Source organism: Coloeus monedula (genome assembly GCF_965178545.1).
Source record: "Coloeus monedula genome assembly, chromosome: 2".
Lineage (NCBI taxonomy): Eukaryota > Metazoa > Chordata > Aves > Passeriformes > Corvidae > Coloeus > Coloeus monedula.
In genome coordinates, this window is record NC_138782.1 from 435,569 (window position 1) to 577,538 (window position 141,970).

General features: G+C 51.4%; 1 protein-coding gene and 1 pseudogene across 2 annotated transcripts; one reads left to right on the forward strand and one right to left on the reverse strand.

Annotated features, from left to right (window-relative positions):
• The first annotated feature begins 19,105 nt into the window (after positions 1 to 19,105).
• On the forward strand, positions 19,106 to 90,961 carry LOC309586203 (epidermal growth factor receptor kinase substrate 8-like protein 2; annotated as a pseudogene). The gene is made up of 11 exons: positions 19,106 to 19,246; positions 66,518 to 66,592; positions 67,254 to 67,402; positions 67,548 to 67,674; positions 68,028 to 68,143; positions 86,759 to 86,870; positions 87,637 to 87,744; positions 88,607 to 88,754; positions 89,842 to 90,025; positions 90,432 to 90,564; positions 90,890 to 90,961. The product of its transcript is annotated as an epidermal growth factor receptor kinase substrate 8-like protein 2 (transcript).
• On the reverse strand, positions 74,476 to 77,004 carry LOC309586354 (inositol 1,4,5-trisphosphate receptor-interacting protein-like 1; the record flags this gene model as incomplete). The annotated part of the gene is made up of 3 exons (XM_082303097.1): positions 74,476 to 75,770; positions 76,125 to 76,217; positions 76,722 to 77,004. 3 exons carry the CDS (start codon positions 77,002 to 77,004, stop codon positions 74,476 to 74,478), a joined length of 1,671 nt encoding a protein of 556 aa, XP_082159223.1.
• Positions 90,962 to 141,970: the final 51,009 nt, after the last annotated feature.

The following is a 141,970-nucleotide window of genomic DNA, read 5'->3' on the forward strand; positions in this document are numbered from 1 at the left end:
CTCGCCGCTGTGCTTTAACCAGACCTGAAGTATGTACATAATAATACATAGATCTGTATCTATCTACGTACATATATGTACTGAAGTATATAATCTATCTATCTATAGAACTTCTTTATATGTATAGAAGTTCTGTGTTGCTCCTGCTTTATGCATGAGGAAAGGGCATACATATAATGAAGAAAGAAGTTAACTTTTCCTTGTACTCTTCCTTTGTAGCCTGTTGAGGCTTTTGGTGAGAGGAATTATATCTTTTTCCTAGCAGCACTTAATGAACTGAAATCATTCTCCAGGATGATGATGACATGCCAGTTCTCGGTATATGGATATGAGTCCTGAGATCCCACACACGGATACACAGAAGGACTGCATAATGTGCTGAAGATGGGGAGAAGGTATGCTTGGGTGAAAGGTGGGACTGTTTCTTCTAATGGCTGCTTACATCCAACAGCAAATACTGATTTCTCCCTTTTTAATGCAAGAGCATTTATCTGCCAGTGTTCAAACTGCATTTCCATGACATAAGAAGAGTTGTCTGGATAATTAACTAATACAGTTAAAACACATCAGTTTGAGCAGATGTTCTTGTCTGTGCTTTTAACGTGAATGGCCTTGATTTTGCAGCAAAGTCCGAGAGATGGCACCTGAATGCAAGGGTTTGGGTTTGTGAAGCTTTGCAGAATGATGGCCTATATTTATATTTCTTTCATAAACTCCCCATAAGCTGCACACAAACCTCGTTTAGAGAGTTTTACTGAGACAGCAGATTCAAGCCTTCGTTATTAGGGGACGTCTGCAATGCCGTTGTCTGCTTGACATTAATTCTTCCAGCTGTGCATCGATGTATTGTAATGGCCCTGGGTTTTTTGGTCGCAGTTTGTTTCCTGCAGTGCCCTCGTGCCTGCGCAGCACTCGTGATGCTGACGTTGACCCTGGGCTGTGTGGCAGATGGGGCTGTCCCGTATCCGAAAGTTACGGGAATGTATGTAGGCGTCAGATGGAATGCTGGTCTCTCCGCTCACCCTTGGCTCTGTAATTTCGTCATCCAGCCATGGAGGACCTGTGCAGCCGTAACTGGCCAAGGCAGTGGGTGAGCACAAGCTGCAGCTCTGCAGGAGATCAGGGACCTCTTGCCCACAGCAGAAACAGCAAGTAACTGCAGTTCTCAGAACTCGTTACTGCGCCCTTAACTGCAGTATTTCCCTGCTCTGTAATCTGGCCAAAGGTAGGTAGGTTTTGATAGGGATAGACACATTTCTACCACAAAGGTCACCTCTCTGCCAGATTCCAAAATTTCCCTTCCGAAGCTAGAGATCCTCATATAAAAGGTTGCCTGAATTTAGGTAGCGTGTGCCAAGCAGTATATTTTTCCTTTAATAATATTCCTGGAAATAGCGGAACTGTTTTGGCTAAAGCAGATGCTGAACTGTTCAGAATGAAATTCTCAGAGCTGAAATCTGGCGAAGCAGAGTAACGTGCCCTTTTGTTAACCCTGGGGAAGGCTGAGCACCGTGGCAGCAGGGAGGGGAGGTGGCACTGCTGGTCGGCAAACCAAGGAAACCAAGGAGCGCTGCTTTTAGCAAACTGCCAGCTTGAAGCCAGTGAGGAACATCCTTGGGCTCCTGCACTCTGTGTTTTTATGTTCACCTTAAATAATGAACAGAGAAACCCAGAGGCACCAGTGCTGCTTCCAGCTACCTTGAACTGCTTAAATAGGTAGTTTTAATCACCCAGGCTCCGTTCTCCCCACCTGTATTGCTCCTGGGCTTAAGGCTGGATGTATCTATGGAATCTCTAGTTATGTATTGGAGTTTGGCCTGAAGTAATTTGTGTTGCCGACTTGGTACTCTTTCCCCACCCTGGAAGTCTATCTGCAGAACCCCTCTGTGCCAGGCAAGAGAGTCCCCCATAGATGTTTCACTATACAGTTACATCTTTTGGGTTAAAGCCTTACAGGGCTATCATGTGAATGAGGACAAAGCTCTGTTTTTCTTCTTTGCTTTCTGCCCTGTCTTCTTTCTCTGTATTTTAGGACCCAAGTAACAGGGACATATAGCTCCTGTTCTGCTTCCTGGTTGTGTCACTGAAACTGCAGGAAAAACAAAAAGCCCTCCAACAACATTTTTAATGTTAGAGAGTCAAGGCACTACTTTCTTCTCTGGCCAGGATGTACCACAGAAATCATCTCATCCGCACATAGCCCGGGTGTGCGGAGAATCATTCCATGACACATGATCTTTACTAGAATTTTCAGATCTTTTTTGCAGTCAAAACTCACAGAAACGAATTGGGTCAGTGTTCATTGGTCTCAAGTTGTGTAGTTCCTAGTATCTGCTCTCCTATTAGATCCGGATTTCTTCGCTTCTGATGTTAATTAGATCTTCATTGCTTGAATTTCTTATCAGTCTTTGCCGGAGGCAGAGTCTGGGGTAGATGTTCCTAGATGGCCACTGACGTTCTGTTGGTTCTGTTGATGTTCCATCGATGGCTTTATCTTGTTGGGGCTACTCCCAGTCTGTTGAAATGCTAAGCCCATCAGGCCTCACCTAGAGAAACAATGCCCTGGAAAGAAGCTTCAGTTCCCTTCCCCTGGGGCAAAGATGAGCAAACCTGGCTAAAGTCATAGATAAAAGATTTTTAAACTGGTATGTTTTCCAACAGTTGTATATAATGCTTTATTACATAAACGGGCTGGGAAAAGCTCTGGTACCCCTGACCAAGCTGGTTTTGTCTCAGACAGTGCTGTTATTTTGGGGCTAGACATGAAGCTGCTGTCTCTGGACTTGAAAATGAATATAGGAATGACTGAACAAACAAACGTGGTACACTCTTAAAAAATTGTGTGCCCATTGACCAAGCTGGATTACCATGCTCTTTCCAAATTCTTGCCGTGCAAGTTCTTCCATACGCTCACTTGCAACTCAAACTTTTTTTTGTTTTGTTTTGTTTTAAATGATACTGGTACCAGAGCACGGGCACAGCACTTCTATGAGCTGCAGAGCTATGAATATCTCTTTTTATGGATACAGTGTGTGCATGCTGTGGCTTTGGGCACAGGGTATGTCAGTGCTAGTGCGAGACTGATAATAGCCTCTAAAGATCATTTGAGAAGTTGCTTACCTTTCCCCAGGGAACAGGACACGTTTTTGTATTTCCACCTTCAGATACACAACCCACTTGTGGGCTTGACTGCATAGCAAATACAGTGTGAGAGTCATCCTTGCTTATGTGGATTTTTTTTTCCCCCCCTCTCCTTTATGTTTTGCTTTGCCCTCTCGTTTGCTTTCTGCCTGTTTTCTCTGAGGCTAGTGATTTCTTGGCAAGTTATTGTTCATAATCAAAGAAAGGTAGTGGGCAAGCAGCAACTGCTGTCTCAGGTAGCCCAAGCTGACCCTGCCACTGCTTTGGCAGGAGAAAGAAGCTTCTTTGGGAGGAGCACAGCTGTCCTGGGCTTTGTGCACACAAGGGCTGCTCAGAGCAGCCCCTTGACCCCATGCTGGCTCTGTGAGCTCTGCCACTGACTGGTAACAGTGATGGCAGTTTGTGTTGAGGCTTTGTTCTCTGCTCCCCAGAGAGAAACATTCAACTGCAGAGTGACTAAGTGGCTTTTCAAAGGCTACATGATGAATCAGTGAATGAACAACAACCCCCAGCAGCTCCAGGCCCCCTTCTCTCTGCAGAACAATGCCTTTCTCCCTGTATGAAGATGTGCACGTAGGATAGGTTGCATACAGAGTTATGTATTTCAAAAGAAATTTGAATATTAATCTTTATATTGTAGTGATGCCAGTGTCTTCTAGGCTCTGTAAATAGCAGCACCACAACAATGTGAATGATTCCTTTTATGCAAAACCCTGGCCAGTGAAATAGCTTGTCAATACGAAATAAAATTGCTGCACAAAGGTTTGACAGCTACCTTCATTATATATGTCAATCAAAGGATCCTAAAAGCTTTATTGTTCCTGTACAGAGTCTGAACAATATGCTAGCCCAATATGCCTCAAAGCTATTTTCTCTCTACTCCTTTCATTTAAAAAATAGCCACCAATAACTTTTGACAAACAGTCTGAGAAAACTGCATGAGCAGCAAGGAAATCTTAGATTTTCTTGGGGATCTGTGGGCTGGAGCCTTCCACTCACTGGGCTCTGTCACATGTCACAGTAGATGAGATCTGGTCAGAAACACGGAGCCCTAAAATTACTCTACAAAACCCAGGCTGGCTGGGGTCGTGGGGAGGGCATGGGGAATTAGGGAGGAAAACTTATGCTGAATATGAACTACTTAAATAATTTTGGGTTAAGGCTTTTTGTTGCTTTCCCAGGTATGGGACATTCAAGCTCCTCTGTCCCAGGTCTCCCCCAGGTTAGGCTGGGCCTGTCTTGATGAGCTCTTGCTCTCATCAGAGCCCACCCTACAGCTTGGGAGTGTGAGGCGTGCGTATTTCGGCTGGATTCCCTTTTTCCATGGCGCTCGGTCCTGCGAAGCCCAGCTGTCACTTAGGGCTCGAGGTGCTGTAAGCGGGGCCGGGGTCGGGCGGGAGCGGGGCTGTGTCCCGGGAGGCGGGTCCGGCGGCCGGTGCTCCCGCACGGGCGGTGGGGCCCAGGCCGGGCCCTGCCGGGAGCGAGGGCCCGGCAGCCGCAGCGCTGCGAGCCCAGCGCGGCCCCGCGGCCGCGAGAGGGAGCGGCCGGCGCGCCCCGCTCCTGCCCGGCCCTCACACAGGCCGCCGGAGCCTCCCCGGGAGGGACGGACCCCGCGCCTTCGCTCGGCCCTGCTGAGGCCGCATCTGGAGTGCTGTGTGCAGTTCTGGGCTCCTCAGGACAGGAGAGACATGGAGCCTCTGGAGAGGGTCCGGCTTAGAGTGACAAAGATGATTAAGGAGAATCTCATGTGTGAGGAAAGGCAGAGGGTGCTGGCCCTGGTCAGCCTCGAGAAGAGACGACAGAGAGGGAACCTCATCAAAGTCTATCAGTATCTGAAGGGAGAGTGCCAAGAGGATGGAGCCAGGCTCTGGTTGGGTTTTGCCCAACGATAGTACAAAAGGCAGCGGGCAGAAACTGATGTACACGAGCAAGAACTTTACTGTGTGGATGCCCAAGCACTGGAACAGATTGCCTAGAGAAGTTGTGGAGTCTCCCTCTTTGGAGGTATTCAGAAGGTATCTGGACACAATCCTCAATAAGCTGCTTTGGGGGACCCTTGCATGTCTGGGAACTAGGTGACCTCCAGTGGTCCCTTTCCAATCTTTAACCATTCTGTGAAAGTGTGACATTGTAATCTTGTGCCATGACAGAGCAGACTAAATCTGGTTTATGAGGGTGTCATAACTTCTTTGTTCTGGGCTGTAGCTTAAATTAAGTTTCACAATTCAAAATATCCTGGAGGTTGGTTGTTTCCTCTAAGCCCTCAGCTTGGTTCTTAGCATGTGCTGGTGCGTGGCTTTGCTCTCAGACCTGGTCATGGGCAGTGCAGCAGCAGTACCTCAGGAGGTTACTTCCTGCGTGCGTATCTGCCTGTGCCTTTCTGACAGCTGCTTTTGGGATGAGCTGCTGCTCTTGGCCTGTGCTAAAGGGCTGACCTAAAAGTGTAAAGAATAGCCTTGCTCTTGTGTTTGGGAGCGAACCATGGGGATGCTCTGTGAGGATGCATGCAGAGGAGATATTGCAACAGGACTGCTGATCACGCCAACTAGTGCTGGTGAAGAAACTGGTAAAATGGAAACTTTTAAAGAATTGAGGTGTTAATTCATGTGCTGAGAAAGCTGTGCTGCCCACTTACCATCCCAAAAACTGTGTGACATTTCCCTGAGGTGCACTGCTTGCTGCTGCATCATGGCTGTGTCTTTGATCACAGGCAAAATTAAGCATGCTTTTGTAATCAGTAGACTCCACAAGTAGTTTCAAGATACATGGGAGTATATGGGAGTAAAAAGACATAGACTGACACTTCTCACAGTGTTGAAGTTTACATGGTGTGGTGTGTTCTCTCCCCATGCAGCATTGCCCTCCTGTACAGAGCCCTTTTATTCATGTTTTAAAGAATTACCACTGTTGTGGCAATGGCATAGAAGTTGTTTCGGTGCAATTTGTGGCGAGCACCAAATAATTGTGCAACAGAATGTCTGTTATCTGTGACAACAGCTGCCTTTCATAACTACCTTTGATTTCAGGTGTGCAAGACTGGACTAAGCTGAACGTAGGTGGTGCTGACAGGATGCAAAAGGCTTTCTGGAAGCAGACTGGGCTGTGCTTTTCTCGCTAGTCCACCTCTGGCCAAGGACGTACTCTGTAGTGTGTGGGTGCAATGGTCAGGACACTGCAAACACTTTTGCTCCTGTGGTAAGGCTAGGAGCTTGGTGTTGTACATGGATAAAAAAGCCTACACAAGTCTGAAGCTTCTGCTGTGAGCACCACTGCTTCATCTTGTTATTCTGGCCCTAAAGGAAACCCTCCTGAAGGAATGCTGTACCCAGCCCCTCTGTTTCTGTGAACAGGAGGTAGCGGTGGCTTCCCAGGGGGAATAAACCAGGCTTTGGTGCTTGCCTGTCTTACTTCTCTGCCTTGTGGGAAAATGTTATGAATCCCTCTGTTTGGGCGATTGCTCACGCTTCTGCACCCTCAGACTTCATCTGTAAACTTTTAGCAGTTTATTATGCACTGATGCTGGGATGGCTCTTGCCAGCTAGGAACTGTTTTCCAGTGTCACTCCCTTGTAGTGGGCATGTGGAACTGCTGTGGCATTTTCTCGATGTTTAATGTGACCTAATTGTGTACTTCCACTGTCTGGGAGGATCAGCTCTCCTGGTGTGACAGTTGCCATAAAATCAGCGGTGCGTCTCTGGCATTTGCAGCTGGGTGCAAGGCACAAGTTCCTTGATTTTGCTGCATCAGCCCAGTGAAACATTGCGGGGCTGTGTGTGCAGCCAACTGCCTTTTGTTACGCCTGGTAACAGCTTGGCAATGTTAAAAAAAATGTAACCTCCAGCTGTTTAATTCGCTCTAGGGAAATAAAAAGGCTTCCTAATAATCTTCATATTTACTTGGCACGTTTGGTTTGAAAGCAGATGGGTTGATTTACGAGATAAATGACAAAGCAAGAGAAGAAGAAGTGTGTCAGTGGCTTTACCATTAGAGAGGAAGGCATTTCTGATATGTGGTTAATCACGATGAACCGTTCTAGGTTTTGGGGTTTTTTTGCAAGTCAGCTTCTTGGACCTTCTGCCCACCAGCTTGCTCAGCCAACTAATTCCCTCAGTGCCCATTGTCACCTCTCCCTATGACCTACAGGTAGGGGAAGGTGCAGAGCTGTAATGAAGGAGAGGGGCTGAGGTGGCCATTCCTTCTCAGTTGTGCCTTCTTTGCCCACTCCAAACTTGTGCAGGAGCCTCCCCGTTGCAGCACTCACCCCCTCCCTGTGGCCAGACCAGTAAGTGCCTATGTCCTTTTGGATGGGCTGGGAAAGGGTCCTTCCTGAGGCACTGCTGCTTGAGGCACTGAGCAGAGCTAGGTTCTCCAGGCAGGCTGGTGCTGAGGCTGTGCCCTCCCTGCCAGAGCCATGCACCCCTCTGCCCTGGCAGGCAGCTGGCAAGTTGTGAAATATGGTTCAGCACTTTTTTTTTTTTTAATTAAATTGTGCAGCTGTCTTGGAAAGGATTAGAAATCAGTTCTGGAAAAGACTACAGTAGATTTTAGTGAAGAATTCTGCTGTGCCCTTAATTATTGATAAGCATCAGGATTTAAGGACACCATGTTAACCCTTCAGCAGCGAGGATGATTACAAATAATCTAATAAATGACATTCGCAGATTTTCAGATGGAGTAGGTTTAGTTGCAAGTTCTGCGACTTAGAAGTGAGGAAATATCAGAAATAAGGTTTCTGCTTATTATTTTGTATGTCAGATAGCGTGTTTGGTGAGGCAACTGGGTTAGATGAACACTGTATGTCCCCTTCAACTGAAAGACACCATTCTACATTTCTGGTGGCACAGGCCTCTCCTAAGGGGTCCCAGATTTGCTTACCACCCCTGCCCTGGTTGCTCTCACCACCTTTCACTAGCGGGTTTTGCTCAGGGGATGAATCAGGGGCAGGTTCATGCCCACAAGGCTCCTGCTCTATGGCCCCAGGGCCAGGCAAGGCTGCAGGAGCACTGTGGAGGGGTTACTGGTTTTGGCAGCTGAATGGTGTCAGGAAAAGCAGCTTCCCTCCCTGCCACGTGTTTCCAGAGGGCTGCTGAATAAGTCAGGGAAGCCAAAGCAAGGCTCCTTTCTGGGCTCAGAAACCTCTGTGCTAGAAGAACCCGTCCCTGCCAGCTAGGGCCCCCCTTGTCCTGCCCATGGTGTGGGTAAGTCACAGGCTCCTCTTCTCTGTGCTGGGATGAACTGCCATGGGAATGCCATTGCCAGCAGCCTGGTGTGCTGGAAAAAGGGAGAAGGGAAGAGGGAATGTGGTGCCAGAGCTGCGTGCCATCGGGTTGTGTTTCCCTCTGAGGACAGAGGGTGTCTGGGCCGAGGTGAGATTGCTGGGAGTGCTTGGATGAGCTGTGCAGGAGACAGGGAGCTCGGGATTGCAGCTGCTGCTGGAACCATTGCCTTAGGTCTGCTTAGTCAGTGTCTGTGTGAAGCGGGACTTGCGCTGGAGAGGTGCTGTCGGGAACAAAGGACGGAGTAAATCCTCTCAGGGGATGCGCAGGGAGGGACTGAGTTTCAGGGAAGGAGAGTATTTCTAAGCCGTATCAATATTTCCCTGAACCTGGGGCTGGAGCAGTGAGGGGGGTGCTTGGGTTTGGCCTGGGCCTGTCAGGAAGAGCCATAAACGAGCCAGCCGAGGCCCTGAACCCTCCCTGGATGTTTGAAACACTTCCACAGAAAGCCAAGGCAGTCATGATTGCAGAGGACAAGTTGTAGGCGACTGCTGACGATCCGTGGGGAATTTCCTGTGGAATTACCAGTCAGAGAGTGCATGCAAGCAGAGCACATCTTTTGGCTTTTTCCGGTCTGTCACCTCCTGTCTGGCTCTAGAGAGTTTTGTGCGCTCCCGTTCAGGAGGCAGCGTGTTTTCAGCTGGAAATTTGGGGTGGTTTTGTTTCCTCAGGGTCTGGGGTCTTTCCTGAGAGAATCAGCCCTCCCATAAATCCCCCGGGTTGTTCTACACAGCTGCTTTGGCCGTGGGTCAGAGAGAGAGAAGGGAAATGACTTTTTAGGGTGTTGAAATTTCTCCAGGCAGGAGTGGGAGGTCGTCTTGCCCCTCCCCAGAGCCCTGCAGGCGCATGGGAGTAGCTCAGTGCCGGCGCAGCTCTCTGAGCAATAACAACGCTTGGGAGGTTCGGGTGTTGATAACAGCTCTCCTGTCTCCTGGGGCCCAAGGTTCGGTCTCACGGTCCCGGACCGGTGAGGGAGAGAAGGAACTTGTGCTATTCCTGGAAAAGCTTCTGTTATTCCTTGTGCAGCCTTTTAATTCTGTGTTCTGATGGACTGTCCGCTGTTTTTCTAACAGGACTTGTCAGAGATTCAGATTTAGGAATTGAATTTGGGTCCGTTCACTTCAGGATCTTGCCAAGCCTGAAGGCCTGGGGCGATGACTGCTCTCAGCGAGGGCTCTTTATGAATCCTCTGTCAGATTTCCCTCAGTGCTGGGCAGGAAAGGCGAGGGTTTGGATCAGGAATTCTGCAAGGGGGCCCTGTGTGACCATTGGCTTCTTGTGTGTGTGTGTGCATCAGTGAGCCAAAATCAAGAGCAAAGGCTGGTTTGGTTTTACGAACTTAGAGTAACTTTTAAAAAAAGTAATCAACTTTTTCTTCTTTTTTTAATTTAGGTGCTGGAATTGCCTGTCTGGACGTGTGCTGAGCTCTTGCTGCTGTGGACTGTGCAGCCTTAATTGCTGCAGGTTCCTGTTCTTCTCACCAGCTCAAAGTACACGTGGGGTTTTTTCCCCTTCTATATAGAGCTGTTGAGTTTGGTGATTTTCCTGAATTGAGGATATTGAAGGTCGAGAAGGAAGATTTGTGTCTTTTTGTGCTTTTCTGTTGTTATTTTTAGCACCTGCTCACCATCTGGACATGGTTGGAATACTGGAAACATAAAAGTTTTTAGGTTCAGTGCTTATTTATGCAAACCCAGGGGTTTTTTTGTTTTTTTTTTTTTTTGAAAGGTCTCCATTTGTCTGGGCACTGTTCCTGGTAGTTTGATGTAGAAAAGGTCACGTGAACAGCAGGGAGCAGTGAGCACTTGGAAGGGGGGGTGCAGGTATTTCATCCAGGGTGGGGCAGTGAATGTGGCCTAGGAACAGCTCTCTGGTCAAGTGAGCAGCAGAGGAACTGAAGGATGCTCTTCCCCAGCAGAGCTGCTGCTTTGTGCTCTGGGCCAGCGCTGCCGCTGCTGGGCTTCCTCGGGGAAAACAGCTCCTTTGGGATGTGCTTTGCTGCAAAGCTTTCCCTGAGCTGGGTGTCTGCAGGAGGCAGAGTCGGGATACCAGTGTCAGGAGTTTTCCATGGTTTCCAGGCTGTTGTACACAGCACGTTCCGGGCAATTTGCGAGCGTGAGGCAGAGCAAAATGGGTGCAATTGGACTCTGCAAATGCAGTTCAGGCAGACGTTGATCTTTTAACTTTTCCATGGCAGGTGCGAATTCTTGGGCATTTGTGAGTCTGCCTTGACTTGCAGGGATTGAAGGGTTTAGGTGTGGAATTGTTTGGCCAGCTTGCTCCAAGGCATCGTGTACTTCTGGAAGTGCCACACACCTCGCAGGACCGAGGAGCTGCTGGCTGGGTGCTGGTTCTGCTCTGCCCTGGGAACTGGGAGCCCCTGGGAGGGCTGGGGGTGACACCTGGAGATGGGCTGGGGAAGCCTGGAATTGTATCTCAGCACTTTTCTATGCAGCTCTATGGACCGGTGTGTGCTGAACGAAGCGGCTCTTCAGCACAATAAATTCAGCAGTTTGGAAAAACCATGGAATATCTCCGAGTTAATGATGGGAGAGGGTTGGGGCTGCTCCCTGATAACGTGCAGGGCTCGGGGGTGCAAAACGAAGATGGGGAGAGGAGTGGGGGCTGCTCCTCGTTGTCGGGGCGCCGCGGGCGCTGGGCAGCCTTCCCCTTTTACTTCCCAATTCCTCATTTTGTGCCTCCTTTTCCCTTGGGGATGTGCCCGGGCCGCATTCCAGCGGCCGCCGTGGGACAGCGCCTGCGGGCGGCGGGGTTTCCCGCGTGATTGACGGCCCCAACGGCCAATGGGAAGGCGGGGCGGGCCGAGGGCTGGCCAATGGGGAGGCGGCTCGGGGCTGCGCGTGGCCAGTTGGAATCGGCGGGAGCGGTTGGGGCGGGCGGGCACGGACGGGCCCGGGCGGTGAGCGAGGAGCGGGAGAGCGGGATGGGGGAACGGGATGGGGGAACGGGATGGGGAACGGGATGGGGAACGGGATGGGGGAGTGGGGGAACAGGATGGAGAGCGGGGGATGGGATGGGGAACTGGGGAACGGGATGGGGAGTGGCATCATATTTATTTTTATTTTGGGGTTTAATATTATTTCTATGTCTAATTTTTCCTTTCCCTTCCCTTCCCTTTCCCTTTCTCTCTTCCACCTTTCTTTCCCTTTCCCTTTCCCTTCACACTCCCTTTCTCTTTCTCTTTTCCATCTCTTTCTTTCCCTGATTCCTGAATTTTTTTTGCCCCAGAATCCACAGCCCAAGCCACGTGCACACACTGCAGATGTGAAGTGTATTTTTACTGCCAGCAAGCACCTGGGAATAAAAAAACCTCAGCCCCAAAGCTTGATGTCTAAACAGCAGCACAGAAGTTCTAAACCAGCTGTCTGGATTTGAAAAGACATATGTCTTTGGAAGTGAACATAGAGTTCAACCTGATGTAGTGATCGACTTAGGTTCAGCTTAAAAAAGGCCCTACCGACATTTTATTGTATCTAATCCCTGCTTTCCCCTGCGTTTTAGTTCTTGCCTCTCGGCCCACTCTGTTTCACGGGGCTGTACATGGTAAAACACTTCCCTGTGTGCTTTCTGGGTTTGAGCTGCCCTGCCCCGGCACGTAGGGTCACGGTTAAGTAGAAGAGTTATAAAACTTAGTGGTTCATCTCTTTTTCATGGGTTTTTGGGCAGAAGACTTATGGGCCCGGTGTGGGAATAACTCCCAGCCCTCGGCGTCTCGTTGACCGCCTCCCGTTGTCTCGCAGGTCCCCGAGGCGGCTCCGGATCTCCGCGGTCACCGACGCTGCCGATTTTCCCGGCGCGCGCCGTTCGACGTCGAGGAGCGGCATCCAGAAGCTGTGTCGGAGCATCTCCATGGCTGGGATGTTTGGAGTAAGGGCTGCAGTCAGGGTGTAAGCTGAAGGGTGTGTGACTGTGTGTGTGTGTGCCTGTGTCTGTCTGCCTGCGAGAAGAGTGCGGGTGTGGAATGGTCCTAACCTTGTGTGTGTGAGTTTTGCCTTTCAGGCTTTTCAGCTGCTTTTTAAACTCAGAGTAAAAACAACCCAGCTGCGCTGTCTGGGGATGTTTTCCCTCCCGGCTGGGTTTGTTTATCTGGGACCCGGCCGGTCTGTGAGGTGCCGTTCATCGCCAGGGTTTGGGTGCCGACCGTGCCGGAGATTTGTCAGGCGGGATGATTTTGGGGCTCCCGGGAACCGCGTTCCCATGGGGTGCTCTCGAGACGAGAGCGAGGGTGGGTTTGTGTGTCAGCTGAAGGAGGTGTGTGGTGGATGAGTGTTTTCTTCTCCCTGTGCTGCTGTTGTTTTGGGTTTCCTGAAACAATAAAATGTAATGAATTTTCCAGAAATAGAACAATTGTTACATTGTACTGATAGGGGGTTGGCTTGTGTTGCTCTGTGTTGGTGTTTGCTGCTGCACTTGCACATACTGCTCTGTATGTCAATTGGACTTTGACCAGTGTGCATATGGATTGTATTTGTGCTTGTGTATGTTGTTATTTCCACTTGCTTTGCTGAAGTGTAAATAAAAAACCCTCGTTCAGTAAAGTTGAATAAACCCTAATAAAGATACCCCCCCTCCCCCCTTTTGGTTGCTCTCTTCCTTTGGTGTGGTTTAGTAATTTTTTCGCCGTATTTCTTGCTTTGCTGCTCTGCTTTGCTTTACTTTTCAGTCTATTCCTCCCTTGACTTTTTCTAACTCTTTATCTTTTTCTCACTGTTTAACTATTTCTGGATGTCTCTGTCACTCTATTTCTCAGTTTCTCTTTTTCTCTTCAACACTAATTCTCTTTTAAACTCGATTTCTTTTTCTCTCAAACCCTATTCTGTTTCTCTATTCCTTTTTCTCTCTATTTTTCTTTCTCTTTCTTTGTGACTCTGACTTTCTTTCTCTCTTTCTTTCTTTTCTCTGACTTTCTCTCTCCGACTTTGACTTTCTCTCTCTGACTTTGACTTTCTTTCTCTCTCTCTCTCTCTGACTTTGACTTTCAAACGACCTTTCTCACCTTCCCTCCTTTGTTCATTTTTACCTTTCTACCTTTGTTTGTTTCTGTAGCAGCTTGGAAAAAAACAGAGACCACTCTTTCTTCAGGCATGATCTGCCCCAGTCTTTGGTTAACAGAGCACAGAGGTGTTCAGTGCCATCGTGAGTCTTTAGGGCTGTGGCTCCTGCAGAGGTCCTTGGTGCTCTGATGGACGTGCTCCAAGCGTCCATCCTGGACTCCTGTATCGGGGGCGAGAAGGAAAGCATGTTTTTCCATGTCACAATTCTGACTTCTGCTACTGTGCACATAGTAGCCTTTCTCTGTGCGCTACCCTCACCTGCCAGGTCGTTTGCACCGCGCTGACCTGCGTTGTTTCAAACGTTCGTCTTGCGCATTGCTGCACTCCTCCCGAACCCAAGCACGGGCTGGGCTCTTCTCCTTCTCGCTAACACCGCAAGTAAGAACACCGCACAGTGCATGTGAACTCAGCAGCGCCGTGCACGTGCAGTTAAAAAGCAGTAATAAAACTCCTCAAACCTAAAAAAACCCCAGCAAAAATACCTGCACATAAGCGGCAGAACTCAAAAAAGCAAAGGAATGAGCAACGACTTGGAGAGCGGCACACGCGCAGTAAATTGAGAAGCCGTGGCCGTGCAGTAACGCGGAAAACCGCACGGGTGCAATGAGAGAAAGCGACGTGCGCGCAGGGAAGCGGGAGAGCTGCGCGGTGCTGCTCGCTGCTTCCACCTGCTGGTGCACAGGAGGCACTGCAGCCACCCCGGGGAGCAGCTGCAGGCGCGCATTGGCCCAACGACGCCGGCTGAAGAAAGCTGCGCGTGTGCAGGGAGCGGCCGCAGCTACCCACGCGCAGCGCCGCGGGAAGGCCGTGCGGGCGCAGCGGCTTTTTACGCTCGGTGCTGCCGCTCAGGGGGTAACATCCCGTACCGCAGGCCACGACCTCACGATTTCCGTGGGTGCCGCCGCCTCATGCTTGTCCCGGCCGTGTGGGGCTTCAGTGGCCAGAGCGCAAATCGCGGAGCGGTGGCGCTGCTGCCGCCAGGCATTCGCGGTCCTGTTGCTCGGATGCTGGGCACGTTCTGTAGGGGATAAAACGAACGTTTTGGGGGTAAAATGTGAGTTAATTTGTATGGGAGAAAATGAACGTTTTGAGGTAAAATCGAGGCAATTAGTAGGTGACATTTTGGGATGAAAATTGAGGTTCTTATCGGTAGGGGACAGACATAGACAATTTGAGGGAAAAGACCTGAGCTAATCTGTGAGGGACAGAATGAACGTTTTGAAGGTACATACGAGGAAAACTACAGGGGACAGAGTGAAAATTTTGGTTTTAATATAAGAAGGGCAGCGCGCCCGCGCATGCGCAGTAGCCACCGCGCCCGCGCATGCGCAGTAGCCACCGCGCCCGCGCATGCGCAGTAGCCACCGCGCCCGCGCATGCGCAGTAGCCACCGCGCCCGCGCATGCGCAGTAGCCACCGCGCCCGCGCATGCGCAGTAGCCACCGCGCCCGCGCATGCGCAGTAGCCACCGCGCCCGCGCATGCGCAGTAGCCACCGCGCCCGCGCATGCGCAGTAGCCACCGCGCCCGCGCATGCGCAGTAGCCACCGCGCCCGCGCATGCGCAGTAGCCACCGCGCCCGCGCATGCGCAGTAGCCACCGCGCCCGCGCATGCGCAGTAGCCACCGCGCCCGCGCATGCGCAGTAGCCACCGCGCCCGCGCATGCGCAGTAGCCACCGCGCCCGCGCATGCGCAGTAGCCACCGCGCCCGCGCATGCGCAGTAGCCACCGCGCCCGCGCATGCGCAGTAGCCACCGCGCCCGCGCATGCGCAGTAGCCACCGCGCCCGCGCATGCGCAGTAGCCACCGCGCCCGCGCATGCGCAGTAGCCACCGCGCCCGCGCATGCGCAGTAGCCACCGCGCCCGCGCATGCGCAGTAGCCACCGCGCCCGCGCGGGGGCCCCGCGCAATGGGGCAACGCGCCCGCGCATGATGCGCAGAGGTTTCTTTCGGACCAGGGCTGCATTTCCATCCCCCGCTCTGGGAGTCACCAGGTGCGTTAGGAGCGAGCCGATCCCGCTCCCTGAGACACAAGGGCTTGCTCGAGGAGACTGTTCCTGTTCCTCTCTTCCAGCCACTCTGCTCTCCCCAAAACACCCATTTCCTCGGAGCTCCTCTGAAACTGCATTTCCATGGACCCAGGGCTCCAGAAGCTGAAGAGTCGTGCAATGGGGGTTTTTTGGGAAGGGACCTTAAGCTCTTGCAGTTCCACCTCTGTCATGAGAATTTCAGGGCTCTAAGACTCACAGAACGATTTGGGCTTGGAAGGACCTTAAAGCTCATCCAGTGCCAGCGCTGCCACGGGCAGGGACACCTCCCACTGTCCCGGGCTGCTCCCAGATCCAGTGTCCAGCCTGGCCTGGAACATTCCAGGGGATCCAGGGGCAAATCCCCCTCTCTGGGCAGACAGAATGAGCTAAACCTGGCTATTCCTGAGGGAGTGATGGCAGCACAGCCGAGTCCTGCATCCCTGATTCCCACGGGGAATCTCCATGTCCTTCCTGCTATGGGATCCAGGAGTTGCAGTAGGATTTTTGTGTTTGGTGCTGCATTCCCAGCATGGCAGAAGCTGTCACGCTCGGAAACACAGCCAGTGTGACAAGGTTTTGCTCCCTGTCTGCTTTGTTTTTGCTGTGTTTTGTTTCTCTCGACAGCTGGTTTAGAACTTCTGTGTTGCTGTTTAGACATCAAGCTTTGGGGCTGAGGTTTTTTTATTCCCAAGTGCTTGCTGGCAGTAAAAATACACTTCACATCTGCAGTGTGTGCACGTGGCTTGGGCTGTGGATTCACACTTCTGGGGCAAAAAGAAGTCCCTTCACACCTGTGCTGCTGGTGGTGTCCCCTGTGAGAAGTTTGGTGGCTCGTTTGTGGCTCTCTCAGTTGTTCCCTTTCACAGAGCCCGGCATTTCTCCCCTTTTCAGTTTCATCCTGCAGAGCTTCGTTCCTGCTGCCGCAGCGTGTTCTGAACCCTCCGCTCGCAGCCTGGGGGTGCCTTTTGTGCTGCTCCTCCGTGGGGCTGCCTTGAGAGCGGAATCAAGGTTGGAAAAGACCTCGGAGATCACTGAGTGTAACCAGCACCAGCACGGCCAGCGCTGACCACGTCCGCCCATGCCACAGCCACAGGTGTTGGAGCACTCCCAGGGGTGGGCACTCCAAACCTCCCTGGGCAGCTGTGCCAAGGCCTGAGCGCCCTTTCCATGGAGGAATTTCCCCAATATCCACCCTGAGCCTCCCCTGGCCCAGCCTGAGGCCGTTCCCTCTCCTCCTGTCCCTGTTCCCTGGGAGCAGAGCCCGACCCCCCCGGCTGCCCCCTCCTGTCAGGGACTTGTGCAGAGCCACAAGGTCCCCCCTGAGCCTCCTTTGCTCCGGGCTGTGGCCCTTTCCCAGCTCTCTCAGGAACTCTCCAGCCCCTTCCCAGCTCCGTTCCCTTGCCTGGACTCGCTCCAGCCCCTCCGTGTCCCTCTTGTCCCAGAGCTGCCCCCAGCACTGGAGGTGCCCCAGCAGTGCCAGCACAGGGACGGGCACTGCCCCGGCCCTGCTGTCACCCCGAGCTGGCACATCCCAGGTGCCCTTGGCTTTGCCCACCTGGGCACACCCAGCTCGTGTCCAGCTGCTTTCCCCAGCACCCCCAGGGCCTTTCCCAGTTTTCCAGTCCCTCTTCCCCCAGCCTGGAGTGTTCCATGGTGGCCCAGGTGCAGGAGGCGGCACCATCTCACTCCATGGTGGGATTTTTACATTCTTTTCATTTTGCCACTCCGAACGCTTATGCAGCTGCATCTGGGCTGGAAAAGTCACTTTTTTACTGGTGTAGCTACTCAGGAGATCTGTGATAACTCTGTTACCCAAGAACAGGGAAGGATGTGTGATGTCCAAGCCCCTGTGCCAGCAAATCCCAGTTTTTGTGGTGGTTGTTCTCCCCCAGCGCAGCTTTCCTGGGGCACTTTGCTTCCCTTGGAGCTCTGTGCCAGCACGGGAGGCTGAAGTCCTCTGAAGCAAACGGTGCAGGGCTGACCTCAGGAACACTCCCTCGTGAAAAAACCTGGGAAATGGGTTTATACTTGAGAGTTTTGCTGACTTTAATATCACTGAGCTGCACAGTTCTGCTGAAAGTGGGATCAGTGCCAGCAAAAGGAGCCTTTGGACAGCTGGGAATTGGGCTGAGATTCCCACAGAAGCACTGAGGTCACCCCCATGAAATTGTGTGGGCTGTTCCTGATAGCTGTTAATATGGAGATATTCCATTGTCATTAATTATGACTTCTGCTGATAATCATAATTAAAATATACATGAATGTGATAAGACCGGCATCAATCCTTTCCAAAGGCTTTCTCTGTTAAAGGGCAGAGTGTACCTAGAGAGGACAAATCTCCTTTTTCAGAGTATTTTTAGGACGAGACGCGGCGCTGAGGAATCCCACCCGAACGTGTCGGGATGCGGATCCAGCGCTTTGCAGGGAAAGCTCCAGCAAACAAAAGTTAATGGTTCAGAAAAAATCCCTGTCAAAATGCTACTTCTCAGGAGGCTGCTGTGCCAACCTTCTGGTTTCAGGTTTATGAGGAGCTAAGGAGTGGTTTGAGATTTATTGGGAGCTAAGGAAGGCTCCATCCTGGCAGAGCAGCTGGGATTGCACGTGCAGAGATCATGGCCAGCATCTGCTGAGCACCCCAAATAAATCAGCTCCAAATTCACCTCTGCACCCTAAAGCAGCCCAGCTGAGCAGCTCAGGTGCTCCCTGTATTTCCCAGTGCAGGAGGAACAGGCCTTGGAGCAGTTTAAAGTCCTGTTTCCTTCCCCCCCCCCCAAATTAACTGCCCTGACACTAATTGGCATCTCCTCAGTGCCTGCGGCTGCTTCCAAGGAGCTCCAAACAAATGAACTCTTAAACAAGGTAGGGAGCAGCTCAGGGAGAACTGGTGCCTGGGAACAGAGGAGCAAAGCACAGAGCCGGAAAAAACTGAAGTGCAAACAGCTCCTAATACCTCTGAAAGGAGAAAATTGAACTGTGGAGAGAATTAAAGTGTGGAGAGAGCAGCCCTGCCAATGTTCTGATTATTTAGAGAGAGGGAGGTGCGGCTGCTTAGGTTCCACAGAGGAAATTGGTGGGAAAGGCTGGGACTGGCTTGGGAGGTTTGAGGAAGTTCCAGCTCAAAGCTGAGACAGAACCAGGTGGGGGGGACCTGGAAAATTCAGTCCTGCTTTTCCTTTCCCGGCAGGAAGGAGGCAGCTCCAGGGCAGGGAGCTGGGATTTGGCGTTTCCAGAGGCGCAGCTGAGCCTGGGCAGAGCCATCCCTGCACCCTGGCTGGGGTGAGGTGTGCCCTGAGGGAGCTGCATCACCTGTGTCCAGGGAGATTCCAGCCGGTGCCCTCCGGTCCTGCACATCCCTGTCACACACATCCCTTTGCTGCTGTGCTCCCGGTATTTGAGGCACGGGAAGGGCTCCCTTCCCCCTCCCCTGGAAGCCATCTCAGAAGCCCGAGTGGCTTCTCCTTTCCTGCCTTCTCCTTGTCCTGCTCCTTGTCTCTGCTCCCGCTGGTGTTCCCAGGCAGCTGCTGGCTCTCCTGAGCCAGTTCTGAATTTTGGATTTCTTTTCCCTGCATTTCCCACTGCGGAATGCCATCGGATGCCTCGGGAGAGGAACCAGTGCAACCTCCACCTCCCCTCCTCGTGTCATCCTTGCACCAGCACCTGAGGCCAACTCTGAACCCCTTTGACTTCCAGCCCCCACGCTTTGCCCTTCCCGGTGATTTCCAAGTCATTAACTCATTCTCAGGTTGTGGTTTGGGGATTTCTTTTCCATCCATTAAAGCTCCTTTCTAGTTCCGGGAGCTGGAAGTTTGGGAGGATGTGACACCTGGCATTAGAGCCCCCATTCCAGCAGCATCCATTGCACCTGAACGTTGTGCTCGAGTCCACTTTAGACTCAGCCCAGCTTTGATTAAGTCTACCAAGGCTTTTGAGGCCATGAGATGTTGCCTGGAAATCAGAAAATGCCAAAGGGGACTGGAGATCCGTGTTGGAATCACGGGATCGCTGCTGCAGAGGGGAGGTGGAATTCAAAACCCCTCATGAAGAGATTATGTGCAGAGTTTTGACTGAAATGTAACTGTTTAACGAGCTCCAAATTGTGTGCTTTATTATATAAACATTCTATTTGCAGGAGAATATCTGGAAAAGACCTTTGGGATCGCCAAGTCCAACCCTCAACCCAGCCCCACCAGCACGCTCCCCAGCCACCCCTGTCCTCCAGCGCCACATCCACGGTTTTTGAAGCCTTGCAGGGATGGCGTCTCCACCCCTGGCCCGGCCTTGGTCATCCAGGGACAAGGATTCCTCTGCTTTTGCAGGAAGAGGGAAGGGGAAGCGTTTCCCTCGCAGATGGGACAGGAACGTGTTCCACAGGCTCCAGGAGTGGGTGAGTGACAGCTGAAGGCTGAGCCACGGTGAGCAGCAGAGCTAATTACCACCTTCCCCCAGTGCTCTAATTACCACCTTCCCCCAGTGCTCTAATTACCACCTTCCCCCAGTGCTCTAATTAGCACCTCCCTCAGCTCACCCTTCCACCCAGCCACTTCCTCAAGCCTGTTTTTCAGGGGTTTTGTCACCCGGCATTCGGCTGCCGCGCAGCTTTGTCCTCCAGGTGCTGCTCCTGCCCGGAATTGGACCCAAGGGGATGGAAAACGCCGTGGTTCCAGTGGGATTTGGGTCTCCGGCACATCCCGCCCGCTGTGCCCTCAGCCTGGTGCCCCCAGCCACAGGGAAAGGGAGCAGGTGGTGTAATCCCCCACCTAATCCTAAAGATTTCTCTCCAGGAATGCCGGGGCCTCCCAGCTCAGCAGAGCATTCCCTGGTGCCAGGCGCTTCCTCACACACAGGGAAAAGGTGGAAACCCAACGCTTTTCCCAAAAGCCCAAAATATTCCCCCATCTGGCAGCCGGGAGCTGAGGGAATGGGCACCTTCCCCTTCTGTCTGGGTGCCTGCGGCAGCTCCGAGGTGTTGCTCGGGGATTTTCAGTGTTGGGATCCTGCAGGGCCAGGGAAGTGCTTTGGGCCCCGTCATCCGTGCAGGGAAAAGCAGATATTCCATTAACCCCTTAGAGACCATTGCAGGAGCTTCCTGGGAGAACTGGGAATGGGGATCCGTAGGGGGATTGACTCCCAATTAATGCTGTCAGAAACCCTTCAGCCACCCCAAACCACCCCAAACCTTCCACAAACAAACCTGGAGGAGAACCCAGGGCCTCCTTGTGCCCTGGCCGTGTCACACCCTGGCAGTGCCACTCTGTGCTTCCCCTTCTTTGGGCCAGAATTGTTCCCAGAATGATAAACCCGGAGGGAAGTGTTTCCACCTGGGAAAGTGAGGCTGTTCCCACACCACCCTCCTATTTATTTCATGAGGAATTTTGAAATTTTGGTTTTCTGCTCCAGCCAGGGACAGAAGAAAGTTTGGGCAGCAAAAAAAATCTGAAGTTGAATCAGATCTTAAGCCTGGATTTAAAATGGATCACATTAAAAGAACCCAAAAAATCCAGAAAAGAATGAAAGAATTCGTAATTCTCTTTCTGATCTCCCTCTGCTGCATCCCTGTCCTCCCATCCACTCTTCCCATCTCCAATTATAGATCCCTCCAGGCAGAGCCCTGCCAGTGTTTCTGTCAGGGAAGTGCCAAGCCCATCCACAATGCTTTACAAATAATCACAGGGAACACAGATTTTGTGAAATACTGAAGCTTTTGCTGTTAAAAAAAATGAAGTCTCTCTGCCATGAAATGTCAGTGTGCCACCCTTCCCCAAGTAACATCCTTCCCTCTGTCACTCTCGCTCTGGCACATGGCAGGCCGGGATCATCTCCTCCTTCCCACAGGGAAGGAGTTGGGTTTAAATTCGAGACACAAACTTGGACAAAATTGAATGTCTGAGGTGTGTAAGAATAAGGGAAAATCGTCTCAGATCTTCTTCAGCTGCCTTTGTTTCCTGCCCTGTAACTCTTCACTCCCTGAAATGACTCAGAACTTCTGTCCCTGTTCCCTGGGAGCAGAGCCCGACCCCCCCCCCCCCCCCCAGCTGCCCCCTCCTGTCAGGGAATTCCAGAGAGAGAAAAGGTCTCTCTGGAGCCTCCTTTTCTCCAGGCTGAGCCCCTGGGAGAGCAGGGATTGAGCAGGTGTGGGGGCTGAGGTGCTCCAGCTTTAAGGTCTCGCTCTGAGAGCACTCCGAGTTTGTTTCCAGGCTGGAAATGGTGCCTGGAATTTTGGGTGGCCAACGGGGATCTCGAGGATTTGAGGTGGCAGCTGGGAGAGAAACCTGCTGCCCAAATGGTACTGGAGGTTATTTCCCTCTCTCTGGAATCTCTGTCAATTAAGAGCCCAGCCTTCTCCGGGGCTGCAGTTGCATTATTTGCTTTCACCTCCGATCTGCCCGAGGTGGAGTGAACTCCTCTGGAGCTGGCAAACGCCAACAGATCCCATCTCCACAGGGTTAAGGGATGGAATTGTGTTTCTCTTAACCTCTTTTGACCGGGAAGTTGGGATTTTCCCCCTCTGCCTGATCCCTGTTTCTCCTTTCTCGAGTCTTGAGTTGTTTTGGGGAGCAGAAGGTTCAGGGCTGTGCCCCTGAAGCAGCTCTGGCTGTGTGAACACAGCAACTTTCTGCAAGTTAAATCTGCTGCTATTTCTGTATTTGAAAAGGAGCTGAAATGCCAGTGGTGATGTAATGTTCATTTACATTTAGGGTCTGTTTCTATTTATTTTTGCTCCTATTAACTTCATCTTGATTCCAACAGTTTGGGGTTTGTTTTTTTTTTTACCCGCTGAGGCTCTCTTTGCTGTGAACAGCTCGTTTTTTACTTCAAGCCTGCCAGATTTCCTGCCTTATCGAGTCCATGAATGAAGAAGAATGACAGGTAGAAGGGGAAATGGATGTCTCCTCCCCAAGGGAAGGCTCCTGAATTGGATAGGAGCCGTTTCTCTAGGAACTGCTGCCTCTGGTTGCCGCTGGAATGGCTCTGGAAGGAGCTTGGAGGGGATCATTCACCTCGGCTTTGTCCCGGGTGTGCAGAGCTGGGGAGATGCTTTCGGGCTGAGAGATTTCCTGTGCCATCTTCCATGAACATGAAGAGAGGTGGATTAAAAGTGCCTGCAGAGCTCTGATGTGCAGCCTGTGGCTCCCTGCTCCCACTGCTGCTCCGCTCAAGGAGTTTCTCAGCCCCAGAGCAGGAGAAAAAGGCAGAAAATCATGGAATGCTGGGGTTGTTGAGGCTGGCAAAGGCCTCTAGCATCATCAAGTCCAAACATCAACCACCACCATGGTCACATCAACCCATGACCTCAAGTGCCATGTATTTATCCATACATATTTATCCCTACATATTTATCCCTATATTTATCCATATGTTTATCCATGTATTTACCCATGTATTTATTCCTATATTTACCCATGTATTTACCCAGGTATTTTATGAACACTCAAGTGCCATATCCATGTATTTTATGAGCACTTCCAGGGTTGGTGACTCCACCACTGCCCTGGGCAGCTGTTCCAGCGCTGGACAACCCTTCCCATGCTGGGCCAGGAGATGGATTCTGGAAATGCAGACTCTGAGGAGCTGGGGATTAAGGCAGCATTGGATTCCTTTATTCTCCCAGAAGGATAAAGGAGATTTATCCCCAGACGAACCAGAGGTGATCACACTGAGGTCATTAGTGGGATTTCTTCCTTACTCCCACAAATACCCACTGGGGTGACAGAGTTCCCTACAAGGGCGGTGTTGGAAGGAGCTGCTGGAATGTTTTGCTGTTTATTGGGATCCACAGGATGTTTGGTGTCTCTCAGAGCTGTTCCAGGCTTTCCACAGACCCAAACGCTCCTCACACTTCTCCTCAGAGTAGAGAGGTTTCCCAGAGTGCTGGTTTTTAATTTCAGATGCTGGGATAACGACACGGCTTCAGGAGGCAGGAGACTCATTGTGCTGTGCCTCAGTCCAGGCAGGGACAACCCCCAGCTAATAAAAACCTATTTAAAGCACAAAAAGTCCCATTAAACTGATATTATAAAGGCTGCAAATTGAAGCAGGCCTCAATCAGAAAGCAGCAGAATTTAATTCCCCCCCCTTACCCATTTGCATGATGATCTCCTTCCTAATTGCCCATCTACGCTTTTCCCACAGAAGTGCTGTCCCGAGGTTGGAGATGGTTCCAGCTTTATGGAGCTTTGATCTTTATCTGGTTTTACTTTTTACAGGGCACAGAACCCGAGAGTGGCAGCTGCTTTCCTCTTGTTCCTCCTGTGGCAGTGAACTGCTCTTCCCAAGGACGGCTGCAGGAACTCTCAGGCAGCAGAACGTATGGAATGCCTGGCACGCTACAGAATTCCAGTGGGAGCAGCAGGAACTTCTGTTCTTTACTGGCAGGGCTGTGCCATGAAGGGGAGCTCGGAGATATTGGTCAGCTCAGGGAATGAGCCTGGCTCATGGTAAGGAAATTCACTGTGCAGTTACTTCAGGCCCTTCTCCTTCTCCTCCTTCTCCTCCTTCTCCTCCTCCTTCTCCTCCTCCTTCTCCTCCTCCTTCTCCTCCTCCTTCTCCTCCTCCTTCTCCTTCTCCTTCTCCTTCTCCTTCTCCTTCTCCTTCTCCTTCTCCTTCTCCTTCTCCTTCTCCTTCTCCTTCTCCTTCTCCTTCTCCTTCTCCTTCTCCTTCTCCTTCTCCTTCTCCTTCTCCTTCTCCTTCTCCTTCTCCTTCTCCTTCTCCTCCTTCTCCTTCTCCTTCTCCTCCTCCTCCTCCTCCTCCCCTTCTCCTTCTCCTTCTCCTTCTCCTTCTCCTTCTCCTTCTCCTTCTCCTTCTCCTTCTCCTTCTCCTTCTCCTTCTCCTTCTCCTTCTCCTTCTCCTTCTCCTTCTCCTTCTCCTTCTCCTTCTCCTTCTCCTTCTCCTTCTCCTTCTCCCTCTCTTCCCAACACCAGTTCCAGACCTCAGTATAATCCATGTTCCCACAGCCTGACCTTGCAGTTTTCCCAGTTTAGCAGCCCCAGCCACACTTGCAGCCTCTCTGTCTGGACTTTGTCTTGCTGAAATCTCCCTTTGTTGATCCTTTGCTGCCTCACCTTTTATCCAGCAATAACGTGCAGTGGGTGGAAGCTTCTCAGAATTCCCTCCCTGTTCCACTGGAAACATTCCCAAGTGGAAGCAGCTGCACTGCCCATCAGCACTTGCCTGCTTTTAGGGGTGGTTGAGGCATGAAGGATGCAACAAATGGAGTTGGCTCCAAGGGGATGAAATGCTCCCCCTGAGGCTGCTCAGAGAGCTGGAGCTGAGGAATCCGGGTGGGAATCACTGCAGGAAAAAGGAAGGAAAAGAGAGCAGAGGAACAGGGATGCAATTCCAACCTCTCCAAGGACTGGGATGGGCACATTCACCAACACCATTTAATCTAGACATGATTTCTTCTTTGCCTCTGGCTGCCAGGAGCAGGATGAGCAGTTTAATGAGTTTAAATAGTGAATAGTTTAATTAGCTGGAAGAGACTGGATCAATAGCTGCTTAAACAAACAACTGGATCCCTGTTTCCAAGCTTGGATGTAGTTTTGGAAGGTTCCTGGCAGTTTGGCAGGGATTAGTGATGCTGAGAATGTGCTTTTTTGTGGGTTTGGGGCTTTTACTCCTGTTCACGTGGCTGCTCTTTTTCTTGTTGAGTGGAAAACAGGAGGGAAAGAGCAACGATGGAAGGAATTCCACTCTTGCTGCTTGAAGGGATGGATCAGGAAGGGAACAGGCTGCAGGGAATTTGGAGTGCAAACTGAGATCTCTCCGATATTTTCGGCTCAGTCAGTCCATCAGTGCTTGGTGGCTGTTTAGGCCACGTGCAAGGTGAATGATGGTGCACATGGCAGAGCTGCTGGTGGCTCCTTCCCCTGCCCGGCTGTCAGTCACCCTGCAGGGTGCTGGAGCAGCGTGCCAGAGGCCGTGGATCCTATGGATCCCATGGATCCCAGGGGCGTGATCAGGAGCCTGGGCCTGCTGGCCACTCCTTGCTCTCTCTTACCCTGATTTTTCAGCTCTGCAGCGAATCCAGCTTGAGTTTTTCAACCCCCTAGAAAACCCAGGGACCTTTCATGTCTGTTCTCAGATCTGGGATTTAAATCCAGCCCTTATCAAAGCACCCCGTGACCAGGCAGGCCCTGAATCCCAGCAGGGATCTGATAAAGAGGGACCTGACATCCTAAAGAAACCCTTTGAAATCCTGCTGGGATTGATTTGTATCCATAATGGAGCCCCGAGCTCTCTGCCAGGGAGAGATGAAGCTGCTCCTTTGCTTTATTATCCTCAGGCCCTTCCCAGCTTTGAGGGAAATTCAGTCCCTCTTCAAGCCCCAAAATCATGGAAAAGCTCCTTTGTATCCTCTCCACAGCCCCTACGTGGATTAATCAACTTTTTATTTGATGTGGTGTCATTCTCCTTTTTTTTCCCATGGATAAAACTGCACGGTGAGCAATCAGAGCAGAAATAGGAAATGCAGGAGTCTTGGATTCCACAGTGGGATTAACTTCCCTTTTCTGCTCTCTTTCAGGACAGGAAAAACCACTGAACTCGCCCCATCTTTGGGACCAAGAGCTGTGGTGTTGGAGTAGGCAAAGCCAGCTAGGGCCCCCCTTGTCCTGCCCATGGTGTGGGTCAGGGACAGGCTCCTCTTCTCCTCTGCGCTGGGATGAACTGCCTAGGGAATGCTATTACTGACAGCCCGGTCCTAGCCCCGGCTACTGGAAATGGGCGGAGGTGAAGAGGCAAGTGCCAGAGTTGCTTGGGGATGATGGAATTGTGGTGTTTGGCTGTGCCCAGAGGGGCAGGTTGGGCATTTCTGTGTGTCTGAGGACCGGTTTGGGTGCTGGGGAGCCCGGGGAGCCGAGCTCTCAGTGCATTCCCAGCTCTCCCGGGGGTGGGAGCTGGTGCAGGGCTGGGTGACAGCCTCTGGTCGGGCTCGGGGCAGGCCCTGGCCCCGGCACAGACACGCTGGGGTGGTTTGGGGACACTTGGGGAGCAATGGGAAGAAAATGAGGGATGGTGCTGGGCGGAGCAATCGGCCTGTGCTCGTGTCAGCGCAGCCGTGCAGGGCACTGGGATCTGGGTAAAACACCGGCTCTCCTGGTGTTCAGGGATGCAAGGTCTGAGGGACTGGATTTACCTAGGGCTTTCCAGGACAGCAGGAAGAAGAGGAAATGTGGTGCCAGAGGTGCGTCCCATCAGGTTGCAGTTCCCTCTTTCCCATTTCCATTTCCTCCTCAGTGCAGGTGTCCCCTGCAGCCCATGAGCACGGGGCCGGTGACAACTCCCTGTCTGTAGAGGGATTCCTTATGGAACAAGGGCAGATGACACTTGTGTGAGGCTTACGACTGTTAGAATTAGACCGGGATGGGTTTAAGGAAAACTAGAATCGTGTGTTAATCTTACTGGTCAATGAACAAATGGAATCCACACTTCTATAAGAAAAAATAGAGTGTATGGAGCATATAGAAGAAGCTGGTTTTGCCTGCTGCTGCTGCTTGGCTGTATCATGTAACCCCATTCGATCTCTGCCTTCAAGACAGCTGTGAGACCGTGAAATAAAGAACTTAGCAGAACAGCAGCCTCCTCTGCTCTTTCACCCTGGTCCGAGAAGGAGGGGTACCCTGTCAAAGGCTCAACACTTGCCTTTCTGACTTTGTTTCTAAATTTCTACCTTTCTAATTTTGTTAGTTTCTAATTTTTTTGTTTGTTTGTTTCTAACTTTGTTTGTTTTCAACTTTCTCCCTTTAGAAATTTGTTTGTTTCTTGTATTTTACCTCTTTGTTTGTTTCTAAATTTCTGCCGTTGTAACTTTGTTTCTAACTTTCTACTTTTAAAATTTCATTTGTTTTTAACTTTTTACCATTCCTCCCAGCGAGGGCTGTGTGCAGAATACTAAAACCTGTTAAGTTCTTCACTTTTACGTCTATAGGCAAATGCTACTGATTTAGATGTAAATTCATTTTGAAATGGGCCAGCCCTCTCTGTCTACTCTGTCGCATACAGCAATATAAGAAGCTGGGAATAGAGATCCGCAGGTTTTGAGAATAAGGAGCCGGCGTTTTTCTGTAGGAAGGAAAGCAGCAAGCGCCTGGCCCCAGGAGCCGAGACGCTCGGGCTGCAGGAGCTGCAGAGCGCCCGGAGCCGGCTTTTCCCTGTGCTCTGTGCCTGCCCCCGGGCTGAGCTGGGCGGCGCTGCTGCCGCCCGGTGCCGGCTGAGCCGAGAGGGCGGCGGCCTCGGTGGCTGCCGAGCGTGGCAAGGAGCGGGAGCGAGCGGGGCCGGGTCTGTCAGCGGAGGGGAGGGGCGAAGGGCGGTTCGCAGCGCCAAGGGACACGGCCGTGCGTGAGCGGGGCCACAGCTATGGAAAGGAGCGGGCGCCGTGCGGGGCGGTGACCGCGGGGAATGACAGCGCGGGGGGCGGCCCGGCGGGGCCGGTTTTGCCGGGCAGCAGAGGCGCGGTCGCAGCGCGACCCGGGCGGGAGGCACCGGGCGGGCACGGTCGGAATCGAGCCGCCCGCGTGTCGCTCTCAAGGAGGCGGCTCGGAAAGGAAGGCGCAGTTCCGCGCTCTCGGGACGGCGTTAAGTGACGTTTTTATTAGAATATGACAGTATTTATTTTATTTTATTATTTTATTATCTGCTAGGACCTTGCAGAGGGTGGTTTACACTTCCGCCACACTCAAGATGGCGGACGCAGTAGGCCCCCTGCGAGAGGTGTCGCTGCCGATGCCTGCCGCCGGTCGCGGAGCCGTCGCCCGCCTCCGGCGCCGCTGACCCCGCCAGCCGTGTCCTCGCACCGGGAAGCACGGCGGAAAATCGCGCGGAAAGCGCGGGGCCGGCGTCGGAGTCCGGGCCGGATTCAGGCAGCCGACTAGACAGAAGCCCTTGTGAGGGGCGGCGGGGGCCCTAAGTGTACCACACTAAAGATGGCGGCTCGACCGGAAGTGGCTTCTGCCAGCACCCAAGATGGCGGCGAAGGGCGGAAGTGTCGTCACTGCCACACTAAAGATGGCGGTCGTGTGCACTGTTTTCTGACCTTCTCAATATGGCGGCAGGGAAGGCCCCCCCCCCCCCCCCCCGCCCCCCAAGCTGCGTCTACTCGGCTGCCTGAACGCGACGCCGACGCCGACGCCAGCCCAGCGCTTGCACGCAATTTTCTGAGGCGTTTCCCGCTACGCGGACACCGACTGTGGGGTCAGCGGCGCCTGGGGCAGGCGGGAGCATTCAGGCAGTCGAATAGACGGACCGGGGCGGGGGAGGGGGGGTCCTTCCGGCCGCCATCTTGAGAAGGTCGAATAGCCACATCGGTGCCGTATCGGTGACTTCCGCCCTTCTTCGCCAGGAGCGGCGATGGCGGGGAGCCCGGGGAGCAGCGCTGCCGGGCCGGGGGCACCGGGGCGGGTGCTCCGGGCTCGGAGGTGAGCGGGGAACGGGGACAGCCCCGAGCGGACGGTGGGGGCCGCGGGGGATCGGTATTCCGGCCCAGGGATGAGTGTTCCGGCACAGGGGTGGCTGTCCCGGCACAGGGATGCGTTCATGGACTGTCTAATAATATTATTTAACGATCGTGCAAGGAGATCTGTATAAAAAAATCCTCCGTGGTCATCCTTCTCCCAGCCCCGCTGTGTTTTCAGGATCTTGGGGGAAGCGTTTGGGTCTGAACAAGGCTCTCGGGCACAGGGTGGGATTCTTGGGGTGCAGGGCCAGGATTTGGACTCGATGCTCCCTGTGGGTCCCTTGCAGCCCAGGAAATGCTGCGATCCTGTGCCTCTGAGGGTGAAATAAAGGGGAGCGGTGGCGTTTGTGCCCGCTGTGTTGACGGCCCCGCCGGCTCAGGGCGGGTTAAAGGCGCAGCTGCCCCGAGACAGCGGGACCGGCCGGGGCTGCTCGCTCCCGGTGCTGCCGCCCCGTGGGGAGAGCCCGGCACTGCAGCCCGCGCAGGCGCTGGACCACGGGATGGGCGTGGAACAGCAGCGCAGGGGATGCTGAGGCAGCCCAGGGAATGCTGCGGTCCCAGGGAAGGCTGAGGCGTCCCCTGCCCGGGGCACTCGGCAGCAAATCCCTGATGTTGAGCAGAAAAAGGAAAGTTCTGGGTTAGTGGGAGGAGGTTTCTGGAATGGAGCTGGGACAGGTGCTGATCCACGCATGGAATCACGGGCTGGTTTGGCTTGGAAGGGACCACCAGGATCATTTACACTCTGTTTGTTGTCTGATTGCACAGCGAAGAACATCCAGAACTGCCGCCTCACCCTCACGGACAGCAGGAATGTCTTCCATAGCTCTTGTTTTGGAATGGGAATGGCTGTTGGGAGCTCTGGCAGGACCAGGTAAGAAGAGAAATGGGATCATTGTGGCTGCTGCTGGAGGTGGTTTTCTGCTTTCCGGCTGTTCTTCTCATTGATCCTTTCACAGCAGTGTTCCAGGGCACATTTGAGGGTAATTCCAGGAATCTGAAACCAGATAAAAACTGGTGGGGAAAAAATGTGAACGCGATCCATTTCTGGTAGTTCCAAGCTTCTCCCACAACACCGTTCCAGGGGAAAGCTGATAAAAGGGTAAAGATGCAGAGGAACAAGTGCTGTAAAGCCCCCTGGCGCTCTGAGAGAGCAAACCTTCCAGTAGTCCCAGCAGATCTCTTGGAGAAAGTGTGGGATCGCAAGGTTTTCCAGGAAAGCAAAACAAGGGTGGAGATGAGGGAATGGGCTTCCAGTTCTTCCTTGAGCTGAAAGCCTGGGGGAATTGAGAGGGGCCACAAGAACTGTTTGTGTAGGAAAATGGGAGTTTGGGGGCTGAATCTGAGTTTCCCTCTGGGGCATTTTTGAGGGAAAAGCTGAGGTGCTGTTTAAGGGAGAGAATGGACATTTTTGGGGTGGAAAAGGTTGAATCAATATTGTAGAGGAAGTAAAACGCTGGGGGTAAAAGTGGATGCAATCTGGAGGGGACAGAAGGAATATTTTGGAGGCAAAATGGGGAACTGAGTAGTGGAGAGATGGGGAACATTTTGGAGGCAACACTTGACAAACTCTCTGGGGTGGAGAACGACCACATTGAGGGAAAAATGAGGTGATGAGCAGTGGGCACGTAGGGAAGGTCGTGGGGGTAAATCTTGAGAAAAGCCCCGTGGTATTCAAGAAATCCTTGGAAGCAGGACTGAGGAATTCAGTGGTGGAAAAATAGGGGAATTTTGCGGGGGTAAAACTTTAAAAGATCTAAGAGTTGAGAGTGTGTGTTTTTAGGTAGAAAGGATGTCTTGTTGAAGTTGGGCGTCTGGATTGTGGCATTTCTGGATCCAGAAAGTAGAAGATAAAGGAGACTCCCAAAGCCTCGGTAGCTGTGTTAAGAAATCCGTCCCAGGGAAGAAAGATACCTAAACCTCCTAGAAGTAGGGACTAATTAGCATGGGAAGGGGAAAACCCACCCCCAGTGGGAGAGAGCACGCCGGGTAAGGGAAGAGAAGGATGCCCTTAAGAAGAAGTAGGGAAGGTGAATTTCTCGGCTTGCTGAAATGTATCCAAAAGTTTGGAACCTGGGTCTGTGTGGAGGCCGGGATTTTCTCGGCCATATGCAGAGCCCAGCACTAGGAATAGAGTAATTCCAGGCTTTACAACGCCAAAAATGCAGTACCAGAGAGTTCTGTTATCCCGAGGACTTGGGGGATACTTGGCAAAAATTTCCGGGGGCCCAGGCTGGACCGAGCTTTTAACGCTCCCCGGATTCACGGGATCGGGGATTCCAGCGTGCCCTGCACGGGTTTTTTCAGGGAAGTCCCAAATCCTTCGTGTGAGCACGAAGCAGAATCCCCTGGGAGCTGTGAAGGCAACAGGATATTTCTTGGGAATTTTGAAGGGTTGGGTGAGTCCTCAGTGTTAGGTTGGAATGAACGCAAATTGTCCGGGAGTTGCTGGTTTGGGGATGGCCGGGTCTGGGTTTGGATTTGTGGGCACCGAGTGTTCCTTGTGTCAGCTTTAGGTCTTCTGGATTGGTGGGAATTGTCAGAGAAAAGAGAAGGCAATTGAAATGCGGAGCTCCATTCCCGGAGAAATGGTCAGGATGGGAGAGGAAAGGCTGTGGAGCTGCTGGGAGCTCGTGGAGAACGAAAGGATCTGAGGCCTGGAGGCAAAAGCTGTGGAACAAAGCCTGAAAAGGGTGTGGGGTGGGGCGGGAGGGGGAGGAGGGCACCGTGGTGGGGGGAAAGAGGGAAAGGATCCCTGCTCCGGGAATCCAGCAGGGACCAGGAGAGGATCATTTTCCATCCACTGCTCTCAGTGGAATCCTAATAAGGACGGTGGAAGGGAAGTGATTCGTTTGTTCTTAGGTTTGGAATGAAAGGTGCTCTTGCAGAGGGGACTATTGACCTGTTAAAATTCCGTTGGATACAGGAAAAGAGGGAGGAAGCAAGCAGCTGGGGAATGAAGGGGTGGATTTTTTGGTGGATACAGGGAAAGAGACGGGAAGGGGCTCTCAAGTAAAATACACCTCACGGGCAGCACCAGGAGAAGCCTCAAGTGCCCTTTTTTTCCAAGCTCTGACATTCCAGAGGAGTAAGCAGTGGTCAGCCCATCACTTTCTGTATTCCTTGGATGCCCAGCGCTTTGTTGGGAAGAGATAATATTTGGAAATGAACAAATCCGGGGATGTAATTTCCTGATAGTAAAGCCCCAGAGAGCCTGGTTTTGATATCCTTCCAGCACCCAAACGCAGCAGAGGGAATCCTGGCGGAGCTGGAAAACGCTGTCGCTCCGTCGGTGGAATTCCTGGGAACTGGAAAGCAGCAGAAGCAGCAAGAACAGAGTTGGAAGCAGGCTCCAGCCAGGTAAGGCAGACACCAAATCCTTTGGAACTGGGCAGGGGTGGGAAGAATGAATTCTTACATTTGTAGCCCAGGGATTCCTGAGCAGGATCCCGGCAGGGAAGACTGCAGGGATCAGGCTGGGGCCTGATCGCAGCTGGGGGCAGCGAGCCTTGGAATTGGCTGAAGGGAAGAAAGAGGGATCCTTTGAGCACAAGGATCAGGTGTCAAATGTGGAGATGGCATCAGACAATTCCTCGGGAGGGTTTAGTTCCTGGGCCAAATCGATCTCCTGCCTTGTGAAGGAGCTCAGAGAGCTGGGAAGAGCCCAAGCAACGCAGGGAATGCACCGGCAGATAAAAGTGCCGGGGAACGGTGGGGAAAAGCATCCGAACAGGGGGCCTCGTTTTGTACAGGGACGGTACAAAAAATTGTCCGAAAGAATAGGAATGGAATGGGATTTTACGTATTCCTCGGAGGCCACAATCCAGTGGGAAGGCTGAGAGAAAGAAACAAGGCCTAAAAAGGCAGATGAGCCAAATCTGCCCAAAGCCTCCAATGGCCACATTCCCTGGCATTGCTGAGGACTTCAGCCAAGCTCCAAGCAAAAGGTGAGCCCCTGATTTTGGTGCCAAGGGAAACTCCAAGTTAAGAATGATCCAAATATGAAGCGCTTCTCACAAAACTCAGCTTTGCAAACCTTTCTTTGGGCTAAAAAAGAAAAGATGGGAATGCCCTTGGCAGAAAAGCAGCTGTGAGGCACAGCAGGCTTCAAATGCCTGTCAGCAGGAGCTCCAGGAGAAACGGCTGCTGGCTCCGGGCATCCTGGGCTTTCCAGGCAGGTTTTGTACTGGATTGCAAGGCAGTTTTCCTGCCTCTGGGGGGTGGCACCTGCATCCCGCTGGAAAGGGAAAATGTGGAGAGAGGGGCAAGCGGGAAGACGGTTGCTGCTGTGTGTCCTTGGATCGCAGTTCCTCCCGGTGAGTCTGTGCTGCTGGAAGTTTGAAGGAGATCAGTCCTGGAGTACGTGTGGGTTCACCTGTGGGGTTTGGGAGCGACGCCGGACATGAAATTCCAGGGATGTTCCCTTTGCTGGAGTGAGAAGCAGTGGAAGCACTTTGCTGTCTGCTTCTTCATCGCCTTCGCCTCGGTCCCCTGGGGCTCCAGGTAATCCCCTCTCACCTTTGCTTTTCCAAGGGTCTCTAAATGAGGGCTTGAGCTTTGGTGTAGCTCCCTTTACAGGGAAGATCTGTTCCAGGAAAGGTCTCCTGGTCTGGACCGATGGCGTTGCAGGAAGAGCAGGAAACCCCGCAGCTCCTGTGGCTCCCTCATCCGATTTGCCTGCAGGCAGCAGCAAGGATCATTCCCAAGTGTCATCCCCTGGCTCCGTGACTCGGTGAGGTTGTGTTCCCCCAAAGGCCAGGGGCCGCTTTGTTTTGCGGCTCACGAAAGTCCAGCTCGGTGGTGCTGGGTTTGGTTTTTGTGTGCAATGAAGGCACTAAAAAATTCCCCTCCTTCACTGGCACAGCCCTGGAGTGGGAGCAGATTCCCCTTATCCCGCAGTTATCCCGCTCCTGCCCTGGATCCCTGTGGTGCCGTGTGTTCTCCAAGCTCACAGCACTGCTGGCTCTAAACAAGAGAAACAATCCCTGTTCCTTCTCTTCTCCGTCCTTGATGTTCCCAGGCCCTGCATCTCCCTGGCTATTCCCTGTGGGAGTCTTCATCTCCATCCCACCTTATCCCGATCAGGTAAGGGTCTGAGACGTGTTTAGCAGCAAATGCATTCCTGTGAAGAAAGCCAAGAGCAAAGAGCATCCAGATGCAGAGAAGTCTTTAGAAAAGCGTTGCAGACGTGCAAATGAGGGATGTGTCTTCCTTCATCTCCTGTTGTTTTTCTCTGTCACGTTTTGGAAGGGTTTCTCTCAGTGATTTCCTGCAGTCCAGGTGCGTCCCTTCTTTTGTCCAAATCCAGTGCCAGAGGATCGAACAACTGACGAGTGGGGCCTGGGATGAAAACGGTTCTCCTAAAATGAGGGAAACAATGCTAGAAGAGAAATGAGCATCCTTTTAATGCCTGGAATAAAAATGCTGGGAAAGGGCACTTTTTATTTGATATGGTGTCATTCTCCTTTTTTTTTCCATAGCTAAAACTCCACGGTGAGCAATCAGAGCAGAAATAGGAAATGCAGGAGTCTTGGATTCCACAGTGGGATTAACTTCCCTTTTCTGCTCTCTTTCAGGACAGGAAAAACCACTGAACTCGCCCCATCTTTGGGACCAAGAGCTGTGGTGCTGGAGTAGGCAAAGCCAGCTAGGGCCCCCCTTGTCCTGCCCATGGTGTGGGTCAGGGACAGGCTCCTCTTCTCCTCTGTGCTGGGATGAACTGCCTAGGGAATGCTATTTCTGACAGCCCGGTCCTAGCCCCGGCTACTGGAAATGGGCAGAGGTGAAGAGGCAAGTGCCAGAGTTGCTTGGGGATGATGGAATTGTGGTGTTTGGCTGTGCCCAGAGGGGCAGGTTGGGCATTTCTGTGTGTCTGAGGACCGGTTTGGGTGCTGGGGAGCCCGGGGAGCCGAGCTCTCAGTGCATTCCCAGCTCACCCGGGGGTGGGAGCTGGTGCAGGGCTCTGGTCGGGCTCGGGGCAGGCCCTGGCCCCGGCACAGACACGCTGGGGTGCTTTGGGGCCGCTTGGGGAGCCGTGGGAGGAAAATGAGGGATGGTGCTGGGCAGAGCGATCGGCCTGCGCTCGTGTCAGCGCAGCCGTGCAGGGCCCTGGGATCTGGGTAAAGCACCGGCTCTCCTGGTGTTCAGGGAAGCAAGGTCCGTATTTATCCATACATATTTATCCCTACATATTTATCCCTATATTTATTCATGGATTATCCATATATGTTTATCCATATACATTTATCCATATTTTTATCCACGTATTTACCCATGTATTTATCCCTATATTTACCCATGTATTTCCCCAGGTATTTTATGAACACTCAAGTGCCATATCCATGTATTTTATGAGCACTTCCAGGGTTGGTGACTCCACCACTGCCCTGGGCAGCTGTTCCAGCGCTGGACAACCCTTCCCATGCTGGGCCAGGAGATGGATTCTGGAAATGCAGACTCTGAGGAGCTGGGGATTAAGGCAGCATTGGATTCCTTTATTCTCCCAGAAGGATAAAGGAGATTTATCCCCAGACGAACCAGAGGTGATCACACTGAGGTCATTAGTGGGATTTCTTCCTTACTCCCACAAATACCCACTGGGGTGACAGAGTTCCCTACAAGGGCGGTGTTGGAAGGAGCTGCTGGAATGTTTTGCTGTTTATTGGGATCCACAGGATGTTTGGTGTCTCTCAGAGCTGTTCCAGGCTTTCCACAGACCCAAACGCTCCTCACACTTCTCCTCAGAGTAGAGAGGTTTCCCAGAGTGCTGGTTTTTAATTTCAGATGCTGGGATAACGACACGGCTTCAGGAGGCAGGAGACTCATTGTGCTGTGCCTCAGTCCAGGCAGGGACAACCCCCAGCTAATAAAAACCTCTTTAAAGCACAAAAAGTCCCATTAAGCTGATATTATAAAGGCTGCAAATTGAAGCAGGCCTCAATCAGAAAGCAGCAGAATTTAATTCCTCCCCCTTGCCCATTTGCATGATGATCTCCTTCCTAATGGCCCATCTACGCTTTTCCCACAGAAGTGCTGTCCCGAGGTTGGAGATGGTTCCAGCTTTATGGAGCTTTGATCTTTATCTGGTTTTACTTTTTACAGGGCACAGAACCCGAGAGTGGCAGCTGCTTTCCTCTTGTTCCTCCTGTGGCAGTGAACTGCTCTTCCCAAGGACGGCTGCAGGAATTCTCAGGCAGCATAACGTATGGAATGCCAGGCACGCTACAGAATTCCAGTGGGAGCAGCAGGAACTTCTGTTCTTTACTGGCAGGGCTGTGCCATGAAGGGGAGCTCGGAGATATTGGTCAGCTCAGGGAATGAGCCTGGCTCATGGTAAGGAAATTCACTGTGCAGTTACTTCGGGCCCTTCTCCTTCTCCTCCTTCTCCTCCTTCTCCTCCTTCTCCTCCTTCTCCTCCTTCTCCTTCTCCTCCTCCTTCTCCTTCTCCTTCTCCTTCTCCTTCTCCTTCTCCTTCTCCTTCTCCTTCTCCTTCTCCTTCTCCTTCTCCTTCTCCTTCTCCTTCTCCTTCTCCTTCTCCTTCTCCTTCTCCTTCTCCTTCTCCTTCTCCTTCTCCTTCTCCTTCTCCTTCTCCCTCTCTTCCCAACACCAGTTCCAGACCTCAGTATAATCCATGTTCCCACAGCCTGACCTTGCAGTTTTCCCAGTTTAGCAGCCCCAGCCACACTTGCAGCCTCTCTGTCTGGACTTTGTCTTGCTGAAATCTCCCTTTGTTGATCCTTTGCTGCCTCACCTTTTATCCAGCAATAACGTGCAGTGGGTGGAAGCTTCTCAGAATTCCCTCCCTGTTCCACTGGAAACATTCCCAAGTGGAAGCAGCTGCACTGCCCATCAGCACTTGCCTGCTTTTAGGGGTGGTTGAGGCATGAAGGATGCAACAAATGGAGTTGGCTCCAAGGGGATGAAATGCTCCCCCTGAGGCTGCTCAGAGAGCTGGAGCTGAGGAATCCGGGTGGGAATCACTCCAAGAAAAAGGAAGGAAAAGAGAGCAGAGGAACAGGGATGCAATTCCAACCTCTCCAAGGACTGGGATGGGCACATTCACCAACACCATTTAATCTAGACACGATTTCTTCTTTGCCTCTGGCTGCCAGGAGCAGGATGAGCAGTTTAATGAGTTTAAATAGTGAATAGTTTAATTAGCTGGAAGAGACTGGATCAATAGCTGCTTAAACAAACAACTGGATCCCTGTTTCCAAGCTTGGATGTAGTTTTGGAAGGTTCCTGGCAGTTTGGCAGGGATTAGTGATGCTGAGAATGTGCTTTTTTTGTGGGTTTGGGGCTTTTACTCCTGTTCACGTGGCTGCTCTTTTTCTTGTTGAGTGGAAAACAGGAGGGAAAGAGCAACGATGGAAGGAATTCCACTCTTGCTGCTTGAAGGGATGGATCAGGAAGGGAACAGGCTGCAGGGAATTTGGAGTGCAAACTGAGATCTCTCCGATATTTTCGGCTCAGTCAGTCCATCAGTGCTTGGTGGCTGTTTAGGCCACGTGCAAGGTGAATGATGGTGCACATGGCAGAGCTGCTGGTGGCTCCTTCCCCTGCCCGGCTGTCAGTCACCCTGCAGGGTGCTGGAGCAGCGTGCCAGAGGCCGTGGATCCTATGGATCCCGTGGATCCCAGGGGCGTGATCAGGAGCCTGGGCCTGCTGGCCACTCCTTGCTCTCTCTTACCCTGATTTTTCAGCTCTGCAGCGAATCCAGCTTGAGTTTTTCAACCCCCTAGAAACCCAGGGACCTTTCATGTCTGTTCTCAGATCTGGGATTTAAATCCAGCCCTTATCAAAGCACCCCGTGACCAGGCAGGCCCTGAATCCCAGCAGGGATCTGACAAAGAGGGACCTGACATCCTAAAGAAACCCTTTGAAATCCTGCTGGGATTGATTTGTATCCATAATGGAGCCCTGAGCTCTCTGCCAGGGAGAGATGAAGCTGCTCCTTTGCTTTATTATCCTCAGGCCCTTCCCAGCTTTGAGGGAAATTCAGTCCCTCTTCAAGCCCCAAAATCATGGAAAAGCTCCTTTGTATCCTCTCCACAGCCCCTACGTGGATTAATCAACTTTTTATTTGATATGGTGTCATTCTCCTTTTTTTTCCATGGCTAAAACTCCACGGTGAGCAATCAGAGCAGAAATAGGAAATGCAGGAGTCTTGGATTCCACAGTGGGATTAACTTCCCTTTTCTGCTCTCTTTCAGGACAGGAAAAACCACTGAACTCGCCCCATCTTTGGGACCAAGAGCTTTGGTGCTGGAGTAGGCAAAGCCAGCTAGGGCCCCCCTTGTCCTGCCCATGGTGTGGGTCAGGGACAGGCTCCTCTTCTCCTCTGCGCTGGGATGAACTGCCTAGGGAATGCTATTTTTGACAGCCCGGTCCTAGCCCCGGCTACTGGAAATGGGCAGAGGTGAAGAGGCAAGTGCCAGAGTTGCTTGGGGATGATGGAATTGTGGTGTTTGGCTGTGCCCAGAGGGGCAGGTTGGGCATTTCTGTGTGTCTGAGGACCGGTTTGGGTGCTGGGGAGCCCGGGGAGCCGAGCTCTCAGTGCATTCCCAGCTCTCCCGGGGGTGGGAGCTGGTGCAGGGCTGGGTGACAGCCTCTGGTCGGGCTCGGGGCAGGCCCTGGCCCTGGCACAGACACGCTGGGGTGCTTTGGGGCCGCTTGGGGAGCAATGGGAAGAAAATGAGGGATGGTGCTGGGCGGAGCGATCGGCCTGTGCTCGTGTCAGCGCAGCCGTGCAGGGCACTGGGATCTGGGTAAAACACCGGCTCTCCTGGTGTTCAGGGATGCAAGGTCTGAGGGACCGGATTTACTTGGGGTTTTCCAGGACAGCAGGAAGAAGAGGAAATGTGGTGCCAGAGGTGCGTCCCATCAGGTTGCAGTTCCCTCTTTCCCATTTCCATTTCCTCCTCAGTGCAGGTGTCCCCTGCAGCCCATGAGCACGGGGCCGGTGACAACTCCCTGTCTGTAGAGGGATTCCTTATGGAACAAGGGCAGATGACACTTGTGTGAGGCTTACGACTGTTAGAATTAGACCGGGATGGGTTTAAGGAAAACTAGAATCGTGTGTTAATCTTACTGGTCAATGAACAAATGGAATCCACACTTCTGTAAGAAAAAATAGAGTGTATGGAGCATATAGAAGAAGCTGTTTTTGCCTGCTGCTGCTGCTTGGCTTTATCATGTAACCCCATTCGAACTCTGCCTTCAAGACAGCTGTGAGACCGTGAAATAAAGAACTCAGCAGAACAGCAGCCTCCTCTGCTCTTTCACCCTGGTCCGAGAAGGAGGGGTACCCTGTCAAAGGCTCAACACTTGCCTTTGTGACTTTGTTTCTAAATTTCTACCTTTCTAATTTTGTTTGTTTCTAATTTTTTTGTTTGTTTGTTTCTAACTTTGTTTTCAACTTTCTCCCTTTAGAAATTTGTTTGTTTCTTGTATTTTACCTCTTTGTTTGTTTCTAAATTTCTGCCGTTGTAACTTTGTTTCTAACTTTCTACTTTTAAAGTTTCATTTGTTTTTAACTTTTTACCATTCCTCCCAGGGAGGGCTGTGTGCAGAATACTAAAACGTGTTAAGTTCTTCATTTTTACATCTATAGGCAAATGCTACTGATGTAGATGTAAATTCATTTTGAAATGAGCCAGCCCTCTCTCTCTACTCTGTCACATACAGCAATATAAGAAGCTGGGAATAGAGATCCGCAGGTTTTGAGAATAAGGAGCCGGCGTTTTTCTGTAGGAAGGAAAGCAGCAAGCGCCTGGCCGCAGGAGCCGAGACGCTCGGGCTGCAGGAGCTGCAGAGCGCCCGGAGCCGGCTTTTCCCTGTGCTCTGTGCCTGCCCCCGGGCTGAGCTGGGCGGCGCTGCTGCCGCCCGGTGCCGGCTGAGCCGAGAGGGCGGCGGCCTCGGTGGCTGCCGAGCGTGGCAAGGAGCGGGAGCGAGCGGGGCGGTGTCTGTCAGCGCAGGGGAGGGTCCCGGGAGCGGCCCCGGTGCGGCCCCGGTGCGCGGGGCGGGCCCGGCCCGGGAGAGAGGGGCGGGGCCCCGAGCGATGGAGCCGCCCCCGTGCCGGGCAGGGCGGGCCCCGGGGCCGGGCGGGGCCGGGGCTCTGGGGCGGGGCCGAGCGGGGCCGGGCGGGGCCGGGGGCGGCTTCAGGGGCGGGGCCGGGCCCGGCTCAGGTGCGCGGGGCGGGGTCCGCACAGGTGCGCGGGGTCCCAGGGCGGCTGCGCAGGGCGGGGCCGAGGTGATTTAAGCCCCCGAAATCGCCCCTGCCGCCATTTGCTCCCTCAGAGCTCGGGGAGGCTGCGGCCGGGCCGGGCTCCCCCGGCGTGGCCCGGGAGAGGCCCCCGCTCCCCCTCTTTCTTCCCCGTCTTTCTTCCCCCTCTTTCTCCTGCCCTTATCCTTCTCCTCCTTCCCCCGCTTATCACCTCTTTCCTACCCCCCCCAGTTTCTTTCTCTCTCCCCCACACCCTCCCTGTCTCTCCCAGCCCCCTGCCTGCCCTCTCCCCAGCGCCCCCCCACCCTCTCTCCCTGCTCCCCTGTGCATCCCCGACCCCCCCCGCCTCCTTTCTCCCCCACCCCTCCTTTCTCCCCTCTCCGTACCCCGTTCCCCAACCCGACTCCCCTCTCTTCCTCCTCCTCTGACCATCATCCCTCCCCCTCACCCGACCTTTCCCTTCCCCCCTCGTTCTCCCTAACCCACCCCGACTCCTCTCCCTACCCCATCTCATCCCTCCCCGTTCCCTCTTTCCCCCGCAGCCGCGGGGCTCGGGGCGCCGGAGAATAAAGCCCAGAGGGCCGGAGCCCGGCGCCCCTGCCCTCGCTGGAGCCTCGCACGGGGGACCCGCTCGGCGGGTCCCCCGTGCAGTACAAAAACAGCGCCGGGGCTCCGGCTTTCCACACATCACACTGGGGATCCCCTCCTCAGGAGGGGTTCCCGGGGGGGGGTGGTGGGTTTTGGGGAGGGTGGTGGGTTGGGGTGGGCCCCCTCCTCAGGAGGGGTTCCCGGGGGGGTGGTGGGTTTCGGGGAGGGGGGTGGGTTGGGGTTGGGGTGGGCCCCCTCCGGAGGAGGGGGTCCCGGGAGGGGGTCAGGGTGGGCCCCCTCCGGAGGAGGGGGTCCGGGGGAGGGGGGTGGGGCGGAGGGGGGACTTTCCCCCCCTCCAGTCCCCGCCCCCTCTCCCGGACCCCCTCCTCCGGACGGGGCTCACCCCGGCCCCCTCCCGGGACCCCCTCCTCCGGACCGGGGCCCCGGGGGGAGGGAGGGGGGGGCGGGTGGGGTGGGGGGGTCCGGGCGGGTGGGGCTGTTGGTTTGGCCTGTGAGCTCTATGTCTGTTCATGCCACAGAGTGACGTGACCCCCTCTGCTTCCCCCCCCCCCCACCCCCCTCCCCGAGGCCCCGGTCCGAAGGAGGGGGTCCCGGGGAGGGGGCTGGGGTGAGCCCCGTCCGGAGGAGGGGGTCCGGGAGAGGGGGCGGGGACTGGAGGGGGGGAAAAGTCCCCCCTCCGCCCCACCCCCCTCCCCCGGACCCCCTCCTCCGGAGGGGGCCCACCCTGACCCCCTCCCGAGACCCCCTCCTCCGGAGGGGGCCCACCCCAACCCACCACCCTCCCTGAAACCCACCACCCCCCGGGACCCCCTCCTGAGGAGGGGGCCCACCCCAACCCACCACCCTCCCTGAAACCCACCACCCCCCCGGGAACCCCTCCTGAGGAGGGGATCCCCAGTGTGATGTGTGGAAAGCCGGAGCCCCGGCGCTGTTTTTGTACTGCACGGGGGACCCGCCGAGCGGGCCCGGCCCGTGTGGGGCTCCAGCGAGGGCAGGGGCGCCGGGCTCCGGCCCTCTGGGCTTTATTCTCCGGCGCCCCGTGCCCCGCGGCTGCGGGGGAAAGACGGGACAGAGGACGGGAATAAGGGAGCAGAGGGGGTCAAAGAAGGGGCGCAGGTGGGGGGTTCGGGGTGTGCAGGGAGAGGTGGGATGGGGGGACAGGAAAGGAGGCGGGGGGAAGACGAGGACGGAGCACAAGTGGGGGGTCAAGGTGCAGAGGGGAAACGAGGGAAGAGGAACAGGGGGAGGTGGAGGGGGAAGGAAAGGTGGGAGACGGAGGGGGAGGATTGCGGGCAGGTGGGGGGAACTGCGAGGGGAAGGGGAGCAGGGTGAGGGGGCAGGGGGGACCCGGGATGGGGGCGAAGGAACGGTGGAGAAGGGGAGAGAGGGTGGAGGGGTAGGGCAGGGTTGGGGTGTGTAGGGGGACAGGGAGGGGGGATGGGGGGGACCGGGCCGGGGGGGGAGGGAGGGGAGGGCTAGGGGGGAGAGGGGGGGGGGGTGGGGGGGGGGGGGTGTAGGGGGTGGGGGAGGGGAGGCAGAGGGGGGAGAACGGAGAAGGGTTAGAAGAAGACAAACAAACACAAATATAAAGGAAAAGAACTACAGAGACATAGAAATATGGAAATACAGAGATCTAGAGCCCGGTCCGGCCACAACCGTTCCCACCGAGCGCCGAGGGAGCAAATGGCGGCGGCGCCGATTCCCGAGGCTTAAATCCCCTCGGCCCCGCCCCGCGCAGCCGCTCTGGGGCCCCGCGCACCTGTGCGGACCCCGCCCTTCACACCTGTGCCGGGCCCGCCCCGCCCCGCCCGCGCCCGTAAATGCCGGCGGATCCGCGCCCGCTCCGCTTTGTGCGGTGGATGCTCATCCTGCTCCTCCCGGGCTGTGGCGGGACCGTCGTTCGGAGCGCTGTGCGGAGCCCGGCACCGGGGGCTGCTCCCGGCGCTGCGCCGAGCCCGAGGCGCTGAGGTGGGAACGGGACCCGGGCCCTGGGATTCGGGGCTGGGTCCTGTCGGTGTCTGCTGGGGGTCCCGGGCCGAGCCGCTTGTCTCTCGGCGGGCGGGGTGCGGCTGCCGGGCTCGGAGAACTGAGGTGGGATGGGGGATGGCATTAGGCATCGGGATCGCCGCGGCTGGCAAGTGCCGCTCCGGGATTGGCGCTGGCGCCGAGCCCGGCGCTGCCGCTCCGGCTGCGGCCAGCGCGGGGCTGGGCTCCCGCCGGAGCTCCGGCTACGCTCCCGCTGCGGCCGCGGGGAGCCGGGGCCGTGCCGGTGCCGGGCCCGCCGGGAGGGCGGCGCTTCCCCGCAGCAGGCGCTGGATCGCGCCTGGAAGCGGCCGGGCCGCGGGGACCGCCCGTGCCCGCCCCGGCACCCCCCGAGGCCGCCGCTCCCTCAGCGCCGCCCGCCCTGTGGGGCGCCCCCTGGCGCAACCGGAGCGCCGGCGCTCCCGGCCCGGCCCCGCCCGCAGCCCCCGCGGGGACGCGGAGCTCCCCCAGCCCCGGCACTGCCGAGGCCGCCGCTCCCCCTGCGCACGGCAGCGCCCGCCTCCCCCTGCCCCGGGCCGCTCCCCCGGGGGCCTCCCGCCCGCCGCGGCCCCGCCCAACCAGCGCGCCTGCAGCGGGACGAGCCGCTCCCCCGGCCCGGCCGCTGGCGCCGAGGCCGCTGCTGCCGCTCCTGCTCTGACTGCGCCCGCTGCGGGACCGGGGCCTCGCCGGGGCTCGCTGCTGCTTGAGCCGCTCATCCCACAACTGCCGCTTGAGACCTGATGCTCTCCTTCCTCCCCCCCGCTTTCTCTGCGGCTTGCACGCTCCACTGCAAAAACCTCTGGCTTTAAAAGGCCAGGGAAAAATGTTTCTTCTTTATTTCCAGAGCACAGGAGATCCTGAGTGGCAATGGCTACACAAGGACCACCAAGTCGAACCCTTATGTGAATGGCTCCTCTGGCCACTGAACCCACACCTGGGCACTCTCAGCACCCTGCTCCAGCCAAGCCAATCTCAGCTCCTGGCAACGTCCTGCCTGGGATAGGAATGCCAAGTGCCAGCAAGGTCATTCCTATGCAAATACAACTCCTTCTTTTATGCTAATGCTGCTTGCCACACCAGCCCCTGTAATTGCCATAGGGCAGAGCTCCATGGCCAGCACCTGATCATGCAACAACACAGGTGAGCAGTTGTGTGACAGCACTGAACTCTTCCCATAACCCTGATTTCCTGCCCTTTCCAGGATTTACCCAACAGCTGTAAAGGTGCTTGTTCCATGGCCCTTTCCAGGGAGAAATGAGCAAGGCAAGTCCTGAGGGTTCGCTTGCTCCACGGCCAAAGCTCTTCTGGAGAGGGTCAGGGCTGCTCCTGCCTGCAGAGGGGCCTTTCCCACAGGTGAGTGTTCACAGCCCAAAATCCCAGGGGCTGCTGAGGCCGGGCCAGCTTTTGTGGCCCAGAGCTGCACAGAGCTCTCAGCAACTCCTGCTCACTGCCAGGAGTGTTCCTTGGTGCTCCTTGCGTGTGTCCCAGCTGGCAGGGAATGGGGGGAAGGAGAAGGCCAGGAGGCCCAGGAAGGGAAGCAGCAGCTCTTGTGCTTTGGATTTGCAGAGAGGAGCTGTGCCTGCAGTGTCCTGCCCGTGGCACGCAGTGTGCCAAACACACATCCCCGGAACGGGCACTGGGCTGCCCGGGCAGCGCTGGGATGGACATGGATAAAGGGCTGCCCGCGGCCCCTCGGCCAGGGGCTGCTCTGAACAGGCACCCAGAGATGCTTCAGTCCCGACAGACCCCACTGACACCCCAAAAATGCCCCAAGGAACAGCTGGCACTGGGCAATGTCAGAATGGGCTGTTTGCAGAGGGGCTCAGACAGCAATTCCCAGTGCTGACCTCCCACACACCTGCCAGCTATGTCCCAGCCACCCAAAATGCCTTCCCTTCCAGCCTGAGGCCATCATCCCTCAGCAGTGTTAAAGCCAAGGCAAGCTTCCCCCACAGCAATGAAATGCCAAGCAATGCCCTCAGAGATGCCTTCAAATGAAAGGTCAGAGTCAGAGAAATCTCTTTGGATTGAGTTGGGAGTTTTTGGGGAGCCAGCTGGAACTGCACAACTGATGGAAAGCTTTCCCAGGTGGCTCCCACTGCAGGTGCCCTGAAGGCAGGGATGTGCATCCCTTTCCTGAGGGAAAAGAACTTGCAGAGGCCACTCCTGAGGCTCTGGAATGAAATCAACTCCTGCAGGGAGAGAAGTCCTCCCGTGGGCACAGGGGCTGCCTCAGCACGGGCTGGGAGCGTGTCCAGCCAGCGCCTGTTCCTGCTTTCAAATATCACCTGGAGCCCCAGCTCGGGGGGTGCAGGCAGCTGAATTCCAGGGAACTCTGTCAGGTGCCCCCAGGGACATTGGGGGGGGCTGGGGGATGAGGGTTACAAACAGCAAATTCTATGGAACATGAAGCTGTCCTTGCCCTGACCCTGCTGAGCTTCCCTGGAAGCTCTGCTGGGTCCTGCCACAGCTGGTGTTAAATAGGCAGCTCTGCATGGGAATATCCATGCTCCAGGAGGCGCTGGGAGGCTATGCCAGTGGCAATTCAGCAGGGAATTCAGGGCTTTGGGTAGAATTCATCTGAACTAGCAAAGCCAACCCCCAAATCTGCGCACCACCCAGGGAACAATCTTTGTGCTGCCCTGGCAGCCAAAGCCCCTGGGCTGGGAAATGTCAGCAGGCAAATGGATGGAATGATCTAAATGCCAGCATCCCCCAAAGGGACAATGCCATCACCTCCCTTTGCTCCCCAAGTGTCCACTGTGTTCCCCACAGGTACCCTGGGGATGCCAGGGAGGTGCCTTTGCCCACAGTGCCTTTCTCCTGCCCCTCTCCAGCCTGAGGCCTCTTCTCCCTTCCCTGCCAGCTGCTGCCAAGGAAGGAAGACACAGTGAGTGCTGAGTTGACCTCCAAATAGTCCTTCCCTCACCTTGAGATGACCTGAGATTTTACCCCCAAAATGTCCCCATCTGCCTCCTTCTGAGTTCCTCATTTTTTACAAGGAAGCATTCTTTGCTCTGGAGATTACCACAAGATTTGCCCCCAAAACTTTCCCCACCTGTCCACTACCTCTTTCCTCATTTCCACCTCAATCTTTTCATTCTTTGCCCTACAGATGCTTTCAATTTTTACCCCTCTGAACTTCCCTACCTGTCCATAAGTGATTACCTCAGTTTACCCCATCAAGTGCATTCTCTCTGCTACAGATCACCTCAGATTTTACCTCCAACATTTTCTGTACATCTCCACCACTGACTGAGTACTTTATTTTTACCTCCAAATACTCATTTTCTACCATGGAGATTCCCTCAAGTTTTACCTGCCAGATTTACCCACCTGTCCACAGCAATTCCCTCAGTTTACCTCAGGATGCTCCTGCTCTCTCCTAGAGATGACTTCACATTTTACCCCCTCAGTTTTCTCTACCTGCCCAGTTCTGATCACCTCCTTTTTACCTCAAAACATGAGTTCTTTCTTCTACAGATGAACTCGGATTTTATCACCAAAATGTCTATTTTGTCCCCTGTGCACTGACTAGATTTTAAAACCCAAACCACGCAGGTTATGTCCGTCTTACCCCCAAAATGTTCATTCTGTCCCCTACAAATTAGGTCAGATTTTTTCTCAAAACCACTTATGGTTCCTACATAATTACCTCAGGGTTTGCCCCCCACATTCTACCTCATCTTGACTACTGATCACCTCATTGCTTCCTCAATATGTTCATTCTTTGCCCTACAGATCTTCCCAAGTTTTACACCCCAAATTTCCTTGCCTAGCCCCAGTGATTGCCTCAGTTCATGTCAGTGGTCACACTCTCCCTAGAGATTACCTCAAGTTTAACCCCCAAAATTTTCCTGAACTGTCCACAACTTATTACCTCATTTTTACCAAAAAAGATTAATTCTCAACCTTTAGATCATTTCAAGTTTGACCCCCCCAAAATTCCCCTACCTGTCCACTACTGATTCCCTCATTCTTCCTTCAATATTTATTTCCTTTCTACCATGTAGCTTCTATCAAGATTTACCCCCAAAGTTTTCCATCTGTCTACTACTGCTTACCTCATTTTTACCTCAAAATGTTCTTTCTACAGCTTATTTAATATTATTTTTACACAAGTTTCCCTATCTGCCCACAACTGATTCCCTCATGTTACCTCAGTGTGTTCATGCTCTCCCCTAGAGATTAGCTCAGATTTAGCCCCCAAATTTTCCCCACATGCTCAGTATTCATCACCTCCTTTTTCCCTCCAAGTGTTCATTCTCTGCTCTTGAGACTTTGTCAAGTTTGGCCTCCAAAATTTTCCTTCTTTGTCTATTACTGAGTACCTCATTTTTGCTCCAAAATATTCATTCTGTCCCCTACAGATTACATCAAGTTTTACCCCCCAGTTTTTCCTTCCTGTACAATATTAACTCTTTTCTGCCCCAAAAATGTGCATTCTTTCCCCTAAACATCACCTCAGCTTTTCCCTCAAAAATGCCACCTTGCTCTGCTTGACATCACCTCCCATTTTCCTACACAAACAATTCTTGTGTCCCCTCTCAGTCACCCCAGGTTTTCAGCTGAAAATGTCTCCTCTGTCCCCTCAAAGTCATCCCAGGTTTTCCCAGTGAGGAGCTGCAAGGAATTCAGGCAGGGCCAATGACACCAGGGAACAGCTGTAAATTCAGAGGCAGAGAGAGAAGATCTACCAGGAAAGGGGAAAGGTTCAGAAAACATTTCTGCAATTAATTAATAATTATTTCCAGTTCCCCACTGAGAAGAACACAACCTCACAGCTGTTAAGGCCTGACAGTTCCCTGCAGGGAGAGCTCAGCCCATGTGCCCAGAGGCAATCCCAGCATCTGCAAGAAAGAAAGAAGCAGCAAAAGGTGATTGCTTCTCTTTCAAAGTTATTTCAAGTGCTCACACCCAAACCCACCTTTGCTCTTGATTCTGGCCAGGTGCATGGTGAGCAGTGGGCACAGGTCATGTCATCCATGCTGGTGTGAGTGATGCTTTCTGGGGGAAAGCAGCTGATCTCCAAAGTTCCCTTCCTGCCCTGTGCCTGATCTGCACAGGAGAAAACCTCTTCCAGGAAGGGACTGTGCTCCCTCTAATGCCATTTGCCCAGTCTGTTCCATGGGGATACTGCCAGCCTGGGGCAGCAGAGGCACACGCAGCTCTCAGCACTCCCTGCTCCAAGCACAGCTCTGGGCTCCTTTGCACACTGCCTCTGCCGTGGGGTTTTCTCCAGGAGAAGCCAAGGAATTGCTCCTGGAAGGGTGCAGATTAAGTTATCCCAAAGGGAAGCAAAGAGTAAGTACTCCAGGAAGAGCCCTTGGGATCTGCTGGGCTGAGGTGGGAAGGGGACATTCATTCCCTGCAGGGCCAATACACAACAACCTCCAAGCCAAAGCACAGACTGGCAGGTGGGGTCTGACAGCAGCACTCTGACAAACCTCCTTGTCATTCTTCCCTGCAGTGACTTTTGCAAGCAAACTCTGAAGCTGACAAGCCCAGAAGCTCCATCCAGCCACTCTGGAAGGAAAGGATACTCCCAGGGATGAGGCACATTCCCAGCAAACTCTCCCAACACAGCCTGGAGGCAGCGCTGGAGCTCGGGTGTGGGGCTGGGAAGGGCTGCCAGGAGCACGCAGCCCCCAGGTGGGGTGGCAGCGGCAGCAGCAAATTCCCACAGGCTGATGGCACAGCAGAGAGACAAAGGCCAGCAGTGCCCACGGGAGGTGCAGGGTTAATTCTGCTCCCTGCCCTGCCCCATCCCTGCAGGAAATCTCCAAGGGGGAGAGAAACTCTCAGGGTGCCCAAAATGCAGCATCTGTCACCCTGATCCAGCTTCAACTCAGCATGGGGGGCCAAACTCCCCCCACAGGTAAACACTGAGCTGAGCTGGTCAGTCTCAAACACAGCCCCAGTTCTCACCTCCAGCCTGCTCCTGGGGCTGCTGCCACATTCCTGACAAGGAGCCCCTTTGGACAGGGCTCTCTCTGTGTCTCAGGTGCTGGGCACTGCAGGGACCAGGGCAGCCCCCTCTGGGGACAATTGGGGATTCATCCCACACCACGGGCAGGACCAGGGGCCCTCCAGTACAGGCTGGTGGGGCCAGAGCCCATTGGGTTTGGCTGCTCAAACACCAAAGCTTTTGGCAAAGATGGGACAAGTTAAGTGGGTTTTCCTGGCCTGAGAGAGAGAAGAAATTGTTGAAATTAAGCATGGCAATTAAGTCCACTGTGGAAGTCAAAGGCTCCTGGCTTTCCCACTCCTGTTCTGATTGCTCACTAGAGGGTTTTATCCATAAAAAAATGAGAGGTGGCACCAAATAAAAGAGCTCTTTTTCAACATTTTTCCCCTACTTACTTTCATACCTAAAAAGGATGTCCATTTTTTCTTAGTGCATTCTTTGCCTAATTTTAACAGAACTGTTTTCCTTCCAGGCCCCACTTGTGGGTTCTTCACTCCTTTGCCATTGGACTTTGGACAAAGGAAGAGAAGCATCTGCTCCAAACGGGTGTCATCCTATGGGGAACACCCCCTGTACCAGCCCCAGCCTGGGCCAAGCACGCTGCCTCACTCTCCCCATTCTGGATGCTGGCTCCAATCCAGTCTGAGTTTTCCCGTGTTTTCCATGTCTAAGGACAGGAACTTGTCCTGGTCAGGGTGTAAGGCCTTAAACTGCACCTTGATCTGGGGGGCTGGGACTGGGATTCCAGCAGGGAATTCATTGTTTTACAAATAAAAGTTATTCCAGGGAGCTGCTGCTTCACCACACAGTGTCAGCAAAAGAGAGAGAACACCAAAGGTGTATCCGAAAACAAGGATGGAATGATTCCTCCTGCTTTGAGTGGGATCAGGGCTTATGCTGCCCTGGAATGACAAAGAACTTCTCCCTCAGCCCCTTAGAGAGCCCTCAAAAAGCCAAAGTGCAGCAGGGAAGGAAGGAAAGGCACCTGCTGGGGACAGCACAGCTCCAGCTGCTCATGGGGACTGGGCCTGAGTCTGGAGCCAAAAGCCCCTTCCCAGGCTGGAGGGGCTTGCCTAAAGCACCACCTCTGGGAAGCAAAGGGCTATGGAAGAAATGGAGTGGGAATTTACAATAATAATCATAATGGATCGGGAAAGAGCAACAACAGAAGCAACAATCATTCCAAGGGAGCAGGAGGGATGCTGAGCTTTAAACAAGGTTTGAGTGAGGCAGCAGCTCCTGGCAGTTCTAACCCACAGCTCCAGCTCTGCGATTCCAGGAGCACTGCAAGCTCCTCCTGCCCAGTCCCTGGCTTTGCCTCCTGCCAGTACTCGGCACCTCGGGCACGGGTGGCTGCGAGTGCTCCAGTGCTGCTGCCCCGAGGGAGCGGGAAAATGGCCACTAAACCCCTTCTCACTGGGCTGGCTCTGAGCTCTGGCTGGGGAAAACATTTGGCACCCCTGGCATTTCAATGCAATCAGTTTCCATCACTTTGAAGATGCACTGAATAAACCCAGGGCACATAAGTAAACCTCTCCCCATAAGGAGAGCCCCAGGGAATACACAATTATTCCTATGCCTGGCCAAAGAAACCAGGAGCCAGGTTTTGGGGAAGAGACTCCAGACTCTTATCTCCTTCCCTGGCTGTAAACCACTTGCAGAGGCTTTGGAGTTCATACAAGCTTGTCAGGATTTGGCTACTTCATTTAAATTCTATTCAGATACTGGAATGGAAGTGTCCTAAAGGCACCTCACTCAGACTTTAAGCCCTCTACCACCAAAGAATTTAGATGCTCTTTTCTTAGGAACACCCCACCTCTGCTTCTTTAGGTGTCTCCATGTGGGACATCAATTAAATGCGGACAAATTTTAGAATGCAGCTTCCAAGTCAAGTTACCTGCTAGGAAATTACTCCAGCTCTCTGGCACCTTGGGCTGTTTTAAACACAGCCTGGCCCTTCATGGCTGAGGCTCTGAGCTACACAACTTGTGAGCTGGCAAGTAACAGCAGCTGAGGTCTCATCCCAGCTGTACACAAAAACAGGGAGTGGGGGCTGCACTTGGATACATGCAGGCAGGGTTGGGCCCCTTCTGAAAGGTTCAATCCCTGTTTTTCAGAGACTCAATCAGGGATAATGACATTTTCACAAAGCTCTCTTAAGGCACGTGAAAACCCGAGCAAGAAAATGGAATCAAAGCCTTTGTTCCGCTGGCCTCACGCCCCAAATTCCAACGGGACAGACAAGTCCCTCTCCTCGCAAGGCAACGTCTCCTACCTGGATCTGTGCCTTCCCCAGCCTTTGGTGGCCGTTGTCTCCATCCTCCCACACCTCCTCATCTTCCTCCTCAGCAGGCCTGGCTTCCTCATCCTGCAGAGCAAGCACAGGGACACTCACCAGCCTGCTCATCCCAAACCTGGGCAGCAGGGATGGACTGCTGGGACCCCCTGGACACTCACCCCTCTGCTGGCCACCATCCCTGCTCTGCAGTCCATTCCCGTTCCTGGCCTGGCATCTCCTTTGAACGGGATGTTAAACCACAACCACTTGCTCTGCTGGGTTTTGGGACATCAGAGACTCCTCCAAGGCAGTGGACAAAGCTCCTGTTCCCACAGCCTCTGCCTCCCAAAGCCCTGCTAGGGCCAGGCAGAGCAAGGGAAATTTCCTGCTGGAAATTTCCTCTTGTGCCCGTAAACCCAGGGAAATCGTGGCTGCCCCATCCCTGGAAGTGTTCAAGGCCAGGCTGGCCGCAGCTTGGAGCACCCTGTGGATGGAATGAGGTGATCCTTAAGGTCCCTTCCCACCCAAATTATTCCGCCATTCCAGGATGATTCTGTGATCTCTCCCTGCATTTATTTTGCATCGTTTCCTCTCTAATCTGAATTCCCAAATCGAAATGATTTTTAAAAGAAATCATTTAAAATTATCCCAGGAATAAAAAGGGGTGCATCAAACATACAAGAATCATTCCTACCTCCATCAAATCATTGTTAATTGGAAGCCTATTTCCTCATCTCTGTCCTTAGTTTTCCTTTCCTAGGAAACCTTATGATCCCACAGTTTCTCCAAGAGATTTACTGGGATTGCAGAAAGGTTTGCTTTGTCAGGGAGGCTGGGGGGTTTACAACACTTGTTCCTCTGCATCTTTATCCTTTCACCAGCTTTCCCCTGGAACGGTGCTGCAAGAGAAGTTCAGAATTACTAGAAATGGATCAGGTTCACCTTTTTTCCTCATTCTTTTCCAACGACTTCCAAATTCTTGGAATTATCCTCAAATGAGGCCTAGCAAGCTACTGTGAAAACATCAATCAGAGGAACATCTTGACAAGAGAAAACCACATCCAGCAGCAGCCAAAACAATGCCACTGCTATTCTTACCTGGTCTCCAGGTGCTCCAGCCAGAGCTCCCAACACCCACTGCCATTCCATGGGGGTGAGGAGGCCGTTTTGGACGTGTTCTTTGCCACGGGATGGGATAACAGAGCCCAGAGGGTCTTTGTGTCCCTTCCAAGCCACCCCATGATTCCATGATACCATCAGCACCTATACCAATTCCATTCTGGAAAGCCCAATTCCATTCCTCCCATCAACTCAGAATTTCTCCCTTCCTCTCTCTGCTCCACATCAGGCATGTGTTGCAACAGGCATGGGATGCCTCAGCATTGCCTGGGAATGCCACTCAAGGCTGCCCTGGTGGTCTCAGTGCTCCAAAATGCCCAGCTGGCTCCCGTTCCAGTCAGGAATGTCCCAAACAGCAGTGTGGGGTGTGCCCTCTGCCATCCCACCATTGGGGCAGCTCCCATAGAATGTGACCAACTTACTGGGTTTGGAATTCCTGGCTTAAAAGTCAGGTGGTGGAATATCCTCTCCTGGGAATATCCAGAAGACCAGAAGGCTCCCTGGAAGCCACAGGTCAGGGACAGAGTCAGATGAACGATCCTGAACTGGTTTTCAGGGGATGCATCCCCAGCCTGTGGCTGCAAAAACTCCAGAGCTGTTCCTTCCCCTTGGGACAGCCAGGGAAAACATCCCCAGCATGGATTTCTGACAGGAAAAACCTCACTGCTCCAGGCTACTTGGCTCCTCCCAAATCCAGGCCAGCACTCCAACAGGCTCTAAGGACAAAACAACAGCAAAGACCATCTCAGGGCACACGCCACGAGCTGGGCGTCACATTCCTCACTGGAACTGGGCTGTTCCCACATCCCTGGGACAGTCGGGAGCATCCCCCATTCCTCACTCTTCCATTCAGGACAAAGAGACAACAGAGCTGTCAAACAGCCAGTGTCTTACCCCAACAATCCAGGGAAAACCACCTTGCTCTGGGGAGAAACATCATGCCCAGTTATGGAAAAAGCCAAAGAGCAGTACTGGAAACACTCCCGGGCATGGAGGCTCCCAGCTCCGGAAATGCAGCTCACAGGCTTCTTCCCATGGGAACCCCAATCTTGCCCGGGACTGGGCTCAGGGAGAAAGTCCTGCCCATTCCACCACTCTGGCACAGACACCCCAGGAAGGTGTCCCTGACCATGGCAAGGGGCTGAACAGGATGGTCTGTAAGGTTCTTGCCAGCACAGACCATTCCAGGAGTTTAAGGTGGATTTGAGCAGCTCCTGGGGACATGAACACCACCCACACCTCCCACCTGGCTCAGCCCAGAGTCCATCCAGCACTCACAGAGAGCTGCTGGGAGCTGAAATTCTCCCTGCTCCCCCTGCCTGGGAAACCCTGCCTCCAGCTCCTGGGAAAGGGGAGCTGCATCCTGCTGGGTGCCCCTGGCTCTGGGCAGCTGCCGCCTTCAGGCGGGGGGATGGCTCGGGCAGCTCCGGTGACTGTTCCACCTCAATGATTTTGTGTTTTCCTGCATTTCCCTGGGCTGGAGGGGAGCAGGGGGTGCGGTGGGAGTGCGGGAAGGCAGCGGCGGGGAGGGCAAGGAGTGGGGCCGGGCACCGCACGGCGCAGGGGGGCTTCTGCTGGCACTGGAGGGGCGCGACCGTACGGAGGCGTCCCCGCCGCTGCCGGCCACTGCCCACGGGGCTCCTGCCCGCCCCCGGCGCCACTGACCCCACACCCCGTGTCCCCACACTGGGAACCACCACGGAAAATCATGCTGGAACCTCTAATCCTGAGCCCGAGCCTTGACCTTTTATCCCCTGACCTTTGACCCCTTGACCCATTCCTTGACAACCCGAGCTTTGATCCCTTACCTTTGACCATCCAGCAAGTGGCCAAGATGCCCGCGGGCGGCTACGCCAGCGAGTAGGTGAAATGGAGACCGTGGCGATCGTGCCAGACCCGAAGGCGAGCTCCTCGGGCAAAAAGATCCACGATGATGTCGAGACTCAAAGGCCGATGACAGAGATGGGTGGGAACTGCCCTGCCCAGCAAAGGCTCGGGTGATGCTGAGGAGAAACCCTCTCCCTTTACTTCCAAGGGGCCCTCCCACAACAGCCCTCTCCTCTAAGCTAACTTCCAATTGCCTCCTGGAACTCCAAAGGCCTTTCCCTTCTCCCAACCACCGCTCCCAACACTTAGCTTTCTGAAGACAAACAGACAAAATCCATCCTTGGCAGAAAAAATGCATCAGCACCTCGGATGTCAACACGTTCCCCACGGTCCGCTTTGGCAGCTGCGAAAGATGGAGAACAAGGAGAAAATTCAGCCTCTGACAACACACGCCAAAAGAGACCCCTTCCGCAAGGCCCCCTCCCTCGAAACTGCCGAGGCTCAGCGCTTACCTGCTCTCTCCAAACTTCAGCTCCACACCTGCTCACGGTACCTAAGACAACAAAACAGAAAATGTCACTGTTGCCCTCCAGAAGAGCATCCCCGGGCTACTCCACACCACTGCCCCGGCTCACCTCAAATCCTGATCTGACTCTGGAGGTGGCCAGGACAAACCTGCACAATGAAAAGGGACACGCTCAGCACGCTGCCATAGACCGCTGGCCTATCAGCCACCCCACCTAAATGCCAACTCACCTGCTCGCCTCTGGCCCTTGGCACGCCCAGGGCAGCAGCAGCACCTGCAGAGAAGCAAAGCAAAAACACACAAAACATGCTGAGAGACTGTGAAACCACAGCCTCCCTGCTCCGACTGAAGTACACCACACCTATACCTTAGGCTTGCACGCTCCAGCATCCAGGGCCAGGACATCCTGCAAGTGGACCACCTAAAACACACAAACAACAACGGATGCTTAGAGCTGCTCCAAACATTGAGACCGAGGCCGTAACAACTCATTCTGTCCACCGGTCACTGCTCACCTCGCTCCATCGCCCCTGACTGCCAATATCCGGCATTACTTCCAAAAAAAAAAAAAAGACATGGAACAATGCTGTAACATAGTAGCATGACATAGCCCAGCAGGACTGCAGAGAGGGGCAGAGAGGGAAAGCCGGCCAGGATCTCGTTCCCAGCCCTGAGCAGGGGCTTTACTGGCCTGACTGTCCTGTACTACCTGAGCTCTGGGGACAATGAACCAGGCTCAGTCCCTGCCTCACCACTGGCACCCTGAAATTCTGGCACTGCAAGAGTCAGGGGAGGTTTCAGCAGTGATTTCAGCAAGGTCAGAGCTGCTCCCAGCAAAAGCTGTTCTTAGACTACTCCTGGCAGAAGAACCCAGAGTACCTGCCACTGCAGGATGCTTGTGACTTCCAGGTGGAGGAGAAGGGTGGAAACAATCCAAGATGAAGACAGAATGATGAACACAGCAAAGAGGATTTCTGTATGCTCTGCACTGTTTTGTCACGTTCAGCCCTTCCTGGGCTGTTCTCTGCTTGTTGTTCTCAAGATCAACATCTCCGACTAAGGGCGGGTGATGTGAATTCCAAGGAAGTACAATTCAATTCTCCCCTAGATCTTTCCCTAAAGTACAAGATACTGATTCACCTCCCTTCCCACCAGAGTCAATCAAAGACTATCCAAAAACGTAAACTATGATAATGCGGAATCTGGTCTCCATTAGAATAATGTAGTATTTTTTATCAGAGCTTTGGTTAAATGTAACAACGCAGGAAGTGCCTGTGCTCAGGTTATTGGAGAGTGCGAGGTTTTCTCATCGCATCAGCCCTGTCAGCTGACAAATGTGGCTGTGCACTAAGGCACAAAGCACCGACGTTTGCACACTACAGCTGGAATCTGCTATCTCCGTGTGCAGACACAACCACTGCTCATCACAGATAAACCCACAAGGGCTGCTCCAGCACTGACTTACCTGGGGAAAAACCAGCACTAAGAGGAGCAAAATAAAAAGCATGGGAGTAGTAGTTTCACCCTGAGCAGCTCCGTGAGATGGGCAGGAATCAGAGAATCCCCTGAGTAACTCTGAACTTGCTTTTCCTGATCACCTTTCACAGAATCCATAGCAGCAACCCATGAACATCCCGTGTGTAGGTTTATTCCAAAACCCACTCGCAGAAACATCAGGATATTGCACCTAAAGCTGCCTCTGCCAGAGGGAAGCAAGAGCTGGGGCTGGGAGAGGAAACAGGCAGGAACTTGCTCTCAGGAGAGGCAGCACGTGGGCTGCTGGCACTGCCAGCAGGAGGACGCAGGTGGGAGCAGGTAAAATTCCAATACAAAATGCAACTGGGGAATGTGACAGTGCAGAGGCTGTAGGTTGGCAGTCTAAGACTTTGGGGTTTATCACAGCTCTGTGAAAGCACCGAATTTCGCCAGCAGGTACCACTCATCCTCCTCAGGACAAGCTTCCAAGAGTTCATCTCTCAATTTGTGCCCCAGTGTGGGCCAAGTGCTGGTGGAGCCTGGGCTGGCACCCCGAGCTCTCACCCCAGCTGGCACCCCCAGGCCTTTCCAATGTGCCACTGCCACCCAAGCCACAATGGTGGGGCCTGAGGAAAGGAAGGAATGAGGAGGGACTTAGGACACAATCCTGCCCTTCAGACAGGCAGATTTACCTGTGCTCCAGTCTCAAGGGGGCTCTCAGTGGATAACTCAAGCATCCCGCGTGGGACACTGGGGCCAAGGAGCACCTGGAGGCAGCTCTGTCACCTGGGCTACCTGTGTGTAGCCATATTTAGCAATAACTGAATTGATTGAAATAAAGGGTAAAAGCTTGACTCAGCCTGTAACTTTCACCTTTCTTTCAAGTGCAAAAAGAAGCAGAAAAATCCATTCATATTGATGCTTTCCAGCTATGTCTCTTTCAGATTCCCAGGTATTCATCCCCTCACAGAGTTTTAGCGGTGACACAGAAGAAAGTTCTTTGCGTGCTGCCAGAAAAACGAGATTTCTCCCATTTTTTATTTTCACACCTAAAGTATGAAAACATTATCATCACACAGAAGAGTTCTGCACACTCTCCTGTGGGCAAGGGGAAGATTCCCTGATAGGCAGATTCCAACCCCTCCTGTCCATATTTACATCCCTAAGGCCTCAGATCCTCTGTAGGTAACCACGGGGTTCCCAGGTGAGAGGAGTCACTGTGAGAACAGAATTAAACCCCAAAGCACCTCTGAGGAGACAGCGCCTGACTCTGGGAGTGCCTCCCTCTCGCGTGGAAGGTGTGGCTTACTCAGGAGTTACTCCAGGAGTTCCTACTCTGCCCAGGCCAGGCCTGCTCCGGACACTCCCCGTGCCCTCAGAGCCACAAACCCAGCTCAGGGCTGGGCTCAGAGCTCCAACACCACCAGGAATGAGCACTCCCTGAGCCCCCTGTCCTCCCAGCCCTGCTCTAGGCTGGGCAGGCACTGAGGGGCTCACTGACACCTCCAGGGTGGCTCTTTAAAGGTGGTGGCACAGGTGCTCCACAGCAGACCTGTGCCAGACCCAACTTCTCCATGGGCAAGGAAGAACCTCCCAAAGCAGGTGACACAAAAAGCTCTGGTGTGGCCCAGGGACTGCTCAAGGTCACAACCAAAATTAGTTCTGAGCTCAGGGTGGTGTCACTTCAGTTCCCTGCCACTGCTGCCACTTCCTGCCACCTTCAGCTTTTGCTCCAGGCACCAAAATATGATTTTTTCAAGGCCAGCCCATCTAAACTATCTGAAATTGCAGCCTGGCCGATCTTGGGAGCTCCCACACTCACTCATGAGGATGAAGTGACAGACCAGCAGTGAGCACTTCTCCCTCTTCCAGCCAAGCTGTGAATTGCTCCTCCCTCAGCTTCGGCAACCACTTTTCGTGCCAGTTCCTGAAGAGAATCTCGTGCTGAACATCCATCACTTTTTCAGTGCAGAGCATTTGGCTTCATCCTCAAGCCCTAGAAACACTCAGCTAAACCAGCACTAAAACCTGATTAAACTTGCATCCTGCACAGCACAAAGAACTTGGACTTGGGCAGGAATCAGAATATCTGGGAATGAAGAGAACCCAAGAGCTCGGAGAGGTTTGCTTTGCCCTTGTCCTGCCTTGGGCTCCTGGCTCTGCCACAGCAGTTACAAGAAGCAGAGCAGCGACCTCCCCTCCCCTCCTCATCAACACAAACCCCCAAAAGCAGAGTTTGTCTCTCTCAGACCCACCCTGAGCTGTGTCCGCAGCAACAACGAGGCTGTTGAAAGCAGCAACCCCACAGCTCGGCGTCTGCAGGGCTGCACCCTCTCCATCCTACAGCCTCTCCATCTCCCCACAGCTTGGAGTGATCTGTTCTCCCAGTTTAGAGAAGGTGACACCAACCTCACTTTGGTTTGGGTACAAACTCTGAGGCAGACACTGAAGGCAAAGGAAGACGAGGCCTTGGTGGGAAGGGACCTTAAAGCCCATCCAGTGCCACCCCTGCCAAGGGCAGGGACACCTTCCACTGTCCCAGGCTGCTCCAAGCCCCAGTGTCCAGCCTGGCCTTGGACACTGCCAGGGATCCAGGGGCAGCCACAGCTGCTCTGGGCACCCTGTGCCAGGGCCTGCCCACCCTCACACGGAAAGATTTCTTCTGCGTATCTACTCTGAACTGAAGTTTAAGTATCTAAGCTCAAGTTTAGTTATTGCTGAGCCTCTGCTGAAGATAACTGAGACACCATAGTAGGAGAGAAAGGAAACAGGCCTGTAGAACAAACCACAGGCGAGTAACAAACCAAAATGATGTGGCCAAGAACAATTATTGCCACAGAAAAGAAACCTCAGTCACCAAAAACTCCAGTCTATTCCTACATCCTCACCCAGGGGGACTCCAAACACGACACTGCAACTCATGCTCCTCCCAGCTCCACACACACATTGCTGGGACCTCTTGCAAGCTGCTCGAGCTCTCTCCACGTGCCAAATCTGCCCATGGCAGAGGTGCTGCTTTCCTGGCTCAGCTCCCAAGACTCAACTCTCAGTATTTCCGCCCTCAATACTGTAAATTTCTGGTGATCTGGAGCAAAGATTTCTGGCTTGCTGTGTGGCTTCTCACACAGAACCTGACCCCAGGGGCTCAGTCTCACTCTCTCCGTGTTTGACACAAGTCATAAAGCAAGAACTGCAAAGACATTTCGAGGCAGTATCAGGGGCCTGAGACAGCTTTTGAGATCAAAGTTGAAACCTACTGTTTTCTTTCATTGCTGTTAAACTGTACTGGAGTCCTGGGGGCACTTTTGGGCGCCACAGTATACAAAAGATACAAAGCTGACAGCATCCAAAGAAGGGACATGGGGATGGGGAAGGGTGTGGAAGGACCATGAAAGAGCTGCTGAGGGCACTGGGTTTGTTCTGGTAGAGAAGTGTGAGGTCAGAACACATCGGGGCCTACAGCTCTGATCTCCGCTCCCTGGGACACAGACAGGACCCAGGGAGCAGCTGGAGCTGGGCCAGGGCAGGCTCACGCTGAGATCAGGGAAAGGCTCTTCCCCCAGAGGCTGCTGGGCACTGCCCAGGCTCCCCAGGGAATGGGCACGGCCCCGAGGCTGCCAGAGCTCCAGGAGCGTTTGGACAGCGCTGCCAGGGATGCCCAGGCTGGGGCTGTTGGGGGGTCTGGGCAGGGACGGGGGTGGGACTGGGTGATCCCTGTGGGTCCCTTCCAGCTCAGGATATTCCAGGATTGTCTCACTCCCCAACAGGGGAGAGTCTGCTCTCACACAGAGCTGCAAACACACTGTGCAGGAGGCAGCAAATGACAACAATTGACATTGATACATTAATAAAGCCAAGATATTAAGCAAGCCAAAAGATAAATTTTCCCTTTTGTTCCTGACCAACAAGACCTGTCCCAGTCCCAGTCCAGCCACTAAGCAACTCCAGTGTGACACAGGGACTGTCTCACACCTCGAGGCCGACACACAACAGCAGCACAGCACCGGGAGTTTAATCACGTTTCCCTCATTAGAGGAGACAATTAATGACCGCTCAGGTGCACAACCACTCCTGCAGAGCGCTTCACTAGAGCCCGTTTTGCAAGAACTCCCCCAGGCTGCAAAGCCCCATTTGCCAGGGACCTGAGAGAAGAATTCGGTAGTTTTAAAGGAATGTCAGGAACTAGGAATACACCTGAGTGTAGGAACCGAGAGTGCCGAGAATATTTCTCGGTTTCCATCTCGCCCGATCCATGTGTTACGGCGCAAGGCAGAGGCAGGTCCCTACCTCCCGAGCCTGGGGTCCTCCCATCAGATGAGCCATGCGCGCGGCCAGGGGCGGTCCCGGAGCTTCCATCGGGCCCTCCCGCTATCCCCACGCGGCCCGGGTTCGCGGCCGCTTCCGCGTTTGAACGGCGGCGCCTGCTGCTGACGTCATCACTCCCGCCGCTTCCATCCCGGCCTTACTTCCGCCTTCGGGAGCCCTCGCTTCCACGCCTGCGCGGCGCGGCATCGGCCGCCCCTCCTCAGTGCCGGTTACCCCGGCAACGCCGCTCGCGGCTCGAGCCGCTCCTGGCCCGGCCCCGGCCCTGCCCGGGACGTCAGCCCCGGCCCCGCTTCCAGCCCCGCCCCCGCTGCCAGCCCAGCCCCGGCCCCGCTTCCAGCCCCGGCCCCGCTGCCAGCCCAGCCCCGGCCCCGCTTCCAGCCCCGCCCCGGCCCCGCTTCCAGCCCCGCTCCCGCTTCCAGCCCAGCCCCGCCCCCGCTTCCAGCCCCGCCCCGCTCCCGCTTCCAGCCCCGGCCCCGCTGCCAGCCCAGCCCCGGCCCCGCTGCCAGCCCAGCCCCGGCCCCGCTTCCAGCCCCGCCCCCGCTTCCAGCCCAGCCCCGGCCCCGCTTCCAGCCCAGCCCCGGCCCCGCTTCCAGCCCCGGCCCCGCTTCCAGCCCAGCCCCGGCCCCGCTGCCAGCCCCGCCCCGGCCCCGCTTCCAGCCCAGCCCCGCCCCCGCTGCCCGGCACCAGCGCTTCCCAGGCCAGCCCGGTCCCGCCCACGGTCCCGGCCGCCCGCCCGGCACCTCCAGCCACACACGGACGCTTCAGCTGCCACGCCGATACGACCGATAAGCACAGCACCTCCAGCCAGCAGTGCAATTCGTTCGGCTACTGCAGTTCCATCCTAGGAGCTTTCGGCAGCTACACCTCCTACCAGCTCTGTGTCCACACAGCCCCCGTCTGCACCGCAGCCACAGCCGTGGACACACAGCAGAGACATTTCAACAGCTGCCGTGTCACCACGGCATGTACCCCCTATCATCACTCTGATAACACCACTCAGAGGATTATCACAACAATCACACGATGCTGAACCATGTTTCCCGTGCCATTTCAGCGAAACAAATACGATTTTATCTCCAGAACAGAAAGAGGACTTTCTCAACTATACGTGGACACCTCTTCCATCACAACAGGACCAAGCACGTGTTATTAATAGTGACGTCTCGCATCGAGACATTCCATTTCATGCACATTCTTCTCGAACTTCTCAGGGACATTCAGCTGATTTTATGGGACTTTTTCATCCTCAAATGCCTGCTCAACACTTCAGTGAGAAGGATATAGTGACCAGCACAGCTTCAGAAAGCATTCCTCTATCTTCCCAAGCTTCATCTCCTTTTTTTACAACAACCAATACAACTCCAACTTCTCATATGCCTTCTTCACAGCTTCGAAATCCACAACAGGCATCTGATCCCTCATTTTTCCACCGTCGCTTTCAGCTTTCGGATGACTTTGTTCGTCACCTTTATTTCCGACTCAGAGAACGTGCAGATTATCTGCCTCCAGAGGTTGCAGCACTGGGTCCCCACCCCTCACCCATCCCGCATGCTGGCAGTACCCTACCCAGATCCACTGCACCCTCTCCTCCAGTGGCCAGATCACAGCCACCTGCGATGGCAGGTTCAGCCACTCCTCGTTTATTTCCTTACAGTGCACAGCCGCAAATACCGACCCCTATTCCTCATCCAGGAGGGGGAGAAGAACATGGAATAATAATAAAATAAGAATTTTAAAGTTGTTTATTTTATATTAATTTTTTTTAATTTTATGAGAGAACTACATACCCCATGACATTTGAGTTTCAATTATTAATTCAGTTAAGGTTCTCTTTAAAGTTTGTTTCATCCTCTCTACCCGTCCTGAACTCTGTGGGTGCCATGGGATATGTAGTTCTCTCATAAAATAAAAAAAACAAAAAAAAAACAAAAAAAAACCCAACAACTTTAAAATTCTTATCCCTTAGACCCTATGTTTCCCACCCAGCATGAAGCATACTTGCTTTCTTCTGTGTTAATGAGTTCTTTTGAATTTATAAATACTTGTATTAGCGGTGATGGCGCCCGCCCGCGGAGTGATCCGCCGGAGGGACTATTTGTGATGCGCTCCTGCCCGCGGAGGGATCAGCGCTGATGGCGCCCCGCCCGCCCAGCTGCTCTCGCTGCCTTTTCCCGCTCTCCCCTCTGCTCCCAGCGCTTCTCCTGCAAAGGGCGCGGCTTTTCCTGGGCTCTTTTCCTGCCGGGCTGCAGCGAGCGCTCCCCTCAAGGAGCAGGGGCAGCTTTGCTCGCGGCGGCAGCGATTCAACAGAGCAGGCCCGGAACAATTCCTGCTTAGCCGGGCTTTGAGCACATTCCTGAGCCAGCACCAGCAGCAGCGAGTGAGGCAGCGGCACATGAAGGAGGCTGCGGCTCTGGCCAGGCTGGGGAGGGGCTCCTCTGTAAAAGAAGAACAGGGAGAGACAAACCAGAAAGGGCAGGAAAAAAAGAAAAAGCCAAGACAAACTAAACTTTTTAAAAAAAATAATCTGGATCCAGAGGGACTTCTGGCTGGAGAACTTCCTGGGGAGCAATCCTGCCCCTCTGGGAGGCAATGCCAGGGCAACTCCAGCTGAAACCTGCACACAAACACCACAAAGATTTCAGATATTTGCAGGAAGCATCCACTTAGCAACTGCTGGTTAATAATTTATTCCCTTTCCCATTAAATGGTACATTCAGTCCACAAGACTTCAACACCTTTCTGGTAGTTTTATTTACAGTCTGCAGCGTGTTCTGTAAAACACAGGAGTGCTCACAGACACACACGCACAAACATTTAAAGAAGTACAGTTTATTCCAAAGGAAGTCTACGCACTACTTTTTCCATAAAAATTATTAAAAATACTTTAGTTACTGTATTCTACCTAAACCAAGATACTTGAGAATTCTTCCACAAGTGATGCCCCCTCCCCACAAAGGGCACTCCGACAAGAAGAAATTCAGGAGACTGCATCACCAAATAAAATCCTAATGGCAACTGCTTCAATGCACCAGAAGAACAACGAATTCCCACTCTGCATCCAGCAATCCCTGCTCTGCAGCCTGTCTGCATCTGCTTTTGTAGGGCTTGTGGGGCTTTTGCATTCACTTCCTTCTCCAGGGCAGTTCCCACAAACAAAGAATGACTGAATTTCTGCAGACTGTCACTCGGCAATCCTGCATTTCACACATGCAAAGGGAAACACTTTCCTTTGAGCCCTTTATTTCAAGGAGTCTCTTTTTTACTGAGCATCCAGTGAGAACAGTGCCCAGTTGTGGCTGTTATTATTTCTCTGCTTTTGCTGCGTGGCAATATTGAGCTGGAGCTCTGCAGAACACCCACTGCAGCCCTTGTCTCACTGGGGCACACCGAATTGACAAAAAAAAGGCACAAAGATGAAACTCCTAAAGCAGCAGCAGCCCCAAGTCACTGAGCTGCTGCTTCCCACCACCAACACTCTGTGTCTCAGCAAACACTTCCAACGCACGAGCCAAGGCCACAGGGGAGTGAAAAGCCCAGAGCCTGCGGGCAGGACAAGCACTCCATTGATCAGTAACAAACCAACACAGCTCAGCTGGATGGTGCACTTAAGACTGGACCTGGAAGCATCAGGAAAAGCCATTGGAACACAAGCTCAGCAGCACAGAATCCATTTGGCACCAGCTGATGAGATGGGAGGCTCTGTGTGGGACACGTTGTGCATTCAGCTTCAACAATGCCACAGCTCCACAGCAGCGCTGAAAAACTTCTGCTTTTAACAGTTGGAGAGGATTTTCTCAATGGAAGTGAAGCTGTCATTAACAGAGGAACAGCACACGATGCACAACATAACCTGCAATAAAAAGCTTTTGCTTTCCAGCATGTAAGCATCCAGGTTACTGGACTTCAGCTCATGGAAACGAATCTGATGATAGATTTTTTTTTAATTTTTCTTGGAACTAAAAAAGTAAAATCTTCCATAAAAGGATAAAGCACAAAAATACTCTCTCAGTACGTCTCAGGAAGCCATTTAATACCTTCCATGTCCTAGGAACAACTAGGCAAAACACTTGGAAAGTGTGAGCAGTAGAAATGTTGACCATTGAATGTTTGGCAGCCGTGTGCTCCAGCCCCTGGGAGGGGCTTGTCTCCCACTCCACACCAGTCCTGCAGCTCCCCAGCTATTTCTTCTTCTTCTTCTTTGGGGGCTCATCCTCAGAGCTGCTGCTGCTGCTGCTGCTGCTGGAGGAGCTCGGATCCGAGTCGAAGTCGGAGGAGGAGGAAGAGCTGCTGGAGGAGGAGGAGGGGGAGGAGGAGGAGTGTTGGGTGGAGTCGCGGGAGACAAGCACTCAAGGCATCATGTTCAGCAAGTCTCGATTTATTTTTCAAAACTACACTTACTTATAGTACCTTTAATTAGCTCATACATATTGCAAAAGTCGAGCTCCTCATTGGTGGGAGCTATTCCGTGGGATCTGCAAACACGGTGGTCTTATCTTCCTCTTCCGTATGGTTTCTGTCTTCTTACTTATCTGAATGCACATTCTGTTATCTATGCAACCTCTTGCTCAAGGACTCAGTGTCTGCATCTTTACTAAGCCTGCTGTGTTATCATGACCTTTGCTTTTTAGCCATTCTTCAGAAAGACTCTCAACAGAGGAGGAGCTGTCCTCACTGTCACTGTCCTCGGAGGAGGTAGAGGAGTCCTGGCTGTCAGAGGAGTCGCTGGCTGAGCTGTCACTGCTGCTGCTGCTGCTGGAACTGGTCACACTTTTGGACCTGGGAGAGAACAAAGAGCTGAGCACAGCCCTGCCAGAGCCCATGGCACCGTGTTCTCTGCTCTGCTGTAATTATCCAAAGATCAATTTGTTGCCTTGAAAATTTCCAGGCCTCACCACCTAAGATGAATTCCTGTGCCCTCCCTCCCTTTCCCACTCCTGGATGAGTGGATTTTGGCCATTTGAGCAACGGCAGAGTGGCCCCAGGGCATGACATAGGCCAGCAGGACTGCAGAGAGGGGCAGAGAGGGAAAGCTGGCCAGGATCTCGTTCCCAGCCCTGAGCAGGGGCTTTACTGGCCTGACTGTCCTGTACTACCTGAGCTCTGGGGACAGTGAACCAGGCTCAGTCCCTGCCTCACCACTGCAGCAGGAATTCTGTCAGTTGTGACCAAACTTGTCCAGCGAACACATCCTACAAGCTCCTTCCTGGGCAGTTATTAATAAGGAAAACCAAGAGACTGTAAACAACCTTAAAGCAGGATACCAAGCTCCAGCCTTTTCTTTGAGAAGCAAATATGGCTAATTTGTGCCTGCTCAGGATCAGAAGGAGCAGCTGATCTCCTGGCAAGAGCCCAGGGTGGAGCACGCAGCAGAGCTGGGACACTGTGGTGGGGTCCTGCCACGTTCCTCACCATGGGGCTGCCGAGTCCCTGGGAAGTGCCCGTTCATTGGGTCACCCTGCTGCCAGCAGTTGTTTCGCACTTCCCACTCCACATTAATGTTTCATCTCCGGCATTTCAAATGCTTTGCATTTCGGTAGGAGCGGGGAGCCTGTCTCCCATGGCAACAGTGCCAGGAGTCCAGGACAGGAGAAGGAGCTGAATGGGAGCACAAACTGGAGAGGTTTCTCACCACAGCTCAGCTGATTGCTGTTACTGAAACCCAGTTCTTGCAGTAAATCAATCCCAAGTGTTTGCTCCTCCATTCTGCCACAGCTCACCTCAAATACCACTGGATTTGGAGCCTTTCAGTGGCCAGGGCAGCTCCAGGTGCCCCAGGCAAGACCTTGGTGGAGACTTTCCCTTGTCAGCAGTTTGCCAGGGGACCCTCAGAACACCTATCCTGTTGTTTTCATCCATGGAACTAGTGGGATTCTCAACCCTGCAAGAGGCAGAAGCACCAGCAATCCTGGCCCTTCCTCACTAGGACTTTCAAAATAAGCCAAGGTCTTCTGTGTCTGTTCAAATTAGCTTTAAAGGCACTGATTTAACAGAGAGGGTATTCCCCCCCGCCTGAAATTCACTGGGAATTAGAAATGGACACAAAATAAAAATGAATGATTCCTACTCCTCCATCCCTTACTGTTCTCATCAGTCCACAACACTCGCCCCATGTGACAGAAAAGAGAAGGCACACTCAGGTTAGGGTTAAACTGTGTTTACGTTCTCTTTTCAGGCCAAACTAAGGAAGCACATCCAAAACCCCCGTGCTTCAGAGTTGGTGCATTTCCTCTTCGGGCCGCTGGAACTGGTAAATCTTATTCCCAGGTCTCACTGGGAACTCCTTTTATTTCTAGTTCACACTTACAAGTAGATAGATTGTGCAACAGGGTTGGAAAACTGCTCATACCTGGCCACAGCTTTCTCAGGAACTTCCAGAAGCGATGCCGGTTGTTCCTGGCCTCTGATCCGGTTTGAAGCTTGAAGTAAATACAGGAATCCCAGCAAATATGAATCCTTCCACCGGGTCAATAAGGCATTACTGTGAACAAAAGGGGCAGCCAGCTGGAGTCCCCACTGGGAATCTGTCTGGTCTCACCTTCAGGCAAATACGGCTCAGTATTTGCACTGAAAATGCTTGGAAGCAGAAATCCCAACTTGGAAAAGGAGCCACAAAGGAATAGCAAGATACTTTCCATTTTTTGAAGTGTCAGCTTCTGACACTTCACTCGTCTGTAACAACAGCTCATTTGTAGATCAGCTCTTCCTTTGACTCCAATCCAAAAAAATCTCATGTTCCCTTGAACTGTCCAGTCTCCTTCAAAGACTTAGGTTGATGTTTCTTGCAGTGACTGTGCTGATCCAAGGATCAGCTTTGTCTTCGATTCCTGCTCGTCTGTGTGTCCCTGGTTTGACATTTTGACCGTTTCCTGCAAGTTCTCTCCTCTTTGTGTGGTTTGTGTGTGACCCAGATCATCAACAGCTGCGGTGGCCCCGAGCTGGCCCCGTCTGTCCTCAGCCCACTGCTTTCTAAAGACACCACCGATTTCCTGAGAGGACACCTGACACCCAAAGAGATAAACCTCTGGGATTCCCTGGGGGAGACATGGACCAGATCCAGGTAAGGACAGAGCTGCCATCTCCCCAGGCTCCCCACGCAGACGGGATGCTTGGATTCCCTGATGCTCCTGCTTCTTCTTTCAGGGGATGCCCTGAAAGACACATTCTTTGTGAATGTCACCTCATATTCCCACTTTCTGTCCTAGAGCTGAGTGGCCCCGAGACACGAATGTCCCCACCTACATCCCCAAATTCCACAACGGCTGGGAACCACCCACAGAAATCTTCCGTGGAGCTCCCTGGGAAATAGACATTGGACACTTGCAAGAGGAGGTTAGTCCTGTGTCCCTGTCTCTTCACTCTCCCTCCCCCTTTTCCGGAGAAATGGAGCTGCAGGGGTAGTGGTGGCATGCAACAAGTAGTTGGCTCAAAACTCAGTTGGATCTGGTTGCCCCAGTTAAATACAGAAAGCAAATGAGGCTGGAAAAGGGCAGCAATAATGAGCCTCTCCCAATCCAAGGCAACAGCACCCTACAGCGTAACTGAGCTCCAGGGACACAGGCTTCCCTGGAGAACACCTTGACCAAAATCTGCCAGACCATGACTCATCTACCACTATCCCTCTCCTTTTCTCCGATCAGCTTTCCCCTTTCCTGGTAACACTGACTCCATGTCTGCCTTTCCAGCTCTCCTCAGCCAATGGATATCCTTACTGGAACTCCTCACTCAAGCATGGCCAGACGGCTGAGCAGACACAGGTCGGGGATGCCTTCAAACAGAACATCACTCCACATGGAAATAGGTGATGGATCCGCACGCCCGGAGCTTTGGCTCCCGCCTCGGAACCTCATGAACGCACACGGACACGTACAGTGACACTGGGACGTTTGGGCATCCTGGAGACAACTCCCTGCCACTGTTAATAACCACCAAGGGAAGACAAAGATCAGCTGAGGGGTTATTCCCATAAGCACTGTCTGCTGTTTAACCCCCAGCAGCTCTGCAAGGAAAGGAATCGCAGGTGTTTTCCACCGCAGGAGGCAAAAATATTGACTGACTTCATCAGTCCATCCATAGGTCTTGTTTCCCAACATCAGCCCAGCAAAGTGACCTTAAGGATCAGGTGCCAAAGATGCTGCACTGCGCTTTGGCTCTCCATGTGTGTAGAGATGCTGGAATCATGGAATCACAGAAGGGATTGGGTGGGAAGAGACCTTAAAGATTATCCCGTTCCAACCCCCTGCCATGGCCAGAGACACCTTTCACTATCCCAGGTTGCTTCAAGCTCTGTCCAGCCTGGCCTTGGACACTGCCAGGGATCCAGGGGCAGCCACAGCTTCTCTGGGCAACCTGTGCCAGGGCCTCAGCACCTTCACAGGGAAGGATTTCTTCCCAATATCCCATCTAAACCCACCCTCTGGCAGCAGGAAGCCATTCCTCCTTGTCCTTTCACGCCAGGCTCTTCAAGTCCCTCTCCAGCTCTCTTGGGGCACCTTTAGGCACTGGAAAGGGCTCTAAGGGCTCTCCAGAGCCTTCTCTTCTCCAGGCTGAACATTCCCAGCCCTCCCAGCCCGTCTGTGTAATGCTCTAGCTCTTGGAGCACTTCCTGGCCCTTCCTGGCCTCCTCTGGACTCCCTTGAGGATCTCTCCATCCATCCCAAAGTCACCCCAGCTTGCACAGACAGAAGCTGCCTACAGGAGGAATCTGCCTACAGGAGGAATCTGCCCTAAGGGAAGGGCACACACAAACCTCACCCTGTTGGAAACACAGGGCCGGGGAAGAGCAGCCCGACCTCCCAGCGCTGCTGGAAAACATTTTAGCTGAGGAAGGAGCTTTGTTTCACTGGAGACAGCAGCTCCCCCTTGGCTTTAGACAAAACCAAAGGCAAACCCACTGTTTAGGGGCTGAATAGAACAGTGTATTTCAGTCCTGCCCACCTCTCCCCCAGGGAACCGACAGGGCGCTGGGTTCAGACAACTCTTCTTAATGAGACAGAATTCTAGAAAATGGGGGAAAACCCGTCCCCTTTCTTCAGAAGTCTTGGGAAGGTCACTTCCAAAGCCAGAACAAACAAGGCCACCCCTTTGCCTTTGGTTTTTCCCCAAGGGAAAGATGGCTCTTCCACCTTCTAACAGCCCTGACACTCATTTCCCATCACCGGTTACTCCGTGGTACAAAACCTTCATCAAAGTACTTTTAGTTCAGAGTTTAGAAGCCCCATCTGCTTCCTTGTTTACATGAGCTCACACCTTGGAAACTGTCACACCTCGGAGCGCAACCAAACTCTTCCCAAACTCCACGCGAATCCTCTGCCGTGATTTGACACATCACTTTACAGGGATTTGACTCAAAGTTTTCAGCTGACCATCCACTTTGCTGATGCCAGTTCGAGTCTGGGAAAAAACCCTCAAGCCAGACTGTTTTTCCATGCTTTTCTGTTCTAATCTAAAGGATTTATAAGCTTTACTACAAGAGTTCAAATCCACAGGCAAGTACCTTAAATCAAATTATATCAGCAAAATAACTCTTCTTCTCATTCACCCCATCACTGATTCTGGTAGGAACATCAGGTGGTAGAGATGCAGTGTGGAGCAGGGAAAGAATTAGGAGCACTTTCAAAGATCTGTCTATTGACTGACAAAAGATCACACATAACCAACTTATGCTTTGCAAAGCAGGATAAAAATACTCAGGCCCATCCAAACTACTTCTTACGCTAGATGTGGCTGATCAATAGCCTGGCTGAAAAATGGACAAGCCACTGTAACAAGAAATACAAGTTTGGAAAAGGAAAAAGAAAAGTCCTGAAACCACAGAACTCCTGAAGCTTGGCTCGCTCCACTCTAATGTGCTCCTCCTGACACTTGCAGCAACTGGCTTCTCTCTTGCCATTCCGAGAGGAACTCTATTTTGTATAGGGATGTAGACGTGTCTGCATTTAGACACCATCCTCAATACAAACCTCCTCCATTGCTTTTTTCTGACTGGAGATCCTTGCTACTGGATACGATGGTGCTGTTTATTGGGAAGGGTTGCTCTGATGCCGATCACAGCACAGCACAGCAGGAGCTCCCTTTTTGCTCCCTTGGGCTACTCCAATTCCTCTTGGGTGATCTCTGAAATACTCTTTATCAGCTGAGGGCTGACAAAACACACAATGTCTGATTAATCACCCTTCTCTTCTCCAGCCATGACACAAGAGCTGGGTGCACTCAGAAAACAGTTTTCTGAACCATCCTATATAATAACAATCAATGCCTTGTAATTTCTGCCATCTAGATGAGGTCGCCATTGAACAGTTCCGTGTCCCAAGTGCTACCCAGCAGGGAGGGAAGAAGAGGAAGACAGGATCACAGCAGCCACTGATCAGTCATTCACAGGCATCATCACAAAGAAAGAGGAGAGAGTCAGGAATTTCACAGGCTACTCTGTTTCAGCAGCGCATCTCATCCTCCTCTTTTTAGATCTCTACTGATCACTACCTTCCAGTCCCTTCACAGTGCTCTCCTAATCCACATGAGTAACTAAGATGCAGAATAAGAGGGAAAATTTCTTCTGACCTCCAGTCACCTGAGAATCAAGCAGATAAGAGAAAACCTCCGCCCTACTCTAAGGAAGGTGTTTCATAAACTCACCTGTAGCTAAAGCTATTCAGAAAGCCCACACTACCAGATGCAGAGTAGTAAAGAGCCTCTTAATTTGCTGACCCTGGAGAAAAGGCAGCTTTAAACAAACTCTGCTACTCCCACTCTCTCTCCTTAGAACTTCAGGTTGAGATGCCTAGGACCAACTAAAGAAAAAAGTCATTTCATTCATGCCCTGGTCAAGCATTTCACACCCCCTTGTCCCTCCCAATCTACCAGCCAGTCAAACACAGAAAAAGCAAGAGACCCGTGGTAGGCTTCCAGTGGAAATACTGGCAAAATCTTCTTGGACTGCATTATTTGAAGGACCTGAGGTCAACTCACTGACTGGGAAAGACTTTTACTGCTCCACTTAGCCTACCAGCTCAGCTCAGCTCAGCAGCCTCCCAGCTACCTTTAGCTGCATAAGCACATGACCTGCAACCAGAAAGGCGTGAATCTTCCTTAGGAAGGAAACAGACACGGGGAATGAAGAGTGGAGATTAGTCCACACTCTTAGGAACAGGCAACACCAACCAAACACTCTGTGGCAATAGCATGTGTCTAGAAGCTCTCTACCTTCCAGTCCACCTCAAGGCTTTGGGACTTGTGCTGACTTGCACAAAGGAACCCACTCCACCCTGCAGCAGTGGGCTCCTTCTTTCCAGCCTGGATGGAGACATGTCCTGTATTTTGCAAGCATGTCCAGGTGTTCAGAATGGAACATGCTGATCATGATTAGCACCTTAAGGCACACAGCTCTTCCTTTCTCAAAGTATGCTTTGTGAAATTATAGGCAGTGCTATCCCCACCTTTCCAAACAAATTACCCTCCTTCTAATTGCACTTGCCTTCAAAATACTGCCACTTCTTCATTTCAGACTATGCTTCCCTCAGAAGGATGCACAAAAGGTTAGAGTAGCTGCAAGCACCTGCACCTGCAATTTTCAAGTAACTGCGTCTTCAGAAAGGCTTCTGACAACAGGCCATTCTCTGGACATGAACACGGCAACGCTGAGGCAAGATAAATGACTTCGCTACATCTTACAGCCCAGATGTTTAAGGCCAGAGAAGACACCACCAGGTTGTCCTGATACTTCTGCTCATCCTCTCTGGTAGGGGCTGTACAGAGAAGAACACAGTTTTAAATTCTAACTCAGTTTGTGCTTCACTGATGAAGGAAGCAGGAAGAAAGGGAAAGGGACTTCGCTTTGGAGCAAATGGGAATTTTCTTGTGGATTTCAGTGTCCAGGATGTAAACCAGTAAGGGATTTTCTTCAGTAAATCCAAAGGACAATTAGCTACAGAAACTCGTATCTTGACACTATTGATAAGCACTGACAGTTCTCTGGCTGTGACTTATTTTATTCAAACCTGCTTTCTCCGAATGCACATCTGACAGCAGGACTTGCTCCGTTCAGCCTGCAGCAGTTCCACAGGAAAGATGTTGTGAAATTGGCCACACATCTTCGCAACGCTTCCACTTCAACATTTTTCCCACTATGTTCAAATGTATTTGTCAGCTTCCTAAGGAGTGCAGTGTCCATAACATAGGAGACGAGACTTTCATGCAAAAATTGAAAGACCTTGAACTGCAGTGGCAGGAGGAACTCTGGTGTAATACCAGTGCCAGATGGCATGGGTGTGAAAAGCACATTCACATCGATACTGACAGGCTTAGGAAAGACACAGAGCAGGGTGAGCTATTCCCAAAGAAGGTGAATTGACAGTGCAAAGGAGAGTTAATACCAACCAGCTGCTCAGTTACTTTATCAGAGCTGCCCCTGTTTTCAAGGCCTGAAAGAACAGCTCAGTGCCAGAAAGACATCCAGATCATTTGGCTATGCTTGCTCTTATGGAGCACTGTTTTCAATTTCCATCCTAGTGGGGTTGCATACTACTGACCAGTTAAAATCAGCACCTGAGCTGCACAGCAGTATTTCAGTGGCAACACTGGACAGCTGTAGGTTCTGCCCTTCCCCTCTCCCAGCATGCTCCTCAGACACACAGCACACTTGCACCAAAACTCACAGCCACACCCACAGTTTAACCACCTGCAATAGTTTTGGCCCTGGCCAATCTAGCCCTGGGTGCATTGTGCAGCAAGAAGCCATGGGGGCCGTGCTTCTCCCTGACTCCAAGCATCGCTCCAGAGGCCACACAAGCTGTGCGGTCAGGCCGTAAGGCTCAATGGCACACAGAGATCAAGTCCTACCCACTGAGAGCACATGTCCTTGTGGAAGGGGCTGATGAGCGCTGGAGCAAGGGAAAGGGCAGGTCTCTGCAGCTGGGGGCAGAGGAGAGGGGAACAAAGTGGGTGTGTGTGTTTGGGGAGAAGGGAGCAGGGAGGGTGTTCTCCTCCTTCCACAAGCTGGGCCAAAGGGGCTGTGGTGGGAGCAGTGCCTGCCCAGCAGAGGAAGCAAAAGGCAGGGACCCCAGCGAGCACAGTTCCCTCTCAGTGGAACAGCGAGTTCTGCTGTTGGCAGCGATCCTCCTCTAGGAGGTTCCTGCCTGCTCTCCTCACATGGAGCTGCTTGTTCCTGTCCCTTCAGAGGCCTTCCCTCTCTGACGTGGGCCACAGCAGCTTTCTTTCCCATGCTCTGAATGAGGAGGGGCAGGTTTGAAGCAGCACTGGGAGGATTAATTAATATTTTAGCTGTTTCAACCATCATGACTTCTGGTTGCATTCATGAGACAAAATTAATCCCCTGCTCTAGTGAGTTGCAGAAGTGCAATACCGAGATGTGACTGCTGGACACAATCACCGCTTGAGTCACTTTGTCATTTTTTCAGGTAGCTGCAATGGATGGACGTTCTCTAAGAACCATTGGATTAAATATAAAGAAGGACACTTTTCAGGCAATTTGAGAAACTTCTCTCCTTTTATTGTTTTTCCTAACATAAATATCTGGATATTACTGAAAAGCAGCCAAGCAACTACAGCAGTGTAGTTTAATTGCCTAAACTAAGGGTAAGTTTACAAAATAGTTTACCCACTGACAATACTAAAGGGCCTCTTGAAGCATGGATAATATATCCAGTTCCCATTATGAAAACTTGGACTACCTATTCTTCCATGGTAGTGTGACTTAAAACTACCTGTTGTACTTTCATATACTAAGAAAAACTACATCCTTAAAAAACTACAATAAGTACAGCTTACTGAAGAATTACATTAAGTCCCTAACAGGCTCGTTTTTTGGACTTGGAGGTATGCCAAGCAACCTCTGTCAGTTCATAGTCTTCTGTAAGGATGTGCAGGTGGAGCCAGTTTCTGCCTCGTAGACGCAGGAACATTGCAACAGCACCGTGGTAAACTGAAAGGTGAAGGGCAAGGCCACGCAGAGATGTGTGTCTGCACAATGAATTAATGTGCCGCAGCATCTTCCTTCCGCAGGAACAGGAAAGCAGCTTCAGGATTGCCAGTGAAAAAAGCAAGAATTATGCAGTGCTCACGTGGCTGCCATCGGGTGGGAGCCCCCCCAGCACAGCTCTGTGCAGGGAATTCCTCTCAGTGGTTGGAGAGCAGCATCCAGAGGCGGAATCGCAGCTGACCGTAAGCTCGCATCGCCTCTGCGTGGGCGGCCGGATCTCGGGCCAGGTGCTCAAAGAGGTTGAGCGGCTCGACCGTTCGCATTGCCGGCGGCAAGCTGATCTCCTCAGGAAGCCTCTGGTTGCCCAGGACAAAGTGCTCCAGGCGTTTCAACTGCAGGCAGCGGCGCAGGTATGCCATGATGTCCCACAGCCGCCGCGCAAATTCCCTCCTGCGCCACTGGGACAGCGGTACGGTGGTCAGCACGTGCATGACCACAGTCTTCCAGGTCGAGCTGGAAAACCCTGTGCCCCTCAGGATGCAGGTGAAGAGCTGCAGGCATTTCAGGTGCAAGCTCTCACACGGCACCTGCCTGGCAACGTGCTGGAAGAATTTTGCCTCTGCCACAGCGTACGTCTCAGGCCACGCTGTGCTTGCGATGGAGTCGGTCTCGGCGGGCTGGCTGCTCACAAAGATGCTGGAGCCGCCTTTCTGGGCCTCTGTGGGCTGGCTGACCACAAAGATGTCGGAGTCCCCGTGGCGCACCCCAAACAGCATCTCCACCATCAGGCTCTTCTTGCCTTTGCTCAGCCGGAATTGGCAGGACCGGCTGCAGGGCTGAAACACCAAGTGCCATGAGTACGACTGAGGCAAATGCAGCCACGAGCATCTCACCAGCTGGTAGAACCAGCGGGAGGTTTTCTCCACGTCCAGGTAGGAGCCGGTGCAGAGTGTCTCTAGGAGGCTGGGCTTCTGCTTCCGCCGCAGCTCCTCCTGCGAGTGGTGCAGGAAGCACAACAGCTTCTCGCCCAGCTGCTCCCTCTCGCACGTGCACACCAGCTCCACACGGACGCAGAAGGTCCTTGCTGCCATCTGCCCTGCACTGTTCAGCTCCAGGTGGAAGGCGTGTCCCGGTGGGGGATTCAGTGGGACCAGCACGCGGTACACCACATCCTGCTCACGGGGACTCCAACCCTCAAAGGCACTGCCCACCCCGATGGCTTCTTGAGGCACCGGGTAGAAACTATTGCTCACGCTGTCAATAAAGACACGCGTGAAGCTCTCCATCAGCTCAGCTGCCACTGAGCGACCTCTCTCCACGTCCTCGACAGGACACTGTATGCGATCCACTAAAAGGATCCCTCGCTTATTCCCAACGTCACAGGCGTCTTCTTCCTCTTCAATTCCACCACTGCTGCCTTTGTCCTTGCCAGCAGCACCACTGCCTTCTTTTTCACTGGCAGCCACATTTCCACCTTCTTCTTCTTTTCCATCTTCATTCTTCTCGCCTTTCACATTCGCATCCCTGTTTTCCTGATCCTTCCCATTCCAATCAGTGGCTCTGTGTTCACTGGAATGACTGTCTTCCTCCAGCTTCATATTGCTGCTTTCTCCTTCATTTATCTTATCAACACCTTCTTCAGTTGAAGCAACATTGCCATGTTCCTCTCCATTTCCATTTTCATTCTTTTCTCCCTTCCTATCGGCAGCACTGGCTTTCTCATCTTTGTCTCCAAGATTGCTTTCTTCATTTCCAATGTCCTTCTTTTCTTCCTCAGTTGCAGCAAAACCACAATGGTCTACTGCATTCTCACCATCACGGCTGTCTTTTTGTCCTGTCCAATCACTGCTTCTTTGTTCACTGGCATCACTGCTTTCCTGCACTTTCACATCCGCTTTTTCTTCCTTTCCATCTTCACCTTCACGTACGTCATCGTTGCCTGCTTTCATATACGCATCATCGGTTTTTTCTTCATTTCCATCTCCTTCTTCTTCCTTTCCAGCATCCTTGTCTGGCTCCACCTTCACATCCTTGTTTTCTCCTTCATTTGCTTCATCTAGGTCTTCCACACCTCCAGTAACATTGCCAGGTTCTTCTTCATTTCCTTCAGCAGTATTGTCTCCTGGCATATTCCCATCACTCCAGCCTTCATCTTTCCTTGCATCATGGCCATCATCACTTTTAACATCACTGTCTTTCTTCAACTTCACATCTTCATCTCGTTCATTGGCATCATTGTCGTCTCCTTCATTTGCAGCCACAGGACTGCCTTCTCCTTCATTTCCGCTGCCACTGTCATCTGCCTCCACAGTCACATCAATGTTTTCTCCATCTCTCTTGGAATCCAAACTGTCTTCTTCCTTTTCTTTTTCCTTCTCCTCTCCCAAGGTCTTGCAGGAGGTCTGGTCCTTGCCGCTGCTGTTGGTTTTGCTGGCTTCAGGACTCCTCCTGCAGCTAAACCACAGGCCCAAGAGGAGCAGGAGTCCAGCAAGAGCCCAGAATGGCCACTGCTGCAGGGCACCAAAGAGCAGGGCTCCCCAGCCCTTGTCCTGCTGCTCCGGGGGCCCTTGCTCCAGCTCCTGCAGCAGCCGAGCCATCTCGCGGTCGAGCAGCTCCTCACGCTCCTGCATTCGCCGGTGCGTGGCCTCATCCAGCCCATCCCCAGCTGGCTGGGGGTACTGGATCAGGCCTTGCACGAGCACGAAGAGCAATGACAATAAAGCCATGGTCTGCAAGAGGACACACAGAAGGGGTTCAGTAGGGCCGGAATGGAAGCAGCCAGTGCAGGGCAGGAGCCACGGGGATGTGGCAGCAGGAAGGAGAGGCCCCGGCAGCTGGCAGGAGGCAAGGCCTGCACCGCTGCCCCAGCAAGCACCGAGCCTGAGCAAGGCGCTCCCGCCAGGGGCTGGGCCCTGGACGCAGGGACAGAACACACGCCCCGGGTGCCAGCGCTTCTGCCCCAGCCCTCCCCCAGCCCTGCCTCCCCACCGCCTGTGGGCACTCACCGCTTGCCCAGGCTCTACTGGGGGCAGCGTCAACCAATGGGGCCTTTTATAGCTGCCCCCATTGTGACACGGCCCCTGTGCTGTCACAGGCCCCAGAGCGCATCACAGGCCAGCCCCACCCGCCATCCCCAGGCCGGGAACTGCTCATGGCCCTGGGCACCCAGAGCCTCAACAGACACAAAGTGCAGACCCATCAGTCATGAACCTGGGAACCCCAGAGCTTCCCTGTACAAAGCAGGCACAAGTGCCCTCCCACACAAACCCTTGTCAAATATAAATTTGTGTGACATGATCCGTGGATGCTCTTGGTATATAGGTGTAAGCTTTTATTTAATCTTGGAGGGGGACATTTTTTACTAATAATATTTATATTTATTACTTTTGGGGCAGGATGTCATACAGGCTAATGTTTTGTTACAGATTTAGTGAGAAATCTTTCTGAAAGAAATCCAGGCTGCTTGAATGATGCACAGGAAGACGTAACACCCTCCTTAAAGAGGCCCAGTAAGTTAATTACAAAATTTTGGTGTCTTCAACAACCTCTCAGCTCTTAAAACTCTATGGTTCAACACAGTGCAAAATTCTGGGATAGCCAGGATTTTGTTCAGAAAGTAGAATGTCTCATTTTTCAAATTTGTAGCAAAGATGTACATCTGTCACTCCCACCATCTTCAAAATTGTCTGCCTTAAACAGAGTTAACCAATCTCTCTGACTTGTCTGATATTGCACTGGTTTATTAAAGGAAATTCTGACTCTTTCTGCTATCTCTGTGTATTTATCTCCAAAGGACTGTGAGTATGGAAGAGTCATCCCTTATGTTCCTCAGCTCTTCTTTGGGGAACTCACCTACAAATGGAACTGCAGAAATGGGGAGGGAGGAAAAGGAAACAGGATGTGAATCGAGCACCTGCATAGTGACCACAGATGTCCACTGCTAGACAGACACTGATGTCAGGCAGATCATGCCCTCCAAATAGTGCTCAGAAAGAGAACAAGTTTGGGATTCCTGAAACTGCTCTGAATTGGATTTGCTTAAACAGATGTCATTAGTAAAAGCAATCAAAGAAAGAGTTTTGATCCCTCTTCCAAGCTGATGCCACTTATCATGTATCTTCCCTGCATTCTTCTAGGGAAGCTGTTTTTGATGTTGTCCTGTCCTTCTTTTTATAAGGGAGCAAAAATACTTTGTTAAGTATTACTCTTTCAGTTTTGTTTCCTCTCCTCTTCTGAGATACAGTAAAGTGAACATTCAGCAGAATAGTTTTGTATTTTTTGAACACAATTCTTCTTTTATCCAACTGAGGCCCTTCTGTGATCATGAAAAAACAGAAACTGTTGTGAACTACAGTTTACACTCATAAGAGGTTGACATGGGTCAGTTCTCCAAGGTTATTCTTAGTTCAACCGCTGTGTAAACTGTTGATGTCACTGACTGGAGGCTGCTCTTCAGGACATTATAGATATGATAATTATATGACAGAAAATGCAACATATAGTTGAATCTGACCTTCAAGTTCACTAGCTTAAAAAAGGAAAAAAATGTCTGTAAGAAATTTGCTGCTTTTCCCATTACTAAGATGTAATAGATGCCTTCAAGTTTATACTCAGTCGACAGCATATACACATGGACAGCAGTGCCCATCCATCTTCAAGCTAGGGTACATTTTAAGTGTCAATGATCACTGCCTCCAGAAAGCATTTTTGAGACAAAACAGGCAAAGTCTTTTGCATATCTAGACAATCATCCAATACTAGGATCTTCACTCTCACATAAACACTTCATGTTTTTCCACAGAGGAATCTGAGATAGATTTTTCTGAGAAATAACAAACCACCAAAAATTAATTAAATGACAAACAAGGGAAAAGCACCACTTCCTCACTCAGCACATTTTCCTTGATTTTCATTAAGCATTCAGATTTACAGATGCTGATATTGCCACAAGAGCAGTTTTTTTCTGGTTTAACTTCCTCTTCCAGTAGAGCGAGCACAGCTGCAAAATGCAAGCTCATTTCCAGGCTCTCTTACACATCACCAGTTTACCACATTCCAACCAGTCACAGCTGTGCAACACCCCGTCAGGGTACTGGGATTACTGCAGTGCCACAGACAGTTTAAGTGAGGCTCATGGAGCTGTACAATTTTAACTATGTTTTATATGTATAATTAAATGATGCATGACATGGAAATAAGCCAGCTGTACTGAAACTGAACAAACTAACTGCTCTGATGCAACAGTTAAGCATCTCATCAGTTCTAAAATGAAACAGGTTTAAAGCAAAAACAATATAGAGAACAGAATGCTTGACACTGTTAAATAGCATGGTCAAAGGATAATTTTTGAACATTAAGGAAATGCACTCACCCAGTCAAATTTTCAAAAGAATTCCTGGCACCAAAATGTTCTCTGTTTGCTTTTTCACCATGTTTTAAGAATAGATCACTCTGGGGGAAGAAAATCCTGTGCGCAAAACACTGCGTGAAACTAAACAATCCTTAAACATGGCTAATTTCCATGTGGAGCTGATGATTTAGCACTGTCATCCTTCAGCAGAGGAGAAAGAACTACCTGTCTTTAGTTTATTTAGGTAAGATGAAAAAAGTGAAGAGCGTGAATTTGATCTTGCTTCAATTAACTTCAGTGGAAAAACTCTTGCCATGACTTCAGTGAGAGTGAGACTGCATCTTAATTCATTCTATATGGAGAAAAACAAATCAGCTGAGAATAATGCTTTTGTTTATTAGATGTAAATTACTACCATAGTCGTTTTTAACAGTGCTAAGTAAATCCTGCTTTAAAAGCCAAACGTTGCCTTCAGTCCTGCTTATTCCTCTGTACTGTGTCACAATGCAGGATTCCTGGTCCTCTGACCAAGTCACCGCTGTCACAGTAAGCATGGCTTGCTCTGGGGAATGGCCACATTCCCACACGGGAATGATAGATGTTTGTGGATGTCACTGGTGACAATGTCCAAATCTGGGCTAGGGCATGCCCCCCAGCCAAGAAACTAGGGTGCACACTTTTGTAATATAAATGCATTCACTGAGAACACAGACTACACTTACTAAAATGTCCATGAAAAGCAGCCAAGTAAATCAAATCAATAGGGTTAAATTTGCAATTAGGATTCTCTCTTTCGGCAGGAAAATTTTAGGATAGCCACAAATTGAGAAAAATTTGCTTTTTTTTCTTCTTTTTCTCAGAAGGCAATCAACCTTCTGGTCTGGCTATTCTTTACTTCTCCCTATGAAGTAAAATCTAAAAAGACACACACACGATATTTATGGAAGGACCTCCCAATGAATTAGGAAAAATTATTACTCAGAAGATCAAACAGAAACAAGACTGTCTACACTGTATGAATTAAACATACATGAATTAGGACACTGAGCCTTCCATTCTTTAGTAACAGAACTGATGCTGTCCTGAAAATGACATTAATGAATTAGACTGGTATATGAAAACCTTCTGCATCTGCTCTAGAGGTTGGAATGAGGATGTTAAATGAGGCAGCAGACAACAAGGATGTGCTGCTTAGGGAAGCTGAATATCACTTCTGTGCTTGTGGAGTTCTGCAGTTTGGATGAAGGTCACAGGTTATCTCCAGCTACATGAAAATGAGTGATAAATACACACTGTTGGTCTTAGACTGAAAGCAGTACTGGGCAAAGAGAGTCAAAATATGGAATATTACTCAAAATCATCCCCTGGTTTTCTAAAGATCATAATCTTCTATTAGAAGACAGTTTGTTACCTTCTCCTAATATTAAAGCTGTAATAGTAAAAGCACCTCAATCTTGTAGAAGTATCTAAGATACACAGAATAAGTAAGGTATATGCAGTGAGAGCACCCTAAAAACATCACAAGAGGAGTGACAATTTCTGGGATAGTAATGACATGAACGAGTATCTAAACGTTAAGTCTGAGTGAATAAGAGAATTTTTCAACTAATGGATCAGGGAAAATGTGAAAGGATGAGATATGTGATTAAAGATCATAGTGTATTTGGTTAACACAGGTGGAAAATATATGACTTTGATTCTGTACTACAACATATTTTAATTGATTTGTGTGTAGTTTTAGTTTTATACATGCACAATTTTTTAGAACACATCTTTAGACTGGGACAAACAATAAAGGAAATCCATTGTATGACTTTACATTGATCCCAACATCACTCACTGGAATATCTTAACATTTCCTGCACAGATTCCCATTCGTTAAGATGACAACCTTGAGAAGAAGGAAACCTATAACTGCCATTCAGAGAAGGTCTAAAATTTCAATTGCTGTTTGAACACAAAGGAGCTTTGACATGCTGTGGTTTATTGAAGCACTCCTGCAGTTATAGACACATCTTTAACCACCCTACCCTCTCCCTCTTCCTCCATCCACCACTGATTGATGCAACTGGAAGCTTCAGTAACTGCAGAGCAAAGTCCCGCTTACTTCCAGCTCTCCTGCCCCAGCAAATGCTCAGCTCTTCTGGGAAGATGGAGCTATGCCATAAGCACATTGCACCTGAAAGGAGATGAAACCTTCCCTTCAAAGACACATGTGACCAGGTTTTTGGAACTGCCTGATGTGGCCAGTTCTCATCTGTTTTCCATAAAGAAGGAAAAGAGCCCTGTATTCTCCTCTTCATGAGAGTTCAAGTATGAATTCCAAAGAACAGAGATGCCAGGACTTGTCAGTGACATGACTAACAATTTTATGAGAACTGGCAAAACAGTTCATTTCTCCTACATCTTATTCTCAGAAACCTTGGAATTGTTTTGTCTGAAAGATTTGGGGGGAGGAAGGTGGACTTAATTCTCACAACTATATTAAATATTCAGTACATCTGATATTCTGTTGTCAACACGCAAAATATAGTTTAATTATGATAAGCCATACTGGAATAATTTACAATACATAAATGTGAAAAAACAGCATTAAATTATTTCTTGTTCCATGTGGAAAAATATACACCTTCCAACCCCCCAAGAAAGTAAGACAAGGCACAATAAATTCTGGTAATTCTCTTTCTTCTGACTTTTCAGTTCCATCACAGCTCTCAAAACTAAGATTTATGTGCTGTTTTGCATCTGTATCTGTTGTTGATTTTCCCCCCCTACAGGGATATAGGTGAATAAGTTTGGACAGGAAACGGTATCCCTCAAGCCAAACTGAAAGGTTTATAAAGTTGCTAAGAAAAGTTTGGGTCAGGGCCTAAATATCAATCATCTGCTCACTGTCTTTTTAAACGAGCTCAGGCATTTTCCCAACGGTTCCCAGCAGGTCTCTGCCACTATTTTAAACTAAGATTTCAGCCATTTTTTTTCCCCTGTGTTGACCTCACTAATTTTTCTTTCTCCCCCTCTTTACCTGCCAAAGGCATCCATCAGGATTTTGCCAAAGGCTATCTGCTTTTGAAGTTGAGAGGAATTCACTAATCGTGAGTGTCAAATCCACAGTAAATGCCATGGCCATATGGTATATGCTGCTTTTGGGAATTAGCTCAAAAGGCCTAGCTGTGAGAAGGCCGGCTGTATGTCAGGAGGGTTTTACTGCTAACTTTCATAACTCATGTCAGCTCTTTCAGTTTCTGTATGCATTGGCTTCAGGGAGTGCAACTGTTCCCTGAATTTATAAAAATGTTGTCAAGATCCCTTGATCTTGCTTCCTCTGTCTCTCTCGCACAAACACATCCAAACACATTTATATACACAGTGGAATAGCATGCACAGTGGCATGCAAATCTAGCAAAAGAGAAGCTTGTAAATAAATAGCATGTCATTCTGCTTACTCAATACATTTCTCTGGGTGTTAAACTCATGATAAACATATCATAAGCCCCGATGAAGGCTCTACAGCCTGTCCCATCACACCATCCTGAGTGTAACTCTGCAATGCATAGGAAGACATAAGTTTGAAAAACAGAGCAGAAATAGCTCCCCTAAGGGCAAGGTGCTGACATAGCTGAAACATAACTAACTGGAGAGCATTTGTTTTCACTAAAGAAGGAAGTGTCAGTGACACATCTCTGTGCCTGTGGAGGTGTACTGTACATTCAAAGCAAAAAGAAATCCACCTTCTTTAAAAAATTGGCCATTAATACATAAATATGTCTGTGTTGAAATCCCTCAGACGGTACCATTCTTAACAAGAACTACACACAAGACTAAGAAATTCTGCAGAGAATCACGCTTTTGTGATCCAAAGAGGCAAGGAGAAAGAAAACCACATATGAAGAGTTTAACATACCCACTTAGTGATAGAAAAAGAATTATTACAAAAATAAATGTCAGTCCCCTTGAAACACTTGAGTCAGCGCTCTCAACTTTCTCTGATGCTGTAGGAAGGTGTGAATGTCCTCCATGTGTCACATCATCCGCACCAGCCACACAGGAATGTCTCCAATGCACCTCAGAGCCTTTCAAGGACCACTCCCCTCTAATTTATGTACAGTCTGTTAACATCCTCTTGGAGCAAACAGAAATAATACTTTTAAAAGACATTTATACTTCAGAAACATGTGCCCCGACACAACAAAAAACCCAGATTTTAATACTGCCCCGAGGCAGAATTCATCCATCTTTAAGGCTTCTATTATGTATTTCCTGGTTAGTAATACAAAAAGAACTGCTGGCAGTATCACATCGAAACGAAAGTGCCAGAATCAGAAAAACTACTGAAAAGTTTACCTTTATAGGAAAGCTTCAGTCTTGGGATATTTTGTTTTGACGTTCCAGTGACTGGAAGGAACAGCATTGCTAAAGACAGCAGGCTGCAGGCATGTGGCACTTGCAAAGCTCTCATTCTGCTCTCCTCTTCTGTATCTTCTTTTGTACTATGGTGAAATATCTCCCCACTTTTCAAACAATCCAAGTTTTATCTGGAAGAAAAAAAGAAAACATCTGTAGATCTGCTTTACTGCATAAGCAACAATTCTGTAAGCAAGCCAGACCTATTTCTAAAGAGCACCTCAGTTAATTTCTTTGCTACGAAAGTATTTTTCCTCTAGTACAAGTAAATATGTTTTGTTTCTTTAATACTAAATTTACACATTTTGACATTGGAAAAATATGTAAACTTTTCAGACACCAATGTCTAGCCTAGCTAACGTTTAAGCACAAATTAAATTAATGCAGTATCCATAAAAAGAACATTTGACATTCAAAAGTGACCATGCAACTTGATAGTTAATACCAGTCCATTGGATATCTTACATGTTTTATAACTCTTTTTGTCTCAGTACAACAGCTATTGTGTGTTTATGCTATGACTAGAATGAACTGTAATGTCTCAGATGCCATGGGGGTACAAGCTGAGTTAACAGTGAGTACTTACCCATCAAAAACTAAACTAAGAAAACTGGAAAGAGCAAGCAGTTGTGTTTAGTTTTAATAGAGAAAAATGTCAAAGCGGATGATGGATTTAAAAGTGCTTTCAGTATGATATTTCCAGCAGAACAACTGCCTCAACTCATCCACCAAAATGTCCTATAAACTTTAATGAGTGTTTCAGGCTGGGGTCAATAGGCTGATACGGGATTTTGTTAGCACAGTGTGCAACTAAGCCAGCTTTGCAACACTTTTCACTTAGTAAGAATCATTCATATTCCATAAATCTTGAAGTGTTTTACAACTGAAAGCAATTATCACTGCCCTTATTTTCCCTACGAAAAAACAGAACCATAAAGCTGCAGTGAACCTATTTCCTCAAGGTCACACAGCAAGCACAGTAGTTGAAAAGAAAACAGCAACAGCAGTCCTGCTGTCCTTTGTACCCAGCTATCAAGGATCCCTTTTGCCCAATAACTCGACTTTTGCACATGAAATTATTTGAAATGGCATCTTGAGTTCTGAAGGCAAAACTTCATGGTTAATAAATCACAGAGATCAGAGTAGGAAAATATTTGTGAGACCAGATCCTTCCCCCTGCAAGTGCCTGATGCTAGAGGTCAAGGGAGATGGCTGGTGAAATGACAAATGTCAGTGTTTGAGTAATGCTGTAAAACCAAGGAGTAAGGAAATGTTATGGTTAGTCAAGAGATTAATGGCTCATGATGTGCCATGAAAATTCTTTTCTGAAAGGTACTGGAGCTGCCTGATTAAAAGAGCAATCCTAGTGCCCACATCAGCCAGCACTTGCACAGACACCAAAGGAGAGGTTCCTTGCAAGTCCATGAGAGATGCAGCACAGCTTGTGGCCCCTGAGCCTTTCCACCGGTCTGTTATTTGAACTCCTGCAGCACTGGGTCTTGCAATTCTGTGAGCTACAGCAGCACCCAGAACCAATTCGGCACCTCCTGATACAGGCAGTTCATCCTTCCTGGCATGAAAGGATGGAAACAGAATCCCTTCCGTTCTCTCTGACACAGGAAATCTTTCTCAGATGAAACTTGGGCTTTCTGAGCCTCCAGACTTTCGCTCAATAGCAAAAGACAAGGAAGTGTGCAAGAAGAGCATGATGGTGAAAAAGAGGGAAACAATTCGTAAAATCCCCAAAGCATAATTCCTATTGCAGAACACTAAGCTTCTTCCTTCTCAGTCCCCTCTTCAACACTCATATGCAGTGTCTGAATGCACTACTCTTGGCCAAGTGTGAGTACATGTTCACGAAACGACATGGAGAGAAAACAGACAAACATGAAATGCCTGTTTCATCTTTCTCTTCCCTTTATTACAGTATCAGATCCTAAAGGAACACCCTTACTTCTTCTGTGCCAACACATCTATCTGAGGGTGGACCACGAAGGACTAAAGTGGATTAGACTATCCCAGGGTTAAATCGCCTTTAAGAAATTTATTTAGAGGTGAAAAAGGGGAAAAGAAGGAGAGGGGACGAGGGGGAAGAATACATGAAGATGAGACACCAGCCCTGTTCATCTTCAGCAGGATGATAGTGACAAACCATACTTCAAAAAGAAGCAATTAAGAGGGAGCCAGTCTCACTGCAAGTATGTTGAGAAGTCACGGCCTGAAGGTCTGGGCCTCAGCCAACAGGGAACTCACCAAAGGATATGGGGCTCATTTTCTTGAGGCAAATTACTGTGAAGAATCAGGACTAAATTTGACTAAAAAAACAGTTGCATCAATGCACTGTCATTTGCTGAATTGATTGAGAATCAGCACCAAACTCAGCCCTTCGGCCATAGCTCACAACCTCACTTTTTCATGTAGGCTTTTTTTGCTAATGGGAACCTTCCTTTTTTCTTGGTTGGGTTTTTTTTCCCCTTTCCCCTTTTATTTGAATAATGTCTGTGAAAAACCATTTGCTTTCACGAGGCGGTTAGTTTACACTGGAGGCAGCAGCTCTGTGAGCTCGAGCCAACCCTGTCCTGTCTTTAGATTCATTGCAATCTGGCCACATTGTCACATATATTTTTAGTTTATGATGATCCTCTAATACAATTCCAGCTTCCACACAGAGTCCTTCCAACAGTCTAGCTCAGGTTAATGAACTTCAGGACACTTCTCTTCTGCAGGAATTTCGAGGCCCAGGGGGTGGTTGTGCCCAAGAGATTTGCCAAAATCCGCTACGATTTCACCGCGCGAAACGCCAGTGAGCTCTCGGTGCTGAAGGATGAAATCCTGGAGGTACGTGACCGCTCCTGGAAAAGGTGTGTCCCCCAGGGGCAGGAGAGAGCTCGGGATAGCAACAAGCACCAACTCCATTTTCCCTGGTGGTATCTCAGCAGTGACACAAAGCTTTGCTCAAACCCAAAGCTGGAGCAGGCTGCCTGTGCTGTGTTGTGTCATTTCCTCAGCTCAAAGACATCGGTCCCATTTTAACCACAGTGAGGAGGGAGGACAACAACTCGCTCTAGAGCCCTGCTCATCCCCCGCTGGGTCGGTTCCTTATCACCACTTCCTCCTCCACGAGGATTTGTTTTCTCTGAAAAGCACCTTTCTCATAACCTTTCTCTTACTGCAGCACTGTTGGCAGCTGGACAAGGTGGGATGTGACTTGGGCTGACACTGATCTGTGACCTGAGGAAAAGGTTTCTCTGCAAAATGTGGCTTTTTATTTATTTAATTATTTATTTTAATGCAAAAAGACATCAGAAACTCAGTCATTAGGAAAAAAAGGTCTGGAGAAACAGGGACATTATGTAGGAACTATGAGTTCTTCAGCACGCAGAGGTGCTCTCCTGTTCATCCTTACGATACATTCTGATGCTTTCCAGGAAAAGTTTCAGTCCTGGATTGCATCTGAGAGCAACAGATCTGATTAGAGCTCCTGGCCTCAGTGATGTCCTTCTGGCAACTTCACCTTTTGGATGGTTCGGCCCCGCTATATCCTGGTTGTTTATGCCTGAAATCCCATTTTCCCACAGCAGATTTATTTTTGTCCCTCTCTCAGGTGTTGGAAGATAATAAGCAGTGGTGGAAGTTGCTCAACCGGAGTGGGCAGGCCGGTTATGTTCCGTACAATATCCTGGATGTGGTGAAACTGGAAGAGCTCAAACAGGTCTGTAGTCAGGTAATACCTGACTGGTATCAGCTGCAGGGCACAATCTGCCTCTGGGAATAATGTTGTCATTAGACCTCCCTGATTTCTTAGGATACTATGCACCAATCAGGACAGACCTTCAGAAGTAGACAAAGCCAGGAGATTCCTGAGTCTCCTATGATAAAATTCACATTTTGCTACGATCGTCTTCCCAAATAAGGCCTATCCTTCCTATTTGTGCACCAGCCTCCTGCTTTCCATATTTTTCCACATCAAGATTTTTCTTGGGGGTTAAATTAAAGATGGACACTTCCCTCAGCCAGTTCAGTTCAGCACCAGGAACACGTTACTGGAGTGGAGGCAGATGGAAACACCATCTAAGTGAGAATTAACTGAATACTGCAACTTGCACTGCAGAAATGTGGAGCTGGAGTGTTCTAAACACCCTAGGGAAGCATGGAATTGCTTCCCCATTTTGGTATTGCAGCGTTTGGGCAAAGCCTAAGGCGGCCCAGCAGGCTTCTGGATAAATCCCTGCTAGTTTAATCAAAACGTCAAAAAACTTTCCAGTCCGCTCCAGGCCCTTGGCAGTGGTCCCGCTTCACATCCCAGCTACGGAGCAGTGAGGCTCTGCCTTCCAATGAGATCGAACATGTTTGGCACAACTAGGAATTCCCTTGCGCAAACTTCAGACTTTGCTTTGGGTTCTTCATTCCCAGAAATTAACTTCTTCCATGCAGCTCCACCTGAGGTCTCCCCAGCCCCACATCAGCACAAGGAGAACACGACAGTTTGTCCCTCCGTGGGTGTGAGGCAGAAAGTTTAAGAAAATTAAAAACGACCAAAAAAAATTCTTACTTTTCTTTCCCTTTCTAACCAGTCTAACCAGAGCTACAAAGGAGACCTGAGCCCCAGGGGCTATGGCCCATCCAGCCCAACCCACAAGCTGCCTGCCAGCTACGCCGGGGATAAGTGGGGCACTGAGATGTTGTCGCGCCACTCTGCACAGGGCGCCAAAGAACGCACGTGTGTGTCCCACTCTGGGCTCCCCTGGGTTTGGGCGCTCGGGGGACCAGACCTGCTCAAGGGGCTCCCCTGCACCTTTTACTGATCACAGCAATGGAGCAGCACTGTGTCTGGAGGCCATTCCAGGCAGGACAAGAGCCAAGAGAGCAGCCTTGGGGCTTGTGACACCTCCGGGGCTCTCGGGCGGCCCGGGCCGAGCAGGGCAATAAGTGATCACCCCATGCCTCCTTCCTCCAGTTCTAACTTCCTCCTCCTCCTCCCAAGGAGAGAGTTTCCTTTCTCTTCCAAAATGTTTAAGTGTGTCTAAGGAACAGCTCAGGTCAATCCCTTTCTCTCACTTCCTTTTGCTCATCTCCCGGCACACACACAGTGCCCGCCTGGCCGCTTCCTTCATGTGGTTCCACAGAATTCCCGGCCAAACAGGAGATCCGCATCACTCCCTCACCCTGCACATGCTGTGGGGCTCACAGAGCAGGAGAGAGATCAGGGGCCCTGCTCACCTCACCCCTTATCCCACCCTGTCCACTCCTGGAAGCAGGAGCCCTTCTGGGACGACAGGAAGCCCCACAATACGAGGACACAAATCTGTTCGTATCACTGAGTTATTCTCCACAGTCTTCAGGAGTTTCATGGGGAAAGCGATACTGGATGAAGAGTCACTGGAGTTTTCACAGAAGCACAGGATGCCCTGGGCTGGAAGGGACCTTCAAGCTCATCCCATCATGAGTGTGTTGCTCATTCCCAGTTTGTGCTTCCTGCCGCTTCTGTTCTGTTGCGGAGCAAAACCTGGAGCTCTGCGATCAGCAAATTAGTGACTAGAAGCAGCAGAGAGGACTGAAAAGGTCTCAATTCCAAACCTCCAATTGTAGATTCTCACAGAACTGTGCTTCCACATCAGGCAACAGCCAAGGGGTGATGGGAGCAAAATAAATGGCAACACAGGGGCACAGGAAAATGGGAATCACTTTTCTGGGCTGAATTTAAATAAGAATGTTGAGCCACATCCCCATTTGCCTTACAGTTTCCCCACAAACATTTAATGGCATTTTTGACTGAAGACTTGCTTTCATTCCCTACTTGTTTCTACAGAACTTATTCACCAAACAGATGAGCTGAACGACGAGCTGCTAAAGAAGATCACAAACAATAAAATTCAGCCTCCCCACAGGAATTTCAAAGTGGAAAAGCCTCAGCAAGTTTTCGTGCCCCTCACCTTTGAATCCAGCACTGAAGAAGTCAAAGCCTGGCTGGAGGCCAAGTCATTCAGCAAAGAGTAAGATTTGCCCTATTGCCACGTGCAATGCTCGTCCTTCCCTGGAGAAGGAGCGGGGGAGGCCACCGGCACCATCTCACCTGGGACAAGCCACTTGGATTTACTTACAGAGCCTGTGTTGCAAATTAGATTTCAACCCTGTTCAATCCAGGCTCTATAACCAGAATGTTCAGAGCCCAAAGTCACTCCCTTTCTCTGGTATAAATATTTTCTTGGAGATAAACAGTTAACTAACTAAATCCAAGGCCTGAAATGCTACTGGAATTGCAGCTGCCACCTTGGAACAGCCCCAGGGCCCCGTGATATGGTCCCACTGCAGCTCCTGGCCTCCCATCTCCAACTCCTCACCTCTGGCACGAGGCCACGTGCAGCACAATCGTCACCTCCCTACTTTGTGTCTCCCCAGGACCGTGGAACACCTGGGCATCCTCACTGGAGCTCAGCTCTTCTCCCTCAACAGAGAGGAGCTGAAGAAGGTGTGCGGTGATGAGGGAAACAGAGTCTACAGCAAGATCACAGTGGAGAAAAACCAGCTGGAGGTAAGCATTTTTCTGGATAATTCCTGCTGGAATGGGGGCTGTACCAGCAGCATCAGATAGCTCATTAAACAGGCATTTTAAAAAATACAATTGTGGGGAAAAAAAATGCAACCAAACCTACACCAGCAATAAAACACACGTAAAAATTCCGAAGTGTCTTTTGAGCAAATCTGTAAGATCCCCCTGTTTCCACTAATTAATCTGCTTTTTACTGATATCACTTATCTCTGTGAAACTGCTCTACTTTTACAGCGTTAATTAAATACTGTCACTTAACTGCAGCTTGAAGTTCAAATCCAAACTGCCTGTTTTGTTTCCATTCCAGAAAAGCAGAGGGGAGTCGGAGCTCCAAGAAATCACGAAGCGCCGCCAGGAAAGGATTGATTCTGCAAATTAAAGTCTCTCTGCTTTATTTCAGCTCTTAGCCCTAAGTAGTGCAGAAAAAAAGGGAATGAAAGCAATGATTCCTGGCCCAGGCCAGATGCAGCAGAGCTCCCCTTGGGGTCCAGCTGCCATCAGAGTGACAATTCCTTGAACACTGTTGGGAAGGGTTGACAATAAGACCATGTCCCACTGGGAAAGGTGTTTTAATTTTGCATGAAGTATTTTTTTTATAACTATATATTTTATACTGAAATTTTCCGTGCATGCGATCAGAGCAGGATTCACACGGGGCTGGATGTACAAGGGCTGGCTTCAAGCAAAAAAAGACCCCCAAAGCTTTTCTCCGAGGGCTGTCCCCTGCTCCCCACTCTCCCCTGGCAGAGCAGGCGTGGCACACAGCACAAGAGAGGCCAGCCTCAAGGCTTGGAGCCTGGACCAGAGGAATAAGGCTTTAGAACCCTGCAATGGTTTGGGTTTAAGGAAAGGACATTAAAGCTCATCCCATTCCACCCCCCTGCCATGGGCAGGAATGCCTGTCACAAGCCCAAGTTGTTCCAAATCCTGTCCAACCTGGCCTCGGATACTTCCAGGAATGGTGAGTCATGACCTCTCTGGGCAACCTAACCCTTTCTATTTCCATTTCCATTTCCTCCTCGGTGCAGGTGTCCCCTGCAGCCCACGAGCACAGGGCCGGTGACAACTGCCTGTCCTTGTCCTGTCCCCCTGTGCCCCCTCGTTGGACAAGGCTAGAATGGCAACACACATTCCCGAAGTCTGGCTGCTTCCTTAAATCCATGGACCAGCTAGTGCTATCTCTGAACAGCTGAAATGAGCTTTCAGTGCCTAGAAATGAGCAGGAGTGACAAACAAAGGGATTTGAATCTGGAAATAGGTGAGTTCCACCCGCCCACCGCTGCTGATGCAGAGGCTGGGGCTGGGGGCAGCTGTGCAGCCCTTCCCTGGGGCACGGATCCTGCACTGGAATGTTGTGGTGGTGTTGCCAAACCGGGCCTCAAACCAGGAGAAGATAAGCCCTGACCGTTTGCTCCCGACCCAGGCACACCCACAGCCCTTCCCAGGGTGTTGGTCACTTGTCCCCATCTTCACATTTTCACTGCAAAAAGTCAGCGGAAATGATTCCCAAATAGCTGAAACCCCAAAGCACACTGGGAAAGGCAGGTTTAACACAAATTAAATGGCCACAAGAAAAAAACCCCTCTAATTTAGCACAGGGTGTTGCTCTTTACTTCCCGTTTTCCTTCATAAAGTTATGTGCATTTGTATATAGCAATCTGTAAATAGGGGTGAGGAAAATCCCTCTCCCTAGAAGCAGAATTAAGCGATTATGCTTCCAAAATTTACTCACCATTTCAAAACTCAAGCAAGCAGCGTAGTTCCTGTCCACAGCAAGTTTGGCACATTGCATTTCTAGCTCTGTTTGACTGACAGACCAATCTGATTGCAAAGCAGTGAAGCACACAGAGCTCCAGAGCTGCCCACAGCCCAGGGACAGCTGGGTTTTCTCTCTCAGCACATGCTGAGTCTTGGTCCAAATTTGTGCCTGTCATTGCACATTTAATGGAAAAAGCTTTAAAACAGCATCTGGGGAGCTCATGTCTAAAACTGAGAACACCAGTGCACCTTAGTTTTGGCTTCATTCTTAAGCGTCTCCAATGGATAATCTGTTTTCTTCATTTGAAACAGGACACTGCTCTCACCAGCAGAATTAGGGTGCAGGCAGGGGAGGATCCTGGGTTTAGTCACAGCCCTGCTAGGATCTGAGAAGGGCACTCACCTTGTCAGGGAGGGATGAAGAGGACAATCCTCCTGAGAAGCCCTGGCTCCGGATTAGGGTGGAGATGGGAGGCAGGATGGCAAGCACGGGAGGCGAAAAAGTTTCTAAAATGAAAATAAAAACGAATGTTGAGCTAGGAAACACACCATCTTCTAGTCCTGGGGTGTAGAGGAAAGCAAATCACAGGGAATTACGGTTATCTGGGATTTTAACAGGAGTGTACATGACAGCTCTGTAAAGCCGGGAGCCACAGGAGCACTTCCTAAAACAAATAGCTCAGTAGACCTTATTGCAGAGGCCACTTTTACAAATTTCCACGCGACTGAGCTGTGCATCTGTTCTGTTTGTACTGCCTGCAGACACTGCTATAAAGTACTGTACATTGATGTAACTGAGCGAAGGAGACAATGATATAACCATGCACTGTACAAGATTTATTAAAATAGTTAAGTTATAACTCCATCTCCGTCTCTTTCACTGGGTTTTCATAATGCTTTGTCACTGAGAGTCTCAGAAACTCAGCAGAATGTCTGAAACCACACATTTCCTTTTGGGTTTGGGGACTGACATTCAACAGGAAGGATGTTACGGCCTGGATAGCTGTGTCTTAAGAATAGGGGCAAAGCATGAGAAGGCTGCACAAAAGCACATTCTTGCCTCTCTGGAAGGGGAACGACTGTGGCAGCTGTCCCAAGTGGAACCATACAGAAAGAGGGAGCAGCATAACCCCATGACTAGGAGCCTGTTACACGGATTCTCCAACATTTCCAGCCAAGAGCCATCCTGTTTCCAGAAGCAAAAGTTTGTCTTCTCTTTTCCTTAACAATTAAATAACCCAGCTGAAATAACTGGTAATTCCTTCTGTAGATGTTTTGGAGAGTACAATTTCCAAGTGGGCCCACACTAACAAGATCACCTCTTTTACAGCCTAAATAAAGTTCAGGCGAACCACGAGCCCAAAACACCTGCCTTACTGGGCCGAGGGCTCTCTCAGCGCCTGGAGCTGCACTCGATAAACCATTTCGAACCTTGCCACAACGGCGGGGAAGGGAGCCCAGAGCGCTCAGCTCCTGCAGCGGGGCACCACCGACGCGGCCCCGAGCCTTCCCTCACGGCCGCCTCCCTCAGGGGCTGCCCGCCGCCACCTTGCGGCACCGGCCGCGCCCGGGCCCCGCGCGGCCACGAGGGACGGGTGGCTCAGGGGCGGGTCGGGCGCCGTACCGGCCGCGGGGAAGACTGCCGGGGGTTCTGGCGACACGGAGACTCCGGGGACAGGAGGTTCCGGGCCCGAGAGATCTCGGGGCCAGGAGACTCCCCCGATACGCTCCGTCGGGGACGATGGCGGCGTCACGGTCGCCAAGGCGAACCCCCGCCCGGCCCTCACGAACCAGCCAATCAGAATCGCTCTCCCTCCCGCTGCCCCGCCTCGGCTCCTCCCGGCCTCGTCCGTCTCCTGTCCGCGCTCCTGATTGGCCGCTGCCGCCCAGCCAGGCTGGGATTGGCGGCGGGCGGCGGGAGCGCGCGGGCCGGTGCCCTTCGGGCACGTACCGTCCCTCCTGGGCGCGCGAGTCCCCCGGAGCCGCGGACGTGTCGGTGTCCCCCGTGAAGCGGCAGAAGGTGGAGTCGGCGCTGGACCAGCTCAAGCACCACACCACGGTGGTGGCCGACACCGGGGACTTCAACGGTGAGAAGCGGCATGAGGGGATCCTGTCTCCGCAGCTTCTGCTTAGCCCCCTCTCCCGCCCCTCTTCACGGAGAGTGGGCGAGCCCGGCCGAAGGGGCGCGCGCTGCGGGGACCGACCCACCCTGGGGCCGGAGGGGGGGGCGAGCGGGACGGCGCTGGGTCTCCATCCCAGGGCAGACCCCGCCGTGATTTCTCCCAGTTTGCCCTCGAGTGTGCCCTGACCACTCCGTTCAGCTCTGCGTGCTGTCAAGGAGAAGTGCCAGACTGAAGCCAGGCTCTGCTGCTCTAATTAATTTTGGGTTTTCTGCCAGTGGGCTGTCTAGATCTGGGACTTGTTTGGGGTTTTTCAGACTCACGCTTGGACGCGGCTTGGAGCAGCCTGGCCCAGTGGAAGCGAGTGGAACTGGATGAGCTTCAAGACTCCTTCCAACCCAAAGCATTCCGGGATTCCATGATATGCTTAAAAACTGATTTGGGGTTGGAGAGAAAGAAGGGAAATGATGCTTTTTATTTGTTTCACTTGAGCTGTACATTGATCTTTTCCCTTTTTGCATTTCCAGGATGCAGAAAGTGAGAAGGAACTTGAGGAGATGTGCTCAGTCCAAGAGAAATAATTTTGAAAAAACTCATCTCACTGGATACTGCAGCAACAGTAAAATCCCAAATGGATTTCATGATCCTGACAATTCTGAGTGCACTTCAGGGATAAGGCACAAGATCTTACAGAAAAACAGACGCAGCAGCACACATCCAGGAAAACATCTTGGAATTAATGGCATAAAATCGTGGTTTATTTTCCTGCATCTGTTTGATTTTAGGATCCCTAAAAATGTTACATTCCTAGCATCAGGGGTCAGGGGGTAATTTAGAGGTAGTTGGTGATAAATAGTTTTGGTTATATGTAGGGCAGATATTTATGCCTTACATAACTCTGTAATATAAATATGTATTATATATTAGGGCATATAGCTATCTATTTATATATAACCTATTTTTTATGTGTGCCCAGATATAGTTTATATCAGACACTGTGCCTGTCTGAAGGCCTTGCTACTGCGCTCCTAACTCATTCCTGAGGAAAACATCAGGCAAAAGTTGTTAGGGTTAACTGGTTCCTCTTTTCCTTAATAATTATTTTACTCAGTTGGAATAACTGAGAACAGCTGTTAGAGATGTGCAGTTCCCAGTGGGCCCAAGGCACTTTTTTGCACAACGCAGAGTGGCGTTTAAGGTATTCAGTAGTCAGAGAAGTGAGGATTAGGATTTTGAATGCTCTTGGGCAACAAGGCTGGCCAGAGATCCCTCCTAACTCACTGTGGGACAGCAAAAACCCCACAGCCAAGGGTAACCAGGGATTGTGGGGATGGAGAATTTAATGGCATCAGGGGGCAGCAGTGCCAGTTCAACTGATAAAAAAGTAAATCCACGCCTGCTCTAGAGGAGTATTGTTCCTGGACGTGTGTAAATACAGGGACACCTCTTTACTCTCAACTGAGGGAGGTTTGTGGTTGTGGTGCCAGTTTACCCTTGAGAGTTCCAGGCTTTATTTCAGCTCCCCTGGCCCGGCCTGATGTGTGGCAGTGGTGCAAGGGCCGGAGCCATTCGCTGGCTCCGGGAACGCAGATGCCATCATGGCCCAGTGGGGGGGGGGAGCTTAGGTTGTGGTGGCAACCTCAGAAAGGGATCAGATGGCTCCTGGAACTGCCCAGAGTGCAGGAAGGGAGGGGGAACTGAACTGCTCCCACAGACCCCTGCTGGGCTATGGTTCTGGGCCAGGCCCATCAGAAAAGTGGCAGCATCAGTGGCACCTCAGTTGTTACTGTCCTTGGAGCTCTCAGGATCAGGATGAAATCATGTTCATGCACTACTGGGAAAGCAGGGAGCAGGATCAGTGCTCTAACTCTCTACACTCTCTCTCCAGGAGTGCCTTGGGTCATGGCAATTTCATGTGTGGAATAGTTTCCTGTGTCTGCCTGGGCAGCTGCAGTTATTGCACAGGCATTCAGGGCTGACAGTTCCCTGCAGGGAGAGCTCAGCCCATGTGCCCAGAGGCAATCCCAGCATCTGCAAGAAAGAAAAAAGCAGCAAAAGGTGATTGCTTCTCTTTCAAAGTTATTTCAAGTGCTCACCCCCAAACCCACCTTTGCTCTTGATTCTGGCCAGGTGCATGGTGAGCAGTGGGCACAGGTCATGTCATCCATGCTGGTGTGAGTGATGCTTTCTGGGGGAAAGCAGCTGATCTCCAAAGTTCCCTTCCTGCCCTGTGCCTGATCTGCACAGGAGAAAACCTCTTCCAGGAAGGGATTGTGCTTCCTCTAATCCCATTTGCCCAGTCTGTTCCATGGGGATATTGCCAGCCTGGGGCAGCAGAGGCACACGCAGCTCTCAGCACTCTCTGCTCCAAGCACAGCTCTGGGCTCCTTTGCACACTGCCTCTGCCATGGGGTTTTCTCCAGGAGAAGCCAAGGAATTGCTCATGGAAGGGTGCAGATTAAGTTATCCCAAAGGGAAGCAAAGAATAAATATCTCATTTTTCCATCAAAATGCTCATGCTCTTTCCTACAGATTATTTCAAGTTTTTCCCACAAGCTTTGCCCTACCCATCATCCCATTTTTACCCCAAAAAGTAATTTTCTCTGTCCTCCAGAATGTCTCAGTGTCTATCCCCAAAATTTTCACTGTGTCTCTGCAAGTGACTACCTCAGTTTACCTCATGCTGTTCATTCTCTCCCCTGGGGATTGCTTCAGATTTTCCCTCCAAGCTGTCCCTGTCTGTGCACTTCTGATTTCTTCTTTTTTACAAGAAAGTATTCATTCACTACTCTGGAGATTAGCTCCAGTTTTACCCCCCCAAAATTGCCCTAACATTCACTAGTCATTGCCTGATTTTTACCTCACTATGTTCATTCTCTCCCCCTAGAGATAACCTCAGGTTTTACCCCCAGTATTTTCCCTACCTGCCCACTAACTATTTACTCTTTTTGACCTATAAATATTCTCTTTCTATCCTGGAGATTTCATCAAGTTTTACCCTGAAATATTTCACTGTCTTTCCAGTACTGTCTCACTTTACCTCAGGATGTACGCTCTCCCTGCCACACATCACCCCAGCTTTCACCTCCAAAATTATTGCTACTTGTCCACTACTTATTACCTGATATTCACCTCAGTATGTCCATTCTCTGCCCAACAGGTCATTTTAATTTCTACCCCCCAAAACTTTGCCAACCTGTCACCTAGTGACTGCCTCAGTTTACCTCAAAAATGTTGTCTCCCCTAGAGATTACCTCAGACTTGACCCCCACATTTTTTCCCTGTCTGCAAGTTACTACCTCCATTTAACTTCAGTATGTTCATTCTCTGGACTACAGACTCAAGTTTACTCTCAATCTCCCTGCCTCTCCAACACTGATTACTTCCTTTTTACCTCAAAAGATTCATTTATTTTCTACCATGGAGGTTACATCAAGTTTCACCCCCAGAATTTACTAATACTTCCACAACTGATTCACTCAGTTTACCTCAACAAGTGTTCATTCCCTCACCTAGAGGTGACCTTGTATTTTACCCCCAAAGGTTTCCCTACCTGTGCACAACTGATTGCTATAGTTTACTTCAAAATCTTCATGCTCTCCATTACAGGTCACCTCAAGTTCACTTCAAAAGTTTTCCCTACCATTTCCATTAGTGATTATCTCAATTTTTACCTCCAATAAGTCATTCTCTACCTACAGACACTGGATAGTAAATCATACAAAGATCTAAAACACTGCACAAGAAACAGCAGAAAGTTTTCCATGAATAACACAAGTTCCTTTTTTCCCCTCCTCCGCCTAGGACTGCTACCAGGAGACAGGAGAGCTGCTATCAACACTCAAACCTCCCAAGCGTTGTTATTGCTCAGAGAGCTGCGCTGGCACTGAGCTACTCCCATGCGCCTGCAGGGCTCTGGGGAGGGGGAAGACGACCTCCCACTCCTGCCTGGAGAAATTTCAATGCCCTAAAAAGTCATTTCCCTTCTCTCTCTCTGACCCACGGCCAAAGCAGCTGTGTAGAACAACATGGACTACTCATGGAAGGGATGATTCAGTTGTGGGAAAAACGCTAAAGAAAGACTATCACCCCAAATTTCAGGGTGAAAACACACTGCTTGTTAACAGGAGCACACAAACTCATTTAAACCAGAGAGCAAACTGCACACCAGGAAAAGAGCTGAAAGATAGGCCCTGCCTTGATTGATAATTCCAAAGGAAATTCCCCACAGATCATAGGCAATTACCTATAATTTTACCTCCCTAATCACTGGATTTCTGACTTGGGTTGCTGTGGAAGTGTTTCACAGATGCCTTAAGGGGTCAGGGGCTTGGCTGGATTCTTTGTGGTTAGTCCTGACAGGCCCAGGCCAAACCCACCCACCTGCATCGCTGCTCCACCCCAAATTTGCATGAAATACTGAGAACAGGTTATAAATACTCCCCTTCTCTGTCCTTCCTGACACATCCATGGAGCAAATGTACTCTATCCATTGTTCCCAAGAGCACCTCTCCAGCCCAAATCCCAGTTTTCACCAACACAAACCAAACAGACCTAAGACAATTATTCCATCAGTGCCTGCAATTCTGAGCTCCCTGTTCCCTGCCACTCACACAGCAATCTCACCTCAGCCCAGAGACTCCCTGTCCCCAAAGGGAAACACAACCTGATAGGGCACAGCTCTGGCACCACATTTCCCCTTGTTCCTGGAAAGCCCTAGGTAAATCCAGTCCCTCAGACCTTGCATCCCTGAACACCAGGAGAGCTGGAGTTTTACCCAGATCCCAGTGCCCTGCACAGCTGCGCTGACACGAGCACAGGCCGATCGCTCCGCCCAGCACCATCCCTCATTTTCCTCCCATTGCTCCCCAAGCGTCCCCAAACCACCCCAGCGTGTCTGTGCCGGGGCCAGGGCCTGCCCCAAGGCCAACCAGAGGCTGTCACCCAGCCTTGCACCTGCTCCCACCCCTGGGAGAGCTGGGAATGCACTGAGAGCTCAGCTCCCCAGTCCTCAGACACACAAATAATGCCCAACCTGCCCCTCTGGGCACAGCCAAACACCACAACTCCATCATCCCCAAGCAACTCTGGCAGTCGCCTCTTCACCTCTGCCTTTGTCCAAAGGACACAGGTAGGACTGGGCTGTCAGAAATGGTATTCCCTAGGCAGTTCATCCCAGCACAAAGGAGAAGAGGAACCCTGTGTCCCTCTGACTGACCCCACAGCATGGGCAGGACCAGCTGGGTTCTTCGTATTCTAAGTTTTAAAATGAACTGAAGAACCTGAAAGGCAAAAAACAACACACATATAAGGTTAGAGCCAGTCAACACACACAGACAGACACACTCTCAGACACCCCTTCTTCAGCTTACATGCTGACTGCAGCCCTTACTAGAAACACTCCCCCCTAAAGAAGATGCTTTAACATCTTCTTCCATCTGCTGCTCCTTGATGTGGAACAGTAGATCCTGGGAAAATTGGTAGCATCAGTGACCATAGGGATCAAAATTTGCCTTAGGGACCTGCAAGACAGCATGAGGCAGTCTGCAAGTAGCTGACAGCTAGGAGTTATCCCCACACCAGCCCCATAAACTTTCTACCCAAAAGCCCATAGACAGGAGAGGAGAGTTCTAAAACTGTTCAAACTAGCCAGGACTGAATGTGCCAGGGCAGGGCAGCTCCAAGCATAAGTGGCACATGGACACACAGTGCATCAAATACAAGCAAAGATGACATGAAGACTTGAGATAACGCTTCAGAAGATAAATTTTTGAGACCAGGATGCTTTGAGGCGACAGAAGCTACGAAACTACTGCAGTGAGGAGGGTCTAGTACACTTCATACAGAAGTCCAAGGGAACGGCACATGAAAAAAAAGATACTACCAAAACTGAGAAGGAAGATGGATAGGAACACCTTGTGTACTTCTTCTGGTCTCAAAAAGCAAAACCATAAAGACGCCAGAATAAGCCCGATCCAGGAAAGTATGCAAGTGCTCCTGCTGCCAATATGGCCCATAACGATGCCTGTAAAGCATTGAGACAACACAAAGCCCTATGACACTGAAGACAACGGACACAGACCACATAACATAGACACAAACTGAAACTGCCCAGCAGTTTTACCTGATGGACCCAAGATTGCTAGTGCAAGATGAGCCAGAGGCTGATGACGCCGAAGGAAAGAAGGCTCTATGGCAATAGTACATGACAGTAAAAGGTAAACTCCTTATGAGAAGTTAGTGCCAAAGCTGGTAAGAGGATGCTCAAGAAGTGCAGTAGGCCTAGAGAAGGAGGCAACGACTGCCAGCTGATACAAAGGGATCCCTAGAGAAGGATTCTGCTGCCAAAGGCTGAAGTGACATCACAAAACATGACCGACCCACAAATGGCCAAGATGCAAGATGTCCACGTACTTGCTATGCTCAAAAGTGCTCAAAAGCATGGCTACACTGAAGAGTAGGCACAATTTATACCGTGGCAATCGTGCCAGACCCAAAGGCAGGCTCCTCGGGTGAAAAGATGGACAATGACATCGAGACTCAAAATCCAATGATGCAAAGCTCACGAGAACATGGAGATGGGTTGGAACTGCCCGGCCCGGCAAAGGCTCGAGTGATGCTGAAGAGAAACCCTCTCTCCCTTAACCTCCAAGGGGCCTGGCCCACTACAGCCCTCTCCTCTCAGCTAACTTCAAATTGCCTCCTGTGATTCCAAAGGTTTTTGCCTTCTCCCAACCAACAGTCCCCACACTTAGCTCTCTGAAGACCAGCAGACGAAATCCATCCTCAACAGAAAAGAATGCTTCAGCACCGTGGATGTCAATACATGGCCCACAGCCCACTTGGGTGGCTGCAAAAGATGGAGAATGACAAAATTCAGACTGTGATGACATGTCCCAGAAGTGACCCCTTGCACAATGCCTCTCTCCCTCATAACTGCTGAGGCTCATCGCTCACCGGCCATTTCCAAACTTAGGCTCTGCACCTACTTGTGGTACCTAAGACAACAAAACAGAAACTGCGACTATTGCCCTCCAGAAGAATAAATGCACAGGCTGGGCTCCCTCTGCACCACTGGCCCAGGCTCACCTCAAATCTCCATCCGACTCCGGAGGTGGCCCGGACGATACCCGCAAAGCGAAAAGGGACACGCTTCGCATGCTGCCACGTACCTCTCACCTATCAGTCGCCCCACCTAAATGCCAACTCACCTGCTCGCCTCTGTCCCTTGGCATGCCCAGGGCAGCAGCAGCACCTGCAGAGAAGCAAAGCAAAAAAACATGCTGAGACACTGAAACCACAGCCTCCCCGCTCCAACTCAAGTACACCACACCTACAGCTTAAGCTTGCACCCACCTGGCCTCCAGCATCCCAGGGCCGGGACACCTTCCCAGTGGACCACCTAAAATGCACAAACAAAAACGGATGCTTAGAGCTGCACCAGAAACTGATACCCAAGCAGTAACAACTCATTCTGGCCACCAGTCACCGCTCACCTCGCTCCATCGACCTCGACCACTGATCTTCAGCATTACTTCCTACAAATAAAGATGAAGAACAAAGCTGTAACACAGTCACCATTTACACTTGCCATGCAAAGACAAACGGTGACTGACCTTCCTGTGGGAACCACCTCACCTGGTATGGGGCACTCTGCCACAGATTCAATCCATCTGCATCTGAAAGAAAGTGATGACAAAAGTCAAAGTACTGCATCGTAACTTAGCAGCTCCAAACATTTTGTGTTAATCTAGAAATACCATCTTGAGTCCAACTAATCCCTACATTACAAATGTCAAGTCCCTAGGACTTATCCTATTACACCTACACCCAGACTGTGTAGCAGGGCAAAGCAGCCCCAGGCCAAACACACAGACACCTGTGACACAGGAGATGACAAACAAGGGGATGCAACAAGGAGAGGAAAGTCTCAGCAAGAAGAATTACCAATGACATGACCTAGATGAGGCTCAAAGAACTCTGGCAGGAAAAGACCTTAACAGAAGGACTTACGCCAAGAAGCGCAAAGATGGACGCCCGAGAATCGTACGGTTGGAATCCTCTACCTATCCTCGCATTCTCCCAAGTCCTAATCTGTTATAAGGGATCGTTGCCGTGCACAGCTGTCAATACAGCTCAGAACAAGACTGTAAAAGGTGTCTGACTCAATAGTGCTAAAGAGAGATGCGATTCCCATGCATGTCCGAGCTTGCAAGTCAAAGGTTCAAGGGTACCAGCGTCGGGCCAAGGAACGCAAAGGAGCTGCTGAGGATGATGCCCAGCATTTCTGATAAGCCCCTCAAAGGGGTAAGGCAAAAGACATGTGACACAAGATGCCCACAATAGAGACACAGAACACACAATAGACAAGTGACACAACACGCACCGGGACTGCTCTGCCCTGCACACCTCAGCATTGCGATCAACAGCGAGACTTTGCCTTTACGTGGCCTAAGGGTCCCTCTCGTGGACATCCCCAACTCCAAAGCTAATTCAAAGATCCCTCCCACCAAGTCCTGACCCAGCACCCCACTCTCATCCCCCTCCCTGAGGTGTAGCCCTCGACTTAGCTCTCAGATATCCAGGGATGCAAATCCTCATCAGGTGCAAAACAAGGCCACCTCATCATCTGGGAAGTTCCTGCCCTCAGAGGGCTGTTCTCTCTCAGTCTACTACAATAAAGAAAACCCAACATCAGTGCCTGAACTCAGCAGCACATCAGCCAAAACCCAACAATTCCACTACTCACCGGCTCCTGAGAACGCCCCGGTCCTTGGCTCACACGCTGGGGCCGCACTCCGACGTCGCAGGGTATCCCTGGGTTAAGGGGAGACAAGGTGATGTGGCATTACTGAAACTTGAGGGGACCCTTGCTCCTCCCTCCCTCCCCGACTCTCCACAACTCCTCAGCCATTGCCAAAGGCTGCCCAGATGGCACCTTCAAACAGAAAAGGTACAGGCTTCATCGCAGAGCCCTGTAATACTTCTGGAAGGCTCACAGGGACAGGCAGCTCAAGGGTGATAAACTGGCTCCATCAGCTGGTCCATGAGGGGGTTCAGCCCCTGTAGGCATAATACAAGTGGGCCACCTAAAACACACAAATGGATGCTCAGACAATGCATGCTTTGAGCTGCCCCAGAATTTGGCACCCGAGCAATAACTGGTTGCGTCCACTGGTCACTGCTTACCTCACTCACTTGACCTTGACTGCTGATATCCAGGTTTACTTCCTAAAAATAAAGACAAAGAACAGCCCTGAAACATAACCAAAATGAAACACCACCCCTGAAAAGCTGAATGATGACCAACCTTCCCAGGGGAGAAGGGGCAAAACAAAATGGAAAGGCACATGCCCATGTAGTGTCCAAAAGGGTTGCATTGCCAAGATAGGTTCCACCTGAAAGTGCTTGACTGTGACCTCTTTCTGCAAGGGTGTCTGTCATGTTGGAGTAGCGATTTGAATGCTGCAGACCACCTGTAAAACACAAAAAAAAAATCAAAGGCTACTTATAGTTTCATCACTAATACAACAACTCCAGTAGCATCCAGTTCTGTGCTGGAATCAATACTCATCCAGCTCATGGTCCCCCCGGTGCCAATAACCTGCTGTGCCAAGTGCTTCGCATCTTCAAAATGAAAATCCCAACAGTGAGGTAAACGTAGAGCCCAAAGTCAGGCCGTAGCTTGGACTTCAGGCACTGACCCACCTCGCTGCTGTGCTCCTCTGGTCTCCTCCATTCATATCAGGTTTACATGCTCTCCCTCTGCAAAAGAATTATTTGTCAAAGTTACCCAGACAGACAGGGAAAGCTTAGCCTTTCCCAAGTTCTCATTCCTCAAAGCAAACTGCCTAGGATCCCACAGTAGTCGGCCTTAGGACAAACTACTATGAAACTGCAAGACACCACTGCACCACTCCCACATCTCCACTGAACACCACACAGACTGGCCACAGTCACTCCATCCGAGGCGTGGCTCAGGTGGCTGAGCAAAGCAAAAGGCTCCCTGTAAAGTCTCCTTTCTTCTCCACCTAACCCCCCCCCCCCCCCCCCCAAGACTACTCTACAGAGCAGAGCAATTCCAGGCTAGACACAAACTCAAACAACACATTATACTACAAGCAGTGGGACATGAGGATGATAAAAAAAGCTCTCGGCAAGAAGAACAATGGCAAGGACAGGGACGACGCCAAAAGAGACAACTGATGATATGGCACTGGTGGATGAAAGAGGCTCTAAGGAGCAGAAGAAAAGACTGGAACAGTGACCTGTTCTAAGAACTGTCAGTCACAATGATCAAGATGGCTGTGAGAGACAAGGCCACATTTAGAATGCTCCCATATCCTGACAATCTTACAAGCCCCAGGACATTACAGCTCACAGCTGGAAAGGATGGATGGCAGTACAGCCGGGAACAAGGCCTCCAAAGAGATCCGACTCAATGCTTTCAAGATGTGATTCCAAGATGTGGCCAAGCCCACTGGTAAAAGAACAAGTGATATTGGCATCCTACCGAGAAGTACAAAAGTTCAAGAAGCTAGAGATGATGGCCAATGCTTATGATGAGCCCCTTAAGGGTAAAAGGCAGAGAGATCTGATCCAAGGGAAGCCAAAGACACAGAACACACACCGGACAAGACAACACACACTGGAACTGCTCTGCGCTGCACACCCTACAGCTGCAGTCAAAAGTAGGGCTACTCCCTTTAGCTTACCTAAGAAGGCCCTTGGAGAGCATCCCTTTCCCCTACACTACTTTTTAAATCTCTCCCAGCAATTTCCAACCCACTATCCTGCTATCATCCCTTCTCCAGGCCCTGGCCCCCAACTTAGCTTTCAGATGACCAGTGATGTGAATCCACACTGGATGCAAAGGAGTCCACCTCAGCCATCTCCAAAGGCACTGGGATCACCAGGTTGGCCTCTTAGTCAGCTACGACAAAGAAAACCAAAATCAATGCACCAGTGTAGTGGCATACAAGCCAAATCCCAACAAGTCAGCTACTAACTGGGACCCTGCTCCCGCTCCCACTCATACTTACAGTCGTTAACTTACCTATCAGAAGCCTCCATCTCCGATGTCATCTCTGACCCAGGGTAGCTCCCTCTTGCAGCACAATGAACCTGCTGAAAAATTTGGAGTGTAATACTGACACAATCTGGAATTTCAGGAAATTGCAGTGCTTCTAAGAAAAACAAGGCAAAGGAAAAAGAAAAATACAAAAAGCACCAAGCACCTTAACAACCTTGAACACTCGATCCAAAAATCATGAACTATGCACTCAATGCTATCTTCTTCACAGTGTCTTCAAAGCCTCTATTGCTTTAGATGCCAAAAGCACCTGCTGAAAGAAAGTTGAGAAAACCTGAATGACCCCCCCCCCCCCCCCCCCTTCATGGAAATAAGAAGACACCCTCACCCCCACTAACCCCACAGAAAGAATGGGCCTCTTTTTACCCAGGGCTGGGGTTAATATACCCCTGGCCGGGCCCGCCTCTCGTTCCCACAATGCCCGGGAAAAGGGAGGAGGCAATTTTACCAGAAGGGATAAAAGCACTGGGAGGAGCTGCAGCTGTTTGGCTGCTCTGCCTTAAATTCTAGGTGACTAAAGGGCTCTGTAGATGCCTTCTGTTTTACTACAGCTGCATCCACTGAAAGGGTAAAAAAGCTTCTTGTTTTGGCAGCGTAGACACATGAGTTGCATGATTCCTTGTTAAGTTCTGTAATTGTTCATTGGTGGCTATTGAGTCACAGGACTATGGAGGGTGGAGAAGAATAGTAATAATATACATGGTGTAACTCCTGTTGGGGTCTCTAATTAGGGATGTATTCATTATAAATAAAACTGAAAAAATAATGGGCTTTCTGGCAGCAGGAAGGTTTTGTGAGTGCTGGGCTCGCTCCCTTGTGAGAGATTAGGTGCCAGTACCCAGCTAGAAGTGCCCTAAAGTACAGATTTAAATTCTTAAAATGCTGAAAAAGGGGGAGCTTCCTTCAATTGAACCCCTTAAAATGACAGACTAGGGAGTGTTTGTCTCTACTTAAATAGATGCCATAGCAATAAATGGGTTCTCTCCTCTGAATCCCCTAAAATACTGGAAAAAGAGGGGTTTTCCTTACTTCAGGTCTCTCCAGTGATGGAAAAAGGGGGATTTCTCCTTAATTCAAACCCTTATAAAGGAGGGACAACTGGGCTTTCCCCTCAATTTAAACCTTGGGATGATGAAAATGGGGGAGTTATGCTCAATTCCAACCAATAAAATAGCATTGTCAAGGTTTTCCCCTTCTATTTAAACTGGAGAATAATGGAAAATGGGGTTTCCCTGTCAAGTGATACCCCTGAGAGAATGGAAAAGACAGGGTTTCCTTCAAGTGATACCCTTAAAATTGCAGAGGAAGGGGATTCCCCCTCAATTTAAACACAGACAATTACGGAAAAGGAAGGTTTTCCCTCCGTTTAAATCCCTTTTCTCCTCATAACCCCCCTTTTTGGGGGGGGGGGGCACTGGGGAAGGGCTGCCAAGATGAAAGGGGAAAGTGGAATGTTTCCCTGGGACCCCACATGCTGCCCTGCCTGCTCAGGTGCTGCCCCTTGGCACGAGGGGTTTTCCCTGGGCATTTTCTGGGAGCAGTGCTCTGTGCCCAGGTGCCTCCGGCTGCTCCCCAGCTCCTGCCGGATGCTCCGACCATTGTCCCTGGAGGGACACTCGGGATGCCCCCATTGCCCCTCTGGACCAGCAGCTCCCTGCACAGCTGTGCCCGGGGAACCCTCGGAGAGCGGCCTCTGGCAGGAGCCGCCCCCTCCTCATCCTGGCCGCTCACACCTGGGGCTGCTGCGGGCTGTGGGGTCAGCGGCGTCGGGGGCGGGCGGGAGGCGCGTGGGCGCCGGCCAGCAGGCATCGGCGGGGACACCTCCGTGCCGCGCGCGCCGCGCCTCTCCCACGAGAGGTCCCCGCGCCCCGCGGTGCCGTGCCGGGCTCTCGTTCCCCCCCCCCCGCGCCGCCGCCGCCCCCCGCTCCCTCCGGCCCGGGGAGCTGCAGGAAAACGCAAAAGCATCGAGGAAGAGCGGGCACCGGAGCTGCCCGAGCCATCGGCTTGCCCGAAGGGCGGCGGCTGCCCGCAGCCGGGAGCAGCCACCAAGGATGGAGCTGCTGTTTGCCGGGAGGTGGGAGCTGGGGGCAGCCGGAGCCGGAGGCAGGCTTTCCCCGGGAGGTGAGAGCTGGGGGCAGCCGGAGCCGGAGGCAGGCTTTCCCCGGGAGGTGAGAGCTGGGGGCAGCCGGAGCCGGAGGCAGGCTTTCCCCGGGAGGTGGGAGCTGGGGGCAGCCGGAGCCGGAGGCAGGCTTTCCCCGGGAGGTGGGAGCTGGGGGCAGCCGGAGCCGGAGGCAGGCTTTCCCCGGGAGGTGGGAGCTGGGGACAGCCGGAGCCGGAGGCAGGCTTTCCCCGGGAGGTGAGAGCTGGGGACAGCCGGAGCCGGAGGCAGGCTTTCCCCGGCAGGAGGGGCCGGGAGGATTTCAGCTCGCAGCGGCTCTCGGTGGGTGCTGGATGGAGCCCGGGCTGAGCCAGGTGGCCGGTGCGGGTGCTGTTCCTGTCCCCAGGCGCCGATGAAATGGCAGCTCGGAGCAGCCTCGTGTGTCTGTGTGGAAGCAGCTCCGATGCTGGCAGCCAAATCAAATCAAATTGCTGTCAGATTTGTATTAAATGTGGTGTTTAAATCTGGAACTGCTCAGCTCCCCAGGTGGGAAAGTGCTTGGAGTAGCCAAGCTGAGCCGTTGTTGAGAATTCCAAGCATTGTGTCTTTACTCTCCTTAATACAGCGTTTAAATAATTGATACTTGATGGAGACAGTATCAGGGGGATTTGTTAGAGGGGCAGGGATGTTTTTTCACCTGGCAGTGTGTTGGGATAGTCAAGACTCCTTATGTCAAAATTAATTGATCTTCCTTCTTTTCCTTTTTTTTCCTTTCTAGGTTGTGGCTGAGTGGGAAGAATATTTCGGATAAAGAAATGAAATGCACGAGGGAAGCTTCGTGTTCCCGTGGAGATGCTTTAGGCGCGTGCAGCTTCTGAGCTGCACCGAAACTTGAGGCTCCCACAGAAACTTCCTGGTAAGCCTGAGTGGGTTTACTGCATGGGGGTTCCAGTCACTGCTGGACATACTCTGAAGTCCTGGGAAAACATGGAACAATAGCTCTGAGTGGAAAAAATATATGCTCAGCATTCTCTAGGGAAAATTATAGTTGGCCTGTAAGTGTACCCCCACGTCTGCATTGGTTAAAAAGTCAGTCCCACACACTTTCCTGGCTGGTGTGAAGTTGTATAGTTCATCAGATCTGATCCAGTGTGTAAAGAAATGTTTACTGTGGACTTTCAGGAGATTATCAGCAGTCCTGGGGAGGCTGCTGAACTTGATCTCCCTGGATTGACAGAATGAATCCACATAGGATGCAGAGCAGGATGTGGTTTCTCAAACAGAATAGTGACATTCTCGAAGAAGGCTACAAGCAAAGGGAATCTTAATTTTAGTTATTGAACACAGAAACATTTATATCTGCTTATGCAACTCTTAGAAGGGAAGAAGAACATGGCCATTCTGTGCAGTCCTATGTGGAAGTGTACTGGCTCAAATTGTCTTTCAAACAGCCAAGTGGCACCGGGTGTCACCTGGAAAAATTAAGTACTGGGGACACTTTACACTCATAAATGGCCTGACCTTGTGTACATGGAAATCAAGGGACTTCTGTAATGTTAGAATGGGTCTCAAATGATGGGTTTTTGCAGATTAGCAATCTATCCAAGGAATGATATCATAAAATTTTGTCTAGCAAAACCTGCTGCCAACATTTAAAAATATCTACCAAATGCTATTCCCGTTAAAACAGTCTTGTTAAAATTGTCTGTTCCAAACAGAACAAGATTTTACTGTTCTTGGTGATGTCGTTTTCCTCCTCAGATTTCTGTGAAAGCATGTGTTTCACAAGGCATATCAAAGTTGTCTCATGGGCAAAAACATGTAAACATCAAGCGTGTCATTTTCTTGAAATCCCCTGTAAAATGGCTCGCCACGCTGCCTTTAACCATTCAGAAGCATAAGAGGAAAAAAGGAATTTGCAGGCACTCCAAGGCTGGGTCTGTGGGAGATCTGAGATGAGCCTGTGGCTCTGCAGTCACCCATCAAGAAGTCACCCAAATGTGCTTTTTATCTTGCAGTTTCCACATTTGGGAGGCAACTACTGCGTAAAGGATCTGGGTTCTGCTAATGAAAAATATATCACAAGGTCCGTGTGTGGCTGGGTTGGTTCCATAGTTCCAGCCATACCTGCTGTTGTGATACATAATCCCAGTTCATACTCCTGGGAAGAGTTTCCTGCAGCAGTGCAGGTGGGAAGTTTCTCTCTTGCACTGGCTCCACATTGAGCTCTTTCTTCTTAATGCAGCCAGTGCACTGAAGGAGAACAAGCTCGCTTCTTCCTTGCCTGGTTGTTCAGGGTGAATCATTAACCAAGCACTTGAGTGACAAACCAAAATTGTTTGTTGAGTGCCTTCTGCAGTCTGCACGGACAGTTTGCCTTCTGCAGGAGGTACGGTTTTCTTCTCTCACGGAATGAAAGCACCACAGACCCCCTCTGCTCGCCGCTGTGCTTTAACCAGACCTGAAGTATGTACATAATAATACATAGATCTATATCTATCTACATATATATATGTACTGAAGTATATAATCTATCTATCTATAGAACTTCTTTATATGTATAGAAGTTCTGTGTTGCTCCTGCTTTATGCATGAGGAAAGGGCATACATATAATGAAGAAAGAAGTTAACTTTTCCTTGTACTCTTCCTTTGTAGCCTGTTGAGGCTTTTGGTGAGAGGAATTATATCTTTTTCCTAGCAGCACTTAATGAACTGAAATCATTCTCCAGGATGATGATGACATGCCAGTTCTCGGTATATGGATATGAGTCCTGAGATCCCACACACGGATACACAGAAGGACTGCATAATGTGCTGAAGATGGGGAGAAGGTATGCTTGGGTGAAAGGTGGGACTGTTTCTTCTAATGGCTGCTTACATCCAACAGCAAATACTGATTTCTCCCTTTTTAATGCAAGAGCATTTATCTGCCAGTGTTCAAACTGCATTTCCATGACATAAGAAGAGTTGTCTGGATAATTAACTAATACAGTTAAAACACATCAGTTTGAGCAGATGTTCTTGTCTGTGCTTTTAACGTGAATGGCCTTGATTTTGCAGCAAAGTCCGAGAGATGGCACCTGAATGCAAGGGTTTGGGTTTGTGAAGCTTTGCAGAATGATGGCCTATATTTATATTTCTTTCAGAAACTCCCCATAAGCTGCACACAAACCTCGTTTAGAGAGTTTTACTGAGACAGCAGATTCAAGCCTTCGTTATTAGGGGACGTCTGCAATGCCATTGTCTGCTTGACATTAATTCTTCCAGCTGTGCATCGATGTATTGTAATGGCCCTGGGTTTTTTGGTCGCAGTTTGTTTCCTGCAGTGCCCTCGTGCCTGCGCAGCACTCGTGATGCTGACGTTGACCCTGGGCTGTGTGGCAGATGGGGCTGTCCCGTATCCGAAAGTTACGGGAATGTATGTAGGCGTCAGATGGAATGCTGGTCTCTCCACTCACCCTTGGCTCTGTAATTTCGTCATCCAGCCATGGAGGACCTGTGCAGCCGTAACTGGCCAAGGCAGTGGGTGAGCACAAGCTGCAGCTCTGCAGGAGATCAGGGACCTCTTGCCCACAGCAGAAACAGCAAGTAACTGCAGTTCTCAGAACTCGTTACCGTGCCCTTAACTGCAGTATTTCCCTGCTCTGTAATCTGGCCAAAGGTAGGTAGGTTTTGATAGGGATAGACACATTTCTACCACAAAGGTCACCTCTCTGCCAGATTCCAAAATTTCCCTTCCGGAGCTAGAGATCCTCATGTAAAAGGTTGCCTGAATTTAGGTAGCGTGTGCCAAGCAGTATATTTTTCCTTTAATAATATTCCTGGAAATAGCGGAACTGTTTTGGCTAAAGCAGATGCTGAACTGTTCAGAATGAAATTCTCAGAGCTGAAATCTGGCGAAGCAGAGTAACGTGCCCTTTTGTTAACCCTGGGGAAGGCTGAGCACCGTGGCAGCAGGGAGGGGAGGTGGCACTGCTGGTCGGCAAACCAAGGAAACCAAGGAGCGCTGCTTTTAGCAAACTGCCAGCTTGAAGCCAGTGAGGAACATCCTTGGGCTCCTGCACTCTGTGTTTTTATGTTCACCTTAAATAATGAACAGAGAAACCCAGAGGCACCAGTGCTGCTTCCAGCTGCCTTGAACTGCTTAAATAGGTAGTTTTAATCACCCAGGCTCCGTTCTCTCCACCTGTATTGCTCCTGGGCTTAAGGCTGGATGTATCTATGGAATCTCTAGTTATGTATTGGAGTTTGGCCTGAAGTAATTTGTGTTGCCGACTTGGTACTCTTTCCCCACCCTGGAAGTCTATCTGCAGAACCCCTCTGTGCCAGGCAAGAGAGTCCCCCATAGATGTTTCACTATACAGTTACATCTTTTGGGTTAAAGCCTTACAGGGCTATCATGTGAATGAGGACAAAGCTGTTTTTCTTCTTTGCTTTCTGCCCTGTCTTCTTTCTCTGTATTTTAGGACCCAAGTAACAGGGACATATAGCTCCTGTTCTGCTTCCTGGTTGTGTCACTGAAACTGCAGGAAAAACAAAAAGCCCTCCAACAACATTTTTAATGTTAGAGAGTCAAGGCACTACTTTCTTCTCTGGCCAGGATGTACCACAGAAATCATCTCATCCGCACATAGCCCGGGTGTGCGGAGAATCATTCCATGACACATGATCTTTACTAGAATTTTCAGATCTTTTTTGCAGTCAAAACTCACAGAAACGAATTGGGTCAGTGTTCATTGGTCTCAAGTTGTGTAGTTCCTAGTATCTGCTCTCCTATTAGATCCGGATTTCTTCGCTTCTGATGTTAATTAGATCTTCATTGCTTGAATTTCTTATCAGTCTTTGCCGGAGGCAGAGTCTGGGGTAGATGTTCCTAGATGGCCACTGAGGTTCTGTTGGTTCTGTTGATGTTCCATCGATGGCTTTATCTTGTTGGGGCTACTCCCAGTCTGTTGAAATGCTAAGCCCATCAGGCCTCACCTAGAGAAACAATGCCCTGGAAAGAAGCTTCAGTTCCCTTCCCCTGGGGCAAAGATGAGCAAACCTGGCTAAAGTCATAGATAAAAGATTTTTAAACTGGTATGTTTTCTAACAGTTGTATATAATGCTTTATTACATAAACGGGCTGGGAAAAGCTCTGGTACCCCTGACCAAGCTGGTTTTGTCTCAGACAGTGCTGTTATTTTGGGGCTAGACATGAAGCTGCTGTCTCTGGACTTGAAAATGAATATAGGAATGACTGAACAAACAAACGTGGTACACTCTTAAAAAATTGTGTGCCCATTGACCAAGCTGGATTACCATGCTCTTTCCAAATTCTTGCCGTGCAAGTTCTTCCATGCCCTCACTTGCAACTCAAACTTTTTTTTGGTTTGTTTTGTTTTGTTTTAAATGATACTGGTACCAGAGCACGGGCACAGCACTTCTATGAGCTGCAGAGCTATGAATATCTCTTTTTATGGATACAGTGTGTGCATGCTGTGGCTTTGGGCACAGGGTATGTCAGTGCTAGTGCGAGACTGATAATAGCCTCTAAAGATCATTTGAGAAGTTGCTTACCTTTCCCCAGGGAACAGGACACGTCTTTGTATTTCCACCTTCAGATACACAACCCACTTGTGGGCTTGACTGCATAGCAAATACAGTGTGAGAGTCATCCTTGCTTATGTGTATTTTTTTTTCCCCCCTCTCCTTTATGTTTTGCTTTGCCCTCTCGTTTGCTTTCTGCCTGTTTTCTCTGAGGCTAGTGATTTCTTGGCAAGTTATTGTTCATAATCAAAGAAAGGTAGTGGGCAAGCAGCAACTGCTGTCTTAGGTAGCCCAAGCTGACCCTGCCACTGCTTTGGCAGGAGAAAGAAGCTTCTTTGGGAGGAGCACAGCTGTCCTGGGCTTTGTGCACACGAGGGCTGCTCAGAGCAGCCCCTTGACCCCATGCTGGCTCTGTGAGCTCTGCCACTGACTGGTAACAGTGATGGCAGTTTGTGTTGAGGCTTTGTTCTCTGCTCCCCAGAGAGAAACATTCAACTGCAGAGTGACTAAGTGGCTTTTCAAAGGCTACATGATGATTCAGTGAATGAACAACAACCCCCAGCAGCTCCAGGCCCCCTTCTCTCTGCAGAACAATGCCTTTCTCCCTGTATGAAGATGTGCACGTAGGATAGGTTGCATACAGAGTTATGTATTTCAAAAGAAATTTGAATATTAATCTTTATATTGTAGTGATGCCACTGTCCTCTAGGCTCTGTAAATAGCAGCACCACAACAATGTGAATGATTCCTTTTATGCAAAACCCTGGCCAGTGAAATAGCTTGTCAATACGAAATAAAATTGCTGCACAAAGGTTTGACAGCTACCTTCATTATATATGTCAATCAAAAGATCCTAAAAGCTTTATTGTCCCTGTACAGAGTCTGAACAATATGCTAGCCCAATATGCCTCAAAGCTATTTTCCCTCTACTCCTTTCATTTAAAAAATAGCCACCAATAACTTTTGACAAACAGTCTGAGAAAACTGCATGAGCAGCAAGGAAATCTTAGATTTTCTTGGGGATCTGTGGGCTGGAGCCTTCCACTCACTGGGCTCTGTCACATGTCACGGTAGATGAGATCTGGTCAGAAACACGGAGCCCTAAAATTACTCTACAAAACCCAGGCTGGCTGGGGTCGTGGGGAGGGCATGGGGAATTAGGGAGGAAAACTTATGCTGAATATGAACTACTTAAATAATTTTGGGTTAAGGCTTTTTGTTGCTTTCCCAGGTATGGGACATTCAAGCTCCTCTGTCGCAGGTCTCCCCCAGGTTAGGCTGGGCCTGTCTTGATGAGCTCTTGCTCTCATCAGAGCCCACCCTACAGCTTGGGAGTGTGAGGCGTGCGTATTTCGGCTGGATTCCCTTTTTCCATGGCGCTCGGTCCTGCGAAGCCCAGCTGTCACTTAGGGCTCGAGGTGCTGTAAGCGGGGCCGGGGTCGGGCGGGAGCGGGGCTGTGTCCCGGGAGGCGGGTCCGGCGGCCGGTGCTCCCGCACGGGCGGTGGGGCCCAGGCCGGGCCCTGCCGGGAGCGAGGGCCCGGCAGCCGCAGCGCTGCGAGCCCAGCGCGGCCCCGCGGCCGCGAGAGGGAGCGGCCGGCGCGCCCCGCTCCTGCCCGGCCCTCACACAGGCCGCCGGAGCCTCCCCGGGAGGGACGGACCCCGCGCCTTCGCTCGGCCCTGCTGAGGCCGCATCTGGAGTGCTGTGTGCAGTTCTGGGCTCCTCAGGACAGGAGAGACATGGAGCCTCTGGAGAGGGTCCGGCTTAGAGTGACAAAGATGATTAAGGAGAATCTCATGTGTGAGGAAAGGCAGAGGGTGCTGGCCCTGGTCAGCCTCGAGAAGAGACGACAGAGAGGGAACCTCATCAAAGTCTATCAGTATCTGAAGGGAGAGTGCCAAGAGGATGGAGCCAGGCTCTGGTTGGGTTTTGCCCAACGATAGTACAAAAGGCAGCGGGCAGAAACTGATGTACACGAGCAAGAACTTCACTGTGTGGATGCCCAAGCACTGGAACAGATTGCCTAGACAAGTTGTGGAGTCTCCCTCTTTGGAGGTATTCAGAAGGTATCTGGACACAATCCTCAATAAGCTGCTTTGGGGGACCCTTGCATGTCTGGGAACTAGGTGACCTCCAGTGGTCCCTTTCCAATCTTTAACCATTCTGTGAAAGTGTGACATTGTAATCTTGTGCCATGACAGAGCAGACTAAATCTGGTTTATGAGGGTGTCATAACTTCTTTGTTCTGGGCTGTAGCTTAACTTAAGTTTCACAATTCAAAATATCTTGGAGGTTGGTTGTTTCCTCTAAGCCCTCAGCTTGGTTCTTAGCATGTGCTGGTGCGTGGCTTTGCTCTCAGACCTGGTCATGGGCAGTGCAGCAGCAGTACCTCAGGAGGTTACTTCCTGCATGCGTATCTGCCTGTGCCTTTCTGACAGCTGCTTTTGGGATGAGCTGCTGCTCTTGGCCTGTGCTAAAGGGCTGACCTAAAAGTGTAAAGAATAGCCTTGCTCTTGTGTTTGGGAGTGAACCATGGGGATGCTCTGTGAGGATGCATGCAGAGGAGATATTGCAACAGGACTGCTGATCACGACAACTAGTGCTGGTGAAGAAACTGGTAAAATGGAAACTTTTAAAGAATTGAGGTGTTAATTCATGTGCTGAGAAAGCTGTGCTGCCCACTTACCATCCCAAAAACTGTGTGACGTTTCCCTGAGGTGCACTGCTTGCTGCTGCATCATGGCTGTGTCTTTGATCACAGGCAAAATTAAGCATGCTTTTGTAATCAGTAGACTCCACAAGTAGTTTCAAGATACATGGGAGTATATGGGAGTAAAAAGACATAGACTGACACTTCTCACAGTGTTGAAGTTTACATGGTGTGGTGTGTTCTCTCCCCATGCAGCATTGCCCTCCTGTACAGAGCCCTTTTATTCATGTTTTAAAGAATTACCACTGTTGTGGCAATGGCATAGAAGTTGTTTCGGTGCAATTTGTGGCGAGCACCAAATAATTGTGCAACAGAATGTCTGTTATCTGTGACAACAGCTGCCTTTCATAACTACCTTTGATTTCAGGTGTGCAAGACTGGACTAAGCTGAACGTAGGTGGTGCTGACAGGATGCAAAAGGCTTTCTGTAAGCAGAGTGGGCTGTGCTTTTCTCGCTAGTCCACCTCTGGCCAAGGACGTACTTTGTAGTGTGTGGGTGCAATGGTCAGGACACTGCAAACACTTTTGCTCCTGTGGTAGGGCTAGGAGCTTGGTGTTGTACATGGAAAAAAAGCCTACACAAGTCTGAAGCTTCTGCTGTGAGCACCACTGCTTCATCTTGTTATTCTGGCCCTAAAGGAAACCCTCCTGAAGGAATGCTGTACCCAGCCCCTCTGTTTCTGTGAACAGGAGGTAGCGGTGGCTTCCCAGGGGGAATAAACCAGGCTTTGGTGCTTGCCTGTCTTACTTCTCTGCCTTGTGGGAAAATGTTACGAATCCCTCTGTTTGGGTGATTGCTCACGCTTCTGCACCCTCAGACTTCATCTGTAAACTTTTAGCAGTTTATTATGCACTGATGCTGGGATGGCTCTTGCCAGCTAGGAACTGTTTTCCAGTGTCACTCCCTTGTAGTTGGCATGTGGAACTGCTGTGGCATTTTCTCGATGTTTAATGTGACCTAATTGTGTACTTCCACTGTCTGGGAGGATCAGCTCTCCTGGTGTGACAGTTGCCATAAAATCAGCGGTGCGTCTCTGGCATTTGCAGCTGGGTGCAAGGCACAAGTTCCTTGATTTTGCTGCATCAGCCCAGTGAAACATTGCGGGGCTGTGTGTGCAGCCAACTGCCTTTTGTTACGCCTGGTAACAGCTTGGCAATGTTAAAAAAAATGTAACCTCCAGCTGTTTAATTTGCTCTAGGGAAATAAAAAGGCTTCCTAATAATCTTCATATTTACTTGGCACGTTTGGTTTGAAAGCAGATGGGTTGATTTACGAGATAAATGACAAAGCAAGAGAAGAAGAAGTGTGTCAGTGGCTTTACCATTAGAGAGGAAGGCATTTCTGATATGTGGTTAATCACGATGAACTGTTCTAGGTTTTGGGGTTTTTTTGCAAGTCAGCTTCTTGGACCTTCTGCCCACCAGCTTGCTCAGCCAACTAATTCCCTCAGTGCCCATTGTCACCTCTCCCTATGACCTACAGGTAGGGGAAGGTGCAGAGCTGTAATGAAGGAGAGGGGCTGAGGTGGCCATTCCTTCTCAGTTGTGCCTTCTTTGCCCACTCCAAACTTGTGCAGGAGCCTCCCCGTTGCAGCACTCACCCCCTCCCTGTGGCCAGACCAGTAAGTGCCTATGTCCTTTTGGATGGGCTGGGAAAGGGTCCTTCCTGAGGCACTGCTGCTTGAGGCACTGAGCAGAGCTAGGTTCTCCAGGCAGGCTGGTGCTGAGGCTGTGCCCTCCCTGCCAGAGCCATGCACCCCTCTGCCCTGGCAGGCAGCTGGCAAGTTGTGAAATATGGTTCAGCACTTTTTTTTTTAATAATAAATTGTGCAGCTGTCTTGGAAAGGATTAGAAATCAGTTCTGGAAAAGACTACAGTAGATTTTAGTGAAGAATTCTGCTGTGTCCTTAATTATTGATAAGCATCAGGATGTAAGGACACCATGTTAACCCTTCAGCAGCGAGGACGATTACAAATAATCTAATAAATGACATTCGCAGATTTTCAGATGGAGTAGGTTTAGTTGCAAGTTCTGCGACTTAGAAGTGAGGAAATATCAGAAATAAGGTTTCTGCTTATTATTTTGTATGTCAGATAGCGTGTTTGGTGAGGCAACTGGGTTAGATGAACACTGTATGTCCCCTTCAACTGAAAGACACCATTCTACATTTCTGGTGGCACAGGCCTCTCCTAAGGGGTCCCAGATTTGCTTACCACCCCTGCCCTGGTTGCTCTCACCACCTTTCACTAGCGGGTTTTGCTCAGGGGATGAATCAGGGGCAGGTTCATGCCCACAAGGCTCCTGCTCTATGGCCCCAGGGCCAGGCAAGGCTGCAGGAGCACTGTGGAGGGGTTACTGGTTTTGGCAGCTGAATGGTGTCAGGAAAAGCAGCTTCCCTCCCTGCCACGTGTTTCCAGAGGGCTGCTGAATAAGTCAGGGAAGCCAAAGCAAGGCTCCTTTCTGGGCTCAGAAACCTCTGTGCTAGAAGAACCCGTCCCTGTCAGCTAGGGCCCCCCTTGTCCTGCCCATGGTGTGGGTAAGTCACAGGCTCCTCTTCTCTGTGCTGGGATGAACTGCCATGGGAATGCCATTGCCAGCAGCCTGGTGTGCTGGAAAAAGGGAGAAGGGAAGAGGGAATGTGGTGCCAGAGCTGCGTGCCATCGGGTTGTGTTTCCCTCTGAGGACAGAGGGTGTCTGGGCCGAGGTGAGATTGCTGGGAGTGCTTGGATGAGCTGTGCAGGAGACAGGGAGCTCGGGATTGCAGCTGCTGCTGGAACCATTGCCTTAGGTCTGCTTAGTCAGTGTCTGTGTGAAGTGGGACTTGTGCTGGAGAGGTGCTGTCGGGAACAAAGGACAGAGTAAATCCTCTCCGGGGATGCGCAGGGAGGGACTGAGTTTCAGGGAAGGAGAGTATTTCTAAGCCGTATCAATATTTCCCTGAACCTGGGGCTGGAGCAGTGAGGGGGGTGCTTGGGTTTGGCCTGGGCCTGTCAGGAAGAGCCATAAACGAGCCAGCCGAGGCCCTGAACCCTCCCTGGATGTTTGAAACGCTTCCACAGAAAGCCAAGGCAGTCATGATTGCAGAGGACAAGTTGTAGGCGACTGCTGACGATCCGTGGGGAATTTCCTGTGGAATTACCAGTCAGAGAGTGCATGCAAGCAGAGCACATCTTTTGGCTTTTTCCGGTCTGTCACCTCCTGTCTGGCTCTAGAGAGTTTTGTGCGCTCCCGTTCAGGAGGCAGCGTGTTTTCAGCTGGAAATTTGGGGTGGTTTTGTTTCCTCAGGGTCTGGGGTCTTTCCTGAGAGAATCAGCCCTCCCATAAATCCCCCGGGTTGTTCTACACAGCTGCTTTGGCCGTGGCTCAGAGAGAGAGAAGGGAAATGACTTTTTAGGGCGTTGAAATTTCTCCAGGCAGGAGTGGGACGTCATCTTGCCCCTCCCCAGAGCCCTGCAGGCGCATGGGAGTAGCTCAGTGCCGGCGCAGCTCTCTGAGCAATAACAACGCTTGGGAGGTTCGGGTGTTGATAGCAGCTCTCCTGTCTCCTGGGGCCCAAGGTTCGGTCTCACGGTCCCGGACCGGTGAGGGAGAGAAGGAACTTGTGCTATTCCTGGAAAAGCTTCTGTTATTCCTTGTGCAGCCTTTTAATTCTGTGTTCTGATGGACTGTCCGCTGTTTTTCTAACAGGACTTGTCAGAGATTCAGATTTAGGAATTGAATTTGGGTCCGTTCACTTCAGGATCTTGCCAAGCCTGAAGGCCTGGGGCGATGACTGCTCTCAGCGAGGGCTCTTTATGAATCCTCTGTCAGATTTCCCTCAGTGCTGGGCAGGAAAGGCGAGGGTTTGGATCAGGAATTCTGCAAGGGGGCCCTGTGTGACCATTGGCTTCTTGTGTGTGTGTGTGCATCAGTGAGCCAAAATCAAGAGCAAAGGCTGGTTTGGTTTTACTAACTTAGAGTAACTTGTAAAAAAGTAATCAACTTTTTCTTCTTTTTTTAATTTAGGTGCTGGAATTGCCTGTCTGGACGTGTGCTGAGCTCTCGCTGCTGTGGACTGTGCAGCCTTAATTGCTGCAGGTTCCTGTTCTTCTCACCAGCTCAAAGTACACGTGGGGTTTTTTCCCCTTCTATATAGAGCTGTTGAGTTTGGTGATTTTCCTGAATTGAGGATATTGAAGGTCGAGAAGGAAGATTTGTGTCTTTTTGTGCTTTTCTGTTGTTATTTTTAGCACCTGCTCACCATCTGGACATGGTTGGAATACTGGAAACATAAAAGTTTTTAGGTTCAGTGCTTATTTATGCAAACCCAGGTTTTTTTTTTTTTTTTTTTTTGAAAGGTCTCCATTTGTCTGGGTACTGTTCCTGGTAGTTTGATGTAGAAAAGGTCACGTGAACAGCAGGGAGCAGTGAGCACTTGGAAGGGGGGGTGCAGGTATTTCATCCAGGGTGGGGCAGTGAATGTGGCCTAGGAACAGCTCTCTGGTCAAGTGAGCAGCAGAGGAACTGAAGGATGCTCTTCCCCAGCAGAGCTGCTGCTTTGTGCTCTGGGCCAGCGCTGCCGCTGCTGGGCTTCCTCGGGGAAAACAGCTCCTTTGGGATGTGCTTTGCTGCAAAGCTTTCCCTGAGCTGGGTGTCTGCAGGAGGCAGAGTCGGGATACCAGTGTCAGGAGTTTTTCATGGTTTCCAGGCTGTTGTACACAGCACGTTCCGGGCAATTTGCGAGCGTGAGGCAGAGCAAAATGGGTGCAATTGGACTCTGCAAATGCAGTTCAGGCAGACGTTGATCTTTTAACTTTTCCATGGCAGGTGCAAATTCTTGGGCATTTGTGAGTCTGCCTTGACGTGCAGGGATTGAAGGGTTTAGGTGTGGAATTGTTTGGCCAGCTTGCTCCAAGGCATCGTGTACTTCTGGAAGTGCCACACACCTCGCAGGACCGAGGAGCTGCTGGCTGGGTGCTGGTTCTGCTCTGCCCTGGGAACTGGGAGCCCCTGGGAGGGCTGGGGGTGACACCTGGAGATGGGCTGGGGAAGCCTGGAATTGTATCTCAGCACTTTTCTATGCAGCTCTATGGACCGGTGTGTGCTGAACGAAGCGGCTCTTCAGCACAATAAATTCAGCAGTTTGGAAAAACCATGGAATATCTCCGAGTTAATGATGGGAGAGGGTTGGGGCTGCTCCCTGATAACGTGCAGGGCTCGGGGGTGCAAAACGAAGATGGGGAGAGGAGTGGGGGCTGCTCCTCGTTGTCGGGGCGCCGCGGGCGCTGCGCAGCCTTCCCCTTTTACTTCCCAATTCCTCATTTTGTGCCTCCTTTTCCCTTGGGGATGTGCCCGGGCCGCATTCCAGCGGCCGCCGTGGGACAGCGCCTGCGGGCGGCGGGGTTTCCCGCGTGATTGACGGGCCCAGCGGCCAATGGGAAGGCGGGGCGGGCCGAGGGCTGGCCAATGGGGAGGCGGCTCGGGGCTGCGCGTGGCCAGTTGGAATCGGCGGGAGCGGTTGGGGCGGGCGGGCACGGACGGGCCCGGGCGGTGAGCGAGGAGCGGGAGAGCGGGATGGGGAACGGGACGGGGAACGGGACGGGGAACGGGACGGGGAACGGGATGGGGAACGGGGGGGAACGGGACGGGGAACGGGATGGGGGAGCGGGGGAACGGGATGGGGGAGTGGGGGAACGGGATGGAGAGCGGGGGATGGGATGGGGAACTGGGGAACGGGATGGGGAGCGGCATCATATTTATTTTTATTTTTGGGTTTAATATTATTTTTATGTCTAATTTTTCCCTTCCCTTCCCTTTCCTTTCCCTTTCTCTCTTCCACCTTTCTTTCCCTTTCCCTTTCCCTTCACACTCCCTTTCTCTTTCTCTTTTCCGTCCCTTTCTTTCCCTGATTCCTGAATTTTTTTTGCCCCAGAATCCACAGCCCAAGCCACGTGCACACACTGCAGATGTGAAGTGTATTTTTACTGCCAGCAAGCACCTGGGAATAAAAAAACCTCAGCCCCAAAGCTTGATGTCTAAACAGCAACACAGAAGTTCTAAACCAGCTGTCTGGATTTGAAAAGACATATGTCTTTGGAAGTGAACATAGAGTTCAACCTGATGTAGTGATCGACTTAGGTTCAGCTTAAAAAAGGCCCTACCGACATTTTATTGTATCTAATCCCTGCTTTCCCCTGCGTTTTAGTTCTTGCCTCTCTGCCCACTCTGTTTCACGGGGCTGTACATGGTAAAACACTTCCCTGTGTGCTTTCTGGGTTTGAGCTGCCCTGCCCTGGCACGTAGGGTCACGGTTAAGTAGAAGAGTTATAAAACTTAGTGGTTCATCTCTTTTTCATGGGTTTTTGGGCAGAAGACTTATGGGCCCGGTGTGGGAATAACTCCCAGCCCTCGGCGTCTCGTTGACCGCCTCCCGTTGTCTCGCAGGTCCCCGAGGCGGCTCCGGATCTCCGCGGTCACCGACGCTGCCGATTTTCCCGGCGCGCGCCGTTCGACGTCGAGGAGCGGCATCCAGAAGCTGTGTCGGAGCATCTCCATGGCTGGGATGTTTGGAGTAAGGGCTGCAGTCAGGGTGTAAGCTGAAGGGTGTGTGACTGTGTGTGTGTGTGTGTGCCTGTGTCTGTCTGCCTGCGAGAAGAGTGCGGGTGTGGAATGGTCCTAACCTTGTGTGTGTGAGTTTTGCCTTTCAGGCTTTTCAGCTGCTTTTTAAACTCAGAGTAAAAACAACCCAGCTGCGCTGTCTGGGGATGTTTTCCCTCCCGGCTGGGTTTGTTTATCTGGGACCCAGCCGGTCTGTGAGGTGCCGTTCATCGCCAGGGTTTGGGTGCCGACCGTGCCGGGGATTTGTCAGGCGGGATGATTTTGGGGCTCCCGGGAACCGCGTTCCCATGGGGTGCTCTCGAGACGAGAGCGAGGGTGGGTTTGTGTGTCAGCTGAAGGAGGTGTGTGGTGGATGAGTGTTTTCTTCTCCCTGTGCTGCTGTTGTTTTGGGTTTCCTGAAACAATAAAATGTAATGAATTTTCCAGAAATAGAACAATTGTTACATTGTACTGATAGGGGGTTGGCTTGTGTTGCTCTGTGTTGGTGTTTGCTGCTGCACTTGCACATATTGCTCTGTATGTCAATTGGACTTTGACCAGTGTGCATATGGATTGTATTTGTGCTTGTGTATGTTGTTATTTCCACTTGCTTTGCTGAAGTGTAAATAAAAAACCCTCGTTCAATCAAGTTGAATAAACCCTAATAAAGATACCCCCCCTCCCCCCTTTTGGTTGCTCTCTTCCTTTGGTGTGGTTTAGTAATTTTTTCGCCGTATTTCTTGCTTTGCTGCTCTGCTTTGCTTTACTTTTCAGTCTATTCCTCCCTTGACTTTTTCTAACTCTTTATCTTTTTCTCACTGTTTAACTGTTTCTGGATGTCTCTGTCACTCTATTTCTCAGTTTCTCTTTTTCTCTTCAACACTAATTCTCTTTTAAACTCGATTTCTTTTTCTCTCAAACCCTATTCTGTTTCTCTATTCCTTTTTCTCTCTATTTTTCTTTCTCTTTCTTTGTGACTCTGACTTTCTTTCTCTCTGACTTTCTTTCTTTTCTCTGACTTTCTCTCTCCGACTTTGACTTTCTCTCTCTGACTTTGACTTTCTTTCTCTCTCTCTCTCTGACTTTGACTTTCAAACGACCTTTCTCACCTTCCCTCCTTTGTTCATTTTTACCTTTCTACCTTTGTTTGTTTCTGTAGCAGCTTGGAAAAAAACAGAGACCACTCTTTCTTCAGGCATGATCTGCCCCAGTCTTTGGTTAACAGAGCACAGAGGTGTTCAGTGCCATCGTGAGTCTTTAGGGCTGTGGCTCCTGCAGAGGTCCTTGGTGCTCTGATGGATGTGCTCCAAGCGTCCATCCTGGACTCCTGTATCGGGGGCGAGAAGGAAAGCATGTTTTTCCATGTCACAATTGTGACTTCTGCTACTGTGCGCGTAGTAGCCTTTCTCTGTGCGCTACCCTCACCTGCCAGGTCGTTTGCACCGCGCTGACCTGCGTTGTTTCAAACGTTCGTCTTGCGCGTTGCTGCACTCCTCCCGAACCCAAGCACGGGCTGGGCTCTTCTCCTTCTCGCTAACACCGCAAATAAGAACACCGCACCCGTGCATGTGAACTCAGCAGCGCCGTGCACGTGCAGTTAAAAAGCAGTAATAAAACTCCTCAAACCTAAAAAAACCCCAGCAAAAATACCTGCACATAAGCGGCAGAACTCAAAAAAGCAAAGGAATGAGCAACGACTTGGAGAGTGGCACACGCGCAGTAAATTGAGAAGCCGTGCCCGTGCAGTAACGCGGAAAACCGCACGGGTGCAACGACAGAAAGCGACGTGCGCGCAGGGAAGCGGGAGAGCTGCGTGGTGCTGCTCGCTGCTTCCACCTGCTGGTGCACAGGAGGCACTACAGCCACCCCGGGGAGCAGCTGCAGGCGCGCATTGGCCCAACGATGCCGGCTGAAGAAAGCTGCGCGTGTGCAGGGAGCGGCCGCAGCTACCCACGCGCAGCGCCGCGGGAAGGCCGTGCGGGCGCAGCGGCTTTTTACGCTCGGTGCTGCCGCTCAGGGGGTAACATCCCGTACCGCAGGCCACGACCTCACGATTTCCGTGGGTGCCGCCGCCTCATGCTTGTCCCGGCCGTGTGGGGCTTCAGTGGCCAGAGCGCAAATCGCGGAGCGGTGGCACTGCTGCCGCCAGGCATTCGCGGTCCTGTTGCTCGGATGCTGGGCACGTTCTGTAGGGGATAAAACGAACGTTTTGGGGGTAAAATGTGAGTTAATTTGTATGGGAGGAAATGAACGTTTTGAGGTAAAATCGGGGCAATTAGTAGGTGACATTTTGGGATGAAAATTGAGGTTCTTATCGGTAGGGGACAGACAGAGACAATTTGAGGGAAAAGACCTGAGCTAATCTGTGAGGGACAGAATGAACGTTTTGAAGGTACATACGAGGAAAACTACAGGGGACTGAGTGAAAATTTTGGTTTTAATATAAGAAGGGCAGCGCGCCCGCGCATGCGCAGTAGGCAGCGCGCCCGCGCATGCGCAGTAGGCCGCGCGCCCGCGCATGATGCGCAGAGGTTTCTTTCGGACCTGGGCTGCATTTCCATCCCCCGCTCTGGGAGTCACCAGGTGCGTTAGGAGCGAGCCGATCCCGCTCCCTGAGACACAAGGGCTTGCTCGAGGAGACTGTTCCTGTTCCTCTCTTCCAGCCACTCTGCTCTCCCCAAAACACCCATTTCCTCGGAGCTCCTCTGAAACTGCATTTCCATGGACCCAGGGCTCCAGAAGCTGAAGAGTCCTGCAATGGGGGTTTTTTGGGAAGGGACCTTAAGCTCTTGCAGTTCCACCTCTGTCATGAGAATTTCAGGGCTCTAAGACTCACAGAACGATTTGGGCTTGGAAGGACCTTAAAGCTCATCCAGTGCCAGCGCTGCCACGGGCAGGGACACCTCCCACTGTCCCGGGCTGCTCCCAGCCTGGCCTGGAACATTCCAGGGGATCCAGGGGCAAATCCCCCTCTCTGGGCAAACAGAATGAGCTAAACCTGGCTATTCCTGAGGGAGTGATGGCAGCACAGCCGAGTCCTGCATCCCTGATTCCCACGGGGAATCTCCATGTCCTTCCTGCTATGGGATCCAGGAGTTGCAGTAGGATTTTTGTGTTTTGTGCTGCATTCCCAGCACGGCAGAACCTGTCACGCTCGGAAACACAGCCAGTGTGACAAGGTTTTGCTCCCTGTCTGCTTTGTTTTTGCTGTGTTTTGTTTCTCTCGACAGCTGGTTTAGAACTTCTGTGTTGCTGTTTAGACATCAAGCTTTGGGGCTGAGGTTTTTTTATTCCCAAGTGCTTGCTGGCAGTAAAAATACACTTCACATCTGCAGTGTGTGCACGTGGCTTGGGCTGTGGATTCACACTTCTGGGGCAAAAAGAAGTCCCTTCACACCTGTGCTGCTGGTGGTGTCCCCTGTGAGAAGTTTGGTGGCTCGTTTGTGGCTCTCTCAGTTGTTCCCTTTCACAGAGCCCGGCATTTCTCCCCTTTTCAGTTTCATCCTGCAGAGCTTCGTTCCTGCTGCCGCAGCGTGTTCTGAACCCTCCGCTCGCAGCCTGGGGGTGCCTTTTGTGCTGCTCCTCCGTGGGGCTGCCTTGAGAGCGGAATCAAGGTTGGAAAAGACCTCGGAGATCACTGAGTGTAACCAGCACCAGCACGGCCACCGCTGACCACGTCCGCCCATGCCACAGCCACAGGTGTTGGAGCACTCCCAGGGGTGGGCACTCCAAACCTCCCTGGGCAGCTGTGCCAAGGCCTGAGCGCCCTTTCCATGGAGGAATTTCCCCAATATCCACCCTGAGCCTCCCCTGGCCCAGCCTGAGGCCGTTCCCTCTCCTCCTGTCCCTGTTCCCTGGGAGCAGAGCCCGACCCCCCCGGCTGCCCCCTCCTGTCAGGGACTTGTGCAGAGCCACAAGGTCCCCCCTGAGCCTCCTTTGCTCCGGGCTGTGGCCCTTTCCCAGCTCTCTCAGGAACTCTCCAGCCCCTTCCCAGCTCCGTTCCCTTGCCTGGACTCGCTCCAGCCCCTCCGTGTCCCTCTTGTCCCAGAGCTGCCCCCAGCACTGGAGGTGCCCCAGCAGTGCCAGCACAGGGACGGGCACTGCCCCGGCCCTGCTGTCACCCCGAGCTGGCACAGCCCAGGTGCCCTTGGCTTTGCCCACCTGGGCACACCCAGCTCGTGTCCAGCTGCTTTCCCCAGCACCCCCAGGGCCTTTCCCAGTTTTCCAGTCCCTCTTCCCCCAGCCTGGAGTGTTCCATGGTGGCCCAGGTGCAGGAGGCGGCACCATCTCACTCCATGGTGGGATTTTTACATTCTTTTCATTTTGCCACTCCGAACGCTTATGCAGCTGCATCTGGGCTGGAAAAGTCACTTTTTTACTGGTGTAGCTACTCAGGAGATCTGTGATAACTCTGTTACCCAAGAACAGGGAAGGATGTGTGATGTCCAAGCCCCTGTGCCAGCAAATCCCAGTTTTTGTGGTGTTTGTTCTCCCCCAGCGCAGCTTTCCTGGGGCACTTTGCTTCCCTTGGAGCTCTGTGCCAGCACGGGAGGCTGAAGTTCTCTGAAGCAAACGGTGCAGGGCTGACCTCAGGAACACTCCCTCGTGAAAAAACCTGGGAAATGGGTTTATACTTGAGAGTTTTGCTGACTTTAATATCACTGAGCTGCACAGTTCTGCTGAAAGTGGGATCAGTGCCAGCAAAAGGAGCCTTTGGACAGCTGGGAATTGGGCTGAGATTCCCACAGAAGCACTGAGGTCACCCCCATGAAATTGTGTGGGCTGTTCCTGATAGCTGTTAATATGGAGATATTCTATTGTCATTAATTATGACTTCTGCTGATAATCATAATTAAAATATACATGAATGTGATAAGACCGGCATCAATCCTTTCCAAAGGCTTTCTCTGTTACAGGGCAGAGTGTACCTAGAGAGGACAAATCTCCTTTTTCAGAGTATTTTTAGGACGAGACGCGGCGCTGAGGAATCCCACCCGAACGTGTCGGGATGCGGATCCAGCGCTTTGCAGGGAAAGCTCCAGCAAACAAAAGTTAATGGTTCAGAAAAAATCCCTGTCAAAATGCTACTTCTCAGGAGGCTGCTGTGCCAACCTTCTGGTTTCAGGTTTATGAGGAGCTAAGGAGTGGTTTGAGATTTATTGGGAGCTAAGGAAGGCTCCATCCTGGCAGAGCAGCTGGGATTGCACGTGCAGAGATCATGGCCAGCATCTGCTGAGCACCCCAAAGAAATCAGCTCCAAATTCACCTCTGCACCCTAAAGCAGCCCAGCTGAGCAGCTCAGGTGCTCCCTGTATTTCCCAGTGCAGGAGGAACAGGCCTTGGAGCAGTTTAAAGTCCTGTTTCCTTCCCCCCCCCAAATTAACTGCCCTGACACTAATTGGCATCTCCTCAGTGCCTGCGGCTGCTTCCAAGGAGCTCCAAACAAATGAACTCTTAAACAAGGTAGGGAGCAGCTCAGGGAGAACTGGTGCCTGGGAACAGAGGAGCAAAGCACAGAGCCGGAAAAAACTGAAGTGCAAACAGCTCCTAATACCTCTGAAAGGAGAAAATTGAACTGTGGAGAGAATTAAAGTGTGGAGAGAGCAGCCCTGCCAATGTTCTGATTATTTAGAGAGAGGGAGGTGCGGCTGCTTAGGTTCCACAGAGGAAATTGGTGGGAAAGGCTGGGACTGGCTTGGGAGGTTTGAGGAAGTTCCAGCTCAAAGCTGAGACAGAACCAGGTGGGGGGGACCTGGAAAATTCAGTCCTGCTTTTCCTTTCCCGGCAGGAAGGAGGCAGCTCCAGGGCAGGGAGCTGGGATTTGGCGTTTCCAGAGGCGCAGCTGAGCCTGGGCAGAGCCATCCCTGCACCCTGGCTGGGGTGAGGTGTGCCCTGAGGGAGCTGCATCACCTGTGTCCAGGGAGATTCCAGCCGGTGCCCTCCGGTCCTGCACATCCCTGTCACACACATCCCTTTGCTGCTGTGCTCCCGGTATTTGAGGCACGGGAAGGGCTCCCTTCCCCCTCCCCTGGAAGCCATCTCAGAAGCCCGAGTGGCTTCTCCTTTCCTGCCTTCTCCTTGTCCTGCTCCTTGTCTCTGCTCCCGCTGGTGTTCCCAGGCAGCTGCTGGCTCTCCTGAGCCAGTTCTGAATTTTGGATTTCTTTTCCCTGCATTTCCCACTGCGGAATGCCATCGGCTGCCTCGGGAGAGGAACCAGTGCAACCTCCACCTCCCCTCCTCGTGTCATCCTTGCACCAGCACCTGAGGCCAACTCTGAACCCCTTTGACTTCCAGCCCCCACGCTTTGCCCTTCCCGGTGATTTCCAAGTCATTAACTCATTCTCAGGTTGTGGTTTGGGGATTTCTTTTCCATCCATTAAAGCTCCTTTCTAGTTCCGGGAGCTGGAAGTTTGGGAGGATGTGACACCTGGCATTAGAGCCCCCATTCCAGCAGCATCCATTGCACCTGAACGTTGTGCTCGAGTCCACTTTAGACTCAGCCCAGCTTTGATTAAGTCTACCAAGGCTTTTGAGGCCATGAGATGTTGCCTGGAAATCAGAAAATGCCAAAGGGGACTGGAGATCCGTGTTGGAATCACGGGATCGCTGCTGCAGAGGGGAGGTGGAATTCAAAACCCCTCATGAAGAGATTATGTGCAGAGTTTTGACTGAAATGTAACTGTTTAACGAGCTCCAAATTGTGTGCTTTATTATATAAACATTCCATTTGCAGGAGAATGTCTGGAAAAGACCTTTGGGATCGCCAAGTCCAACCCTCAACCCAGTCCCACCAGCACGCTCCCCAGCCACCCCTGTCCTCCAGCGCCACATCCACGGTTTTTGAAGCCTTGCAGGGATGGCGTCTCCACCCCTGGCCCGGCCTTGGTCATCCAGGGACAAGGATTCCTCTGCTTTTGCAGGAAGAGGGAAGGGGAAGCGTTTCCCTCGCAGATGGGACAGAAACGTGTTCCACAGGCTCCAGGCGTGGGTGAGTGACAGCTGAAGGCTGAGCCACGGTGAGCAGCAGAGCTAATTACCACCTTCCCCCAGTGCTCTAATTACCACCTTCCCCCAGTGCTCTAATTACCACCTCCCTCAGCTCACCCTTCCACCCAGCCACTTCCTCAAGCCTGTTTTTCAGGGGTTTTGTCACCCGGCATTCGGCTGCCGCGCAGCTTTGTCCTCCAGGTGCTGCTCCTGCCCGGAATTGGACCCAAGGGGATGGAAAACGCCGTGGTTCCAGTGGGATTTGGGTCTCCGGCACATCCCGCCCGCTGTGCCCTCAGCCTGGTGCCCCCAGCCACAGGGAAAGGGAGCAGGTGGTGTAATCCCCCACCTAATCCTAAAGATTTCTCTCCAGGAATGCCGGGGCCTCCCAGCTCAGCAGAGCATTCCCTGGTGCCAGGCGCTTCCTCACACGCAGGGAAAAGGTGGAAACCCAACGCTTTTCCCAAAAGCCCAAAATATTCCCCCATCTGGCAGCCGGGAGCTGAGGGAACGGGCACCTTCCCCTTCTGTCTGGGTGCCTGTGGCAGCTCCGAGGTGTTGCTCGGGGATTTTCAGTGCTGGGGCTCCTGCAGGGCCAGGGAAGTGCTTTGGGCCCCGTCATCCGTGCAGGGAAAAGCAGATATTCCATTAACCCCTTAGAGACCATTGCAGGAGCTTCCTGGGAGAACTGGGAATGGGGATCCATAGGGGGATTGACTCCCAATTAATGCTGTCAGAAACCCTTCAGCCACCCCAAACCACCCCAAACCTTCCACAAACAAACCTGGAGGAGAACCCAGGGCCTCCTTGTGCCCTGGCCGTGTCACACCCTGGCAGTGCCACTCTGTGCTTCCCCTTCTTTGGGCCAGAATTGTTCCCAGAATGATAAACCCGGAGGGAAGTGTTTCCACCTGGGAAAGTGAGGCTGTTCCCACACCACCCTCCTATTTATTTCATGAGGAATTTTGAAATTTTGGTTTTCTGCTCCAGCCAGGGACAGAAGAAAGTTTGGGCAGCAAAAAAAATCTGAAGTTGAATCAGATCTTAAGCCTGGATTTAAAATGGATCACATTAAAAGAACCCAAAAAATCCAGAAAAGAATGAAAGAATTCGTAATTCTCTTTCTGATCTCCCTCTGCTGCATCCCTGTCCTCCCATCCACTCTTCCCATCTCCAATTATAGATCCCTCCAGGCAGAGCCCTGCCAGTGTTTCTGTCAGGGAAGTGCCAAGCCCATCCACAATGCTTTACAAATAATCACAGGGAACACAGATTTTGTGAAATATTGAAGCTTTTGCTGTTAAAAAAAATGAAGTCTCTCTGCCATATCAGCCACGATGAAATGTCAGTGTGCCACCCTTCCCCAAGTAACATCCTTCCCTCTGTCACTCTCGCTCTGGCACATGGCAGGCCGGGATCATCTCCTCCTTCCCACAGGGAAGGAGTTGGGTTTAAATTCGAGACACAAACTTGGACAAAATTGAATGTCTGAGGTGTGTAAGAATAAGGGAAAATCGTCTCAGATCTTCTTCAGCTGCCTTTGTTTCCTGCCCTGTAACTCTTCACTCCCTGAAATGACTCAGAACTTCTGTCCCTGTTCCCTGGGAGCAGAGCCCGACCCCCCCCCCCCCCCCCCCCCAGCTGCCCCCTCCTGTCAGGGAATTCCAGAGAGAGAAAAGGTCTCTCTGGAGCCTCCTTTTCTCCAGGCTGAGCCCCTGGGAGAGCAGGGATTGAGCAGGTGTGGGGGCTGAGGTGCTCCAGCTTTAAGGTCTCACTCTGAGAGCACTCTGAGTTTGTTTCCAGGCTGGAAATGGTGCCTGGAATTTTGGGTGGCCAACGGGGATCTCGAGGATTTGAGGTGGCAGCTGGGAGAGAAACCTGCTGCCCAAATGGTACTGGAGGTTATTTCCCTCTCTCTGGAATCTCTGTCAATTAAGAGCCCAGCCTTCTCCGGGGCTGCAGTTGCATTATTTGCTTTCACCTCCGATCTGCCCGAGGTGGAGTGAACTCCTCTGGAGCTGGCAAACGCCAACAGATCCCATCTCCACAGGGTTAAGGGATGGAATTGTATTTCTCTTAACCTCTTTTGACCGGGAAGTTGGGATTTTCCCCCTCTGCCTGATCCCTGTTTCTCCTTTCTCGAGTCTTGAGTTGCTTTGGGGAGCAGAAGGTTCAGGGCTGTGCCCCTGAAGCAGCTCTGGCTGTGTGAACACAGCAACTTTCTGCAAGTTAAATCTGCTGCTATTTCTGTATTTGAAAAGGAGCTGAAATGCCAGTGGTGATGTAATGTTCATTTACATTTAGGGTCTGTTTCTATTTATTTTTGCTCCTATTAACTTCATCTTGATTCCAACAGTTTGGGGTTTGTTTTTTTTTTTACCCGCTGAGGCTCTCTTTGCTGTGAACAGCTCGTTTTTTACTTCAAGCCTGCCAGATTTCCTGCCTTATCGAGTCCATGAATGAAGAAGAATGACAGGTAGAAGGGGAAATGGATGTCTCCTCCCCAAGGGAAGGCTCCTGAATTGGATAGGAGCCGTTTCTCTAGGAACTGCTGCCTCTGGTTGCCGCTGGAATGGCTCTGGAAGGAGCTTGGAGGGGATCATTCACCTCGGCTTTGTCCCGGGTGTGCAGAGCTGGGGAGATGCTTTCGGGCTGAGAGATTTCCTGTGCCATCTTCCATGAACATGAAGAGAGGTGGATTAAAAGTGCCTGCAGAGCTCTGATGTGCAGCCTGTGGCTCCCTGCTCCCACTGCTGCTCCGCTCAAGGAGTTTCTCAGCCCCAGAGCAGGAGAAAAAGGCAGAAAATCATGGAATCCTGGGGTTGTTGAGGCTGGCAAAGGCCTTTAGCATCATCAAGTCCAAACATCAACCACCACCATGGTCACACCAACCCATGACCTCAAGTGCCATGTATTTATCCATACATATTTATCCCTACATATTTATCCCTATATTTATCCATATGTTTATCCATGTATTTACCCATGTATTTATTCCTATATTTACCTATGTATTTACCCAGGTATTTTATGAACACTCAAGTGCCATATCCATGTATTTTATGAGCACTTCCAGGGTTGGTGACTCCACCACTGCCCTGGGCAGCTGTTCCAGCGCTGGACAACCCTTCCCATGCTGGGCCAGGAGATGGATTCTGGAAATGCAGACTCTGAGGAGCTGGGGATTAAGGCAGCATTGGATTCCTTTATTCTCCCAGAAGGATAAAGGAGATTTATCCCCAGACAAACCAGAGCTGATCACACTGAGGTCATTAGTGGGATTTCTTCCTTACTCCCACAAATACTCACTGGGGTGACAGAGTTCCCTACAAGGGCGGTGTTGGAAGGAGCTGCTGGAATGTTTTGCTGTTTATTGGGATCCACAGGATGTTTGGTGTCTCTCAGAGCTGTTCCAGGCTCTCCACAGACCCAAACGCTCCTCACACTTCTCCTCAGAGTAGAGAGGTTTCCCAGAGTGCTGGTTTTTAATTTCAGATGCTGGGATAACGACACGGCTTCAGGAGGCAGGAGACTCATTGTGCTGTGCCTCAGTCCAGGCAGGGACAACCCCCAGCTAATAAAAACCTCTTTAAAGCACAAAAAGTCCCATTAAGCTGATATTATAAAGGCTGCAAATTGAAGCAGGCCTCAATCAGAAAGCAGCAGAATTTAATTCCCCCCCCTTGCCCATTTGCATGATGATCTCCTTCCTAATGGCCCATCTACGCTTTTCCCACAGAAGTGCTGTCCCGAGGTTGGAGATGGTTCCAGCTTTATGGAGCTTTGATCTTTATCTGCTTTTACTTTTTACAGGGCACAGAACCCGAGAGTGGCAGCTGCTTTCCTCTTGTTCCTCCTGTGGCAGTGAACTGCTCTTCCCGAGGACGGCTGCAGGAATTCTCAGGCAGCAGAACGTATGGAATGCCAGGCACGCTACAGAATTCCAGTGGGAGCAGCAGGAACTTCTGTTCTTTACTGGCAGGGCTGTGCCATGAAGGGGAGCTCGGAGATATTGGTCAGCTCAGGGAATGAGCCTGGCTCATGGTAAGGAAATTCACTGTGCAGTTACTTCGGGCCCTTCTCCTTCTCCTTCTCCTTCTCCTTCTCCTCCTTCTCCTCCTTCTCCTCCTCCTTCTCCTTCTCCTCCTCCTCCTCCTTCTCCTTCTCCTTCTCCTTCTCCTTCTCCTTCTCCTTCTCCTTCTCCTTCTCCTTCTCCTTCTCCTTCTCCTTCTCCTTCTCCTTCTCCTTCTCCTTCTCCTTCTCCTTCTCCTTCTCTTCCCAACACCAGTTCCAGACCTCAGTATAATCCATGTTCCCACAGCCTGACCTTGCAGTTTTCCCAGTTTAGCAGCCCCAGCCACACTTGCAGCCTCTCTGTCTGGACTTTGTCTTGCTGAAATCTCCCTTTGTTGATCCTTTGCTGCCTCACCTTTTATCCAGCAATAACGTGCAGTGGGTGGAAGCTTCTCAGAATTCCCTCCCTGTTCCACTGGAAACATTCCCAAGTGGAAGCAGCTGCACTGCCCATCAGCACTTGCCTGCTTTTAGGGGTGGTTGAGGCATGAAGGATGCAACAAATGGAGTTGGCTCCAAGGGGATGAAATGCTCCCCCTGAGGCTGCTCAGAGAGCTGGAGCTGAGGAATCCGGGTGGGAATCACTGCAGGAAAAAGGAAGGAAAAGAGAGCAGAGGAACAGGGATGCAATTCCAACCTCTCCAAGGACTGGGATGGGCACATTCACCAACACCATTTAATCTAGACACGATTTCTTCTTTGCCTCTGGCTGCCAGGAGCAGGATGAGCAGTTTAATGAGTTTAAATAGTGAATAGTTTAATTAGCTGGAAGAGACTGGATCAATAGCTGCTTAAACAAACAACTGGATCCCTGTTTCCAAGCTTGGATGTAGTTTTGGAAGGTTCCTGGCAGTTTGGCAGGGATTAGTGATGCTGAGAATGTGCTTTTTTGTGGGTTTGGGGCTTTTACTCCTGTTCACGTGGCTGCTCTTTTTCTTGTTGAGTGGAAAACAGGAGGGAAAGAGCAACGATGGAAGGAATTCCACTCTTGCTGCTTCAAGGGATGGATCAGGAAGGGAACAGGCTGCAGGGAATTTGGAGTGCAAACTGAGATCTCTCCGATATTTTCGGCTCAGTCAGTCCATCAGTGCTTGGTGGCTGTTTAGGCCACGTGCAAGGTGAATGATGGTGCACATGGCAGAGCTGCTGGTGGCTCCTTCCCCTGCCCGGCTGTCAGTCACCCTGCAGGGTGCTGGAGCAGCGTGCCAGAGGCCGTGGATCCTATGGATCCCATGGATCCCAGGGGCGTGATCAGGAGCCTGGGCCTGCTGGCCACTCCTTGCTCTCTCTTACCCTGATTTTTCAGCTCTGCAGCGAATCCAGCTTGAGTTTTTCAACCCCCTAGAAACCCAGGGACCTTTCATGTCTGTTCTCAGATCTGGGATTTAAATCCAGCCCTTATCAAAGCACCCCGTGACCAGGCAGGCCCTGAATCCCAGCAGGGGTCTGATAAAGAGGGACCTGACATCCTAAAGAAACCCTTTGAAATCCTGCTGGGATTGATTTGTATCCATAATGGAGCCCCGAGCTCTCTGCCAGGGAGAGATGAAGCTGCTCCTTTGCTTTATTATCCTCAGGCCCTTCCCAGCTTTGAGGGAAATTCAGTCCCTCTTCAAGCCCCAAAATCATGGAAAAGCTCCTTTGTATCCTCTCCACAGCCCCTACGTGGATTAATCAACTTTTTATTTGATATGGTGTCATTCTCCTTTTTTTTCCATGGCTAAAACTCCACGGTGAGCAATCAGAGCAGAAATAGGAAATGCAGGAGTCTTGGATTCCACAGTGGGATTAACTTCCCTTTTCTGCTCTCTTTCAGGACAGGAAAAACCACTGAACTCGCCCCATCTTTGGGACCAAGAGCTGTGGTGTTGGAGTAGGCAAAGCCAGCTAGGGCCCCCCTTGTCCTGCCCATGGTGTGGGTCAGGGACAGGCTCCTCTTCTCCTCTGTGCTGGGATGAACTGCCTAGGGAATGCTATTTTTGACAGCCCGGTCCTAGCCCCGGCTACTGGAAATGGGCGGAGGTGAAGAGGCAAGTGCCAGAGTTGCTTGGGGATGATGGAATTGTGGTGTTTGGCTGTGCCCAGAGGGGCAGGTTGGGCATTTCTGTGTGTCTGAGGACCGGTTTGGGTGCTGGGGAGCCCGGGGAGCCGAGCTCTCAGTGCATTCCCAGCTCACCCGGGGGTGGGAGCTGGTGCAGGGCTGGGTGACAGCCTCTGGTCGGGCTCGGGGCAGGCCCTGGCCCCGGCACAGACACGCTGGGGTGGTTTGGGGCCGCTTGGGGAGCAATGGGAAGAAAATGAGGGATGGTGCTGGGCAGAGCGATCGGCCTGTGCTCGTGTCAGCGCAGCCGTGCAGGGCACTGGGATCTGGGTAAAGCACCGGCTCTCCTGGTGTTCAGGGATGCAAGGTCTGAGGGACCGGATTTACTTGGGGTTTTCCAGGACAGCAGGAAGAAGAGGAAATGTGGTGCCAGAGGTGCGTCCCATCAGGTTGCAGTTCCCTCTTTCCCATTTCCATTTCCTCCTCAGTGCGGGTGTCCCCTGCAGCCCATGAGCACGGGGCCGGTGACAACTCCCTGTCTGTAGAGGGATTCCTTATGGAACAAGGGCAGATGACACTTGTGTGAGGCTTACGACTGTTAGAATTAGACCGGGATGGGTTTAAGGAAAACTAGAATCCTGTGTTAATCTTACTGGTCAATGAACAAATGGAATCCACACTTCTATAAGAAAAAATAGAGTATATGGAGCATATAGAAGAAGCTGTTTTTGCCTGCTGCTGCTGCTTGGCTGTATCATGTAACCCCATTCGAACTCTGCCTTCAAGACAGCTGTGAGACCGTGAAATAAAGAACTTAGCAGAACAGCAGCCTCCTCTGCTCTTTCACCCTGGTCCGAGAAGGAGGGGTACCCTGTCAAAGGCTCAACACTTGCCTTTCTGACTTTGTTTCTAAATTTCTACCTTTCTAATTTTGTTTGTTTCTAATTTTTTTGTTTGTTTGTTTCTAACTTTGTTTGTTTTCAACTTTCTCCCTTTAGAAATTTGTTTGTTTCTTGTATTTTACCTCTTTGTTTGTTTCTAAATTTCTGCCGTTGTAACTTTGTTTCTAACTTTCTACTTTTAAAATTTCATTTGTTTTTAACTTTTTACCATTCCTCCCAGCGAGGGCTGTGTGCAGAATACTAAAACCTGTTAAGTTCTTCACTTTTACGTCTATAGGCAAATGCTACTGATTTAGATGTAAATTCATTTTGAAATGAGCCAGCCCTCTCTCTCTACTCTGTCGCATACAGCAATATAAGAAGCTGGGAATAGAGATCCGCAGGTTTTGAGAATAAGGAGCCGGCGTTTTTCTGTAGGAAGGAAAGCAGCAAGCGCCTGGCCGCAGGAGCCGAGACGCTCGGGCTGCAGGAGCTGCAGAGCGCCCGGAGCCGGCTTTTCCCTGTGCTCTGTGCCTGCCCCCGGGCTGAGCTGGGCGGCGCTGCTGCCGCCCGGTGCCGGCTGAGCCGAGAGGGCGGCGGCCTCGGTGGCTGCCGAGCGTGGCAAGGAGCGGGAGCGAGCGGGGCCGGGTCTGTCAGCGGAGGGGAGGGGCGAAGGGCGGTTCGGAGCCGAGGGACACGGCCGTGCATGAGCGGGGCCACAGCTATGGAAAGGAACGGGCGCCGTGCGGGGCGGTGACCGCGGGGAATGACAGCGCGGGGGGCGGCCCGGCGGGGCCGGTTTTGCCGGGCAGCAGAGGCGCGGTCGCAGCGCGACCCGGGCGGGAGGCACCGGGCGGGCACGGTCGGAATCGAGCCGCCCGCGTGTCGCTCTCAAGGGGGCGGCTCGGAAAGGAAGGCGCAGTTCCGCGCTCTCGGGACGGCGTTAAGTGACGTTTTTATTAGAATATGACAGTCTTTATTTTATTTTATTATTTTATTATCTGCCAGGACCTTGCAGAGGGTGGTTTACACTTCCGCCACACTCAAGATGGCGGACGCACTAGGCCCCCTGCGAGAGGTGTCCCTGCCGATGCCTGCCGGCGGTCGCGGAGCCGTCGCCCGCCTCCGGCGCGGCTGACCCCGCCAGCCGTGTCCTCGCACCGGGAAGCACCGCGGAAAATCGCGCGGAAAGCGCGGGGCCGGCGTCGGAGTCCGGGCCGGATTCAGGCAGCCGACTAGACAGAAGCCCTTGTGAGGGGCGGCGGGGGCCCTAAGTGTACCACACTAAAGATGGCGGCTCGACCGGAAGTGGCTTCTGCCAGCACCCAAGATGGCGGCGAAGGGCGGAAGTGTCGTCACTGGCCACACTAAAGATGGCGGTCGTGTGCACTGTTTTCTGACCTTCTCAATATGGCGGCAGGGAAGGCTCCCCCCCCAAGCTGCGTCTACTCGGCTGCCTGAACGCGACGCCGACGCCAGCCCAGCGCTTGCACGCAATTTTCTGAGGCGTTTCCCGCTATGCGGACACCGACTGTGGGGTCAGCGGCGCCTGGGGCAGGCGGGAGCATTCAGGCAGCCGAATAGACGGAGCGGGGTCCTTCCGGCCGCCATCTTGAGAAGGTCGAATAGCCACGGACCCGATCGCCGCATCGGTGCGGTACCGGTGACTTCCGCCCTTCTTCGCCAGGAGCGGCGATGGCGGGGAGCCCGGGGAGCAGCGCTGCCGGGCCGGGGGCACCGGGGCGGGTGCTCCGGGCTCGGAGGTGAGCGGGGAACGGGGACAGCCCCGAGCGGACGGTGGGGGCCGCGGGGGATCGGTATTCCGGCCCAGGGATGAGTGTTCCGGCACAGGGATGCGTTCATGGACTGTCTAATAATATTATTTAACGATCGTGCAAGGAGATCTGTATAAAAAATCCTCCGTGGTCATCCTTCTCCCAGCCCCGCTGTGTTTTCAGGATCTTGGGGGCAGAGTTTGGGTCTGGACAAGGCTCTCGGGCACAGGGTGGGATTCTTGGGGTGCAGAGCCAGGATTTGGACTCGATGCTCCCTGTGGGTCCCTTGCAGCCCAGGAAATGCTGCGATCCTGTGCCTCTGAGGGTGAAATAAAGGGGAGCGGTGGGGTTTGTGCCCGCTGTGTTCACGGCCCCGCCGGCTCAGGGCGGGTTAAAGGCGCAGCTGCCCCGAGACAGCGGGACCGGCCGGGGCTGCTCGCTCCCGGTGCTGCCGCCTCGTGGGGAGAGCCCGGCACTGCAGCCCGGAACGGCGCTGGACCACGGGATGGGCGTGGAACAGCAGCGCAGGGGATGCTGAGGCAGCCCAGGGAATGCTGCGGTCCCAGGGAAGGCTGAGGCGTCCCCTGCCCGGGGCACTCGGCAGCAAAGCCCTGATGTTGAGCAGAAAAAGGAAAGTTCTGGGTTAGTGGGAGGAGGTTTCTGGAATGGAGCTGGGACAGGTGCTGATCCACGCATGGAATCACGGGCTGGTTTGGCTTGGAAGGGACCACCAGGATCATTTACACTCTGTTTGTTGTCTGATTGCACAGCGAAGAACATCCAGAACTGCCGCCTCACCCTCACGGACAGCAGGAATGTCTTCCATAGCTCTTGTTTCGGAATGGGAATGGCTGTTGGGAGCTCTGGCAGGACCAGGTAAGAAGAGAAATGGGATCATTGTGGCTGCTGCTGGAGGTGGTTTTCTGCTTTCCGGCTGTTCTTCTCATTGATCCTTTCACAGCAGTGTTCTAGGGCACATTTGAGGGTAATTCCAGGAATCTGAAACCAGATAAAAACTGGTGTGGAAAAAATGTGAACGCGATCCATTTCTGGTAGTTCCAAGCTTCTCCCACAACACCGTTCCAGGGGAAAGCTGATAAAAGGGTAAAGATGCAGAGGAACAAGTGCTGTAAAGCCCCCTGGCGCTCTGACAGAGCAAACCTTCCAGTAGTCCCAGCAGATCTCTTGGAGAAAGTGTGGGATCGCAAGGTTTTCCAGGAAAGCAAAACAAGGGTGGAGATGAGGGAATGGGCTTCCAGTTCTTCCTTTAGCTGAAAGCCGGGGGGAATTGAGAGGGGCCACAAGAACTGTTTGTGTAGGAAAATGGGAGTTTGGGGGCTGAATCTGAGTTTCTCTCTGGGGCATTTTTGAGGGAAAAGCTGAGGTGCTGTTTAAGGGAGAGAATGCAGATTTTTGGGGTGGAAAAGGTTTGATCAATATTGTAGAGGAAGTAAAATGTTGGGGGTAAAAGTGGATGCAATCTGGAGAGGACAGAGTGAATATTTTGGAGGCAAAATGGGGAACTGAGTAGTGGAGAGATGGGGAACATTTTGGAGGCAACACTTGACAAACTCTCTGGGGTGGAGAACGACCACATGGAAGGAAAAATGAGGTGATGAGCAGCGGGCACGTAGGGAAGGTCGTGGGGGTAAATCTTGAGAAAAGCCCCAAGAAATCCTTGGAAGCAGGAGTGAGGAATTCAGTGGTGGAAAAATAGGGGAATTTTGCGGGGGTAAAACTTCAAAAGATCTAAGAGTTGAGAGTGAGTGTTTTTAGGTAAAAAGGATGTCTTGTTGAAGTTGGGCATCTGGATTGTGGCATTTCTGGATCACAGGGTGTTTTTCCAGAAAGTAGGAGATAAAGAGACTCCCAAAGCCTCGGTAGCTGTGTTAAGAAATCCGTCCCAGGGAAGAAAGGTACCTAAACCTCCTAGAAGTAGGGACTAATTAGCATGGGAAGGGGAAAACCCACCCCCAGTGGGAGAGAGCGCGCCGGGTAAGGGAAGAGAAGGATGCCCTTAAGAAGAAGCAGGGAAGGTGAATTTCTCGGCTTGCTAAAATGTATCCAAAAGTTTGGAACCTGGGTCTGTGTGGAGGCCGGGATTTTCTCAGCCATATGCAGAGCCCAGCACTAGGAATAAAGTTTTGATATCCTTCCAGCACCCAAACGCAGCAGAGGGAATCCTGGCGGAGCTGGAAAACGCTGTCACTCCATCGGTGGAATTCCTGGGAACTGGAAAGCAGCAGAAGCAGCAAGAACAGAGTTGGAAGCAGGCTCCAGCCGGGTAAAGCAGATGCCAAATCCTTTGGAACTGGGCAGGGGTGGGAAGAACGAATTCTTACATTTGTAGCCCAGGGATTCCTGAGCAGGATCCCGGCAGGGAAGACTGCAGGGATCAGGCTGGGGACTGATCGCAGCTGGGGGCAGCGAGCCTTGGAATTGGCTGAAGGGAAGAAAGAGGGATCCTTTGAGCACAAGGATCAGGTGTCAAATGCGGAGATGGCATCAGACAATTCCTCGGGAGGGTTTAGTTCCTGGGCCAAATCGATCTCCTGCCTTGTGAAGGAGCTCAGAGAGCTGGGAAGAGCCCAAGCAACGCAGGGAATGCACCGGCAGATAAAAGTGCCGGGGAACGGTGGGGAAAAGCATCCGAACAGGGGGCCTCGTTTTGTACAGGGACGGTACAAAAAATTGTCCGAAAGAATAGGAATGGAATGGGATTTTACGTATTCCTCGGAGGCCACAATCCAGTGGGAAGGCTGAGAGAAAGAAACAAGGCCTAAAAAGGCAGATGAGCCAAATCTGCCCAAAGCCTCCAATGGCCACATTCCCTGGCATTGCTGAGGACTTCAGCCAAGCTCCAGGCAAAAGGTGAGCCCCTATGGAATCCTTTCTGGGAGACCATATCCAGCTGGGACCCTTCCTGGAGAAGGCCATGGGATATGGGTTATCCCAGGTCCAGAGAATATGTCATTTCCTCAGGAAAAACACTTGGATCACTGCATCACTTTCTTGTTTTAGGCTCACCAGTCACCCGGGCTATCCCAGCGGGGAGAGCGGGAGCACGTCCAGCCATGGAGAATTTCTGGGAGAGCCCGGGAGAAGAAAGAAGGCTCCAGCTTCACAGATCTGTGTCATAACCCATCCTGTCGGCCGCTCCTGTTTGATCCTGGTGCATTTGTCCTCTTGGATTCAACCTGAGCAGCGCTAATTGCTGGCAATGAAGCAGCCTTTGGTACTTCTTTTCCACAAAACCTCTCCATCCTGCCCTTCAATCCTGTTGCAAACACGGGAAAAACCCACAATTCCGTTTTTCCCCCCCTCTCCCCTTCACTTTGCCTCCTCTTTTCTTGCAGGCTTTGGGCTATCCAGGCTTGCATGTGGATTAGGCAGAGCACCCCGGAAGCTCAGCTCCAGGTGGGATTGCAGCGGTGTTGGAAGCACCAGGGATTCTCCCAAGGTTTGGTGTGAGGAGCTGCATCTTGGGAGGGGCTGGGATTTTGTGCACTTCTGGGTTTTTTTTTTTTTTCCTGTTTGCCTTTTGGGCCGCCTCAGAGAAAAAGCTGAAAACCGAAGAAGCTGAGGGGGGGTTCCCAAATTCCTTTCCAGCCCTTCCGAGGAGGCACAAAGCCACGTGGAGCTGAGGAAAGGGATGTGAGGAGAATGGCAATAATGGAGCCTTGGGACTCTGCACTTCATTCTTTTCACGTGTTTGGAGGTGCAGGAAATGCCAAACGCCACAGGAA